Here is a 120880-nt window from a genome sequence, read left to right as displayed (position 1 = left end):
CTGACAGTCTGGAAGAGGGAGAGAAAATAGATAGCAGAGCTGCAGCTATTAAGACCAGCAGGCAAATATTTTATTCCAAGTCAATTTTCCCTTCCCAAATTACTTTTACAGAATTTTTTTCTCTTTGTGAGAACGTGAATGAGGCTTGCTTGTTTGTTTGTTTGTTTTCCTGGGGACTCTCCTATTCAGCTGATCTTCATCTTCTTCCACATTTCAGACAGCAGAGCTTGCAGCAGTGACAAGATGTAATCCCGAGTAAAACTGCTTCTGCCTGTAGCCTTGGTTAACCTGCTGGCAATGATACTTGCCTGGGCATGGGGCAGCTGGCTTTTTTACACAGCTCAGCATGGATATGCTGCCACTCCCAGTCACTTTTAGGACACAGTTGAGTTGTTTACAGTAATCTTAAAAAAACTCATAATAAAATTGTTCTGCCTTCCTGGGGCCACCACTCCCAGAGACCTTTCCTCTTTCTCGGCTACTGTGGGAGACTTCTTCCTTCGGCTTTGCACCTTTATCAGCTAAAAATTGTGACAGTACAGAACTGGTTTTCTTCGGGCTCTCTCTTTGAAGGACAGGCTACACTGCTACCCTGTTGTAGCTGTTGAGGACTGGAAGATCAGAGAGGACAATGGGGAAGTGGAAGCCTGCTCCCTCTTTTATGCGGAACAGGGGCAGAATATGCCCTTTTATGACGTTCAGCAGAGAAAAACTTGGGCTACACTTGCATTCCTACATACCGTGCCATACCAGTCAGCCTGGTACTAATCTTCACGGACCTTTGAAGGCATGAAACAACATGCAGTGTAAATGAAATCTGAGCCACACCATACCAGATTATTGGTGCCAGCCAGTTTTAGAAGGCTGACATGAGAGCCAAGTGAAACAGGTACAATGGCAGGAGATGTCTTGTACCACCTGCAGGCATGCAGATCTACAGTGCTCACACAGCATTGGAGTCCAACAGCAATGTGCGGCATGTAAAAAGCTGGTGAACCCACAGCCACTTAGGCTTGAATGCACTTTCCTGGGGAGGAAGTGGCTTTTCCCTTGGAAAGCTCAACTCCCCAGGGTCTGCATGAGGTCAATGGAAAAAGTGATTTCTTCAGAATATGATTCAGAGTGCCTAAGCACAGGCTTATCTTACTGACTACAGAGGAAGCTTAACCTCTGTAGATTTAAGCTAGCTTTTGTGAATACCCATCCCCTCTTGCCCCTTAGCTGGGGGAGTTACGGTAGTCTGGACATGGTTAGTCCCTCACAGGCACACTGCCTACTGAAATTCAGGTGCTGCAGACCCAGGCTAAGAGAAGCTTGTCCACCAGAGCACAGAATGTCCTGTTGGATCCTGCTTTGTCCCTTTGAGTTACCCTGGGATGTCAGAAATGGATTTGCAAGTACCAGAAGAATTAAATGAAGTCAAGAAAGGTTAGTTTCTTTAGGGATGGCCTGACTGGAGCTGGAATAATCAGCATCTGTTTCAGTTTAACTGAGTTTTTCATTCCAGCCTTTCTCCCCTTTCAAAGTACAGACAACTGAAGCCTTTAATTTGCCCTGTCTTTCAATGCAGAGAAAAGTAGGAGTTTCTAACAGCTGATACTATCCTGTCTAGAATATCTACACTAAAAAAAAAATACAGTTTATTGTCTGTTGTGAATGAAAAAGCTCTTGCTTGTTTCTGTTGTTTGTAATGTTGACTTTGAAACATAAATTGTTTGAACTGGTTGACTCTCCATTTGTATAATTGGAGATCAGCTTGCTTGATAGCCTGCTGGATTTGCAGTTTTCCCTTGCACTAAATAAACTGAAGAACTGCTGGCCCTGGGGCAGTTAGGACACAGTGCATACTTGAAAAAGTTCATGTGCATACAAGTAAATAAGAGAAAATCATTTTATGCATGGCATTCTGGATGTGCTGTTTCAGCATTGATACGTCCTGTCTCTCCACCTGGAAGAGCTCCTGTAAGACCTAGGCAGTCTGTTTAAAAAATTGCTAACAGCCTGACAGACATAGATAGGTGGCTAATGAGTTGAAAGTTGAAGCTGGCAGGACCAGAATTGTTTTTTACCTGATAGCTTTACAACCCTAAATCATGCTGCTTGGTTTTGAGAACATAGGTACCTTAATCAAACTCTGTCCTTTTATCATACATTTGCTTTGTAGAACCAACTGGAAGAAAAACAAAAATAATGTCTTGTCACTCAAGTAAGCAGACCTGACTCTGAACACATAAAAGGAACAGACGATAAAAATAGCAACATTTTACTGTACTGTAGTCCTTCAACAGAGAACCACATTTTGAGGTTCCCCTTCTTTGCATCCTTCTTTGTATTGCAACAGCATCTCGCACCAAGCAGAAGCTTTTGCTGTGGTTGGGCAGTCTCTGTTTTCAATGTGACGGATTTTGTTGTCAGCCACCCCATTGGAGTATTAGCTTCTAGACATTGACAAGGGCTCTGAATGTCTATGTGCATCCTCCAGGTATGGTTTCTGTGCCTAGCACACTTCCTCTCTCCCCTTCAGCTCCCAAGTTGTGCCACGTATTCCAGCCTTCCCAGTTTTTGTATACTCATAATAAAGGCAGTGGAGCCAAGGTGACATTCAAGGGAAGGGTAGAAAAGCAATGACAAAGGCACACACTATTTTCATGATCAGTACGATGCTCACAAAATGAAATGGGCTTTTGTCATGCCATCAGCTTTCAAAGCATGCTTCTCTCCCCCAGAATGACTAAACCCATTGCAACCATTGGCTAAGAGACTGAAGCCAAACTTCTGGTAAACCGATGATTCAAGAGAAGGGAAAGGAATAGAATAGGGCAGGAAGGTCTGGGTAGATTGAGGTGTAGATGAGAGGAAGATAATACCAGGTCTGGGAATTTGGACGTTTGAGATGTGATAGAGGGAGATTGAGATTCACAAAGAAAGTGAAACTGGGAATTAGAGTTTTGTGCTGAGACTGGCTGGCAAGGAACAGGCAGCAGGGCAGGCACAGAAGACACAGCAGAATTCAGTTTGCCAGTAAAAGGAGACAAGAAGGAAGAAAGTCAGGGGGCTAGGCAGTGAGATGAAGAACAAGAGACTTAACTAGGACCTGGTGTGGGGAACCAAAGTTGGAGGCCCTGTTGGAGGTTAAGAAAGGAGAGACAGCCTGGGGAAGGAACAGGTGATGGAGGTTTGAAAGTGGAGGTCAGGCACAGGCACAGGGGAAGGGAATGGAGTACCAGGGGAGAGCCATGGGTGGCAGCCCCACACAGGGCAGAGCAGAGGGGTATGTGGGTGGAAAAGGGCGCAATGGGCTGTGCTCGCTGAGACCTCCTGATTTCCAGAGCTGGAAGTGGAACAGAGCTTCCCCAATGCTGGCCTTCACGCTGGCTCCGCCGGCAAAGAATTTGCCTCTTGTGCTGTCTGCCCCAGCCCGCAGTACAGAAACGACTAGAATTGAGTGTCCTTGGACGAGGCGGCGGCAGCTGCCTGCCTGGGGGAGGAGAGCAGGCTTTCTTGTAGTTAGATGACAAGACTTTTGCAGTTGGGAGGAGGTAGTGAAAAGGCCACATGACCAAGAGAGAAAGGGTCAATTCATTAGTCTGGCAGCCACTAAATTAAGAAAAGGCAAGTGGGGCTATTATATCAGAGGTATCTGAATTCAGTCAAAGATGATTCTGAAGTTGCTAGATTGATCTTGTGGTCAGCTTGAGCAAGCTTAACTAATTAATTGCTTTATTTTAGTTCATTGTGTAAGAGCTAGCTCCTAATAAATCACGCTGCTTTGTAGAAACATGCTTGAAACAACTGTGTAAATACCAAATAGCCTTAGGAATGGTCTTATGAATCCACTGAATAATCCAAATTCCAACACTCATCCCCCTCTGCTGCTGGTCTAGATGGAGGATAGCAGTCTGCTGTTGCTGTGTTTCTCTTTGAGTAAAAGGGGCAGAGGTATGTGTTGGACATACAAAGGTACCAACATGGCTGATGACCCATGGACGTGCTGTGATGCAATGTGATCCTGCGCTGACAGTTGTCCTTTTCAGGAACACAGGAAATGCTACAGGTGTTAAAGGAACATTATGAAGGTTGCAAAGCCAAGTGTTTAAAAGTTAGGCAATGTCCAAATGAAATTGCCAGTGAAACCTTAATTCAGAACTGTATGCATGTAGGCTATGAAATGCTCATTAGTTATATTTCCCCTCATGTTCATTTCAGTGTGAATGGCAGTAATTCAAGATCCTCGCAGAGGTCTATGCATTTTCTGGGGCAACGGAGACTGAGGAACCTCTGACTTACTGTCTGTGGATCTATCTTAAGGAGAGGTACGCAGCCACAAAACCACAAGGTTCAAAATATGGGCCTGTCAGCGTAGTCTCCTGATCCTGAGAGGCCCTTAACTAATACTTCTAAGGACTGTGACTCTTATACTTACCTTCTACACTGGGCCAGGTCTGTGTCGATGAAGATTTGGGGACAAACAGTGCTGGTGGAGGCTGGGAGTAGGTTGGAGCTGAGCTCTCCAGCATCCAGTAGGAGGATATAAAATTAACTACTCTGTTTGTGCAGATTAAAAACAAATCTTGTGTGTATGAATTCTGCCTTTGCAAAAATGTCCGTTAGTTCTAGTTGTTGGCACAAGTATTACCATAGTATCAGTCTCATCTCATAAGACATATTTAAGGAATTGCAGCAAAAGGGTGGAGTTACCAGTGTAAATTTCTTGGCTGATTCCTTGTCTAGTGACAATTGTCCTGCTCTGCTTTACATCCGCTTTTCAGTTTTATGTTTCATCATGAAAAGAGCAAACCAGGTTTTTTTGAGTGTAAAGTAACATTTTCTTAGATTTCAAGTTATATTTTTGAAAGTGAAGTGAGTAGAAACAGAAGTAAAATCTCTAACAGAACCAGCGTACACGTAGCATGTATCCTTTGTACATACTTCTTCAATGTTAAAGCAACTGGGCAGTGAGTGGCACTTTGCACAGAAAGAGCCTGAGAGATGTAAAGGTACAGTACACGGTCAACAAAACATTCAGATCCTCCCTATGCATGGTGAATACACGCTGTGGTCTTTAATACAGAAGATGTAGTTGTATGTAGACATCCATCTGTGTTCAAATAAGCTACAGAAGAAATAATTCTTTCAGACTCCAAGCTTTTCAGGGCAAAGCATGTATTTCCATGTCTTGTAGGGGATTGGGGCACTGTCCACACTGAACGTTTTACTGAGTAATAACAACAAATAAACATCCAGTCATTGTAAGAAATATTGTCACTAGGAAATTACACCTGGTTTCTGCCTTGTGACCCATTATGCCAAAAAGGCAATTCTGCTTTTAATGCTGTCCAGCATTTATTAGTAAAGCGTGTTACCACATTGAACTGTCTGGTCTGCCAAAGAATCACACAAAGGAAAGTGGCAGAACCCAGATAATCAAATATGAATAGCCTCGTTTCACTGAAACTAGCCTCGATGGCTGCCAAAACTTGTAAAAAACTGATGGAAATAGCGCAGATACTTAGATCTGACTATCTGATGTAGGAAATGGCTCCCAGATTTACTCATGGTTTTGATTCTGCTGAGGTGGCTGACGTTCCTTTTGAACGTGAGCCAGCGGGACCAGTCCAGACCAGCAAGTACTGAGATCAATTATTAGACTCCCACTAGCTTTAATGTGTTTTAGAAATTAGAAAGTTGAGCTACTACTGCAGTGCAGAACCCCTCTAGGCTTGAGGGGAGCTGACTGCAACTGCCTGAGAATTTAGCATTAAAAAGCTAAACCTTTCTCAGCAAAATACCGAAAGGTTTGTTATGACGGGTCGTCAAAGAAGTTGCTTTTAAATCCCATCCGAAATCAAATGATGACTGATGGCAGTTGTTCTGCCACACTTGAGCGTATTTGTCTACGCAGAGGCATGGTTGCCGCCTTCTGAATGGCTACCGCCATTTCTTGCAGCTCCCACATATTCCTTGCAAGGGCAGCTTGGTCACGCTTCGCTTGCGGTATCTCCTACGGAAAGAACAGTCGGCACATTGGTGCGAGGTTATAGTAGGTGCCAACCGGGGACGGTCCCGATTTTGTAGAAAACAGAAACACGGGAATGTCACAGCCGCCCGGTCCATCTCTTCCGTAATGTCTCAGTAGCTAAAGGTGACCTGCAGCAAGAGCTGTGCGACGCACGTACAGCACTGAGAAGAGCGACTTCGTACGGGCTCATTACACGAGAATTTCTGAATCCTGTCTGTCCTGGGGGGCAAACTCCCCAGTTAAAGAGCTGGACCGGCGGGAAGGTAGTTCCTGCTCTTGAGGTACTTCAATGAGCTGCAGTCAGCAACCGACGGAGCTATGGGCTGTCCTCCTCCCTCAGGGACATCTCGACCCAAGTTTCTGCCCGGTGTGGCGGCGGTGACACGACGGAAGGTTTCACCGGCACGCGCGGCCACGGGGGCTGCGGGTGTGAGGCGGCGCCGGGCTGGTTACCTGCTCACGCTGCCCCGCCGCCGCAGCCGTGGGCGCTGAGGGGCGGCGGCGGCGGGGCGGCCCGGGCCGCGGCCAGGCCCCGCGGGGCTTAGGGGACCCCGAGGCAAGCGGCAGAGGCAGCGGGGAGCCCTGCCTGAGGACGCCTCGCTCCCGCTCCCGCCCCGGGAAGCCGGCGCGGAGCCCCTCCGGCGCGGAGCCCCTCCGGCCCGTCCCCGCCCCGCCCCGCCCCGCCGCCTGCGCCGTCGCCAGGGGCAACCGGGCCACTTCCGCCCGCCGCCAAGATGGCGGCGGCGCCGTAACCTGGAAGCGGTCGGCCGCCCCGCGCCTCGGCGGGCCCGCCCCCGTGGTGCCGCGGGAGGTCTGTGGGCGGGGAGTCCCGTGACGGCTCGGTGCGCAGAGACGGTGGCCGGCAGGGGCGGGCGGGGAGGGGGGGGGGCCGAGCGCGCCTTCGGGAGGATGGCGGAGCCGCACGGTACGGGGCGGCCGGGCCGGGGGCCGCGGCGGGGCTGGCCGCCGCCGGGGGCGGCGGGGCGCGCTGAGGCGGCGGCTGACAGCGGGCGGGGTGGGCCTGGCGGCGGCCGGGGGCGGCGGGAGGCGGGAGGCCGCGGGCACAAAGGCGGGGAGGGCCTGGGCGGCAGGTAACCGCGCGGGGGGCGCGGCCGGGAGTGTGTGTGTGTGTGTGGGGCGGGGGGGGGGGGGGGGGGGTGGCGGTCGGCGGCGGGGCAGCCCGCCCGGGCTCCGCGCACCGGCACCCGGCGAGTGCGTGTGCCTGCCTGCCCCGGCGGGGTGCAGCCCCGCCCGGCAGCCGCGGGGCCCGGGGCAGGTGGGGCGGGCCGGTGGCCGGCCGCTGGCTGCGTGCGGCGGGGCGGGGGCGGCCCATCGCCCCGCCGGGCTCGGTGGCGGGGCTGCCCCGCTCCTCCGGGCTGCCGGGCGACGGCGTCGAGCGGGCACCGCCGCAGCGACAGCGACGACAACACCACCACCGAAAAAGAAAGGAGGAAGCTCCGTTTCACGGCCTCGCCTCTCCTCCTCCCCTCCGGCTCCCGGTACCGGGGGCCGGCAGAGAGAGGCGTGAGAGGCTTCGCGTGTGTGTAGTGGCACTGGGGCTCAGGGTAATGATTACCGGCGTTCCGGGTAATGATTACCTCTGCCTCTGCGTGCGGGAGTGCTGTCCCCCACCCTCTCGTATAGGCGTGAGGCTCTTTTCCTGTTTCACCCGATGCATTTATTGTGGCGGTTCTGATGCAGCCGGAGAGGCAGAATCTCCTTTCGAAAGTCGTCGCCTTCCTGCCTAGCCAGGTGATTTTCCCGGTGTTTAAAACGGGGAGGCGTCGCAGAGAAAGCGGTGTGACAGCTTCCCGCGTGTATTTGTGCCTGTAGAAGGTGTTTGCGCCGAGTTGCACGGATCTTTCTCTAGGAAGCGCGTTAAAAAGCTGTAGTAACCTTAGGTAAGGTGAACGGCCATGTGTGTTGACTAAAATTGCAACTGGGCGTGAGCTATACAGAAATTCAGCACAACTGTAGTGAAACTGTGTTGCTGCTTGACTCTGCCAGCTTATTCGGGAGCAAGTACGGAGATGGAATAAAAAGTGGTAACGTGTGAGAAAACAATTACAAAGTGCTGAAATTAGTACTAGTAGTTTTTAACTTGTGTATTTGAGATGGGACTATGGAAGCATACGGTTTATTCCGTTCTGCACATGTGCAGACACTTTCGAGGCAGAATATTCATGACCAGGGAGTTGTAATTGTGTGTATTGTCATTGCTGCAGTACTTGGTCAGGATTTTTTGGGACTATCAAAATAGAAATCAGGATGGGTTCAGACCTTCAGGGTCTTAATTTGCTGTTTCTTGTTCGCGTGTTTGACTTTCTACTTACTGTTTCTTCTTTTTACCTTCTAAACTGTGGTTTTTTTAGTCACTAGTCATTATTGGATGCTTCTATTTATACAATCAAGGGCTTAAAGTAGGTGGTGGTCAAATTAAGTCACACTTATTTACAGCCATATTTCAGGCATATGTTGTATGGTGATCTTGATATAATCCTAGCCTGGTTTTGGGAAAGATTTACTGTATCCTAGGAATTTGTTATTACGCTGTTGTGCATACATTTTAATTTTAGTAACACCCTTATCCTCTTAATTCCTGTCGAATGATTTGGGTTTGACTGTTTTGGTTTTCTGTGTAATTATTCTTTGCTCTGGATGAGTAAAACGGGAGATTATTTTACTAATTTGAAGCTGGATTCCTTTTAATTTAGACTAATGTTTGTCAGCATCAGGATTTCTGTACGTGTGGCAAGGCAAAACATGTACATCAGGCAAAACTAATTTTATATGTAATCTTGTCATACAGAAAGATGATGCCAGACAAAGCTCTCCTTGTGTCCACAGCCTTCCTTTGAGGAATACCGAGGAATCCTCAAAGAGGATGCTGTCTTCTGCCACGTCCCTCTATTCTGCTCTTTCTAGACATGTTAAACAATCCCCAACATTTTTTCTTAGGGGTGATGGCAAGGGTAGGGTCAATAAACAGTGCTGATCGCAAATAGCTGCCGTTCCCCGGTCTAGTTTTTCCTTTCCAGCCTGACATATCTGTAAGGCAGGAGGTGCTGGGAGGGGCGTTCCTTTGTTATGTTGACACTTAAATCGCACTGACGGGTGTATTCTCCTCCAGGAATTTTGTGTGATTGAAGGGATTCCTTCAGACGACGAGTATTTTCTCCAGCTGTCTTTCTGCACTCTTAGCCTATGTACAGAAATTAATTGCTCGGAAGATCTCTGTGCGTGTGTGCCTTTTAGGAAACCCTTGGATTGATTGTTACTTGGCTGTGGCTTTCTAGAAAAGAATGTTTCTGCTGAAGCGGTGTGTGTGTGGCGGTCCTGGCTTGTCACCGTGCGAGCTGGCTGCTGCTGACCTGTATACGGCACCCATGAAATAGGTGGATGTATGTGCTTGCGTGTGTGTGTGGTGCTCATGCATGTTAATTGAATTAAGGCAGTAAAAGTATCTTCTGCTTGTTGTGAATGAGAAGGATCGCACTTTGTGATGCCTTCTTGGCAAGGCTGAGGAAGCCCTGCGAATAACCCAGCTCTTTTTCGGGAAGGTTTAATATGATGATAAGGAAATAAAACTGCATTAAGAGATCTCAGATGTTCCAAAATACTGTCGTGGAGGATTTGGGTGGGCGCTAAGAAGGAGCCGTTTCTCTCCAGCAGCAGGTTTTCCTTCGTGTCTGAAGAAAGACGAAAACTTGTGTGCGTAGAGGGAGGGGAAGGCAGCACTTGCCCCTTCCCCTCACCCGCCGCAGCCCCCCCGGGATGGCTCACCCCCGATGCCCACCTCGCCCCTGCCCTCCTCGGCGGGTGGGTTTCGGCTGGCTCTGCGCCTTGCCCGGCTGCAGGGTCGCTCCCGGCCCGCAGCCGGTAACGTGTTTCTGTGTCCAGCCTGCCGTGCCCTCTCGCACCGCTTGGCTAGCGGCATTTCCCACCCAAAATGCTTCGAGGCTCGTTGCTTTTAATTTTTGTTTTTTTTTTTTTTTTTTTTTTTTTTTGTGCGGCAGCTTTGTGGATGCTCTTTTAATTGAAGCGAGGCTTGCTTTCCTTTCTGTCGTTGTAATACCTTGTATTTATTTTTACTGCATGCAACTGCATCTCAGAGGAGATATTTCTGTCTCTTTCTGGTGGGTTTGGGTGTGTGTGTGCGTGCGTGTGTGTGAGAGGGCTGGGGAGGACACAGTAGGGAAGATTAAACAGCCAGTTGTAACTAGATTGTACAGATAAAAAAACCCCTTGTTTACATTAAAATAGTACTGGCTGATATAGTCTAGTCTGTTTGATACAGTAGTCTCGCTATGTTACAAAATGTACTGGGATAAAATGTAACAGGTTGTATAATAAGCAGGTAATGTTTGCGGTACTAGCCATTGACCTTAATTTGCTTGTTTTTTGCTGCACTGCTTGAGCTTGAAATGTACTATTAAATTTGGGCATTCTCTGACACCAAATTTGGTTCAATAAAGGCATTTTCAGTATAGCAAAACAATGGTCTCTGGATAAAAAGGGAATTTGAATAACTAAGAATTTTTCTGTCATTAACCTCTAGGTAATGGATATATTCTGTATGGAAATTATGCAGTGTTTATAATTTCTTTTAAAAAAGTAATTTTGTACCACGTAGTTAATTTTAGACTTTTAAGATCGTTGCAGTTTAAGAAGTACTTTATCTGTATTGCTCTACAAGAGAAATACATGAGAGAACAGAGCCTATCATATAATTGTAGACATGCTGATTGGCCTGAGAATATGTTAAGAGGTTGTGAATTGGTGTAGATAAATACTAGGATGCATGGTCAAAGAACTTATTAAAACAATCTGGCATGCCTATATACTTGGTTCTTTTAGTATTTTTTTACCGTTAAGGTGTACATGTAAAAAACAAAGAAAAAAGGAAAGACTTGAATGTATTTATTTGCTTTTTGATTTCTCAAAGGAAGCGTAGTCGGTGTTCTCAGAGTGGATGTACATTAGATCCTAATTTGCATGTCTGCCTCCCTTTTTGTTACAAAAAGTGCTGGAGAATATTTTTTGCCACAGGAAAGTGTGTAGATGTTTTTTAATTTATTATTTTTTAGCATAGTTGAAAGTTTGCTACTTGTCTGTTAGTGGTGGTGGGGTTTTGCAGAGAGGAGCAGCCCTGGGGAGGCGAGCTGTGCTCCAGCCCAGTTGTTCATCTTGAGAAACGTGCGACTGGTGCTCGCAGTAAATTGGTTGTAGCTTGCTCTTACCTTTGCCATGCTAATCCTCTATGTGCTTTTGTGTCTTAAAATGCTTCATATTCTACGTATGAGCAAGATATATGGGGCAGACAGCATTTCCATGGAGCCCTGTTGATCCCATAGATATTGTATCCGGTTCAGTGGACCTGCCTACCCTGTAGTCGGAGGCTTTTTGTTATGCATGCATCCTAATTGTTCTTTCTGTTGGCATTGTACATAGACTGAAGGGGCTGTGCACCAATGCAAATAGCCTTTCTAATACCTTATGCATTTGCATTATAATGGCTGCATAAATATTGCAGCACATCTCAGTTCACTCTCTCGCTGCTTTGACTGCTAGGCTTTAAAATAGGTTCTTTCTGTAGCACAGATCTTGTTCGTGGTTGGTATTGCTTTGGAGAGGGGTTCTGAAGCACATCTTTATTAAATAGTGAAGACTGTTTGCAATGAGGTGCAATTTTAACTTACCCATGTTCTAGTCTCCCACTCCTTTCAGCCCACAGGTTGATACAGGCGCTTGGAGGAAAAAAAATTAAAGCTTGAGCAGTTTTTCACCAACTATTTCTAAACTCACTATATCGAGTTGCAAAACATGTTTGCTTGAGACTTGGTTTTGCATTTATTTCCAGAAATCCTATAGATGTCTGTGGGAATATTTTATGCATAAGGAATGCAAAGTACTGTGCCACCATTGTTTTGGTGCTGTAACATTCTGTGATTTATGACTAACTTTACCAGAAGCACCCCAAATTTCCTTTGAAAGTGTCGATACAGTGATGTGACTGAAAGTGGACGCTCTTTTTGGGAACTGGTGGCAGATTGCCATCACCTATCTGTCAAAAGTTTGCTTTACAAAGTTGTTAAACACAACGCCAATTAATATTGCTTACTTGACTCTTAGTGATTAGTAGATGCATAGAGGCTTTTAAAATCATCATAGAATGCCATCTTTTAAAGATTTGAATTAATTTCTTGTAGCTGCAGCCTTGTTATTAATGTATTGTGTCAAATTTTGGGAAGGGTAATTTATTAAAGTATTATTTATATTTTTTGGCTAATCAGTTGTAATCCTAGGGTTTGCTCTGTTCTACGCTGTTTAGTTTGTGGAAACTGCAGCAAGAAAGGCATGTTTAAATCAAATGTTCATTTTTTTTTTTAATATATCTGATGTTAGTAGCTTGTCACTTTCACTTGTTTGCACATATTAAAGCAGTAGTAGTTGTTCAGGTTAAGGATATGACGAATGACGCTGTTGGAACTAAAGTTACGAAAACAGTTTTCTGAAACAGTAAGTGATAGTATTGCAAGAAACCATAAATTTACTTAGAACTTCTATATGATGATTGATGATTCACTTATATATGAAGCATTCTGCAAACAACATACATATTACTATAATACAGTATTCTTAACACTTATCCTGTCAAAAACTTGTGTCTGCTAGAAGTTTAGAATAAGTATTTTTAGTGATAGCCATGAAAATACAAGGTTAAATAACATTAAGTGAAAGAATAAAAATAATCTTGAAACCCCGACACCTGAGAACCTGAAGCTGTAGTATATTTATACTTCATGTGTACTTGGATTTTAATTATCCATTAGATATTACAGATAATGTTGGTTTAGTACCTCAAAGAATATGGCAAAACCACTTTAGGATTTGCTGTTGTATTTAGATCTATGTTTTCGGTGTTTCCATCCTAATAGGAATTAGTATAAATCAGAAATTGAAGAGGTGTTTCATGACAGTTTGAATGGTCAGAACAATCCATTGGTCTGGCATGTTGTGTTGACTGGAAGAAAAATAAACATATTTATTACTTTTATGAAGAAATACCTGACTGGCAGCCAAAAAGACCAGGGCCTGATATTTATTTGCAGCCAAGGTGCAGCAATGATCATGGGGAGTTGGACTTCTCTCTTTTCCTTTTCCTTTCTCTCTCCTGTGTCCCAGCCATCTAAATCTTGGCAAATAGGGGATTTTGGTCTCTCTTTGGTATGAGGCTTTTCTCCTGTGACTGGCAGTAGTGGTAACCCATGTAATTGTAGCACACGTGAACTGTCCAGTCTTCTGTATAATAAAGATTTCTCAATGTTGTATTTTTTTTTTGAGGCTGAAAGTTAGGTTATAATCTGTTTTGTAATACACAGCATTGTGTTTATTGATAATTGTCCTGTGAGGAAATACTCATGTTGTGTCAAAAAAAGCAAAAAAAAAGTCTTTTTTACTGTTTTAACTGTTGCATAGATTTCTTTTTTTTTTTTTTTTTTTTTTTAAACAAAAGAAAGCAAATTCAGTATGTCACTAACTTAGAGCTTGTATAGCACAGCAGTGAAGGTCCTAGTAAATTTGTGGATAATTGGCTAAAGCTATACATACAGTGTAACTGCATGTGCTAAGTGCTTTGTGCTGTGAAAGGGTTCAGGTTCTTAGCTTCAGTCTTATTTTTCCTTCATGTTATACCTAATCCAGCAAAATACTGGAGTTTATTCCATCCTCATTACAACAACAACAACAAAAAAATCCTATAATCTCTTTCAGTGCCTTCCCCCCCAACTTAACAAAAAAACCCCAACTCAACCCTCAGCTGTCCAAGGCAAGGAAATAATTGAGTAATCCTTATTCTCTTCATTAGATGAACTTCTGAAATTGTGATGGTAGAATTTTGTGCTCTTTTGTATTCCCCTTCCCCCTCCTCCTTGAGTCAGCCACTGCAGAAAAGCAGAACTGTGCATTTCTTTTAATTCTAAGGGATAACCGTGCAAAGAGGAGTCTTCAGATTGCTGTAAATGCCAAGTCCTGTTTAGAAGCATTTTGTTACATGGAGTTGCTATGTGTAGCAGAGAGAAAATGACTTCACTAGCAAACTATATGGCTCCTGGAGGCATCAGGTGGCTTAATGTGTAAACAAAAGTCCACAGCAGTCAAAAATAGATCTTTATAAAAAGAAATAGTGCAAAAAAGTGACCTCCTAAACAAGGAAGTGAAGGGCTACCAGAGAATCTATCTGTGTAGTCCTGCAAAGTGCTGATCATAGCGGAACGTGAAGGACTTATCATGAAAACCCATTTTGCTGTTTCTTCTGACATAGAGTACATGACATAAAAATGTTTCTTGTAGAGAAATGATTGTACAATCAAAGGGTTTAAAGCCAAGAAAAATCCTATAAAATATGCATAATTTGGAGTGGTTTGCACAATTTTCTTATTGAAGGGATGGGTGGGTTAAATGAAGCCTCAGTTCAAATGTTCTTGTTAGCATACTAAATCTGTGACAATTACTTTTCTGTTAGATTTTAAAATCTAATGCTATTGTACAGTACTTGCAAAACCTAAAATATTTCTTATTAAAGAGAATTTTATAATACTGGCAGTTACATGAGCTATATTGAATGTAAGATTCTAGATTATTTCTTTTCATGAAAAGGGAAATTTATGTTAGTAAGTAACACGAATTAAGATACCTGGGAACTTGTCTTTGTGCAGCAAATTTTGTTCTGGTAAGTCCCTCTAACTCTTCTGAACTCTTGGATGCTGTGCAGATAACGGCAGGTTTCAGGTTATCATATTTATTTTTCATGGTGGGCTACGTATTTGCTTTTTGGAATAATCAAACAATTGTTTGGCAGCTTTCTTGATAGCACATTGTGTGTGGCAGGCCTAGTTAGGAAGGAAACAAAAGTTTAAATATTGTAGCCATGAGTTGCAATTCACATAATAAATACAACAACCTGGATTTTTTTTTTTTCCATGACTTCATCCATAAATTTATTTTTTTGTGTTTTAGGTTGTCATGAGGCATGTTTTTACAGTAGTAATTTCTCTTTTCTCTTCCCCATAAGAAGTCTTCGGATAAATGTTGGTAGTTATTTCTTGCATTTAAAGTGTATACTGTCTTGTCTTTTAAAACTGGCTCTTTGCAATCTAGCTCTTTTAAGAAGCCCTAAGTCATACCCAAACAGATATCCAGGTTTCAGTTACATGCTCTCACTGTAGTAACACGGTTTCTTCTTCTTCTAAACTGTGATGCTGTTTATTGAACCAATTAGCTGCTGGTTGCAAGCCAGAACTTTCTCCTGAAATCAGAATTAATGAATAAACAAATTATACTGGAAGGATTTCTGTTCTCAACGTGTGACAAGGACGTGGTTCGTATCCTGCAACCTTGGTGCCTGTGTGTGTTGGTGTCTATACTCAGTCCTGCCGAAATCAGTGGGGTAAGCTTTTGAGTATGGATCACACGTTCGCATCATATATTTGATGGTATGTCTGTCTTGGAATGTTTTTGAAACCATTCCAGCTCTTCTGTAGCCAGCAGATGGGATGCATACGCCTTCATTAACAGGCAGTTAACTCTGCTGGTAGGACTGAATTTTCATCACGCTCGGGGTCTCTGACTTGGCTCTTTCTGTGTTCCAGCTCCCACTGTTTGTTCTGCTCTCTCTAAGAAGAAATCAGCACTAGCATTACATGCTCCTGCCCTCCTGTGGTAACGAAAACCTAAACGTTTTTCTCAAAATCAGGTTGTGTAAAAATAAAAGAGAAAGAGAGGAGAATAAGGAACTAGTTTTTCTCTTCTGGAGCAGCTGCTCACATCTCTCAAGATGTATGTTTGCTTTTGGTTCTGCTTCAAAAGCCCTGAGAAAATCATAGTTATTTCTAAACTTGCTGTTATAGTATCGAAAAGACCTTGTAGCCTTTTATAGCTTTGAATTAATCTTCTGACCTTTTTATGTAATATGCACTATCCCTTTTGCATTAGAGTAGAGAAATTAAGGCACAGAATTAAAGGGAAGATTTTTAACAGCAGCAATGGGATTGCTCTGCCTTCCCTCCTGTGAGCTGGTGGGAGCTGAAACCCAGTTCCAGCACGTGCCTTGGAGAGCCCGCCTGGCTGTGTGACCCACACCAAGCTCACCACGAGTAAGGAGCATAGGTGGATCCCAACCCCAAACTCCTCACTCCTCACTCCTTCCAGACGAGCAAAAGGCGGAGCAAGGCAAAGGGGTGCGAAACCGTTACGGCCGTGAAATTTTTGTCGGTAATGAAAGCCATTGAGAGTAGCATGTTAGATCTTTGAACGTGCGGTGTGATAACAAGTAGTCATGTTGCCTGAAAGGATCCTGAAGTGGTTGTAGTCTGTATGTGACCTCTTGTTTCTTTAATGATCCTCTATTAATAATACTAAGAGAGAGCTGCTGTCATCTTAGTTTCAAAGCTAATGGTGTGTATAAACTATGGACATACAACTTCAGTCTCTTTAGGCAAATTTTTACGTTATGTTCAACATGTAAAGTCTTGGAATGAGAAATCTGTGTTTGTCACAGCTTTCACTTCTGTGACTTCCAGTGTCTACTGAAACTGTTTTTTTGTTAGCAGGGAGGCTTTTCACAGTTTGTACACCGTTGGTTCTTTGGGCCAGCTTGTTGGCTGTCTTGCAAAAATATTTCATATGAACCGATCAATTGTATACCATGGTAATCTAAAAGCATGCTTTAGAGTTGCTTCTACTGATTTTTCCCATTGTTTTGTACTTTTACAATGTCATTTTTTTGTCCTTCTTCATCTTTGAAGCCACTTAAATTAGCAGTGAAAATACATTACACTCGGTTCCAACAAAAATAAATTTTCCAGAATAAGTTTCTGTAATCTTTGCTGTAATTTTCTTATTTTGTGACACAGAAACAAGTTAATGCAAGGCAAAAGGGTGTATAGTTTATGAAAGCTACTCACCGCTACTGCTTGTCTGTGTTCCCTTATACCAGGGTAACGTGATGTATACTGCCTCCATTCATTTTAACCAAGAGTATGTGTGCATGCCTGGACTTTCTGCAAGTAACTGGTATGCTTCGACCATTGAGTTATTCTGTTTGCAAGTCTGTCTAGAGGTATAAAGTTTCAAAATAAAAGTAGGGGGAGAGAGCATGGAAGGTTTGCATGTGAGTGCTACTTCCAAAATGCTGCTGGTTGTTATCTACTGCTTTTTCTAAATCAAAACCTAATAATGATTTGAACTTTTCCCATGTACTTTTTCAATGATAAAGCAGTGACTTGTTTGTCATGTTTGGAGATGATCAGCAAAGTGTGATGAGCTACAGAGAGAGTTCTGCATGGGTTGTGTGTGGCTGTAAAAAAGCTCATGGACTGAATTTCAAGTTGTCTGTTTTAAGTGCAGAGTGTAAAATGACTGCTCAGACCCTTTTTTCCCCTATCAAGAGTAAGTTTTCTTTCCTCTCTAAGCAACTTTCTCAAGCAACAGAGGGTGAGATGGACAACTGCCTTGGGTATCTATTTTAATTATGATTTTATATAAATTGAGTGTTGTATAACCTGGTTTATGAACTAAATGAGAGACTAAGGAACTAGTTAACAAGTTTACCTTTGTGGGGTTGTACTTTGATGGCTCTTCCATATGTACTGCAGGTGTGTGTATATATTCATCCAGTAAAAACACATGCTGCTTTTCAGTTACCAAAAGTAAATGGGCAGAACTTGATTAACAGGATAGAATAGAATTAATGCTGGAAATGTTACTTTTCACCCAGTTTTTGACCACTTTTCAGGTGGCTGCTCTAATATGAGGTTTACATTGATCCACTATAGAGATGATAATTCCAGAACCCCAACACTTAGGATTCATTTGGATTCTGATTTTTCTTGCTGCTAGTGAGCACTGTAAGTCCTGTTGTCAGTCAGATGGGGGGGACTGCTTATATGGTCCTTTTTCTTCATCTAATGTGACCATGGGCACTTTACATCTGAGAGTACTGTTCGGTTTTGATTATTATTAATATGCAGCTTTTAGCACTGCCTAGTGCTTGTAGCCTAATGTAAATAAAATATCCCAGCTTGAAAAGCAGTGACAAAGTGAAATTAGCTTTTCTGATATGAAAGCTTAAACATGTGATCACAGAGCAGACTAATTAGCCAGTGCAAGGAATTTCGTTCTTTTATGTCAAGCTTTTCATTTGTCTGTAAGGTTCACTTTTCAGTATGAGATGTTCTGATATGCTGACACTGTTGTAACTGTACCATTATAAGTGAGATAGACACATATATCTATATATACATAAAAAAAAAAAGTGGGGATTACTTTGGACTGTTTGTGAAGTTCACCAAATTCACTTGTGGATCACTCCTAGCTTTAGTTTGGTACTTCTGATGGCATGTAGTGGTTCTTGGAGAAGTAATGTGGCTTTTATGCAAGTCTTTTAATATTTGAAACAATATCTAGAAATAATAAATAACAAATTGAGAGCTCCTGATGATAATATAGGTGAGGAAGAAATTTTAACTGGAACTGATGGTACTTTTTTTCAGCTCAATTTAGATTTGCTGTTTTATCTCTTTTTTTTTTTTTTAATTATTTATTTTAAATAAGACTTCAAGACTTAAACATGCTCATTGTAATGGTCTTGCTCTCTAGAAATATCTGATTATTATCACCCCCCCCCCCCCCCCCCCCAGTGTTTAGGGAAGTTACTTTCTTTGGGCTTGATGTATCCCTTAAGCTAAGCAGTATTCTGTTGATTCAGTGTTTGAAAAACTATTTAAAAGGAAAATCAAGGAGATGCTGTGTTGATGCTGGAGTATGGCTGTAGCTTCTACTTCTTGTTAAAGTGTTTGTGTTAATTCTCCTGAGAAGACATTTTAGTTGCTAGGATTTTAATAGTTAAATTTCAGTGAAAGCACAGATTTTAATGGCTCAGAAACCCCCACTTAACCGACCATGATTGTATTTTCTTTCAGTAGTCTCAAACTTTAATGTTCTTCTTGAGATACCTACAGTGAACAGCTGGTCTTCCTACTGTTGTTTCTTTAGTGGAAAGATTCAGGTGTCCTCTGTTGGCTTCATGCTTGCTTTTTGAGTGTAAGGACATGTGCAACTTTTTGAATCTTCTCGTAAAAGATAAAAGAAAAGCACTGTGTCACTTAGCTGAAATAGTAAAATTTTACGTTCTTGTTTTACTTTAGCACTACACTAAGTAATGATTTTGTTGAAGAATAATTAATTTCACTGCTTGATTGAGTTGCCTTTTTTTTTTGTTTTGTTTGTTTGTTTGTTTGTTTTTTTTTTTTTAGTTGCTCCCTAGTTCTGTGCCTGTCTTTGGGGAACTGTTTATTGGTGTATGAACACAGATCCCAAAAATAGCTATCAAATGCAATTACTGTTTGCAATTATTTCTGATCCCAGAGGGGAAGCCCAAATAGGTGCAACCTGTAGGGACCTTCCTTTGCCCTAGGGGTCTGTAACAGTTCCAATTTTACAGTATACTGGATTTGTAGTGGTATTTAAATTGGTTGCTGATGGTTGATAACTGAATCCAAAATTCAGAGAAAAGTCAAACTCTGATTGACTGATGTTTTTCTTTTTCATAGATGCTACGTTTTCTTTTTGCTGGTCTAATGTAGAGTGGAGTGTGAAACGGCCATTTCCTTCTTGCTTTTTCTGGTGTCTCCCAGACATTGAAAATACTGCATTTGTGGTGCCATGTGCAGATATCCAAAGTCTGATTTATGGTCACATGAACTCTGTAAGGCTTGTTCTTAAACAAAACCCCAAGCCTTTTAAGTTTAGTTTTAAAACAGAGTTTTTTGGTTTCATTTCTGCTGAAGTTATTTTTATGGATATCTTGCATGTCTTTGTCTTGCTTTCCATGGAAAAATATCATCTACTAAGTGGTGAATGTCAGTAAGTTCTGTTGCATTCTAGAGATTTTTGTTTCTATTTAACCTTCAAGCTTTTGTATCTTTATTAGCAGCTTCATATATTGTATATGCAAGCATGAATGTTATGTTGGAGCATGCAGGGCAGCATAGCTTGGTAGCAGTCTGCAGGCTAGAAGTGCCTTACAGGGCAATGATTTGCTTCCTTTTTCTGAAGGAGGGGTAGAAGGGCTGTTTGGGCAACAAATACTTCAAGCACTGAACTTTTTCTTAGATGATGCTTTGTAGCCTCATCTAGACATACTAGTACCATGGCCAAAGGATGGAGGGGATAGGCAATTTTCTACCACGTACCTACAGAATTATGGTGTGATTGTAAATATAAGCGAGGAAGTGGACCCAGACAAGCATCCCTTGAAGCTATCACATTTTTCTGGGGAGAGATGAAGAGCTCTTGAATTAAAATGATAGTTTATTAATAAATGCTAGAAGTACGAAAGAGGTGGTACTGCATAAGATCAAGTATGCTGAATGTAGCCTGCAGTAATGAGCCTGACTATGGCAGGGATCATCTGGCCTGGATTTAGTGGTAATGTTATTTGCTTTGTAACATAAGCTAGAGGTTGGTCGTGAGAGAAGTGAGCAGTGAAATAGTATCATCTGCACAGATCTGACATGAGGAATTTAGGAGTTAGAGGACAGCGCACAATGTGTCAAACAACAGAGGCCGTGATTAAAACCTCTTTCTCTCAGTCATGCTTCCAACTGGTAGTCCTCACAACCACAGATCAAATTTAGCCTTAGCAAGCAAGAATAATTTTAAATTAAAATTTCCTTGTTTGCATCATGTCTGAATGTGATCCCCATAGGATGCTGATTTAATATAAAGTTATTTTATGTCTATCTTCATTTTTAAAAAAAGAAATTTAAAACATATGTTTATAGCATTTCATTATACTTTAATACTAAGCCAATACTGACAATTGTCAGACCAGTTATGTTGCTGTCCATGGAAGAATTATGAAGCTTTTGGTTTGGTAGGAGTTTGTGTGATACAGACAAGCGACATTCAGCTCTTCAGATTGCAACTTCTTTTCTACCTTCTGTTTGAAGAATTATTGTAAGAGAATGGGAGAAGGGGAGGAAGGAGGAACTGGGGGGGGGAGAGAAGCTGCCCTTGTTTGTACAACCTTATGTCCAAGAATCACAGGCGCTGGAGGCTGGTAGGGAGGAGAAGGTTTCATCAGACACATGCTAAACCTTCAGCCCTGCATAGGAATAAAGGTGTAATTTGTCTGTTTCTTGCCTTGCAGCAAAGGGAGGGATGGAGAAAGGCTTGGGACAGGATGGAGGAATACAGCACTGGCATGTTGCGCCTTGCTGCAAAGGGAGCATATGCTGAGAAGGCGGCATTGGCCATGCCCCGTTGCAGGGGACACACCAGTTCAGGTCCTACTCCCCATGTCTTCTCTAGTTCTGCTGTCCTGCCTGTCTGTCTGCTACCGCTCTTTGGTCGTTATTCCTATATGTTGTCATATTTATAGTTCCTTGCAGTCTGTACCCAGTATTCCTGTCTCACTTCAGGTAAATGCTGGTGGTTGTCATCTCTTTTTTACCTGTACCTGTTCTCTTTATGATCCTTTCTGTTTTCATTGGAAGTGTCATTCTGTGATTTTCTTCCCTTCCCACTATTTTGAGAATGTTTGAGTAAAAAAGGAACAAATAGGAAGCAAGTATTTGTTAAAATTAATTAATCAACTTCCTTGTTAACCTAATTTTTATTTACTTATTTTTAGAGGTCCAGGTACCTCTCCAGTGTTTCGGTTTCTTCTTTTTCCTTCTGTTCAGGAGCTCTTTTCTCACTTCCTCAGATATTCTCCTTGTATCCTCATACTGTTTGTATATAAATATAGTACCCTGATTTTGAACATATTGTTCTGGAGCATGTTGTCATACTAAAATTTGTTCAATCCTTCTAGTTGGTTCATGAGTCTGTATACCTTTTCTGAGTGCTTTCTGCATATGTCTAATACTTTTTGGATTACACTTGTTTTGAAAGGGCTAATTCTTTTTTAATCTGGATTACTTCAACCTGTACTACTCATGTGAATGTCACCTACGTGGTTGAAACACCCATCTCCTGCCCTGCGTATCAAAGCAAAAATCCAGACTCCATCACTTTGGTGAGCTGTGCAGCGGAGGTCGGGTATGGTACAGGGACGCTCTGCAAGGAGCTGAGAGCAGCCCTTGCCTCTGTGCAGCTCAGAGAGGAGCAGATGTGGGCAATCTGAATGCAGTGAATTACCTGTTCTCAGCTCACACCATCTAGTGCAATCCTCTGGTCCATTTATTTAATACACACAGATTTTGCAAGGCACAAGTATGTGGAGACCAGCAGGTCTGCTGAGGCACTATGTTGTGCCTGAGCCAGTGTAAAGGTTGCATTTTTCTTAGTCATTTGTATTATAACTATTAAATGTTCACAAACAGATCAGATGATTCCTTGCCAAATTACTTAGACATTTAGAAATGACATCTGTTTTTTGTCTAAAAGGGGCAATAAGGTGCAAGAATGTCATTCATTAGAAATTGGTATACACTACAATTCTATTTTCTTTATTTTGCTAGGGTAGTGGTATGAACTTTCATGTAGCTCTAAGCTATCCTGCTTTTTCATTGTTTTTGAGATTTCCATTATCTTATTTAATTTATTAGGAAGTGGTGAGGTAAAAGGCTTATTATTGCATCGTATTTGTACAGTGTTGTTTAATTCGGTTTGCGTGTCTAAATTTTTTCCATGACTTCTTTCAGATTAACATTGCTGCTACTTTCTACTTTTACAATACACAAGCCTTTCAAGCGTGCTAAAGAGTATATCATCCAGTTGATTTTTGGCAAGGAAAAATCATGTTTTTCACTATTTCCAGTAAAAATGTCATTGAAGACCTTTTGATTTTTTAGGGAAAAAAAAAAAGGATGCCTCATCTGAACAGATTTTGAAGAATCTGCTTGGAAGGGATCATAGTGGTTTTCTTTTTTCTTTTTTTTCTTTTGAAGGAAAACATCTTGTTCCTGTGAAGATACCCAATTTATCATGCATTTTCCAGAATTGTTAGTATATGTGAAATAATCTTTTAATCAGGCTCCTAGTTATGAGCAGAATAATATTCAGTGCCATTTGGAGTCTTTTGGGTGTCAGGCTGGGGCTTACGGTGTTGTGTGGGTAAGGCACCTCGACAGCAGGAGTGAGCATGAGGAGTGTTCATGGCAGATCTGGACTTTACGTGGTTCTTCATAGGAAGGTGAACAGAGCTTGCTTTCTCTTCCGTGATTGTTTCAGTTTTCTATCCTGGGAAAGAAATCTCTGGGATCATCACTGGAATCTTTAAGAATGTGGATGAACTTGCAAGAAATTCAAATGTTACCATTCTTGGTTTTTTTGTAATGCTAATGCATTAAATGTTGATTGGGGGGAAAAAACCCATGTAAAAACTAAATAAAAATACTCCAAGAAGTTATGAAAATTGAGTTTGCAATACAAAGCAGTCAAAATTAGACAGGTGTGAATGAGATGGCTTCTAGTGCTTTAGGTGACCAGAATGTGTTTAATACATCTCCAATTGCTACATACTTCTGCCTTCCTTAAAACCCCTTCTCCATGCAGTGTGTAGGAGCAGGAGTGGTGTTTTGTTGACTGATTACTGTCTCAGTATTTTTATATCTGTGATATTTTCTTACGTGGAGTTTCTTAGCAGCTGCTTCTTGCCCGCCACCCATGCCCACTGGCCTCCCGTCCCCGTTCTTGTTCCAGCTCCTGCCTGTTTCTCCCTTCCCCGTATTCCTGAGCTTGCCTGTGCTCCCGGCAGGAGCTTTTCTCCTCTGCATGGCCACTGTGACCCCACGGAAGGTGGGGAGGACTGTAGGAGGGTGTCTTAGCGGGATAGGAAAGGCCTGTTCAGCCACTGTGCATTTGACTTGCTCTGTGGGAATGCCTTATATCAAAAGAAGTTGGCGTGTAGGAGTCGAGGAGGTGAAACAGGCACAGGGTTTATGAAATACTCAGCTCTTTGTTGCTGGAGGAATTCCTCGCAGTTTTCTTATTAGAGGTTTCAGAGTGGCCAGGAGTGAATATGTGGTGAAATTCACTGTGGCACCAGACATCTTAATAGATTTCCAAGTCCCTAATCTAAACCAAAAATGTCATAGTTGTTATGAAATCAGTGTTAAGATTACCTTCGACATGAACAAAGCAACGTGCTTTTACCAGCTGTCAGTCTTATAAACAGCTGAACCAAATAAATTATTGTACCTTTTCCCTCTGTTCTCATGTCCCCTCAGGGCACCCTCCCCAACCCTTAAACAACCCAAAAAAGCCCAAAGGCTTGCAGGCAGCTCCTGGTAAACATCAGCTTTGAGGAGTGAAGTCTAAAGAAATTCAACATGATTGAAGAAGCCTTTGCCACAGAGCATTGGCTGTATATAGCTGTATACAGGGCTACCTGAATCACCTATAATATGCATCTATTTGCTTAAATAGTATTTCACTGCTTTCTGTCATTATGTGTAATTCTGTTTTGCTCATGGGGGAAAACAGTTGAAAGCTTTGAAAAAGGCTTGGGAGCAATTTTATTCTTCATCACCGTATCAGGGTGTATAATGAGCCTACGTTTCTATGGTGCCATTAATTTACAAAGTTCCCCAAGGTATTTCTAAGTTGCTTTGGCTTCTCCAGCTGTGGTTGAGCATCATTTCAAGCAGCAGTGCAGGACAGTGGTCTGTCCATTGGAACATGGAAGCTGTTTAACCATGTGCAGTAATGCAGCACAAGAGGGTAAGGACAGGGAGGGAATAATGCAAAATTGAGTTGGAACTGCAGGGAGAATCTGGGTAGGCAGTATGCAATTAACCTTAGAAATGTAGCAGTAAATAATGAGAATCTAGCTGGAGCGGACACACATACTACAGGAAAAATACCATTTCTCTTTGGCAGTTCGTAGTTCTTGCGTCTGAATAAGAATACTCGGAGGGCAGAAGTGGTCCATCACATCACGTTTAGGCATGTGTTTGCAGGGAAGAAAAGAGATGAGAGTATTTTAACTTACATCCAGTCATTTGAAACGTAACAGTTTCTTTGTACTCTTGTTCTATCTATATACTAACTTGGCCAGAATCAGTTTGCTTTCACCAGGTAAAATGCATTTATCTGAAAGGCTCAGATTACAAAACCAAACAAAAAAACTCACTGGAAAAACATTGGTTAAGCAGTAATGGGGGAAGATGTGTAGATCTTTTTGATTTTTCATTCAGAATATTCTAAATTTGTTTTGGTTTCTTGTAATACTTAAATATATGATGTAAACTTTTGGAAAAATATGCCATCCTGAAGAAAACAACTCTAGCTGATCATTGTGCAGTTTTCAAATAAATTTTCTTTTTATTTAATTTAGTTGTAATGAAGTGGAAATGTACACTTAAATTGGAGTAAATTTGATTCCGATTACGGTTGTTATCTTTTCTATGTGAAGAATGCTGTTCTGTTCAAGGAGATATTTATTTTCTGAGAGCAGGTCAGATGCAAAATATGTTAACGATGTCTAAAAGTGAGGAGATTTATAATTGGAAACTTGTGGGTAAATATGTATTTTTTTGGACTTTACCAGACACTTGTACGTCTTCCAAGCTCATGTATGTTAGTTGGAAAGTAAATGTTATTACATATATCCTTTTCTATACATTAGTTATATTTAAACTAGGTGTTCAATAAAACAAATACATCCAAGCTTTTTTCATCTTAGCTGAAGATCAAGAACTGCATATAATCTTAGCTAGAAAAAAATTGAACAGGGTCCAGATATTGTGCAGTGCCGAGCTGCCATATGTAGTTATTGTGGCTTTGTCTGCTAGAACATAGAAGGTAAAGAGTCATCACTCCTCTTCATGTTCAGAATTGTGTTAAAAGCGCATTTTAAGCTAGTTTTTAGATAGGCTTTTTTCCTAGCATAGTAACCCTCTGCAAAGGGATCTTGTGACTTACACAGTCACTAATTATGGTCAGAAAATTCAAGGGACTGAGAGTCATCCAGCACTGAACTTTGTGAAACAGTCATAATTATTATATAAAAGCATGTTGAAGAAGATGAGCAAACTTACTGCAACAAATTCAGAGGCAAAGAAACACGAAAAAATGCTACAATAAACAATTTTTTTGCTTTTTTGCTAGATAATTCTGTGTTGCTGATAGGAGCCAGGGTAGGATGCTACCCTAGACAGTAATAGAGCAATCTTTTATTTAGCTGAGATGGGATTTAGCATGTGGTTTGTCCCAATTTCTGTAGGATCAACATAACTTAAGTTGTTGATAATATCGTTGTGTGTTTACTTTCTCTCCTGCCCATCAGTCTTGTTTTGTCTCCTGTTCGGTTGGTTTTGTTTTGAAATGTTGTTTTTATTGCTCAGAGGAAATGATGAATGAAAGAAAAATACTTGATGCTGGTATAAAGTTTGCATCATCACCTTTGGTGAGACCAATGCCATTTGCTATCAAATTTGTAACAAAGCTGTGTGTGGCAGGCTGCTTCCTTTGTTTATAGGAACTGTTGGGGGATCTGAATGGTAGCGCCTGGGTGCTGTGTAGTGGTAATAGTGAAGTTTTTGCTACAGCAGGGTAATCTTTATTCAGAGGAGGGTACTGGGTAGATTGGGAGCACTTGCTTTTATGGAAGGTTGTATGCCACTATAGACGCAGAATTTGTATAGTCACAAAAATGAGAACTGGATTTTCTTAGAGTAGTATGTCCATTTAGAATAACCTTTTTTTAGGCATATGTAGTTATTAGAACCTTTACTAAGACCGGGAAATTTGTTTCATCTAGCAAGTTACCATTTTCAAATTTCATGTATTATGCAGGATTACACAGCCTGCCGATACAAGTTACCGTGGAAACAGAGACATGCAGCCCAAAAGGTACATGCTGGGGGGCCACACATGCAGAAAGTATCTTTTTACATATTAAAATAAGCTGCCGCATGGAGTTAGCACAATTCTTTGTACTTGCTCTTAGGGTCTATTTCTACAAAAACATGAAACGGTATTTTATAACTTGGCCAAAAACTAGTGGGTTTTTTTCCTGTAAAGGAGAAAAAGAGAAAATGCTTCAGAAAAATAATGTTGGAGTGCATAGAATGAATCACAGTATGTATATTTTTGTACTTGCTAGATGAGTTCAAAGGCAGGGCACAAAAGATTATTTCTACCCCCTAGGAACTTAAGGCGTAGGTGACTTTCTGTCTGCTAGCGTGGAGCCTTTTTGTCATGATTGATCTGGACTTTGGTATGTGACCTGGCATTTAGTGCAATGAAGTACTTCCAGAGAGCAACAAATCTGGTGACCAGTGAATGAAGGGATGGATGTGAAAGCTTTGAAACTGGCAGTAACATCCGCGTGCCTGTGCGTTTGCCGTGGAAGGGCACGGTTGTGTCGGAAGCCGGGATGGGATGTCCAGGGAGATATGCCTGGTTCTGCAAGCACAAAGTGATGAACCTCCAAACACCTCTTGAAACTGATTTGCTTGTTTATAGTAACTTCAGCTTTAATTGCACGTAGATTTGTAATTAGGTGCCTACAGTTACAGATGTGTCTGCAGATTTAAGAAACCACAAGTAAAGTGTAAGCAAGCCTTCAAAAACGGTCTAGTTGTTGCCCCCTTGGTCTGATGTTTGTTCAGTCGTTCCCTCGACCTCCACATTTTGCTCGAATGCGAGATTGGGTTATGCTCAGCTGTTCTGCAGCCGTGGAAGCAGCAAGCAGGCAGGGAATCGTCTTGGCTGCAGTCCTTTGGCAGATGAAGATATCCTAAAGGGCTTAGTGGGCTGTCAGGGTCCAGGCCTCCTCACTTACCCAGCTCCACGGGCTCAGGCTGTGGATGCAGGGAGGCAAGAAGCTGCTCTCTCAGTGTGACAGCGGATTAGGGGGGAAAGTGGGGTCACATCCAGCTATATTGAAATCAGGCTAGATTGGTAGTCTGTAAACTATGTACCATCTGCTGGCCGTTCATTTACAGGACTGAGATGAATTTAATGGTCAGCCTTCTCTGTTGAACAAGCCAGCCATCACAGCTGGCACTAAGAACCATTACAGTATTATGCTGCTGCCATCGTCCATCCTGTATGCTGAAATAAAGGAGTTTTCTTCCCAAAGAAGAGAAAGTGTCTAGCTGGCATATTTCAGGAGCACTACTTTTGTCCAAATAGATTAGGTGGCATTTTTGATCTATGGCGGTGCGATGGCTGGTTGTTCCCGTGCTGTCTCCATACCTCTGAATGAGGTTTTGTGTTTAGAGGAGCTGTGCAACCGCCTGGTGACTGATTCAGCAGTTTGCTCCCAGCTGGTCTGTGGTGGCTGCAGCGGCAGAAGCTCAAATGCACTTACGCAGATGAAAACTCTGTAGGTCAGATGTTTGAAGCTAGTAAATTGTAGGAGAGAATGTGCTTTGTTTGCAAGTGACTCGTTGGCTTAAGCTATTTGGGTTTTGAAATGAAAGTAGTAACCATCTTTTTTTTGCATATGTGGTATTGAGAATGGAAAAGTCATTGTAGCTGCTTGGGCTAAACTTTAAATTTCATCCATTGCTTATTGATGTGATCATGTTTGTGGTGTACTGGAATAGGAAATGTTTTTGATATATCCCATGCTATTCTAAGCAAAAGGTAAATACTTCTAAGAAGGTAGGTTTTTTTTCAGTTTGTTGTTTGTTTGTGAACAGGTGTTGCTGCAATTACTAGATAGCATTTGAACTCTGCCTTGTTGTTAAAAGCTACTTATGTCTGACTAATCAGAATTTCCTAGATCAGAATTGTGATCTCAAAACTTTTTCTTTTTTATTATGTAGTGGAATCATTGCCTTCTTACTCTGGAGCGTCAAGTATGAGCTGATTCCTTTTTTCTTCAACGTGTTTAATACTCGGAATGATCATATTCTGTTATTTGGGTTGAAAAGCCCTAGGCACGGTGTGTGCCCTTTGGGTTAAGTTTAGTACAAACACAGAACGAAGAGAAAAATCATTCCTATTCCATGATACAAAATTATACGCATAGTAAAGAATTTTCTTTTCAAATGCAGGCCTATAGGTTTCCTGCTACATTACAGAAGAATTAAAATTCTGTTTTATTTGAGTATACTGTATTAGGCTTTAGTGAAAATGATGCCTTAGATACCACATGCTCAGAATATTAGAAATGTTTATGATTTGAAGTGCCTGTTTTGTCTACTGAAACACAGAACAGGAACCAGTAAGTATTTAACTGAAGTTGTAAAGTGACATTTTGTAAGATGATGTGCCATGATGATTTTCCTTTGGCATAAAAGACTGCTGTTGGTTGGCCTCATCACTTGAGAGGGAAGTATTTCAGCAGTGGAAGAATATTTTATTTCAAGTAATGATTTCTTCTTCAAAGCAGCTGTGTGAACATACAGGAAACTTTCATATACTTGCAAGTCACAAGACATGTAACACATCCTCTGAGAACTGAGGGATTGCTGGCAGTAACTCATGTGGGGATGGCCTCTTCTGGAAGGGTCCCACCGCTCTGGGGTGGGAGCAGTGATACTTGTAGTGGGAACTTGGTGCCGTCAGTGAGGTGAGCTTTGGCTGTTCCTGCTGGCTGGCTTCCTCCTGCACCTGGGGTTTGGTCACCCTGCCATCCTGGCACCAGTTCAGCCCTGGTGCCAGTCGCCTGCTTGAGAGTTTATTAATGTAAAATCAAAATTAAAAGATGTAATTGGGGGGAAGTGTTTACTAAGCTGTCAAGGAATATTGGCAGTGGATTTTTTTTTTTTTTTTTTTCTTTTAAGGTAGTAAAGTTGCTCTGCAGTAGTTGGTAGGAGAGAATGTGCTTTACAAGTCTTTTACAGCCTTCTTTGAATAGCAGTGGGGTGAAATCCCTTATTTCAAGCCTCATATTGTATTAGAAAATGACCAGGAAGCATCAGTATTTATATTACCAAGTTGCAGATGATTAGTTTAGTATTATTCCTAGAATCGTGGACATGATTATTCCTATGTTACCACATTTTTTTATAAAACATCTATTGCATAAAAGTTTTGGGTTCTGTTGTTCAGGGTAACTGAAATATCTTTTCAATTACTTGTACATATTAAAAAAAAAAAAATCAGTAAAATATACAAGGTTGGTGTGTTTTTCAGGCAGCTAAGGAAGGTGATACAGTTTAGGCTGAAGTTGTTTGTGTTTCTGAAGTTTTGTCAGTTACAGTTGACAGAAAAAAATAAGTACATCTGGATTATGTTCACCAGACATCAGGAGGAGTGAATCAAAACTCTGATGCTGGTTATTTATAGCTATTTACAAATATTTTACTTTTAAGAAAATAATATTCAGAACAGGGAACAGATTATTTTCCTTAACTTCTCTAGAAGTTTTATTTTCCTTCATATGCTGTGCCAAGCAAGAGTCTTACTCAGTTTTCCAAGTTCTCCAGCACATAATAGTTAAATGTTTTTATGTCAATTAATATTGACAGGAAGTCAGTTTGAACAGCATTGGAAAATGGAAGTAGTTGGCAGAACTGGCTAATTTCACTGAATTTCCTTTTGCTAAAAATATCTCTAAAAGAAGCTCTCCTTTTGAGATACAATGAATGCTTCTTTGACTGTAGTTCAGAATTGATGATGACTCTTGTCCTTTAACCAAAAGGGCTTGAAAAATATGAATAACCTTTTGAAACATATTTAGCTTCCTCTGTAGTATATGTAATTATGCCCATGTCCTCCAAAAGTTTACATACATGCTTAACTTGATGTGAGTAACCCCATCAGCTTGAATGATCTGCAGTAGAAACAAAAGTTCTGTAGAGCTGCTTATGTGAAGTTAAGCATTTCATTTGTGTATGTGTTGGTAGGATTAAGGAGTTCTGAGTGTAGTTGCCCTGTTGAGTTCTGTCTCAAAACTTGGTCATTAATGTATGAAATGGCAAGATTTTAGTCCTGCTGACTGAAAGCATACATCATCAAATATGTATTCTCATTTATATTGCATGCAAATATGTTAAAAATAATTTTAGATAGGTTGCAATGGCAAGCATTAAAAGTTATAAAATACTAGACATAGGATGAGTTTCACATAGTTGTTTAGGTCCTGTGCTGCCTCTGCGTTATGATACAAGAACACTGTACTGTACTAACAGGACAGCCTAGAAGAGTTTTTTTCACAGATTTGGCCAATTTGGGGGATAAGTCAGCATTATTTAGCTAGGAAGACTTCTTGCTTGGACGTCTTTCACTTGTGGAAGTTGATCTGTGGCGACTGAGGGGATTTTAAGAAGAGAAAGGGTTGTCTCCTGAATTACAGTTTTGCCCTGGCTCTTGTACTTGCTGGGACTTTCTCCCCATGGAATAAAGCAAAGTGGGGAGGACAGGTTGCAGGGATGTCAAGAGTAACGGGAAACACCAGGACACAAAAATTGCCTTGTGGCAGAGGAGTTTACTGCTTCATGGAGTAACTGGGTGAAACCCGGCTGGTACCTGCTGTGCAGCACCACTCTACAGGGCGGTGGGACCTTCTGCTGTTGGTAATCCCAGCCCTGGTGAGCGAGAAGGGGGAGATGCCAGTGTCTCAGGGGTGTCTCAGACTCTGGATGGGTGAGGCTGTTCCAGTCAAGGCATTTTCTTTGATGTGATTCCCCCTGCATTGGCTTTTGTTGTGTTTCATCTGGTAAGGGTTTCATCATAAGCTTTTTCTTCTTGTAAGTGCTAGTTGTAGTTGTTCTAGGTATTAGAGAATTACTTTATTTGGAAAGAAAGAGGCTAAACCTTCTCAAACTATTTTAAATACATTTTGCAGTCTCCGGCAGTAATTAAAATCCTCAGTAAACAGATAAAAATGACATAGGTGCAGCACATTTAACTGTTAGCCTTTTGTCACTCTGAACAGGGAGTATATTTTGAAGGCCTGCTGTGCTGCGAGCTTGGCTCCAGTTTCCATGTGTTAGAAAACCACGGCTGCCTGTGGCTTGCCTGCAAGTTGACTGCCTCCTAACATCTTTAACTGTGAGGTGATGTTGAAGTCTCTGGTCACAACCCTTTGTATTGCTCTGAATTTTCTCTGTATGTTTCAGGTGATCTGAATGACTTGAAAATTATATGAATTTTTATCCTTTTGTATAGGCAAAAAAATTTTTTCCTTACCAGAAAATGAAATGTTAAACTGGCATACTGAAACAGGGAACATCGCCCCCCCCCCCCCTTTTTTTTTTTTTAGGTGCAATTAAAGTAATTGCTAACGAAGACAGTGAAATGGGTGCAGATTATTTGGAGTGTTCGCACTACCAAGCTGCTTTCAGCAGTACTAATCTCCAGCCATCTTTCCTTTCTGAGGCTCTTTCAAAACCTCCTTCAGCTGCAGTGCACATAAGAAATGAAACAAATCTCTTGGCAGGTCCTAAATTTGATTAAACTGAAAGCTCATGAGAGCAGCAGCCCTTTGAGTATTTTGCACTTTAGGGGCTTGATGTGGAGCAGTAGCTGTCTGGCACTGCTGCATGGCTGAGTTTTCTGTGTATTATCAGAATTTAGAAACTGTGTTAGTTCTCAATTCTTTGTGTTACCTTTCATACTGAAAACAAGTTGTCAGGCATTTCAGGCTCCCACCCTTTAGTCAGCTGTGTTTTTGCATTTGGAGTCATTACGTTTCCTATTGCTGGAGTTCTACAAGCACGCAGATTATACAGTGCTGAGAACAAGTTTTAAAATATAATGTAGTGAGGTTGGTAATCCTGAGGATAGATTGGTTAATGGATGGTGTAAAAGCTGGGTGGAAATCTTAAGGATGCAGTAAGGAACTGGCTCATGTTGCCTTAGAGAGCTCTGCATTGGAGACAATTTCCAATTTAAAAGCTGTTGTTGCTTGCTGCTGCTAGCAAACGGCCATGGTCCTTTACAACAGAGTTGTCCAGAACACAGTAACTGGAGACAGTAGGGTTTTTGATATTATGGGGTTTGTAGCACATGCTTGGCGGTACTGGAGCAGTAATTAATCAGGGTAAAGGACTGGAAGCCATCTCCTGGGGGAGGTTCTCTTTTGAGCTTTGTTACTGAACAGCTTGATTTGCAGCTGAGGTAAAGTGGCTTGCCCTTCTTACTGTCCTTAAATAGAATTTCTTTACATTTTTTTTTTTAATGTGAACGAATATATTGAGCAAAGCGTGCTCCTTTGTGTTCTCAAAGCACATGTTTATACTTGAAGGCAAGCATACGTAGCATAACTGTGTAATTAAAAATAGTTACTTGAGCTTTGCTAAAAAATGTTTGTATTTCTAGTACTTTCTGATGGCTTAAGTATGCAAAATATTATTTAATTGGTTTTGATTATGAGCTTTATGAACTTGTGCAGAAGATGGAATGCCAGGACAGTGACACAGCTCTTGTGGAGGTTTTAAGGGTATTTTAATGTAACTCAGGTGGCTGGGGAAACAATTCTGAGATACAAACTTTCTTCATCAGTGAATGCTGCATAACAAAGGAAGGTTGGTTCAAGGCTAAAAGGTGAACTATATATGGAGATGTGAAATTATTGTTGCCATTGATTGACCATTTATTTTCTTCCACAAAGATAACATTTAAAAAACTCTCCAGAGTATTCAGAATTGTGAAGTTCTAGAGCATGTCATGTGTTTTGAATTGAAACATGAAGCAAAGCTACTTTCTATGAGATGCATGATGATTTTGTAAAAATGTAAATGGGGCTCTATAGGTTTCAGTCGTCTTTTCACTTACTAGGCTGCATTGTAGTCATTGAGGGGGAAAATTCAAGATACTGTCTAAAGATATGTTATATCCTACCCTCATGAGAAATTCCTTCATAATTTTGCTTGTCTTGAAGCATAATATATTATTTCTTCTGGGCTTTCAGTTGACTTTTTGATAGGTTTATTTTAAAAATCCTCGTGTTTGCGTCTTCAAAGCATGTGAGATTGGTGACAAGGTTCTGCTCCACATTAAAAGCAGAGACCTGTGCTTCAGAGCTGGTCAGAAGTGAGATCTCGAGGCGAAGTGTTTGTGTTACAGTAGTGTATTAGATTTCACTGTAGATCGCATTGAGACTCTTTTGTGCTGAAAGAATAAGCCTGTACAGGTTTGTTTGAAGAGGTAGGCACTTAAAATTATAGCAGATCTTTATTAACTGATTGGGCTTGGAGTGGAGAGAGAATATTCATGTTGATGACATATGCTAAGAACTAGCTAAAACGTAAAGTGGTGACTCAAATGTAGTACTGAAGGTAGTGTTATGTTTAAGAATTGTAATTTTTTTTTTCCTCATGTATAGTAATTAGTATAGCTCTTCTACCACCGTGGGTCTTCTGAGCAATATGTGTAGTATTTTTGTTTTAGCACTGGGTTTTTCATTGACATTTGAAGAGAAGGACAAATCATTAACCTGAGTTAGTTGTGCATAGGCTAGTTGTAGAAACATTCAACATTTAACTGGAAGTTAAGTTTTATATTTACACTAACTTTGGCTTCTCTTCTCTCTATGTGACAGAAATACTAATACGGAGCATTTGACCTTCTAATCTCTACAGCTGAATCTCCTGATACCAGAATTAGGAAAGAGTGCCTTCAGAACCAATATGTAGCAAATGGGTATCACACCTATGAAGCTCCTCCCTTGGTTCAATGCTTGCATGTTTTAAGGATCCTTGTCGCCTCAGCAGTGAATTGTTCTTGTGAACTTCAGAAACAGATTTCATGTGGTGCTTGCTAAACGTTGAGTCACCATGAGTAGTAATCTAGGAAAAGAAAAGGACTGTAAAGAGAAGGATCCAAAAGTCCCATCATCAAAAGAAAGGGAGAAGGAGGCCAAAGCCTCTGGAGGATTTGGGAAAGACAGCAAAGAAAAGGAGCCTAAGACCAAAGGGAAAGATGCCAAAGATGGAAAGAAGGACTCCAGTAGCACGCAGCCTGGGGTAGCTTTTTCAGTGGACAATACGATAAAAAGACCTAATCCAGCCACAGGTACCCGCAAAAAATCCAGCAATGCTGAAGTGATCAAAGAGCTAAATAAATGCCGGGAAGAGAATTCAATGCGCTTGGACTTGTCCAAGAGGTCTATACACATGCTTCCATCAGCTATCAAAGAGCTAACGCAGTTAACAGAACTTTATTTATATAGTAACAAACTGCAGTCCCTACCGGCAGAGGTGGGCTGTCTTGTGAACCTGATGACACTGGCCCTGAGTGAAAACTCACTTACCAGTTTGCCTGACTCTCTTGATAACTTGAAGAAACTGCGCATGCTTGACCTGCGGCATAACAAGCTTAGAGAAATCCCTTCGGTGGTGTATAGGCTAAGCTCTCTCGCCACTCTTTACCTACGCTTTAATCGTATAACTACTGTGGAAAAGGATATCAAAAACTTGTCAAAACTCACCATGCTTAGCATACGAGAGAACAAAATCAAGCAACTACCTGCTGAAATTGGTAAGCAATTACACTGATTGAAAGTTTAATTCTATGCTTATGTTCATTTTGCAATTCAGTTAAGTATATGTAAACTGCTACTTCTCCAGGTGCCCTTCTCCATTTAAAACTTCATAAAATTATGCTCATGATCATACTGTTGCAATGTTAGCTTATATTGAGAGTAATCAATACCTTGGATAGATATATATATATATTTAAATAACAAAAGCCCTTTTTTTTCATCTGTCATCTTTAAAATCAGATGTATCTTGTTTTCATCTTTGCCTTGTGCTTTCACATATTGTGTCTTCAGAGCCCAGATGGTTTAAAAAAAAAAAAAAAGATACAGGGGCATATTTCATTTTAAGATTTCTTTATAAATCATTTATGAACTGTTGCAAGTTATAAACACATTATGGGCATGTTACAGAGGGGTGTGACCACAGTAATACAAGGTAGAATGGGTAGCTACATGCTATTACCATGAGCAAGCTGTTGGATGCTCTAACAGTTAATAATGTAGGTTAATGATTTGTGAAAGCCTCTACCTTTTATAAGTCATGAATGTATTAATACATGGACTCTTAATATAAAGTGACCAAATGTTATATGCATGGCTGATAATTCTTATGACTTTTTAATGAGTAATATTTGTTTTTACAAACACAGTTACAAAAGTTTGAAAGATGGTAAAATAGTATGGAGGTGGCTTATTAATTTAAATAGTTTGTTACAAAAAATGTGCTGGAATAGCTGTGTATCAAGAACTCCTAAGTTGTTCCTAATAGGTTGTGATTCATGGAAACCATCTCTTTATCACACTGTTTTCAATCAATATTTGCACAACGCATGTGCCTCATAAAAGGGAGATTCTGTCATCAGTGGTTTTTTTTCTGTGTATCACCAGTTTTTAAAATGCAAGCATAGCTTAGTCCCTTTAGGGGGAGGGGAAGCATACACTTCATGCAGTTAAGAAACTGCTTTGACTTTCTTCAAGTGTGGAAAAAAAACTTGTAAAAGCCCTTGTAACACTGTGAGTAATAATTCCTGTGCCCTGTTTTTAAAAGGTGATGTGGGACTTTTTCCTGTTAACCAAGGCAGTGCGTGAGTATGTTAAGTATTACTGAAGTTGGCCTCTATGCTCACTAATTTTGCAAAGCCTGGGAAATGCTCTTGTTTGGATCCCTAATAGATGTTTTTCAAACCAGCAGTGTTTGCCTCTTTCTTCTGCACCTTGATAGGAAAGATACATAAGATAACATGTTCTTGATGACAGGAACTCCTGGGCACGTCTGAAACCGCTAATCATGTTACCAGCAATGTCTGGTACAGACAGCTTCTGTACATGATAACAGGAGTGAAGAAATGTAGTGAGGCTGTCAGCTGTTGGTCTGAGTCTTTGGCTCCCTGTAGCAGCTATTGGAATGGATTCTACTCTAGCCACAGAAACACTTTTTTGCTAGGCAAAAATTAAATGGTTAATGTAGTATGTTTTCTGATCAACATGATTTTTGAGTTGGCACGAACATCTCAGCGGTCCTGGGAATTTCTCCTGGGAGAACTAAGGAATTATAATTTTGACCTATTTTGACAATGCAGTTTTAAGTCCAACAGCCTCTTTGAATCTTTTACTAATCAAAGGATCATACTGAAAACCATGGGGCTGATGTTTGCCAAAAAATCCCCAAACCCAACATACTGCTTTTTTCCACATCTGTTGAAGAAATTGTGGTTGATTTAGCTGGTTGAGCTGTATTACAGAATTGTCAGTACTTCACCTGGGTCTGTTTGTGGCTCAGTTATTAAATGTAATCTAGCAAAGAGTCAGCTTCTGAGGTTCAACTGGGGATAGTACTGCATAAATTTAAATTAATACTAGTGTGTGAAGAAAAAACTTTTGTGAGATGTTGCATTCCGGTGTTTGGTGTTGCCCTTTAGAAACTTGTTGTAGGTGTGTTTGATACTGCAGACATTGTTGCTGTTGGAACCTCTTTGTTTCTTAACTATTTTGTTTGTTGAATTCTTACAGTTAAGTTTACATTAAAGCATGTAATTTCTGTATGTGTTTGTTCACAATAGTCTTGAAAGAGATCATGTGTAACAGATTCATGGAGAAATTTAGTAGATATATGTATCATGAAGGAATATATGTGACTTGCTTCTTTCTTGTATTTTTTTTTTTTTTATTCTTGTCTTGATACGCATACAGGCAGTGTTCTCAGTTCTTTATCAAACCCTAGCTTGAGAACATTAACTACTTCTGTCGTTGTATCCAGCAGTTAGTCATGCCTGTATTTGTATTGTGATAATGCCCATGTTCCTTGTTACGGGTCAGCACCTCATTGTGGGAGGCATTTTAGAAGCACAAATGCAAGACGACTGTCACCCTTATGAAGAATTTCAAAGCAAAATCGCTATGTTCAACAACGTCCTTTTTTGATCGAAGTAAATTTCTTTGACTAGGTTGCCTGGAATTGAATTGGCTGAAAAATAAATTAATTAAAGGATTTCTAAGTTTAAGTAACACAAATAATTTTAACTGCCAAGACATACGGAACAGGCGTTTGAAAACCTTATTCCTCAAATAGCAAAACCAGACAAGATAGTTTCACTTTTGTAATTGATTTCTACTCACTCACTTTCATCTATCTTTGTTCTAGCACAAAGATCAAATGTTTGAGCTGGAAACACAGCTGAAAAATGAAACTGCTGAGAAATGTATTTCTTACTTTCCAATGGAATTTCTCTGTTCCTTTAAACACTTGTTATTTCTCTGCATTTTACATGTGCACTTTAAAAAAAACTTGCCTTTTAAGTCTCAATGATTTTAATCCCATGTATGTTTATAATGCAGTTCCTAAATACGATATACAAGCAAACACTAAGTAACACAGAAATTTTTGTTGCTGCAAAGCGGGAAGTAAAATGAGGCCATTATCTTTTATAAAGCAATATCATGCAGAGCATTTCAAATTCTTTTTGAAAATACCCCATTGTTCTAAGGCCTAAGGCTCACATGTCTGGTGGTAAACTAGTGTGCTTGTTCATATTTTTAAAAATTCAAAGCTTATGTAACCTGCTGACTTGTGCAGTAAGGAAGAGTCTTGCAGCAGTTAGCTTCTATGTGTTCATGTTGCTAATCTGGTGTGCAACTAAGTGAAGAATTCTGGGTTTTCTTTACTTTGTCTTTTGGAGGTAGATGTGCTACAAAAGGTTGCCCTGGACAGAAAAAAAAAAATAAAAATTAAACGCCCAGACTGCAGCTTGAAAGATCAGATATTGCTACTGTTCCCTCAAAGAGCCAGCATTGTGTGTGATGGAATTAAAGTCTTACCCTGGTGCTAGAGACTTGTGATGGCTTTCACTACCACTGAACACAAAATACCAGTTCTGTATAGTTGTAAAAGGCTTTCCAACTTTAAGATCTTGCTGCTTTAAAATAAAGGGACACCTGATTTATAAGCAATCATCCCATTTAATTACTTTTCTAGGAGTCTTTAGTCTCCAGCCTTATAAAATAAGTTTATTTTCCTTCTACTCTCATTGAAAGAAATTGAAAGTATGTCCTGGAGTCTTAAGTGCTTTGATATTTGAGACCTTTCTTCCAACACCCAATATGTCTATGACTAGTTGATTTTTGTGCCAGTGATGTTTCACTGTTCTTAGATGCAGCAGTTTCCCTCTGTTGCTTACATTTGCTCTCCCACTGTATATGCCAACAGCAGTCATATCTTCTCCCAGCCCTTACTCAGACCACAATGTTTAGTCTTGCATAAAATCTCCATTCCTTCTGTCACCCTGCTATCCATTTTCTGTGTTGTCTTATGTTTTGAATGCTGAGCATACTTGATTAGTTTGAATATACTGTTCCAGATAAGAGTTTCCCCCTTTGTGCTGGAGAAAACTCTGTCCATGCATCTGGATCATATTGGAACTGTGTTAGACTTACCATACAAATACTCTTGTGACCATGTAAGACATACACCCTTTGCCTTCTCTGTTCTCTTTCTCTGCCAGAGGTCAACCCTGAGATCCTAGTAGAAACGTACTCTTCTTTACACCAGTAAATTTCATACAGTTTCCATTATTTTTAGTTGCCTGTTTCTTCCAGTGCCTCTAGCTTTCTAGAAAATCCTTGCTTTCTAAGTCATTGCTGAAGACACAAGATTGGTCTTGAGGTGGATTCTTAAGAGTCCTGGAGAGGTAACCTCCACCCAAGCTGATATTTTACTTTTAGTTCTGTTATGTCCATAGCAAGTTCTAGTCAATTCCTCAGGTATCTGGACATCTACTGGTCACCTGAGTCTCCTAGTTATTTTCTGCATGCTACTACATCAGACATCTTCATGGAGACTAGGTTGACTAGACTGAATAAACTAGATTTTCCGTATTTTTGTAGAAAACTGTTAACTTTTTATGCCAAACTAATTTAATCTTTTACTGATATTTTTTCAAATAACTTTTTATTTGTCTCTGGTTTTATGACTTTTACTTTCATGCCTTTTGTTAATGTTTCCTGCAAATTCTGTTGGTGTGCATAGTGTTTAGATGACTGTGAGGTCATCAGAATCTCCCCTTGTTATTTCTCCTATCTTAAATTTTGAATTGGTAGTCTCTAATCCTATGGTAGTGTTCCTTGTTTGATAGATGACATGTAAAAACTATACTACTGGTCATGTGATTTCAAAATAAGTTTCTAGAAATGCTTATCTAGAACATCTACTGCTTGCTGTGCAAGCATACAGTATTAATATTTGTTAGATTCCTTTTAGGGAACCTGAAACTAACTCTAAAATGTTTCTTAAAAGCCTGAGTGAAGGTAAAACATTTAACAAAATATTGTTTGCAAAACACATAGTTGATCAGATTTTAAGTGGTCTTGAAAACTGCTTTAAAACAACTGACCTGTTATGGTGTGTATTGTCTTGAGGAAAACCTAGAAGAGGTGAAACCTACCAGCACTGAGCTGCTCGGAAGTAGTCTAAAGTTTGGTTCTGTTTTGGGCTTTAAACTGTCTTTAGTAGTTAAACAACACAAACTTAAATGAGGTGACTACACTGGGGGAAAAGTTGCTTTGCATTTAAAACAAATGTTTTAGTAAGAAAGAGGAAGTGTTATGATCTGTAGTTAGTAAACAGATGTGTGTGTTTCTAGTCTTTTTTCCCACCAGAATGCAGTACCTCTCATTCCCTTGCATCCAGTTGCTTTATTATAGGTAGGATGATGACAATAAGGTTTCCTGTCTTTTCAGTATTCAGAAGGCTTTTTAATTTTAAATAGTAATTTACTCAACTGAACTCGCTCTGTAAACCAAAAAAATGAAGAAAAAATTATCTGTACTTTGAAAAAAGACATTCTTTTAGTAACTTGGCAAATCCAGGCTCCACGTACCTAGCAAATCGTTGCTACTAGTCATTTATTGGACTTCTCTTAACACTTTTCCAGCAACATATATATTGCTTCTACATTTTTAATGTGATTGGAATGATTTTAATAGACTGCATAGTAAGCTGAGGTCTTGATACGCATTGTTGTGTTTTCAAATATAAATAGATTTGTTTGAATAAGATCTAAAAATACTTAAAAATCCATTTAACTGAAAACATATTCTGAAGTTTGGGGTTTTTTTTAAATCTTTTTTTTTTTTTTTCTTTTGCATGTTTAGCCAAAAGCTCTGTTCAAGAGTAGCTGAATTAGGGGGAGTTTTTGTGAAATCGCTGTGCTGATGCGTAACAGCTTCATGATGCTGAAAGGGGCAGTATCCGCTCCCCTCCTCACAGCTTCCCAGCTGCTCCTTCTGCCTCCTTCATCTGAGCTGTTCCTTGGTGAGATGATTTATCTCACTAAACTAACAGAAGAATATTAATGGTTTTGCTACTTTTTGTTGTCTATTACTTTAGTTAGTTGAAAACAGTGAAGTTTCAGATAAGACTGGAACTGGTGTAGGAAGAGGAGTGGGAAAGCATGAACTGGAACAGGGAGAGCAGGACCGCCACTTTTGCCTGCATTGACCTGTTAAATCAGCTTGGCTTGCTGCAGCTCACTTGTGAAACCTCGCAGGTAGGATTGCTCATGTTGTATAAAAGCATGTGAAGTGCACTGCAAGTGGTTTGAAGAAGGGTTACTGTCTGCAGAGAGCCATTGAAAATGTGTCAGATTATATTTTCAGAATCTCTTTTTCTTCCTTTTCTGCCTGCTTTCCGTGTCTTGTTCCACAAAACCCTGTGTAGCTTATTGGAGTCCTGGTAGCACCGGCTTAGCCCCACCTTCCTGAAGCAATTTTTTGTTACGTTTTTATGTATAGTGGTGAGAATTCATTGATGCAAGTTTCTTGATGGCAAAGTTCCTCTATGTTGCTCTTTGTGAACCTAGTCTTCTTGCACCCTACCGAACAGTGGTGATAAATTTTCAGAGTGAATCTTGCCCAGTATCCTGCTTCTGACTGTAGCCCTAAGCAAACTCTGCATCAAAACAGGGTAAGTGTATATACATGAGGCTTAACCTGACTTCTTTCCCAGATCCAGCTATTTTCATATCCGTGATTTCCTGAGTCTGGTGCAGCTTGTCTTTTTAGTAATTCTCAGTAGACTCCTCTTCCAAGGGCTTGACCATTTTTTTTCCTTTAAACTCCTATAAACACTTTGCATCCTTAGCAAGGTCCACAAGTTTGCCTTGAACATTACTCTTGACTAAAAGTTCACTGTTATGCAGATGTTGAATATATATACATACCGAGTGCAAAAGCAGAACTTACCTATTCACTTGGCTGTTGAATCTCCGGTGGCATCCACGAAATAAAACCTTAATGGAAAGGTTTCCATGTGGAAGCTTTGCCAAAATACAGTCTGGAGGGATAATTGTGGAAATGAGTTCACAAGGTGGACTCCAGCTTAATCTCCATATCTGGTAAATTGTCCATTCTACTGAGATCAAGAAGTTGAAGATAAGAATGGAAGAATGCGAACACTTTGGTGAGTCACAGTCAGCACGAGAAGGATGAAAACCAGAGAAACTGTCTTGGGATGACTCCAAGCAAATGCTTCAATTTGCAGGCTGTTACTTAAGCCATTTGCCTTTCTTGTATCGAGAGTTTTATTGCATTACTCCGTGTTGTGTTGAAGGAATTGTTATGCACAATCAAGTTGATAATATTTTCTTTGCAAAGACAAGGTTGCATCTTATACCAGTTTTGGGTATTTTTTGCCTTCTTAGCATACACATCTCGAATAGAAGTATGTTGTCAACATGGTTGAAATTACTTTTGCGTAGTTTCTGCAAGTTTCTTAAGACTCCAAATATTGTGTTTTCTGTCTGTGAATGCAACTCTTATTCTATGGAGAATCTGGTCAGGGCTGTTCTGCAAGGGAATTATTTTTAGATTGTAATTCAGGGAATCTGCCTACACCAGACTTGGAATGTCTCTGAGACTCTCTTCTGTTCTTCCCTTCCCCCATCTACCCAAGATTTAGATCATTTGTGGTTTCTTCACTACTTTGAAACTCTTTTTCATAACACTTGCACCTGTTTGGTTTTCAGTAGCATAGACAGCAAACCAGATGTGTGCAGCTGCGTTAGTTCATGTCTGCTCACTCCATGCTGAATATAGTGCCTCCTTATTAAATGACTTGTTAGTTGCAAAGCTTTTCAGTGGTGCTTTGAATTTCATTTCCCCTTTTTCTAGCAGACTTGACAATATAAATATTTATTTACATTATTTGTATCTAAGAACCTCTTCTTCTGTTTCAGCAGTTTGAAGGAAACCAAATTGTGCTCCTGGGCTTAGTTGGCATGCTAATGTCTACAAACACAGCGGTTGAGAATATTTTTCTATTTTTGTATTCTAATGTGATAAAAGCATGAAGTTGTGAACAGAAGTGGAATAAATATAGGCATTGATACATGTGTGCCGCTCCCTAGAAGTCAGAGAAAATGACTGCTTATTTGATCCAGTTCTGGTTGCTTTCTTGAGCTGCAGGAAGGGTGAAGAACTTGATTTTGGCCGGCTTCAGCTTTGGTGTCTGGGTACTGATTCCTGTGAAAGCTCTTGTGGGGACGCAGTTTCGTCTTGTCAGCTAGTCAAATTCCTCCTGATTACATTTCCTTCAGACTGGCTTTAGGATAATGATTAAGTAGTCCTGCCTTTTTGATCTACTTGCAGAGCTTATTGGGATGATGCCCCAAGTGTAATTCCAGTAAATACTGACAGCTTGTTAGCAGTCCAGTGTTGGTTTCTTTTTTTTTTTTTTTTTTTTTTTTTTTTTAATATTGACACGGCAGTTATTTTAACTGTTTGAATACTTTCATAAGTGCTGAACAGAGGGAAATAATCGCTTCCCTCGGGCTGTCCTTGCTAATGCAGCCGGGTAGGTGGTTAGCCTTTATTATTTGAGAGTGAGCACACTTGTTCCACACTGAAAATGGACAGGATCCAAGATGTGACCCCAGGTTCAGCTTCACCAGGACTGACCAGGGTCCCTCCCTGCAGAGCTGTTTCCTCACTGGCTGGTGTGAGGCTCTACTGCTTTACAGGGTTATTCTGTGCTAGGTGCAAGACTTCACCTTTGTCTTGGCACTTCATGAGGTTCCTGTTGGTTTATTCTACTGCTCAGCTCAAATCCTGCCTTGAGCCCTTGCTAAGACTGTTTCTTCTACATGTTTTACATGTTTAAAATGTTGTTTGAACATGTTTTTAATTTTATTTATATTTGTTACTTTTAGTTTTAACAATAAATAAAAAGTGTTATGCTTTTCTGTCTTGTTGAAGCTTGTTTTAGACCAGATTGAGTCTTTATTTTCAGTTGAGCTTAGCTTCTCTGTTTTTCAGTGGTTCCCATAACTAGGTCCTGTTGCGCATTCTGCAAATTCTAGATATTTTACTGTGCTTATTTCTTACTTATATGAATATTTAAACTTTGGTACATAAGTCGCTTGTGACCATATTAAAATTGCATTCTTTCTACTCAGTAACTCTTCTGTGTAAGTTATAGTTGTGCAGTAATAATTCAAAATAGCTCTGACTGCTTAACTGTTCTTTTGGGCAATTGGTAATGCACAGCAAAAAGTTCAGGCTGTCTGCTACAGCGATGTACTCAAATCTCAGAGAGGGGGAAAAGATTCTGAAACTGTAAAATTGCTTTTAATTTTTTTCTAAAATCAGGACACCTACCCCAAAGAGTTTTAAAGACAGACTAAAAATTCTTTTGCCTCCCCCCTCCCAGCAGAGAACCTAGTGAGAGATGAATAACTACCAAAGTTATGGGAACTATCTGTGACTTGTTCCCAGTGTTGCTGATTTCAGATAATTATTCTTTACAAATTAGCTTACAACCAGTATTCTGACACACCAGCCTAAAGTCCCACTAATATTTGCATTCTGCCCTTCCTTGTGCTTTCCATAAGAGTCTTGATCCTCTTGCTGTCTCATCTGGCCCAGGATTTATCATGTCATGAAGGATTTCATAATTTTAAATCTGCTTAAGCATGGACAGGCATGGAGTTAATCCAGTGGAAAACAGGCTATATTACAAATTGTGCTTGCCATCCAAGAGTGTTGCCCACTGAGTGAATTATTGGTAGGAGACACTGAAGCCTCTCTGCTATTGACCTATACTCTCTGCCTATACAACTGTTAATTTGTGTGTACTTTTACATTTTTTTTAATGAAGCTGTATTTTGTTTTTTAAATAGCCAAGAAGAATTTTCAGAGTTATGTAAGTCAGGGCATGTAAATTGGTCCTCTTGTCATAACAGGCTTTCAAGGTTAGCCATGTAATGGGACTGTAATTCTGTCTCATTATGCAGACAATATTAGTCATTTCGTAATGTTGGGGTTTTTCAGCAGGTATATTTAGCTTTGTCATACTATAACATTTAGTCTCGGTGCATATGAGAAGATCAGTAAGGTGATTGCTCACCCCACCTTTTTTAAGGATTGTTGAGATGTATTTTTAACAATGTTTTTAACTGGAAGGTGGTTGGGAGTCTTTACAAACTATTTATTTGAAAAATGCGTGTGAATCATCTAAAATTTTTATCTTGTAGAACCTTTTAAAATGTAAGTTTTTAAAACCTACATGATAGGGTGTAACTATTTTGTGAAGACATATTTATAGAGAAACTACTTTATGTATTTCATATAGGCATTACTTCTAATTCAAAATCTTTTATTGTCAAGCCAGCTAGTACATGCAATTTCTATCTGCTTTCTTGGCATATTTTGAGCTTCAGTTCCACCCCCCACCCCCCACCCCCCCCCAAACCCCAGCACCTTCCTAGTTTATTTTCTAATTGTCCTTAGGATGCTTGTCCCTTCAATGCAGTTGCAAGTAGTCCGTAGAGAATCCTTTATTCACTTCTGTGAGCTTAAGATTTGTCTATTTTGGCCATTACTTGTGGCGAAAAGAGTTAGTTCATTTTACCTGTGATTAGTATTTCCCTGAAGTAGTGCTTGCCTTACTCCAGTGATTTTGGGTGTTTAAACAGTCCTTTGGTGAAGTGATGCTGGAGTTGTCCACATGGTGAATGGGAATGGGTTTTTCTTTAGTAAACTGCTATATGGGTAAGGCTGATTTTGAGCTGCAGCACATTTCTAGCTGGCATATTTCTGTTAAATTAAGATACAAACGCGTTTCAGCAAAGGTTATGTAGTACACCAGAAAAGAGCAACTGTTTATTCTTTTAATATGAATAAGATCCTCACTCATTAGCCAGTTTTCTTTTTCTATTTGAGCAAATCTTTCTTTTAGGAAACTTTCTTTCTGATTTTGACATATGCTTCTTGCCCTGGCCGAGCAAAAATGCCAGATTTCAGTTGTATCTTGGTGAAACTTATTTTCATCTTTTTTTGCAAAGCATTTCCTTCAGTACAATTGCCACTGTTCAGACAATAAGATGGCCACTTTCAGTCACTGAAACAAGCTGGCTTTACATCGGCTCCTAGGAAAAGCATTGTGCAGATGGCCTTAAGTTTGGCTCCTTTGTTCTTGCAGATCATTATTCGTTATATCGATTGTTTATGCCATGTGTTTATCCTGGCATAATTTTTGAAAGAGCTGCTGTTGTGCAGCAGTGCAGTGCACAGTGTGTCCATTCATGGGGTAAATCACTGCCGTCAGTCAGCCGGTGAAAGAGCTGCCCCTGTTCTTTAGCCTCTGGCCTGGTGGCAGCGCGCTCTCTGTGCCCAGAGTGGTTTTGGTCCCACGTACTGGGATGATTTCAGTAGTGTTGGTCATGTTAACTGCAGTGTTGCTGGTACTCAGATCTCCATGCGCTCAGAACAGAGAGCCCCTCTCCCAGGAAAGTAGTCAGAGTTTAAGGGGAAGACAGGGCAGGTGGTGCTGATTGGGCACAGGGCATGACCAGCATTGGTTTGTAAAGGACTGGACACTTATTTCCTTATTCCTCTATTTTCCCACGCTTGTCCTTCCTAAACCACATTGATTCTTCCCTTTGCCCTTCTCTAAAGATTCCATAGCAATTCTTACCATCCCAAGTTGCTCTTCCTTGCACCTCATAGTAGGTGTTAAAGCCCCATATGCAGTTACAGCCCTCAGTCTGCGAGGTGCTCTGGAGAGCCTTTCCATTTACTCACTGTGATGGGTCTCACACTCACCATGGGGCTGATGGCTGTCCTGGGACAGCCCTGTGAGTATTTGGGTTCTCCCACCCACTGCTGATCCTCTGTGTGCCTTTGCATGTGAAGATGAGCCTCTACCACATCACCTAAACGTTTTTCACCTTGTTAAGCATATAGGATATGCTTTCCATATGTCATGGAGAACAGGAGAAATGTGCCTTGAGTGCCTTTTGTTGACTTGCACACTCTCTGTGTTGTGTCTCAGCAATCCAAGTTAAAGTATTGAAAGAATTTCAGGGCCAACAGTACTTTACCTCCCCTCTCCTTCTGCCCTTAGGGGGGAAAAAAGAACATTTTGGTGAGATGCTGTCAAACTTTAAGTATTATTACGTCCAAGACAAAGATTCCTTACTGAGCAATGTGAACTAAAAGCCAAATTTTATAATATCTCTTGAAATTGCTGTCCTTAAGTCACTGTACTTGATAAGTCTAACTTTCACTTGATTTCAGTTCTAAAGTCTAAAATGTATTGGGCAGTCCTCAATCTATTTTAACATTCAAAATTTTTATTAAATGTTTATCAGTGTTGCTTTTAAAAATCATGCCTGCATCTTTAGTATAATGATATTAAGTATTGCTATCCAAATTAAACCAAAGCGTTAGCTGGCCCTTAATTGGCTAAATAAATGTGGGCATCTCTTCTTTTTTTCCCTCCCCAGAATTAGCTAGTGAGGTGTTTGTTTCAAACACGTAGCTTGCTGTTGTCAAAGTTTTCAGCAGGTGCAAAAATGAAGTGCAGCAAATGTTGCTGTGAAAACCCAAGTCTTTCTTCGACTTCAGCAGATGTAGAGTGGGAAGAGTCAAGTAAATGAGAAATCAGTGTGATGAAATGAAATTTATGCCACATTTCAAATTTGACATCATTGGTTTTGGTCTAAGTGAAAACAAATGAAAACAGCAACCATGAAGTGAAAACTACTGCCCCAAAGTGTGCAAAAGTTTTTGAATTATCTTAGTAAAGATTTGTGGGGTTCTTTGTTTGTTTAAAGGGCGGGATTTTGAAGTCTTCCTCAAGCTTTTCTTCCTCCTTCTATTGCCTTCTACACTTTGCCCACTTGTTTTCATGAATAACAGAAAGAGGCTCCTACCACAGAACATTAACTCTTGCTCAATTTTTTCTTAAGTTTTCTTTCTTCTGCTTATTAATGGCATTGAAATGTGTGGTTTATGCAGTGCTGGATACAGCATGTTTGAGTATTGACCCTGGTTGCCTGGAATACACTTGAATGCTGACTTAAGAGAGGGGGAACACACACAGTGATGGAAGAGCGGCTTAAGCACCACCTTTACATTTCCATCTGGCTAGTTTCTAGAAAAAAATCCCAATTTGGGTTAATAAATGCAGGAAATAAGTTCAGTTATATATTAACAATCTAAGAAAAACAGGCTAATGAAGCTGTTGGGGTTGGCTGCTTTTTTTTTTTGTGGCCTTTCACAACTCTTCCATGATATGTAGTAAGTATTGTGGCTACATGACACCTGCAACTCAATACAGAGTCTGAATTCATAAATATTGTATGATTTATTAAATCACCATTGTGATTATCTGCTGATCTAATGGGTAGACAGTCTACAGGTCAGAACTTGCCCAAACTTGTCCTGCAGGCCTGTGGGAAAATCCGTAAAGGATTGTGTCAAAGATACAACACTGAAGCTTAAAAATAGACATTTGTTCCTCAAAAGGAATTTGCTGCTACTCCAAATTTGTGATTCACTGAGTCATGCTCTTATACACAAATACAATGACCTAATCTTTACTGGCTAGAGTTAAAACTGTTCAAATCATTTGCATTAATTTCACCTCCATCAGATGCAAAAAATGTGAATGCATACACCTGTATTCATCCACACACTTTTTTTTTAAATCCAGCAAGCTATTGCTCAGAACACAGTATATTTGTCATTAAAATAGGTGAAGCTACTGTACATAGAGTTGTGCCTACCTGTACTTTAATGTGAAACGTTCAGAATGAAACAGTTCAGTGTAAAGTAGCTCTAAACTCTAAGCAAGTCCAATCTTTTTTAAGGCTTAACAGAGAAGCCTTTTATTTCAAACTTTTATTTGCTATAGCTCTGCTTGCATATATAAAATATAATAATCTGTGTAAGTAGGTTTACAGTTTACTTGTCATATGTTGCCTTTTTTTTGTGATGACTAAAAATGATTAAAAATAGCACTCAGGACTTTGGGTGGATTATCTAGATTGTCAGCCAAATAGTTTTGATGTCTCTTAATTGTTGATTTGGTGCCTGAAAGTAATTCATGGTATAAAACCAGATCTCAATTTCTCAAAATTCAATACGATTCACTTCGTGAAGTTTTAAACTTCTGGTCAGCCTGAAACAGGTGTAAAGTATAGGTTTTGCACTCTTATTCAACAGCTTGAACTGTCAGAAGAAAATCAATAAATAAGAAAGATATCTTCAGAGAATATATAAAAGCTTTATCTGAGTTTTTAAAAATTGTTGATCAGGTTTTAGATCTGACCGATGAAATTATGGTCCTGTAATGCCTTGTTTTATATGTATAACTTCATGGTAGCAATAGTTTTTTTCAGATTATCCCCAAGTCTGTCTGATTCTGTTAATCTCTGTGTGGAAGTCATTGTCTAGAGCTGTACATTAAAGAACTTGATATTTTGGTTTTCTTGCATGCTTTTAGGTGAGTTGTGTAACCTCATAACGCTGGATGTAGCGCACAATCAGCTTGAACATCTTCCAGAAGAGATTGGAAGCTGCACGCAGATCACCAACCTTGACTTGCAGCACAATGAGCTCTTGGACCTGCCAGAAACCATAGGTATGTGAAGAGGCTGGAGAAGAGAAAATAAATCACTATTTCAAAATGTTCAGTAAGAGGAACAAATTTAAGAATGAGTATTTGGTTGGTTACTGTAGAATGACTTGTGTTCAGCTCAGGGCAGCTTCACATTTGAGATCAAAAGCAAGGTATGCATGTTACCTTAAATGTAGTTTCTAGCTTTCTGAAATACATTATGAAATCTAGCTGTGTTGCAGAGTGCAGCATCATCTAAGAATGAGAGTTATAAGGAAAAAAATCCATCATTTCTAACTCTGATTTAAGGTGTTCTATGGTTATGAATAAATATGTACAGCTTGTCTGTCCATTCTGTAGTGAAACTGAACATATAAAGGAATAAAAGGCTCTTATTTGAAGGTAATACTTTGGCAGATAGTTTTAACTGATGCCTTTGGCTAAAGAAAAATAGAACTAAAACGAGAAAAGTTTTAAATCAATTCTGTATATTTTACGCTTTTCCATAGAACGACTAAAAAAATCCTTCCAAGTCCACAAAGTCCATGTTCTAATGCAATAAAATACAGAGGATTTGCAACTTAGATGGGGAATAAGACTGAAATAAGCACTGCCCTGGTAGGTTTCTGAATCTCATATAGGATGAAACAACAAAATGTGACTTTTCCTAGTTAATTAAATCGGTTTTAAACAGATGGCAGAGAAGGATGCATGATGTGATTTAAAAAGACAAAAAAGGCGGCCATCATGATTTTAAGCTTTTATTTGTCACCAGAACATACTTGGAAGAATGAATGTTATCACCTAAACAGTATGTATATTGAACATTTCGTTAATGTACTTTAACTCATAGTGAAGTGAATGAGCAGAAGAGTGAGGACCATTTAACAACATGCCAGCTTTTCTTCTAGCAGTAAATTGTTGAGTGTGGAGTTACTGTAGCTTTTTGTTTAGAAAGTTTGACCTGAACAGAGTTTACATTGATGAAGTATCCACTGGAGCTAAACTTCCTTCCTGGATTGATGATATTTTTAAACTGTGGAGATCCCATTCCATCTGGAATTTGCATCTAACTTACACAATTCATAAGCACAGCTTTATTTTTGTAGCTATTTTGTAAATCTTATTGAAAGTTTTAAGTAAAATTTATGTGTAGTGTACATGTCATATTTAGGAAGTGAGTTCTCTGGATAAACTACTAATTATGGGTAAAATTCTCTAAGCAAGTGTGAGATTTCCATTGTCAGGGCTTATAGATGACTACTGTTGATTATTGTGCAGAGTAGTAGTAGGATTTATTGAGTTGTTTAGTGACTGGCAGTCACTGAGCTTCTCAGAGGACCACAAAAATCTTACTTGTAATATGCTGCAAGACTGCTTACAGGGAAAGGTCTTTGGGTAGGAGAGGCACAAAGTTACTTAAGCCGTTAAGTCATTTCTGATAGATAGGAAATTGCTGACTATGCAATCAAGATAGTTTGGACTCATCTATTTCTTCAGAAAGTTACTGTAAGCTTAGGTGGTTTGTACTGAGTCGGGTTCATACCTGGTTGGACTGGATTTCTGCCTGTTTTCTTAGTTTTGTTTTTCCATTGCATCGTCTTTATAGTTTTTTGAAGTTACTTATTTTCAAATGTATATAGCTGTCTCTTTACATGCTTATCTGAGCTGAATATCAATCCTATATAGCTCAACAAACCACCAAAGACAGATGAATAAGAGACAGCAGCGTGCCGTCGTGTCTTTAACCTTACACTGGTTCAGTTTTTGCTCCACTGGAAAATACCTGTTGTTTGTATTGACCGATGTGTAGTAGCCGAGCATTTCTGTTTAGAGTAAAAACTTCAAATCAGAAATCGGTATTTATGCCACATATAGTTGACAAACAACCAGAATTGAATACTGAAGGGAAAAATTTTAAACTCCAGTTTAAATGATAGTGATCAACCTACATTTATGCATGTTACAGAAAAGGCAGCCATAGCCAGTTCAGCAACATTGGGTTTGTTTCTTAGTCATCGCAGTTTTGGTTCAACATTAAAGCAAGTTGCGGCTTGATTTTTAGATTACAGCTTGCTTTGTGGTTAGGATTGTTCAGCGAGAGACTTTGAGTACTGAGAAAAACCCAGCGAGTAAATGGCGCGTGGCCGCCTGGCGTGCGTTGCTCGGCGCGGCTGCGGGACGGCCTTTCCAGCCTCTCCATCTCTCACTCCAGTTTCTGTCTCTTCCTTACTCGCAGGTATCTACCTGGCGTTTGGCACAGCAGGCTTTTCTTGCAACATTTACACGCTGCCAGGTTTCAGTATGCTTAATATGTCAGTGCTGTTAATGTTTCTCTAGTTCAGTCAAGCTGGGGTGGGGGTCGCAGATCAGGTACACATTTGCTTGTTACAAAAATTTAATGCGCGATGAGCCTTCTGTTATGGAACAGACTTCCATTACTGCCAGGTCTGTCCCCTCTTCTTCTGCCAATACCCTTTTGATGGAGGCCTCTTTCTTTCTTGAGAGGGATGTTTTTGTCAAGCTGCTTTGAAAAACGAACAGTCCCCTTCCTTTTCTATTCCCTCCTCCCCCTCCCCCCCAAAAAAACCCAAACAAAACAACACCCCAAACCCAAGGCTTCTTAAATTCACTGCTGACTATCTAACCAAGTTTTTGTTTTACCACAGAAAGATTTCTGAATCTGCCAATTAAAAAAAAAAAAAAAAAAGGCAAAAAAGCTTGTTTTCTAACTAACAGTACTGTACTGAAATGTGCCGGAGCTGTGAGGAAAGGATGTTGGAGGGTGACATAGAGGGGAGTGGCAGGGAAGGGATTATGCATCAGCAATGATTACAGAGGTAGCATAGCCAATATACCCGCTCTGTAAAAATACAAAGTTCTTGTTTCAACTAACGCTGTATAAGCATGCTTTCGTGCAGTAACAAATGTCGATTTTAGATATTAGTTGTCAGGAAGTGACCTAATGTCTTGCTTTATAGATATTGGCTTAATACATTCATATCTGTATTTCTGTTGATTGAAAATTGTAAAGTACTTTGTATATTAGATCACTTCCTGTAAGAAAAATGAGCTTTGTGGAACGGCTTAGCACATTCCAAGAGTCTCAAGTCTAGAATCAAAATCATAGTGGGATCTTAGCTGCTTAGTGTTTTAACTGCAGATCCTCCCCCCCTTTTTTTTTGGGGGGGGGGTGGGGTATGATCTGCTTTTATTTTCACAATGTCTTATCTCTGTATACTTAGTTGGCACACTAGTATATCCAAAAGATATATAAAAGAAAGTAAAGAACGTACCATTTATATCAAAATTAATGACTGGACTTTTGAGACAGAGAGAAAGCAAATTTTGGGTGGAGTAAAGTATTTCTTTGGATTACAAGCTTGCTTAGAAAATTCTGTGCTGCAAATACCACATTGTGAGTGTTCCCTCTTTGAACTTTTAATTTTAGCATTCTGTACAAATGTGTTCACAATTTCGTATTTAAAAGCACAGAAACACTTATTTGAGAAAGAAATTCAACAGAAACAGAATTACAGCTTTAAAAAAAATCAGATTCTTCATCTGTTTTGTAATTTGCTAGTTTTGTGTGTTTATGTGTGCAGTTTGATTATGGTCAAATGTGCCATATTCATGGACATTTAAGGCAACAGACATTTTAATAAGAAAAAGAATAGTCAGTTGTAAATGTTCCAAAATGATGCTTTAAAAGCACAAAAAATTCCGTCACTGGACACACTTTCCAGTGTCTGACATGGCACTGTTCCTAAGAGATGGTTAGGAAAATAAGGCATACTCAAAGCCCTGTGCTATACTCCGGCCCTTCGCTGCGACACACTAGCTCAAAAACTGAAATCGCAACTCTCATAAAAGCAAATATTATGTGGAGTAGCTTTGCCATTTTTGCTGGTCGAAATTGTGCTACAAACTAGGCTTCTAACCTGTTTAGCCCCAGTGTACCACCTCTGAGAGCACTGTTGTGCTTTTAAAACATATAGTTGATAACACATGAAGCATCGTGACCAGAACTGGGCATATGTAATTGGTACAGCTTAGGTTATACAAATTGTGGTTAAGAGCTTTAAGTCCCTAGAAGTCCTAGTAAAGATATTTCTGTAGAAAAGTGGAATTACTTTAAAATGGTACTTTAAGTTTCGCAGGCTTAGTAAAAACTGGAGCAGTCTTATTCTGAAACATCTGACAAATGCACGGGTCCTGATAAGACCCAGCAGAGCACCTGCAGCTCCACTCGCTGCTCAGGGGTGATGTTCATATGCGACTGATGGGTTTGATGTTACTAATTATTTGCCATTCTGATGGAGCAAAGTGAAGCATAGGCTCCTGCTCCAGCTTTGATGGCAATATTCATATTCTTAAAATTTAAGCACATGACCTAGTGTTTTGGTCTGTGAGCTCTGATCAGTACTTTGCAGGATTGAGCCCGTTTCCATAGGCTCCCATTAGGAGATCTGATCAGTGTTCAGTGCTTTTGTCTAAAGTTTTGTTCTTGGATTATGCTGTTAATGAAACATTTTTAATTAGATTCTGCTAGTATTGGGCAATTGCTATAAGCTTGGCCTTTTCTTTATCAGGTGGAAAGCAGTGGTTCCCATCCTTCATTCTTATTTTCAGGTTATTACAAGCCTTTGCTAGTTCTCATGGTTGTCTCATAAAGGGAATGAAGCTTCTGGTTCTTGCTGGCTTCAATTCTAGACTTAGTAAACGTAAAGCAGTGAAATTGGCTAGAAAATAGTGAGTGGCAGGAGAGGCTAAGTGGGAGGTGACTGCTCACTGTCTCCTCCAACGGCAGAAGGGGAGGGATGAAGCAAAGCTGTGAGGTGTTGACCTCAAACCAGTAAAAAGCAGACTACTGCATGCGATGAGTGGGGAACACTTGGGCCTCAGTGTTCACACCGGTTGCTGTAGATGCTAAAAGCTCACAGGGCAGCGTGACAATTGTGCAGAAGTAAAATGTATCAGTTGCTTCTAAATTTGGGAAGTCGCTGAGCCACACGCTGTTGAATCTTCCCCCAGCTCTTGGGGAAGTTTCAGGGTGTGCTTTTCCCTTTTCTTAGGTTCTCCTCGTGGTATCTGCTGTTGGGCACTTTTTTCTGGAGAGGAGATACTAGGTGGTTCTCTGGTCTGCGTATAATAATTCTCACATTCCTTAATTAGCTAAAATTTTAAATGTATATTCATGTGTCACACATTTTATATGTTTACTCTATAAGGTAGGGCGCACTTAGAAAATTAAACACATCTATCACGTAGGAAAGGTTAATGTTTTTTCTGCATTACCAGTTAAGTATAAACTGTTCTTACAATGTGATTTACATTTATATAGATCTTTAATTTCACAGAAAGGTTTTAAATAGTCAATTGAAAAGGCAAATAAGACTATCAATCAAAAATTAAATGAAATAAATGTCAGTTGCTTTATTGTATGAAGTATGAATTGAGTAAAATGCAACACTTTCATTGATAGCCCCAAATAAGTCCAAACTGTTGCTTTTGACACTGTTGCAATATGAAGTGTTTTTGTATTTTTGTATCATTTTCAGTGTTTCAGTGTTTTTGTATCCTTTGTATCATATATCAATTATAACTTCCCTTTTTTGTTTTAATAAATAAATCTCCAATGCAAGCCTGATACAGTTAAATACATATGCACTGTTTTTCTTTAAAAGTTAGGCTAGCTTCTATTAGCTTATTGGTTCTGAGTTCATTGACTTAATGTGTATTTATGAAAATATTTTTTATTTTGTATTTTGGGTGGATATTCTTCCTGGTAAGACTAGGATGGGTACAGTTTATTTTAGTGAATGTACATACCATCACACAGTCATTAGATACAGAGACCAATATGTACAGATATAACTGCAGCTCAGCATTTTCAGAATTATTTGTATACTGCAGAAAGAAAAAGCCCATAGTCTTATTTTCTTTATGTAAGCAGGAGACACGAGGGAAGAGTGATTCAAAGGAACACATCAGAATCAAGACAAGCAGGTCTATTAGTTACATGCATTTTGATGAATGCATGTTAAATGAAGTTGAATTTTCGTAGCTTAGACAGTTTCAGAAATATGTCACTAAGAGTTTGTGCTCTCTAGCCTTATGCAGGTATTGTGTGTGGTGCATGGCAGATACTTAAGCTTCTGTCACTCAAGTTTTGCCAGCATCTTGCATGCATCTTTCACACATGCAGTCGGCAATGATTAAGGTCTTGAATTAGAGTTGAAAACTAAGTAACTGCTGACACGGTCACACTTCAGCCTTAATCTTGAAATAATGAGGGAAAACCTGTCTTTGGTTGATACTGCTAGACTGTAAATAGGAAACAATCTCTTTGCTGTCTTCAAATGGCATTTAAACCAGTAAGGGTGGTAAAGATTAATTTTAAATTCACATTAAATAGCTTTCTAATAGATAACATCTTTATGAGAATTCCTAGACTTTATGTAAGGAGGATAATGCACTTTGGTTTGAGCAGGAAGAAAAAAAGATGGACCCTGCTGGCCCTTGTAATTTGAGAGTCTGAATCTGCCTCCTACACTGGCCTGGTATATCGGGGGTATTGGTGGCTGAAAAGAAAAACTAAAATACACTAGAAATCACTTTACTGTTAAACCAGTAAAATCTGGAGTTCGTAAGTTAAGCTTTGTGTTGTTTTCAACTATACCTTGTTATTTGGAAGAGTATAGTTACATTCCATGCTTTGGCTTTGGTAGCTGGTAGCAATGATCAGAAGAGATTCTCTTCTGCAGTTTTCCTGAGTGCTTGCCCTCCCACCCCCATCACCTTTCTGTCCCCATTCCCAATTTTCCTAAAACATCAGCCTTTAGCCAGGTGATATTAAACAATGGGGATGTTTCAGCCCTGCAGCTAGAAAGGATTTGACCTCTCTTGGATGATTGATTGGTGACTTGAGTTTACATTCATACAAATCTATGCGCTTTGGTTTAGGAAGGACTTGCCCCCAATCAGATAAGTAATGACTATGGGATTTTGTTCTGCTTTCCACTGCAACGTGGTCACTGAGATCACCTTCAGGATGTCTTGCCAGACCGGTCACTTCACACTGTTGCAGTGTTGGACATTGGAAGACATGGTCCTTGCTTATAGAATGCAACTGAAGGTCGAAACGGTTTATCTGAAGCCTTTCGTTTTACTCTACAGCTATCAGGGGACATGGTTTGCTTTCTGACAAGAGATTAGATTAAACACGTCAACAGCTCCTTTCACCTAAAATTCTGTGAAACTCTTCAACAATTGTTATGGAGTATGGCTGACATCTGGAAAAAGTAATATATAGAAGTACAAGGTGTGATACAGGCATCTTCTGATTTAGGGCTATTTTAGACTGGAAGCACTATTGAAATATTTGAACACAGTGTTTAATCTCCATCAATAGCTGGCAATCTCTAGCTTGTCTAGTCTCTCCTATACAATTTTCAACTCTTTTAAGGCCCTTAGGTCCCACCTGCTTTGTAACATACTCGTTGAAGATCTTTTGGCTTTTTCTTCCATATTCTCATCTTTGTTATTCTCACTACAAGATTAATGTGATGTGGTGTATTAAGCTTACTTCATTTATCTTTTTTTTTAAAGTGACATCAAGTTTATTTTTTTTTAAACTTTTAAAATTAGTTTTGGATGTACCTCTTGCTTTCTATTTGTTAAAAATGACATCTGGTACCTTTTGTATGCAAAACAGCAATTTATGTTTCTTAGAAGAAGATCAGTTAGCTCAGTTCACTTAATTCATTCTATGAAGTAATGTGTGGTCGTGTAAAACATGTTCTTTAATAGGTGGCTATTTGTTGTGTGCAAAGTTTAATTAAATCAAAATCTAAGGATATTTATAGGAGGTAGGCCATCAGAAATACTTCATAGTGCCATGTTGTTTGTAGCAAGTTCTTGCAATGATCTATTGCATACTGAGGTTCATGTATACTTTTGATTACAATCTTACGGGGTTTTGATGTGCACAGCTCTTCTAAGTCCAATTTGTGTTTTTAACATTATCTGCAGAAGAGTTTTCTCTAGTGAACAGATTTTAAATTGATCTGATGCTTCCGGTTTATTTAGGAGAAAGCAACTGATCCTGATAGCAAACTAGTTTGATGAACTAAGTTATATAAACAGGCTAATTTTTCCATCTTTTAGTAATGATGCAGTAACATTTTGCACTATGACCCTTCATCTAAGGATAGGGAATTTGAAGGATTATTTTAACTAAGGGAGGGAAAGGAAGAGGTGTGGTAAATCTCAAAAGAAGAGAGCATTTGTTACTCCCTTTAGAAAGCACTGGAAGGACTTTGAGTTAGGAATTTGGATTTCTTTATATTATTCAACATACCAGTTCCTTTTTCTCTTGATTTTGAAATATTCAAGAAAGAGATGTATTGCTCCTACTTGGAGAACCACTTCAGGTGGTCTTTCTAAAAAGTGTGTTTTTGTAAGCGTGGTTTCCTGCTTTATTTCCAGTCTTCCCTTTGTTTTGGGATCGGCAAACACCTGTTTTTTCTTTGACTAATATTTTTGAGGTACCTTTAATAAAGAATTTAATTTAAACCATCTATTTAGGGTCCCTTTTATAGTAACAGAGTTTAATTTAATGTTTCTGCATTTGCATGCTTCCAAGTATTTTTAATTCATTTCTGTGTAAATTAAACAGCTAACCCTGAGAGACATATGCAATCACTCCAGTGAAGTGATTATGAATTCTGCACTTAATGTTGCTTCAAACCTGAGAGCTGGGCAAAGTGGAGCCCACTGATGGGTGTTAGTACGCTTTTCTGGTGAGAAAATGGACCTGAAACAAGGTGGCTGTGTGAAACCTGATTCCCAAGAGTGACTGTTCATGCCAAAAGTTGAACTAAAACAATTTTTCTGTGACTTTCTTAGGCCTGGCTTAAGTTTAGGGATTAGTCAGGCTTTAGTATTGTATTTTTAGAAGTACCAATGGATGGGGCAGTTGAGTTTACAAGGTTTTTTGTAATGGGCTCCCTAAGAAAACAAGTTGGAAGGGGTTTTGCTTGTTGCTTTTCCTGCTAGTGGCTGCTTTTCAGTTGTGGTTATCAAACTGTCATGTTCACGAACATCTAGTGCTGCATTTTCTGAGTCACTCTACCTGCGAGGGGCTGTTTTAGAGTAACTGCTGAGGTATGGTTTCAGTGCCAAAAGTACAACCGCAAAATGATCCTGATGACTGTCTGACTGAGTTGATCGTGATCAGTTGTTACCTTCCTCACTTTATTTCTTAGACTTAACCTGACAGCACGTCGGCGGAGTACCTAATATGGTGCCATCTCAGAAACCAGTAGCTGAACTGGAGAAGATGGAGATGAGTGCAGGCACTGTAAAGGAGCTCCAAATTCGAGTATCAGCTAGGTAATCCTGAGCTCAGGGAGCTGTGAATGGGATCACTTTTGATCATGTAATGCAAAAGGTGTCCTATTTAGCAACTTGTAACAGTTTCTGTTATAAACTGGAGTTTGTCGCTTGGTGGTCAGAGAGCTGGCGAGGAGGCCTGAGCGTGTTAGCCAGCTGCCCAGCAGCTGGGTTTTGGACCATGGAGGCAAATATTAATGTTATTGTACTGAGCATTCCTTTAAAAGCAAACAAAAAAAGAAAAAAAAAAAAAGGTAAGTTTTAACACACTGAGCAGAGGGAAGAGCTCTAAGGATCATCCTTTTTTTCTGAAGAGGAGACTAATGTCTAAGATCTGGCTTGTCCAGCATGTGAAGATAAAAGCTGATAAGGGTTTCTCACTGTGATGTGTTCACAGTGAGGTGTTAATATGAACTCTCATGAGGGTGAAAAGATATCTGTGTCTTGTTGACAGAAGACTAAATGGCAGTAAATTGGCTATAAATAAATACTGGCTTGAAACGAGAAGACGGCCCATACTGCCTGCATCAGCTGGGTGCAGGACAGCCCTTCCAGGCACAGTGGGAGAGGTGCTACTGATGAAGCTCCAGCTGAAATCTTGCTGCTTTTGTTCTCAGGAATAACCGCATTTAGTGCTGCGGTGTGTAAAACAGTCACAGGGAATGTGGTACATGCAGGATGTGTCTTCTGTTATGCCTTTGCATGCCTTTCCCATGGAGGGGAAGGATAACTAGTAGAGAAACAGTGATAAAGTTATATTGAGAAATGCTACTTATGATAAGAAAAAATTACTGGGGGCTGCTATTTATGCCTCCTTTCTGATAATGCCATGAGGATAGCCAATGCGTGTCATTGTCTCCTGGAGAATTACGGTACGGTTTGACTTTCTCTAATGGCTGCCTTGTTTCATTTTTCTGAAATGCCACGTTGCTGGTACGAAGAGAGCCATATACATACAACCTGTGCTCACAATCTGGGAATTGGCATAGCGACATTGTATTGCTAAGCAACAGTTGGCATCATGCTGTCTGTTAGAGCCATTCCCCGTTTGTTTTCTTTGCCTGAAAAATCCAGATCGGCATCTAGCTCAAGGTTTAAGTAGTGAAAAAGAATGGTAGATTGATATCTTACTTTACACAAAGTTTGTCATTCCTTTTGTTAGTAAAGCATTAAATAACAATTCAGAGAAATGCAGTCAGGATGTGCTTTTTTCATCCCTAGAACAGCGAACCCTAATGATCTTGGTGCCTTGCAATAGGATGTCTATCATGTGAAGTGAGGCCAGTTTCCTATACAGCCAGCAATGCCAGATCTCACCAAATACAGCATGAAATAGCTATGTTACGTACAAATGTGCATCTTTATACTAGTGGATTGTAGGATCAAAATAGGTCTTAATTATTCTCTTTAGTGTGTATATGCACTGTAGGATTTAACCTCAAAAGATGAAGATTTGTGCACTGGAGAGCAATATTGATAGCCCTGGATTTTAAATGCCTTTTGTTGGTTAAGGGAAGACTTTCTTTGCTGCTTCTGCAAAAGCTGATTGTATACTTGCTCAGAAGGAAAGCACTTAAATATAAATAAAAATCCTAATGGGAGAAAGTACTAGTTAAGCAGCTCTGGGTGGCTACCTGTTTTTTTAACTTTTGTTTAGTTATTGACAGTACTAACTGGAATTTGTTGCTAAACTTGTTAGCTAAAGGTCACATATGCACTGAAAATTCATCCTCTTTTCTCTCTTGATTTGTAAGACCTGGATAATTTTTGTTCTATATAAATTTGGGGTGTGTGTGTCTTTTGTTTTGTTTTCGTGTGTGGGATTGTTTGTTTGTTTGTTTTTTTACTTTCACTGCTTTTGTGAATCTCCATTTTAGTAACTACAGTGAATCGTACAACAGTCCCAATTTCCAGTTTTTATTAGCTACTTTCCCAGCTACTCAGTGATGTGGGGTCATTCTTACAGAATATTTTAACCATGTTCAGGAAGGAGGTATTTTGCCACTTCCTCTGTTGAGACTTTTTCTCTGTCTAGCAGATCTTGTTGTAGCATTTGTATTAGTTTTCATTCTCCATTTCTTTTTATTTTGTTTCATCCTTTGCTTCCAAGCATACTTCACACACTACATTTGCTTCTTCCTTTGCTGTGTTCCAGTAACCTTTGTATAAGTACATATGCATAGACATTAATATAGCCTTCATTTAATGGGTAGTTAGACTGTAAGCTCCCTTCATCTTTTGAAATTATTTCTGGTTATTCTTGCTGCCATTTGTTAAATCTTATGTTTCTTCTCTAATATGTCTTTCTGGTATTTCAATTTGCAGAGCAAATGTGTTGTGCTATGAGAGGTTGTAAAAATGAGTGTAAAATAGTGAATGTTTTGCAAGGAACTGATTGATTGTGTGAATCTGTTCACAAGCTCCACTGGTGCAATGTACCCACATGCATAGATATGCTTTCCGATGATAAGGATGAGCCAGAAGACTAAGCACTGTTCTTCGTACTATTTGCCAGTTGACTTTTTAGTGAAGTTCAAGGTCTTACTACCTGCAGGAGAGTCTATATGCCCTAGCACTGTATAGTTCAAAGACATTCTTAAGCAGTTGATTTTGGTCTTAGGTATTTGTTAGATGGTAAAGGTTGGAGCTAAAGGGAGCTTCAGATGGGAAATTTTCAAGTGGCAAGTTTCTCAAGAATTTTTTTCCTGACAGAAATACATATCAACTGGGACTGTTGGCCTGGCAATATTCAGAAATATTTTTACATGCACTATTGTCCAGATTTTTGTGGACTTCCTCCAGACTTTTCCTTCGGTATCATTCAGAAAACTTGGAAGTGGGTTTTTACTTTGTGGGTTTTTTTTGTTGGACCCCCCCCCCCCCATCACTTTTTAAAGGCTGTTGCTTTTGGAGGATGGTAAAGTTTGTTGTGCCTTTTTTTTTTTTTTTCTTCCCTGTAGGGGAAATTGTTTTGCCAGGACCTGAGCTGTGTGATGTATACCCAAGTTCTGGTAATATGAATCATGGCATTGAATGATGCTATCTGTAATTTCAAAAAAGTCATTTTGGGGACATCTGGAAAATGATAGAGTTTTTTCTCAGTAGAAAGATCAGGATAGAAGGACTTCTACAATAGGACATAAGCATTGCTTGCTTACCATATTAGGCACAACTTAAAAAGAATATTTAATAGGCACAATCTACTTCTGCACTGTTGACTTCAGTGTTGGAAAGCACTGTAATCTGTGTATCTCCTGCTTTGGGATGATAGCTCCATTTTACCATATGAAAAGCTTGAAGTGTAGAGTGTGAGACAACAGAAGACTCAGAAGTAAAACCTTGTACTGTGTTAATCTAACAACATATTAATACCTGTTTCCTACCTGTAGGAAATCTGTCCAGTCTAAGTCGTCTTGGCCTGAGGTACAATAGGCTGTCAGCAATTCCGAAGTCTTTAGCAAAATGCAGTGAACTAGATGAACTGAACCTGGAGAACAACAACATTTCTACTTTACCAGAGGTGAGAATTAGAGGGAGTTGACTGGGGAGGGAATGTGTTGTAAGGCATCAGTGTTTTGTAGAGGGATTGGAATATGTGAAGTTACTGCATCTTGCATCATAACTCTGAGCAATACCCTTTGTTTTAATCTGCATGTGTGTAATGTGAAATATTGCAATTCTGTACATATTAGGTGTATCTAACTAGTATAGAACAACTAATGTCATACAACTTCAGTTAAAAGTGGGAGCAATTCATGTGATTGCATTTGCCGTCCTGTCTCTTTAGACAACCTTAAATAAGGAGTCCAGGTTCCCACCATTCAAGCTAGATAAGTGTTTCTCAGTGTTTCTGTTTCATGGAGGTGGGGAAGAAGTAGAAAAATGAAAAATGGGATATCTCTTTCTCATCTTATTGAGGCAAGAATGACCTTTAAGAGAGTGAGTAAAGCTTGTCACAACTACTTGGCCTCAGCATTCTCATTTTAATATGGAAAAGTGTGCTGTTGACACCAATGTGATATCATCTGGCAACTCATTGACACACCTTCCATCAGTTATGAAAAATAAATATTTGCATCATTTTTCAGTTTCCAGTGACCCTGTGAGAAAGGAGAAGAGAAATCTGTTTTCTTGCTTTTCTTTTCATAGCTGCTGCACTTGATTGTCTTACCTTGATCTTTCTTGCCTCAGGCTTAGTGTGGAACCATGCAAAATGTTAATAGTTAGAAGTTCTGGAGCTACCTTGTCAGTCTCTTCAATTAACACATTCCCTGAACAGAGTGCTTTACTAGCTCTGGGGTGAAGAGGCAGAAGGTCCTAGTCCCCAGTGCATCTGTACGTTTTTGTATACTCCTTCTCTAGAGTTGTCTGAAATGTGCCCCTGTGGACTCCAGTTTCACAGTCCTGGATAGCTAGTTGGTTACAGACCATTTTTTAAATACAGCTTTGATGTCTGCAGACTTTGAAACTATTTAAACTGCTGGGTTATACCCTCAAACCTTTCTGTTTTCTTAATTTCTTGAGACTATTTATCAGGGCAGCAGAATGTGAGATGCTTGGCTGCATACTGTATACTTTTACTGCTAGTAACCATTTAGAGAAAAAACTTTGACTTGAAGCATTACTGCCTGGGAAGAATTGCTCTGATGACAGAAGAAAATCTGTGCTTGATTCTTATTTTGGATATTTCTTCCATTGCTTTAGAACTTCTCGAGATGAAGTCTTCAGGACGCAACATAGAGTTTATATTCTGTTCTGTTTTAATGATGGTCCAAACTGCTTTCCTAAGCTGTCATCCCCACCCCACCCACTCAAGTTGTATAAATTACTAGTATAAAATGAGTTAAAATCTTATCTAGAGAGGTATATAGGAAACTATACATAGAAGAAAAAAAACAAAATGCATTTGGAGTTAGGCAAAGTACTCAAAGTAACAAATTGCAGTAAGTAACTACTTTCCTTCAGATAAATTTCTGAACTCGACAATGATAGACTGAAAACAGAGAATTTAATAAATGTTTGGGTAAAACTATCATTTAAGAAAATGCTACTGAGTGAAAGCCACCAGGCTGCTTTTAAGATGAGAGCTAAACTAGCCCACCCCACCCAGACAGATTATAAAAGCAACTACAGTGTAATTACAAAAAGCTAATGTGAGGGATGATTACTTGCTTTAAAATATGTTCAGTCATAATACAGAACTCTTTGCGACTATGCTGCCGCCTTCATGTATATTTGCCAACAATATGTTAACACTTAAGCTGCTACCTTGCAGAAGTGTATAGTTTATACTGTAATCTGTTTTAAAGTAAAACATTCTGTGCTATAATACAAAGAACTGTATTTGTAGAAGAAACTTCTGAATTTCAAAACATAGCTGAAGCTGCTGACACAATGCCTAATAAATATTTTATCTTAAAAGGATGGGCTGGGAGAAGGCAGCACTGCCACAGCTCTCAGATGTAAGAGCATTGTTCTCTTTGTACTGCCAAAGCTCTCTTGCTTCCCTTCAAATGTGTTTAATTACTCTAGGCTATTAGAGTGTATTAGCTAACATATTTTTAATATTTTTTGTATGGAAGCAGACTTTAAAAATGGCTTTTTGAAATGCCAAGATCCATTTGAAGCAATAAAGTGTGTTTGTAACAGAGCTCAGGGACTCCCTAACCCTAGGACAGATTATGTGTTAAAGTATAGCTAGAAGCAGTATTTCCTAATCAAAAATCATACTAGTTAATGATTAGGTTAGATTAATACTGATTTGAAGATCCATTATTTTATCTTTAGAGGGAAAATTGCTTCACTGATATTTGCTGAGATGCCCCCAAAATTGTATTTCAGTGCTTAAAGTTTTAGCCATGACATGTAGACAAGTCCCTATTTACTCCTGTTTTATTTACAATAATGTTAATAAACTATTTAGAAAAGTAGACAGAGTTTTCCTGGTGGAACAGCAAAGCCATGTTCTTAAACCTTTTACAGTGAATATAGCACTGCAATTGCAATCCAAAAATACTGACATTAGGAATATGGTTGGAATCATTATCTTGTTATCACTCATTCCTGATTGCAGATGTTGCATTATTTATGGTATGTAATGCTATGCATAAATCTCCAATTTCTGTAATACTTAAGCAAATAGGGCTGAATTCAAGTTGGCATAGTAATAAGCAAAGGTGACACTTCAGCAGTAATTTAAATCTCATTATTCATCCCCACAGTTCCAGCAACATGCTTGGCACATAACTAACAGATAAACTCTGAGATCTGCGCTGCTGAGATTTTAGAATCTAATTAGATTGCAAAGTGAAATGAGACTCAGGATTCAATGGACAACCATTGCTATCCAGTTTAACTCCAGGCTTCTTGCTTTTCAATTCTTAAGAGAAAAAAGAAAGAAAGGAAAAAAAAAAAAAAAGTGGAGTAGTAACTATTTAGGAATATTTTGAAAACAGGAAAAAAACCTGGGATTTCCAAACCCTTCCCTTCCCATTCTTTTTCTCTGTCCTGTCTGATTATCTGAAACTGTTACAGCCTAAGAGGAAACTTCTACCAGATGTGATCACAATATGGATTTTTGTTAAATTAACAAAGGTTTGTACTGGAAGTATCAAATGCTTGTTTGAAAAATGGTGCATACAGTTGATGCTTCTTTGGGCCCCACTCTCAACTGTGAGCAGGCATCAAAATTGAGTGAGCGGTAGTTGGGTGGCATTGGCTGAAGGCAGGACCGCTGTTCAGGATGGACGCGCTGCTGATTGCGCCTGCCAACCGCTGCCCCTGTGCTCTTCAGAGCTGCCCAAGATGTATTATTAATGCCCAATGTGTTACTAAAAAAATTCCTTTCAGAGGAGAAAAGAGTTACAAAACCTCCTAAACTTGTGCTTTTAAATGTGATATGTTTGCTTTTTTTGTATCTGTCAGTATGTAAGGAGTAAGGGGGAAATAAGGTAAAGGCTGAAGATCGTGAGCAGAGATTGTTGCTGATGGAAGTTTTATCAAATTTAACACTGGTTTGTGTGTTGCAACACTTATTTAGGGGATGGACTTGAGGGGGAAAAACATTTCTAATTAGACCCATGAGGAAAAGAGATGTATTCAAATAAATCTGTCCTAAGTTCCTGGGTGGTTTTCTTCTCTCTACAGGGTCTTTTATCCAGCCTTGTCAAACTGACTAGTTTAACACTGGCCAGGAACTGCTTCCAGTCCTATCCCGTGGGTGGCCCGTCCCAGTTCTCCACAATCTACTCTCTCAATATGGAACACAACCGCATCAATAAAATCCCCTTTGGAATTTTCTCTAGAGCTAAAGTATTAAGTAAGCTGAACATGAAGGTGAGGCACAGAAACATGCTACTGTGTATAAAATCAATGAGGAGCACTGTTTGCTGCTCTGTGAATTCTGGCAAACTTCATGATAGAGGGAGTGAATTTATCATGCTGAAGTGGATACTGCTGCTGTAACATATAGAAACAATTCTGTATTAGTTTAAAAATGTACTATCAAGATGTTATTGATTTGTCTTTACTTTTGTTAGTTAAGCTTTTGTCATATTTTCTCGAGTTTGAACAATGAAAATAAGAAAGTTGGTTGCAAAGTTCTTGAATATTCACATGGGACACGAGCATGTGGAGTAGCTTATCCCCCCCCGCCACTGTTACAGTTTAGATTATAAACAAAATTATGTAAAATATCTTTTTTAGAATATATTCTTTCAAAACTTAAGTTTGGAGCCTTTTGGCGGTAGTTGTAGAACACAGAAAGAGAACCTTTAAGTCTGGGTGACGTACACTTAGAGTGAAGAGAACTAGGGAAAAGAGGTGATGTTTTTCTTTGAATGGGTTGGTTTCAAGTTCTTAAATTATTTTAAAAAAATAAATAATGTTTGGGCAGTAGCTAAGCTCAGCTACTGTTTTAGAATATCTTTTGGCACAAATGGTTTCTCAGTTTGCATTAAGACCATTTTTTATCATGTACCCATTTCTAATTTTGCATGTTTACCAGGACTTTGTATGACCTGTTTTTTTTAGATTTTGTGGTGTCTGTCTAGATCAAATTTTGTAGCAACATTTTGAGCAGTAAGATGTTCAGATTAATTTCAGATGCTTTTACTCTGAGCCATTAAGGTGTATTTCCTTTGTGGTATGTTTGGTGTGTTTTTGGTTTTTTTTTTTCCCCTTGGTTTTTTTGGGGGTGGTGGTGGGATTTTTTTTTTGGGGTGTTTGTAGTTTTTTTTGGTTTTGTTTTGTTTTTTTCCCAAACTCCATATATTTTTAGGATTCCAGCATTGCTGATAGCAGCTTTGTAAGTTATGGTGAATTTTCTGTTCTTTTTTTTTCCCACCGTCCATTGTATTCAGCAAAGAAGGGACAGAAAAAAAGTTTTAACTACTGGGACACATGAAATCTTGAGAATTATGTACTTCTAATATTTCCACTTCAGTTCATATTAGTAACACAGAGTCAATTCTGTAACTCTGTTTGGGACTGCTTATTATTTGGAGGAATTTAGAAAATATTTGGCCAATTATCAACATTTTATTCTTCTGTTTTAATTATCGACTGTTTTGTTATGAAGTATTTTGTAAGCAGTTTGTTTAATCTCTCAGATGCCTTGCCAATTTCTTGCAAGTGCAGACTCTAAATGTTTGATATGTTAAATCACAGGACAATCAGCTGACCTCTCTCCCCTTGGACTTCGGGACTTGGACTAGTATGGTAGAACTGAACTTAGCGACTAATCAGCTCACAAAAATCCCTGAGGATGTATCTGGGCTTGTTTCTCTTGAGGTGAGAAGAGTATAAATGAACAGCTAAGTGAACCCCTGCAAACAGGCATTCTCTACTTCAGGTTTAAGTAATATTACTTTGGGGTCAAATAAAGCCAAATAAGTATGTGTATGTATGCTATTTAATTAAATGTGTTGCATCTGTTTATGGTTATTGTCAACAGCTTTTTGAATGTTGTTCTTCAGGGTCTAGATGAGTGTGCACAAAGGGCTAAGTACCTGTATATTTTTAACTATGTAGAAGGAAAACTTTTCTCAACAGAAAGTTAGTGTTGTAAATGCAATGGCACTGAACTCAGCTCGATTCCTGGAGAGACCCACATGGAAACGGCAGGGATCAGAAAAATGTAATGAAATGGTCTACAGCCAGAGGTGGCTTGAATGTAGCTCTGTGAACCTTGTAGGCAGCTGTGTTGGAATTCTCAGCCTTTGTGGGGGGAAGAACTCGTAGGTTGAAACTGTGTACTAAACCTGTTGTGTCCCCTAGTCCTGTTTCCCAAGGTACCATCAGCAGAGACAAACTTAATTGCTTTGGAGGGACATAAAGGTAGAGGGGCTTTTTTGGGCAGCTGAGGGGTCCTCGTAGCCTCTGTGAGCTGCTGGGAAAAATCTGTTCAAGTGCAATAGCAAATAGCGTATTTGAAATTGCAGATTTCCAGTGTGACTGCTGCTCTGAATAATTAATAACTCTTGTATTTGGAGCAAAAATTATATGGCAGAGTAATAGCTGTTCAGTGGCCCAGTTCCCTTTAAGTTAAGGCTGTGATTGATGTGATTGGGAAGTTAGTAACCTCTAACAACTGGATTTGCCGGTGGTCTGCCGGCTGCTGAAGCTGGAGAGCTGCATGACCCGTTAGCAGTATTTTTCTCTGTAATTAAAGAATCAAATACAAAGAACTATTTGGCCAGTGTTTACACAAAAGTGAACGTTCCCACAGCAGTGCTAAGTCAGCTGCGTTGCATGTAGGTAATATTTTCTGTTCCTGCCTTTGTTTCTTGATATGCGATTAAAACGTTACTATTCTTATCATTCTGTGTATATCGTAGTGCATAAAGGAAAGCCAGCGAAATACTGCTTGTACTAATGCTAAGACTTTGGCTTTTATTCATTTTGATTTTAGCCTTGTTTTCTATTCTGTTCCTGCCTTTGGTGTTTCCACGTTACATGAAGTTAGTGAGCATTGGGATAGGTAGAAGCCAGGCGTTTGAAACCTTGGCTGGCTTAGCAGGGAGTTGTGTGTGGCTAGGATGAGGGTCCACACTGGGTACTCTTTCACATCCTTGTGTTTCAGTGTACCTTGTTAAATAACTAGATAATAGCATTGTTTAATCAGTAATTAATTACCTTACTACTCACTGTGTTGTTGTGAGGCTTGACTGCTACTAAGAACTGCAAGACTTCTCTGGAGGAAAAATGGTATACTAGTGTAACCCCTGTTAACTTGCTTGTGATATAATGAATAACTCTGTTAATTGACATTGCAAATAAGGATACATTTCTTGAACCTAGGGTATTTATAATTCAACTTAGAGAGGGGGAGAAAAACAAGAGGATAACACTGTAGTAGGGGTGGGTGTGTGATAGGAGAGCATTTTGGTAAGCCAGTGGATACCTATGCAGTGTTCTGTTTGGGTGCTCTGATCTGTATGTTTACTTGCTGCTGCTCCTAAACAAAGGGACGCAGGGAGAAGAGGAAGTATTAAGCTTTTTAAGGAGGACTCGGCAAGCACAGCAAATAATGTAAAACATGATTATGAGATAGCTCTAACGATAGCATAACGAAACGATAGGGAAGAACAGGAGGAAAGTGTTTTTCTTTGGGCATTTGAAGAAATAAGGTGTTCTTCGTTTTTGCTCTGCATCTATTATTATGTAAAATAATATTTGAAAGAATTCTGTCAAATTTATGTATTTGTATCATTAAAGACTTAAAAAATGATTAATCACTGATTTGATTTTTTTTTCTTTTTAGTTTGCTTCTATAATTTAAATATAGGCTAATCTTGGACTTCATTACTTGAAAATATAAAAGATCCTGTCTTAATTTGTTATTTACTTACTATGTTGCTGAAATTCTGTGTGTTTGGTTGTGGGGTTTTTTTTTAGGTTCTTATCTTGTCAAACAATCTACTAAAGAAACTTCCCCATGGAATTGGAAATCTACGGAAACTCCGAGAGTTAGATCTAGAGGAAAACAAACTGGAATCCTTGCCAAATGAAATAGCTTACCTCAAGGATCTGCAGGTGAAACAATAATTGGCTAAGATAAACATCTTGCGTCCTTTATTTACACTGTGCTGATTTAATTACAGCTAGTTTGATGAGGGAAACTATTTGGGACTGGACATAGAACCAAAAGTTAAGAATCTTGTGCAACTTCATCCACAATCTGTCCCCACTAATTCTTCCCCAGATTTATCAGTTAATATTGAATAAACAAATTTTGAAGAGTTTAACTGTTGTACCATAATACTGCCACAGGAATAGCCTCTGATTTCACTCATGTTCATGAAAGCTTTTATATTTAGGCACGTGTTTTATGATGCACTATTTTATTTTTACGTTTAGTGGTGCTTAATAGAGGTCTGAAATGTTGTTGAAGGGTACAAATTTTTTTGTTCAAATGCTAGAGAGTAGAACCCATCAGTTTATCAGTTATGTATCTTGTTACTTGCTGTCATTCAAAGCAAAAGCCATTAAGTTAATTTTTAAAAATGTGTTTTTTTTCCCTTAGAAATTGGTTCTGACTAATAATCAGTTGACCACCCTTCCCAGAGGTATTGGTCACCTTACCAATCTGACACACCTTGGGCTTGGAGAGAATCTTCTCACACACCTTCCTGAGGAAATTGGTAAGATCCCTTTTTCTGGTTTTATGCAGTGTGCCTGAGCCAAAGCAGTTACTGACACATAAGATAGGCATCTACTGTGTTTGTGACTAGAAGCCACAAAACTAATTTGAAACTTCTAGATACATAGAACCTGATGTGAAGCATGTGCCACAGGAACAGCAGTATAGCATATGATCTTTATCTTGCCAAAGTGTAGTGAAACGAATGGTCTAGCTTTTTCCAGTTCTTCTGCAGAAAGCTGCCGAACACACATTAACTTGGAATGTTGAGATTCCTTTTCTCTCCAGATTCTCCCACAATTTGCGTGTGATCAATCACTCAACTTCATAAACCTATTCTTGGAAAGAGAAAGGAGGTGTACTGGTCCTACTCTAATTCCATGGTGTAGACAAAAACCTTGTGTAAGGTGTAGACAGCTGAAGCAAATGTTTCTGCTGATAGTTCCTCTGCACACACTTCTCTTTATAGACCATCATATTGTTTTTTACCTTGATGAGATAAGCAAAGGAAGTGGAGAAAATCTACAGAAAGAAGGGAGGAATAGGATTCTTTTTGTCTACTTGAGACATTCAGAGTAAGTGGGATTCAGAGCATCTGAAAATGAAAGCCCATGTTTCTTTTATAGTTGGTCCAGAGGACATAGTTGGTCTGGAGCATGATGCTGAGCACTTAAGTTAAAATCTTGAAGTTAGAGCTTATTATGGAGGAAAAAATGATGGGACAAGCTACAGAAAGCAAAACGTGGTCAGAAACAGTGATGTGCAGATGGGGAAGGCGTGGTCTGTCTCTCCCAGCATCTTTAGTGATAAGCCATTACAGCTTCTGCTCATCTTGTATGTGCCTCAGTGTGAGAAGAGCCTAAAACAATCTAAATCTGAAGCTTCGTAGTTTAGTTCATAAGTTAGTGGAGAGAGTTTGGATGCTGTGGAATTAAAATCAGTAAGCACACTGCAAATACTATTGTAGGAGTACAATTTGGTTATTAAAGCTGCTTGTCTTAACAGCTTAGAGAATAGTTAACTATTTTTAGAGGTGACTGCTTCATCTATCATGCTATGGGCTATTTCTCATTATTTCTTCTGTAGCCTTTCCTTTTTGTTGGTTTTCCATGCCTTGAGCCCTGACTACTGCTTTCTTTTGTAAAAGATTAAATAGTCTTTTAGGTTAAAGGAGATGTTTATGGTATATAAGTTTGGAAAACGGGGAATGTTTTGAGGAGGCATTGTATGCTTGGAGTATATTTCAAAGATATGGATTAATTTTGATATTTTATTGCTGGGGAGGAATGGAAGTCTTAAGAAAGAAGAAATTACTTTGTCTTCCAGCTTCTGGTTAATCTATTGCAGTATCTGTAGTAGAGGCAAGTCGTAAAATTTGAATTCAGGAAAAAAATTTCACACAGGTTTGTTCCATTTAATAAATTCACTGCTGTGCAGAGATCTCTCCTGCTTTCTTCCTGTAGCACATTACAGTTACAGCTTCAGGTCTTTAATATATGGGTTCTAATTACATAAATGTATGGCATAGATATTTTTAAAGAAATAATAGAAACTGTATGCTATAAATATTTTCTAGGCCCTTCTAACTAGATAGCTATTCAATGTTGCCTGCAGTTGCAAAGCACTTGGCTAAACAGTTATGGTGAAGTCCCTCTCAGTTATCTGACTCTGTGTATTCTCAGTTCAGTTGTTATCTAAAGGAGCTGTAGTAGTGGATATTTTTACGGGAAGCTAAAGCAAATTGGTTCTTGCTTGGGTACCAGTGAACAGAAAACTTGCTGTGCTTGAAAACAGGAGCTTGGATGAGTCACTGACTCAAAATTCTATATAGTAAAGAATCTTCAAGTGGACTTAGACCTTCTGTCTAGAAGTTATAAACTGCATGAATCAAAAAAAATACTACTTTGTATTATTTTATTTTAACCAGGTACACTGGAGAATCTGGAAGAACTGTATTTGAATGACAACCCCAATCTGCACAGCCTTCCCTTTGAGCTGGCTCTTTGCAGCAAACTGTCAATAATGAGTATTGAGAACTGCCCGCTCAGCCACCTTCCACCTCAGATTGTTGCAGGAGGACCCTCCTTCATCATTCAGTTCCTAAAGATGCAGGGACCATATCGTGCCATGGTCTGATGCTAATCGGATTGTCCAATACACTGTACAAAACACAAACTGCATTAATGTTGTAATTGTCTGTATATGTATATATAATATAATATATGTGGTTTATATTATATTATATATATATATAAAAATATATAAATAATATAAAAAGGCAAATTTAAGACTGCATTATGTGTTTCTGCTAATAGAGGAATCATAGCCATTTAGATTTTTTTTATTCTGTAAAAATGCTTGTCTAAGTTTTCTTTGCTGAATTTGATGGAATGTCTGAATAATCTGAAAATGCCAGTTCATTTAAAGCAATTGCCAATGAACTCAAAGTTTAAATTTAAGGGACAAAAATAGTTTTGCTTAGATTTACTTTCAGTTAAGAGAAATGTGTAACCTTTATATAATGAACTTTTCTGTTTTCCTCCCTCTTTTTTTTTTTTTTTTTTTTTTTTTTTTTTGTGTCAAAACCTGAAAGGGTCATGTGTCCTGAGGTTGGGATTTTCTTTTAACTTATTTTGAGATTTGAAGCAAATGGTGTTTTTATATTGTTTACAGTCAGAGTAAATCACTGGATTTTGTTTTATTCTGATTTGCTCTGTTTTAATCAATCATATCTAGAATTTATATGCCTCTGCTGATGAATTTTTATCAACCGGTTTGTATACTAAAAACATATACTCATCAGAACAACTGGCAGGTGAAAAGGATGCAGTCAAAACAAAAAGAAAAGAAAAAAAAAGCTTGAATTCCTTTAAGTCTTGCTTCCCTGAGTTATCAGTTGCAGGCATAACATATCTGAACTGAGCCTTTTGCGGTTGGTCTTTTCTAGCACAAGTAAACCTTTTCAGATTGGTAAAAACATTGAGTATACTCAGTGAAGAGCGGTTTTCATTTTGTGAAGTAACGAGTCCATGAGGTCTAACAGTACAGTTAAGTGGCAAGGAAATAATATATATGTACATTTTTATTACAATGTTGAGTCATAAACTACAGCAGGCAATTTTAAGGATTCCTTATAGTCCTTGTACAATAAATGAATGTGTCTTACTTTTAAACACTGCAATATATGTAAGTTTTAAGATTGGTTAACAATGTACTATGGTTTTATATCTTGACTTGCCTTGTACCTCCTTCCATTATGGAACTTCCGTGTCCAAGCACAATATCTTCACACTGTGCTGTTTTGCTGCTGAACTAAATGCACTTTTCCCCACAGCTGGGGCACTTGCTTCAAAATATTCAGTTCAGTATCTTGATTATTCTTTTTTAACTTCATCCTATCTGTTTCAGTATTAAACCGATCTATTAAAAAAGAGGCACCTTTTTCATTTGTGCATAGATGTTGGTAGCTCAAGAGAAACACTGTAAGTAGTGGACATTCAGTTTTATCATGACTTTATTGGTTGTTTAAAAGGCAGAAGATGCTTCAGGGAGACTTACACTATTGCTGCACTTGTAGGGCCAGTTGTCCTTTTTCAGGAGGGTAGGAACTCGAGGCGGTTACATTCCACAGTTACTCAAGAACTGTCCAGTTTATAGTCATTGGAATTGCTGCTGGGGTAGTGTGACTTACAGGACTGTACCTCTTGAACAAAATCAAATCAATCGATGCCATGGGAAATCTATTTCACATGCAGAAGTTTGGGGAATATTATTTCTGGCTTCCAGGCATGCTTACTTAGACGTATTGCCTTGATCTATTTGCATTCTGTTTTGTCGTACGTCTTTTCATTAACAAGGAGTAAGTTTTAATGGAAGGCAGGTGGAGATATAAAACCTTAGAGGGCTTAAACATGCTGTAAAACTATTGTAGATGTCACTGGATTTTACTAAGTAATGTTCTGTTCTTTCTCACACGCTCTGTCTCTCTGTCCCCTCCCCCCCCTTTTTTTTTTTACATCTACTGTAGCTTTTCAGTTTAGACTTTCTTTAGTTTATAAAAGGCTAGTTCCTTACAGTTCTGCCTGAAGTTAATCTTTCTCAGCATTAAGGTGTTAAAATATGAAGATGCTGAAATGCTTAGTATCAAGACTGTAATCTAACTTCTGAATATACTGCTAAATCCGTATTTGTGCCCTCAGGTCACTAGAGGAAACTGGTTTGATTAATATGGTTCCTTAAAACAAAAGTGGCGACCCCTTGTGTTCTCAAGCATTGGTCTCATTCCCTGTCTGCTCCTCAATCCCATTTTTATAAGAGTTGACGGGATTGAATTTGTTTAGTTTGTAAATATGTTGATTATTCACCTTGTTAAGGTACATGGTTAATGACTGTATGATTGGAGCTGACCCTCTCTCACATAAATTCTTGTGGAGAAGTTGGCTACCAAAATAGTGCTCGTTACACTCGCTTAAAAACAAACTATTCTTTTCATTACACTTATAGGAATAAATAAAGCTATGTTTTAATTCATTACTATATTAAAAACAGGATATTTTTTCAAACTATCTTTGTACTAGTATGGTTGTTGCAATGCCAGATAATCCTGAGCCCTGTTTTAGGAGTTTAATTTTATACATTCTGAGGTGAATGCTTATTTTTTCAGTGTCTAAAGAGAGATTTGAATAAAAGCAGTGAGAGAAGTTCTGGTACAGGAGAAATCAAGTCAAAGAATTTGAAAAGTTCTTTAAAATTATCCAAAAGTTTAAGTATTAAATGTGGGGCATGGATTGGGAATAGATGCATATAAATCCGTATAGTACATACATGGATTTATATCCAAATCCATACACAGATCCGTATAAATCCAGCTGTTTTGATCATTCAAAACAGTCTTACATCCTGACATAACAGACTTGCATTTCCCAGGATGCTGGATTGTTAACTGGTGCGGTTTCTAAATTGTATTTAATGCCTGATGACATTCAGATGGACACACATGCTGTCTTATAGGTGTTTTAAGAATTTTGTTTGGCCTAATCAAAGTATGAATGGAAAGAACTTCATCCGGCCAAGTATGTATACATATATGTATATGTGTATCTATGTATGTATGAAAGCATAGACAAGGTGGAGAAATTAATTCTTTATGGCATCTTTGAAAACATGATGGAGAAACAGGTGATTCCCAGATAACTTGTATTAAATATTTATCCCCCTTGCCACACTGGGGGAAATAATTTAGAAGGGTTATTGAAAAGTGTGACAATCTTTACTTTGAGTGAAAATCATTACCTTAATTGCTTGCCCATAGACAAAATATCAATTTTATATGTGTCTGTGCTTATGTACATAAGAATATGTACATATACACATGCCCCATAAAGACACTATCCTGAATCATGCCTTGATTTAACAAGCTAAATTACTGTACTATAGACTCTATAGTATTATGGAAGTCTGTTAAGGTGTAAAGCAGATTAGGGATTTGTTAAACAATGAAAAGAAGAAATAACTGCAGTTGTGACTCGTGTTGGTCACATACTGCATTTAAATTCACTAAATAGAAAGTTGTTTGGTAATTCTTTGCAAAAATGTTTTCTTTTAGTATAAGGAGTTAAAGTTCTGTCTCTGGCTGTCCCATATTTAAGTTCGTCACCAAAGTTGTCTAGTATAAATGCAATGGAAATGCTGCTTGTAAAGTTGGGTCACACAGTTATGTAATTGGCACTTTTCAGTTTGCCAGATGCTATTGGAAACTTTGAAATTTATACACCCTTTTTAGAAAGAGATTTGGGTTGTAGAATATTTGCTTCAGTGCCTCTCGGATTTAGGTTTTCTTTGCAGTTTTGTCCATCTTTTGCTAATGTTGTGTGAGAAAGTGCATGTTCAGACTTCTTGAAGGTTGTGTTTGCTCATGTACATGATTTAGTAAATTAGTACTCAGACTGTCTAGCTGGTTAGCGCTGAAACCCATTGTGTCACCTGGAATTCAAGTATCATCTTTAATCCTGGGAGTTTGAAAAATAGCTTTTATTTAACAATTAGAAAACTTTGAGAGGTTATTTCTCCCCCCCCCCCCCTTTTTTTTTTTTAAACCCCCAAATAAATTAAATTTCTGTACCAATACAAACCCATCTGAGGGGAGTCTTCATATCTGGATGCAACTAAGAATTTTCATATAGTCAGTATCACACCTCGGTTGTATGAAATTGGCATGCTGGAATAGCTTCTAATTAGACATTAGAAATGTGCAGTTGGCAGTAATTTGCACAACACAAACTTCAAGGCACAGTAAGGACAATTACAAACAAACAATAGTATCTACAAATGGTTTTTGGTTTTATGTTAGCAAAGATCAGAAAATTATGTTTTATTATTCTGATGTTTAGGTCTTATCCAGGACTGCACAGGACTTTTGCTGTGGAAAAATACCAGACCACGCTAATTTTGTGGTTAAAAGCTAAACAAGAGTGTAAACAGTCTACAAAAATGTACTTTTAATCTGAATTATTGTAATGTTGATTGTTATGTCTATATAAAAGATTGCCTTGCTTTTTTATAAGAGTCATTCTGTATCAATGCATTCATTATAAATAGTATATTTGTAAATAAGCTGCCACTGAGTCTTTTGAAAGTTTTCTAGTATTTCTAGTCTAACATTAACTTGGATGTAACTTTTGCAGCGCCCCAGATTATCACGAACTGCTTTCTTATTATATACTCATCACTCTTCAAAAGAGCTCAAGTAAAATATAGATTTTCATGTAGAGTAATTACAGGAAACTTGAAAAGTTGCATGATAGTAACTGCTTTACTCAGTCATGTAGATTGGACACCTTTTATAAAGCAAATGTTGGTAAAATCTTTTATTTTCATTTTGTTATTGTACAGTAGGGCATATAGTAAAAAAGAAAACAAAACCCTTTCTCTCTGAAAGGGAAAATAAATCTTGGATTTTAGTGCAAAATGCATTTCAACAACAACAAAATTAAAGTAGGTATAGAATTCTGGCGCCTAAAAGACAGACAAGGGCATTTAAACTTCTGATTTAATAAAAGACAATATTGCCAAGCTGACATGACACAGCTCTAAACCGATGTCTTTTAACTCTGTAAAGGTCATTATGATAGACAGTCTTTCAAGACGGTCATGCTTACATCATGTCCTACAAACAAAAAAAATGCTAGTATCCTTTGAAGTTAGAATAGAAGGGCCTCACCAGTTTGGATACGATGATGACGAGGAGGGCACTCGTGTACTTGGTATAGCTGATAACTTAAACTGGAACGGGTTCTTGTAGTGTGCAGCAGTCACTCATGCAGTAATCTGAGAATCAGCAGAGATCTGATGTAAGGGCAGAGATAAAAATCAGTAGAGGGTCTGATCAAACTGCCTAAAGGTCTGTCTGTGCGTTGAGTCGATCCCTGTTACTGTAAGTGATCCAGCAATCTGAAAACAAGCTGAGGAATTGGCCAGTCTCATCACAGAGTGGCTGTCCCGTGCCGTGGTGTTGGACCACGCACCATCCCTCCCCAGTCCGACAGGGCTGAGTGGCAGATGCGTACGGAACATAACAGGGACATGCAGTTCCTCTGGCGTACTGCTTCACACCTCACCACCCAGAGTTTGAAGGGCTTGTGACAACGAAACACCATCTGCATCACTGCATTTAGTAGCCGTTGATATATTAGGCAAATTCACAGAAGAAAGTGCTTGCTGCTTTTTTTGTTTGTTTGTTTTTTAAATTCTAAATCTATTTGTATTTCTGGCCTCTGCAACATCCTGTATCTAATAATTCTACAATATAATTATGTGCTGGGAGAAAAAGTACTTCCTTTTGTTTGTTTGAAACCACACCACCTTATTTCATTTGGTGACTCCTAGTTCTTATATTCTGAGAAATTTATGAACAAGCTTTTTCCTGTTCATCTGCTTTTTCCTGCTCTTGAGGGTTTTTTCATAAATGGCAGTGTTTTTTCTTCAAGTCATAGAGTTCTAGTTTCTTAGCTTCTCTTCCATTCCGTCGTAATTCTTGTTGCCTTTCTTCATAGTTTTCTAGTCCCAGCTCTGATTCTTTTTCCTAATTCGTGGCCTTTCGCAAGCTATTTTGTTCTTTGTGTGCTTCTAGTTTGTGAAATAAAAGTACAGCTCTGTTATGAAAATTAAAGTTGAGTGGGTGATGAAGTTTAGCGCTAAACTCCAGTGGGGAATAATCCCACTAGGCAATGATCGGATTGGGGTTTAGACTTCAGATGCCAGCCACCCGCTGCAACAATGAATTGTTTCCTCTGATTAGCTATAACTGATTCTCATCATCTCTTGCAACTAGGTATGAGAAACAAAATTAATATTAAATTTTACATAAGTATGCTGATTTAAATAATGCCAGCATTTAAAATACTCTGCTCATGCTAGTAAGAGTGCATAGGTTTGGAAGATGTGACTTTTGAATATTTCCACTGGTCTTCTTAAACTGTCAAAGCTCAACATTTTCTGAAAATACTGGGAAATTTCTAGTGTTGTTTCTTTGGAAGAGAGGTTGAAGACCGACAGTGCAGTGGTTGAGTTTAATTTTCTTCCTTGAAGCCTTTGCAGAAAACCATGTAAGAAATTCCCATAGTTTACAAGGAAAAGAAAAAGCAATTTCCCCCTGCCCCAGTACCATCCTGCCGATAATCGGTGTCAGCCAGACAGCGCTTGGCAGCCACCGGGACTGGGAGGAACTTGCTGGCCATGACCACTTTCTGTTCAAATGGTTGAAGTGAGCATCCACAGATGAGCCTGGCCTCAGAAGAACCATGCATGTTGGCTCTAATTGAGTGAAAAGAGAAGAAAATATCTTGTTTCTGGCACCGTATGTCCTAAAGGCTGTATTAAAGGTCTGAAAAATGCGCAGACGGTGTCTTCCGTGACTCTGGCGAGACAAACAGATTACACATTTGTGTAATTAATCCAGCCTAAGTCCTTCAGGGTACCGAGTCTCCCAATGCTGCGCTCCAGTGACGGGTCCTACTTTCCACTGGTGGGAAGTTGTGGATTTAGATACCTACTGTATGTTGAAGTGTTTAGTGTGCAAATACTGTATACAATCTGGATGCTGGGCAGCTTTATAGGGTACAGCTGGTGCTTTGAACTGTCTGTGGTGGCAACAGTAGAAAAAAGGTGTTAAAGGGCTGGAGATGGTTAGCTTTGATACAGCTAGAAGAGGCTGAGTGCCTTGAAAGCTAATTTGTTGTGTTTTCGCAATCCATCTCAGTCAAATAAAATACATCATCTCTTCGTACAAGCCTTGCCTCACTTAGGATTGTAAGAGTGGGAGAAAATTTGATTACCAAGATCAAATGATGATGTTTTAGAGGAGGAGCCATCTGGAGTATTTGAGTGAGCAGCTGGCAGCCTGGGCTGCACAGTTAATGATCTGACTGTATGCCTTGCAACTATTTTTTTCCACTGCAAAACCTTTTAAGAGTCTTTAGAGATCAATCTACCCCACTGCCTCTGAGTAAGATGCTATCTGCAAAATTGCACACAAGTGTTCCCTTTTAAAAGCTCTTTCCACAACACCCTCTTTTTCCTTTCTATTGGTAAAGTATTTCTTTGTTGAGACTCATAATGAATCCTTAATTTGCTGTAGTTTGGTAGTTGATTTGCTTGACCTAGTAGTAGCTGGTTTGCTTTTTGTCCTGCATTATTACAGCTGTGCTGCCTGAAGTGATTTCCAAACTTCACGTGGACAGTTTTAACAAAAATACATTTTTCCGTGAAAATCTTAAAATGTTGTTTGAAAACAGCCATGGTAAGAGTAACACAGTAAAACTCTTCTCTCTCTATGACCCAAGTTTTTTGGATGCCCTTCAGCTTTTTTCGGTCCTTGCCAAGTACGTTAACTGAATGGGAGGCTGCAGCTGAGAAGTCTGAAATCATTTCTCTTTGCCAGCATAGCAGAGGGCAACAAATTCAGCTAGGTAAGGAGCTGCTGGTCAACAAGGCAGCTCTGATTTCAGGCTTTGTAATCTTCTCCAAGTAAAGTCCTTCTTTTTAGGCATTTCCAGTCTCCCAAGAAGCCACGTCAGACAGCACCGTACGGTTCTGGTGTGGGGGACCAGGAGGGATTCCCAGCAGCACCAGAATTGGAGGTCTGCCTGGAAGGGCTGAAAGGCACTGGAGGAAATTCCCTAAAATCAAGTTGAGGAAAGTGGTAAGCGGGTCCCCTGCGGCCAGCATCTCCTGGTTGGTGCTGTTGATAGCCCGCACCCAGCTGCAGCGCCGGGGACAGCCTGCCAGGCAGGAGAGAGCGGAGCCAAGATTCTTGGGTCTGTGGCTCCACCAGATGGATGGTGCTGGAGCCAGGCCACGGCTTCTTGAGAAGAAGCGTTTGAAATTTGGTGGTGGTGGGGTTATGTCACATTAAAACAGAACCGTATTTGGAAGTAGCAGAATCCTCCGTGAGAAGGAGGGGCTTTTCCAGCAGTGCCTGGTTTTTTCGCTGTAAGCTCTTGCAGTGTCACATCTGATCTCATCCTCTCCACTTGTGCTCTCGCCTCCCATGTCTCCTACTTCAGATTTCCCTCTTTTTGCAAACAGCTTGTTACCTCATCCCGGTGCTTCTCACACTGTGCTGAGCTGAAGTAAGCGGAGAAGGGCAGGGAGAGCAAAATGATGATGTGGGACCAGTGGCTTCCGATCCATATACCTGTTGGTGCATCCAGTTCTTCCGAACTCGCTTTGTATCGGGTACAAGCCCCTTTTCTCTAGTTCTGTTGTAGAATGGATGCACCAGGAGAAAAACAGAATTTGGGAACAGATGGCTGGGAGAGGGAAATATAAAAGATGGATCTGCTGCACGTGGCACAGCTGTGTGTTGCTCTGCAGCTTCTCTGTTGGCTCCTGGGACACTTGGTTTATAGAGCCCAGCCAGGTTTTCACATGGTGTCTCAGAGTCCCTGTGAAGGGTTTTGATGTCTGAGTACTTACCAAAGAAATTATTTGGCTTGGGATACGTGTCAAGACTTGGATAGGAATGAACTTTGATTAAATGACAATTCTGTGGCCAATCTTTGCTCCAAACTATTTAGGAATAAGGATGAATGTCTTAGTTTTTGAAGTGACACGGAGCACTTAGCAGTCCATAAAGAGTTCTGAAATATGTGTAATGCTTAATAATACTCATCGCTTTTGCTTTAGGAAAACCCGTGTGCTCCCACAATTAAATTTTTAGTGAAATATTAATGAGAAAATGACATTCTCATTTCATACAGATACTTAATTCCCCAGAAACATTAAAACATTTAGATTTTCTTAAGATATTTGTTGAAGTTGCCACAACTGCTTTTTACCACTCTTGTCTCTAGCTCTGCTTAAGGAAAATTGAGATTGGATTGTAGTGAGGAATCAACGGTGATCTTCAGTGACTTCAACTCCAGAGGATTTTGCTGGCCTGGCGAGGTGTTCCAGTGCCCGGAGACACTGGGAACCCTCCTCGGTAGCAAACCTGAGCCTGGTTCCTGGCTGGCTTGGTGGGTGGTTGTTCCCGTATACCCTGTCTGCTGGGCAGGGCGAAAGGTATCCTCAACAAAACAGTTTTGAGGGGCTGTCGATTAAAGCCAGTTGAAATCTGCAATGAGCTGCCTTTCTGAGGATTTGGGGGATATTTTTAGCCTAGCTGAACTGAAAGGGTGCTGTTAAGCCTTGAGATTTTGGTTGCGCTGTTTTCCTCTTGATGTGTCTGATTGCACTGGGACTACGCCTCCGGTAATGCTTGGATGCTGTACAGCAATTTCCACTTCTTTGCGGTTATGACCCAGCAAATGGCTTGGCCTCAACAAGTGGAAAGAAGAGTTCAGGGCTAGTTCAATGCTCCCCATCTGTAGGGGAGGTCCAATGTTTCTCACAAAGTTTGTTTTCCCTTTCAATACTTCTGCCCTTGCATTTAACTGGTGCTGACAGGCTGAATAGCAGAATTGTACATGAAGTAGTGGAGATTTCTCCTTTTCCTCCCCCCGGCCATAGCTCCCATCGGTTACTCTCGGAGTAGCAGAGGGTGTTAAAGACATCAAGCCTTGTGAGGATGGGGACTGCATCCTGTGCTGATGAGAGCACTGCCCTGCAGCATCCTTCATCTGAGTGCAAAGACAAAACTGGCAGAAGAATTTGCCAGCATCGCTCTGTGCAGGGTTGAAAATGACTTCTCAGGGAAAAAAAAGGAAGAGGGTTTGTTTGTAGCGCCAGAGATTAATGCTTGTTGGTATGTGTTTAGTTTTCTGTGACGTTTCAGGGCAAGACTTGGATTATTTTGCTCTTGAATTTTGTATGGCAGGAATTTCCCTTGCTACCTATGCTGTTTCCAGGGAAAAGGAAAATCTGAGTTGAAAAAGCACAAGTGGAGATATATTATACCTCTTCTCTCAGCATCTAGTATATCAGCCTGCCTTCTCTAAGTGCTTTGTCCTGATTACACATTACCACCCTCGGTATACTATTCCCAGATAGGATAAATGTTTCCTGGGGAGAGAGCTATTTCATATTGCTGAAAAGCAACTGATGGTGCTGAATAAGCAAATAAATCAAAAGCTGGTGTTTAAACTTAATTTGAGCCTCTCAGGAAAAAAAAACTGCGTAGGGATAATTGCATTGTAGGCAACGAGGGAATGAGCGCAGTAACGATGATGGATTTCCCTCTGCGGCACGTTGCATGCAGGATCTGCAAACCACCGTGAGGATGGAATCCCTGGCTCTGGAGAGAAGAGCCCTCCCTCCTGTGCCCGCCAGATGATGAATGTTTCTGTCACCTTCCAGCTTACCTGGCTATCATCACGCAGGCCGGGAAGGTGTCGGACCATCCGCCAGCCGGAGTTCAAACGCGGGGCTGTACCCGCTCTGCGAGCTCTCCTCTTCGGGAAGTCCCCCCGTGGAGGAGGCAGGTCCCCGCGGAGCAGATCCATGTGCAAACATTTCTGCCGTGTCCAAGGGGATGGATCGTGACCGGGGTGTGGGAAAGGGGGGCCTGGCCTTGGGGGAAATCTCCCCTTCTACACGGCCTGATGGCAAAGGGGCAGCACGGGGAGAAAGCACCTCTAGAGAGTTGGCGAAGGCAAGCTCTCCCCAGCACCCCAGGTGCTCGTAACACCCGCCTGAGTCCACAGTAAAGGTTTTTCCTTGAAGGTATTTTTGTCCCTTCCCAACGCCCTTCCTCCTCCACCCACCGCAACCCTGGCAGATGGTTCAGCTGAGGTGGGGAAGGAAAAGCCTCAAGTCAGGAGGACGCTGCTCACCCTGACGTTTTTTCCTGGGGGCTTAGCTCAGCCCGCGCCTTTAGCTAAGCTGGGTTTGATCACTGGGAGACCTGAGTTTGCCCTACCCTGTGCTGCTCTTCTGCAGCTCTCTTGGCTTACTGTCCCCCTGGGAGCTGGAGCTGGGACTTCCCCAGGGTGAGCCAGGTGGGTTTTTTGGGCAGAGGCTGGAGGGCAGGAGGGTGGGAGGTGGTTACCGGCACCTGGGGGGAGAAGCTACAGCAGCCGGTGGGTTACAGCTGGGGTGTGGGGACAGCAGGGACACAGCGGCGGGGGGGTGGGCAGAGGGTCCTGGGCTGGGAGTCAGCCTGCACGGAGGAGTCTGTATACAGGGCCATGGTTTAGGACAGGGGGACTTCCACAGTGCTGGATGCTGCCCTGTGCCCTCCTTGTGTGTCCCCAGCCCAGGCAGCTGTGGGGGTAACTTGGGAGAAGCTGGGGCAAGGAGAGGTCTCCTTCCAGAGCCCGCTGCAGCTCCTGGATGGCTTCTCAGCGTTATTTGCTTTTGCCACTAGATGGTGAAATAAGTAATAAGGGAAAACACGGAAAAGTCTTGCTCCGTTCTCCAGTGGCCTCCCTCCCTGTGAAACCATGCTGACGTGCTCGGCTTTCTGGGAACCCAGCAATTTCAGGCAATTATCCCCTGGACCTTTTATATGGCTCAGCCTTCAAGAACTGCTGCTGCCACCCTGGCTCTTTGATCTTTTTAACTCTAGTGCTGCCACCCTGGATTCATGTAGACACGGCAAGCTGGGTTAAATGGAGACAGCAAACCTGCTTGATGTAAGTGTGCGTGGAAAGCTGTCTCCTGCTGTAGCAGCCTGCTGTGGTCTGTTTTCTGAAGGGGCTGTGTGATCTGCTCCCCTTTTCCCATGATGATCTGAAGCCTCTGTGAGACCCACACCTTGCCAGGTGGGAACTGCAGCCCTCAATCCCTGCTTGGCTGCTCTCTGTTGTACCCTCTCTTTTCAGAGCTGTTTGCTTTTCTGGAAGCTTTGCTCTGGCCGTGCCAAAGGAGCTTGCTGGGGATGTGCAACAAACCGGAGAGTTACAGCTCACCTGGGGCACTTCTGCCTTCCGAAGAGGGATTGAATGAATATTGCTGACTGCAGCCGCTGGCCCAGAGGTAGCGTCACTGTGTCAGTCTCCGATGGAGATGGTGAAGAACCGGGAGGGAAAGGGCAGAGACACGCGCTCGGACCTTAGGGAGTGGAACTTGAATGAAGGAGTTACTCCTCAGCTGAGTAATTGAATGTTGACCTCTCCCATTGGGAAATTACATGCTTTAAAGTGAGGCAGCCTCAATTTTGCCTTAAACGTGGGCCGGGTCTGCTGATGAAAGGTAGCTCGTTGAGCTGCAGAAACTTGATTGGTTTTGTTTAGGGAAGGTTACAAGGAAAGTTAGCGGCGCCCAACCTTTGTCCTCTCTGAATGCTGGCCTGGGCGCCTCTCCACATGCCCAGGACTACCCGTTCTCCCTCTGAAAACCTGGTGAGAAAACGCTTTCTGGCCATTTCTGCACTGTTCCCTTTGCGGCTGGCTGGAGCGGCTGACGGCAGTGCCCTGCCGGCCCCGGCTCCGGGAGCACGGCAATGCTCCTGGCTCCGTTAAGGCTCGCTGGGGCATCGCTGCAGGGGGGAGCCGGCTGCCTTTGTGCCGGAGCAGATCAAGGAGCACCCACAGGAGCAGGGCTGTGGGTGGGCGACCTCCGGGAGGGAGCAGTGCCAGAGGGTGGGGAGTATCGCCTTCCCTTGCTCTGGCCAGGGCTGGAAGGACTTGGCTGTGTTTTTGCTGTGTTTTGGCTATATGGTCGCATATGTATGGAAAAGCCCGGTGTAGTCTGGTAAAGGGTTTTATGGGAGGCAGTGAGTTAGCCCCCTGAGCGAGGGACTGATGGTGAGCGGTATGGAAGGTCCCCGTAATATATTAGGAATGAACCATAGACTGTTTGGTTTATTTTTCATTATGTTTCTGCTGTTATTGGCTAATTTCAGTGGTATCCATCTTGTGAGCTGGCAGGATGGGAAGCCTGGGGAGGAGGATGGAGCTGCTCCCCAGCACTGAGGGATGGCCCCACAGGTGTTTATTCCTGGCCCCGCTGCAGGATGCAGCGAGTGTGGAGGATTCCCAGATAGGGAACAGTATAAAGAAAATAGGACTGCATAAAAACACGCTTGCCTGTGCTCAACACAGAGGAAAACGTGCATGCAGTATGTACTTGAGGGTGCTACAGAGAGGAAATGCACATTTCTCTCTCCCCTTCTCCCCAGGCATGAAGTGCCTGAAAGGCACGAGGCCAGTGACATGCAGACAGACAGGGAGGTTTCTTGTTCTGCATTGCTCCTCCTGCAGAGCTGAAACGAGCCTTTAATGTTGCAGAGGCCACTGTGACACCAGGCAGAAGCAAAAGAGGGAAAACAATGAATAAATAAACCTGAGGCTTGTGTGAGTGCAGTCTCCGTATCTCAGTCTCACCCCCGGCTGCCACACTACAATCTGTAGCATGGAAATGTTTCTCTTGGCTGTTGGTTTAGGGCTGCGCAATCAAACCTGGTAGTTAAAATCCTGCCGAACAGGGCAGGCAACCCAAACGGCAGCTAATGAGGAAAGGCAAGCAGAGCTTTCAAGCTGTTTGCAAAAAAAACCAAAACCTAACACCGGAGGAGCAGGTGGTCACATAGGATTCATCTTGTGCTGATTTGAGCCAGCGCTCTGCAGATGGGAGGTAGTGAAGAACTGCCGCCGTAAGTAATATTCAGTGTGTGCCTCCTTTCTTTCCCCTCTGAACATCTGATACAGCGACAGCATCCCTGCTCGCAAGGGGATTAGGTGCTAGCACAGACCGCTGTCGCAGCTATCCCTTTCCAACTGTTTTATTCAAATAACTCGGAAAAGTACATCCAGCAGCTGAGTCCGGACAAACTCTGTTGAAAAACATGGCTCTGCAGAAGCCGTTGCTGTGAGATCTATGAAAAGAGCAAATCCTAAACTCGCATGTGCAGCGGCAGACAGGGAAAGGAAGGGCTGTGGGTTTGAATGAGTGTGCAGGAGGAAAAGTGCCTGAGGTCCCAAAGCAGCTGGAGGGGTGGCCAGACCAGTCACACTTCTGATGATTTTTTTTTAAAAATAATTTTTAAAATAAAAGGAAAATATTAATCACAGCATTTGAAACACCTCCTTGGAAATGGATGGTGTGCTTGCTGTATTACTTTGCTGTGGCACCATCATAAACCCAGCAATGTCAGGTTTGCCTGCAGAAGGTCTGTGCCTCTTCCCCTGATAGCTCCTATGGTGTTTTTTTTCCTGGGGTTAACACAGTAAAGGGAAAAACATTTTTTTTTGTGACTTGAGTGCATCTCTGCCAGCTTGCCCAAGGCCTGGAGGAAAATTGGCCAACTCGAAGCTGCCATGAAGGGCTATTCAGTCATTAGTCCACAGGTTGTCACAAGCCACGGGCTTTCGGTGCGTTACCCCCAAGGGAGCCCAGTTACTAAAGCAAATCTTCCTGAAAGACACCCTGCTTTGATTTATTCAAATATACCCAGTAGCATGATCAAAATCTACAGCTACAACGAGGGCTTCCTGCCATGGATATGCAAATATTGACATCAGTGTAAACGAGCAAACCACGGATCTCCTAACACGAAGCAAACTGTGACTGCCGTTTACCTCCAGTTGCAGAGCACCCACGGCTCCAAACCAAGGCTCCCCTCTTTGATGGCTTGTGTCAAGTTGGCACAGAGCTGCTCTTGAAAGCTTTGCTGAGAAATAATTTCTGCACTTTGTTCTAGCGGTTGCCCCTTTTGTGTGCCCCCCCCCCAGGAGTCTGTCCTGCCATGCCTTGAGCGAGCTTTAGGTTTGTCCAGCTTCTGTAACTCTGAACCGGACTGTCCAAAAAGCAAGTCTCGATCCTTCAGCAGCTCTTGTTACTTTTTTCCCTGCCAGAATCTCACTGCTCTTCTGGAAATAAACGATTCCTGGGGTTGCTTGTTCAAAACATGCATTTGCAGCCTTATTACCATAGCGATTCTTTCCCGAGATTATCTCCCCGTATGTGATTTGCTCTGTGCTGTGAGCAGCTCCGAGACCTCCTGAACGTTTCTCAGCTCCTTCTCCCCGAGAGGCAGCAGGGGAGGGTGGTCCCAGCTCCCCCCACGCCACTGGAAGCGATGCTGGAGCTGAAGAGATGTATAAACATGGAAGCAGCGTGCCTAATTAATGACCTGAAACCAGCCGTAAAGGTCAGCTTGTTTGCGAGCGACGCGCTCGCGGTACATGTGCTGAATGCGAACTTCGCTGCCATGCCTCGGAAAGGGCATCGCCGCCTGCCCGGGATGGCGGCTGGCGGAGGGGGATCTGTCAGAGGAGGATCGATAGCCTTCAGCCTCGCTCATTAGTGTGCACCCAGGCTGTCCCCCCTCGCCTGGCCAGCCCGGCTCCTCGCGGGGCTCTGCTGAGAAACCAGGCTGCTTTCTGGGGAAAGGGCAGGCTCCTGCAGCTCTTCGGTGTGCGATGCCGCCAGAGAACAGGCTGTTTTCTGGGCTGTCTCGTCAGGCACTTGTTGACTGAGTTCGAATTGCAGAGTCCTTATAACTCATATCAATGCCGTCAGCAGCATGCATTCAAAAATTGAGCATCTGGATGCAAATGCTGGGGGATTGATATAAAAATTTCATTTACTAGCTGTTTTTTTCCCCTGAAGCTTTTCTCTACAGTCTTCCAGGGGCTACAAATTCAAGTTTCTTGCCTAAGCCCAGGACTCTGGGAGCTGAGGCTTTATGAATATTCCAAATTATCATCAGGCATGGTATAAACTCGTAAAGATGGCTGTCCTGTAGGACAGGGTGTGCCACGGGTTGTCGTGTGAGATTTTAAGGGTCCTTGCCAGCCCCGGCAGTTTCTGATCGCCTTTCATCTCGAGAATTGGGCAGAGCCATGAGATGACCTGCAGAGATAATAAACGGGAGACTTGGCGTTACCGAGCCACTTTGCAGACAGCGCTGAGTGCTTCTAGTGTCATTAAAATCACAGAGATGTCACACGCACCACGATGGTGGCGGTGCGAGGCAAGTGCCTTTGATGAGGCAGGTTTTCTCCCTCTCCGAGATGAACACAATGCCATCCCAGCTGTCCCCTGCTTGCAGAGAGCTCTCTTTCAAGTGGCGTTTCTGGAACAAACCCTTTTCTTCAGGCTTTTGGCCTCGCGTGTTCCCCTCGCGCTCTTTGTCCCAGCGGAGAGCCCTGATCAAAGCTCTGCTCTTGCGACGCGGTGGCTCAGAAGTGATGGCTTGGTTTAGCTTCAGGCGGACTGAGGGTGTCCAGCCACAAAAGGAGACAGAAAATGAAGGCAGCTGGTCGTGTTTTGTTATTTAAATCTACTCTCTGCCTGTGTCGGGGAACGTGGCTCAGCTTTGCAGAGAGCATGGGGGCACGCAGGGTGTTTCCAGAAAGGCACCAGCCCAGGTCTTGAGTAAAGCATCTCAGACAGTCCGTGGTGGCTTTAGCGCAGGTACGCTGCTACAACTGAGGTCAAGCGGGTCAGAGAAGGGGTTATCCATGTCAGGCAGGGCATGGCCTGCAGCCTCCCTCTCTCTGGGTCCTTCCATCCAAGCAGTGACCAAGGAGGCCTCTGCCAGGGGTGATCTCAAGCCCACGCAGGTACCACATACGAGGGAGAGGAAGACCCGCTGCTGAGCAGAACTACGCGTCCTCCTGCAGAGCACGTGGGTCCCCTGCAACGAGCAGAAGGCAGGGGGGATGCTCACAAAGTCCAGCATCTCCTCAACCTCCTGCCTGGCCTTGCCATAGACTTAGGTGAGTCCCTTCATCCTCATGTCTCCGCTTGCCCCTTGCAGTGAAGCCTGTGGTTATACATTGCATTTGCTCTCAGATAGAGATCTTTTGTGCATGCATGTCAGTCATCTTAGGTTCGATTTACAGGTTTTAAGTCACTCCCTGCAGATTGCTCTTTTCCCAGGCAAACTGGTGCAGTGGGTCCTGCGCTCCCTCGCTCAAAGAGTGGGATTCCCCCTCGTTTTCCCTCGCTCGGCCCCGCGCCAGCCCCAGAGGCTGTGCTCTCTGGCTCCCAGACCCTGTCTCGCCCACTCCTGCTCCCTCTCTCACGGGCGTCATTGCTCCTGGGCCTGGCTTATAACACGGTGTGTGGCATAGGGACAAAGATGACAGGGCTTCCTCCATCTCGCAGAGGAAATACGTTCATTGGCCCGAGCGTTCGGCATGGCGATTAATTGAGAGCTGCCTGAATCTGGAGCACCAAGTGAGCATCTTTGGAGCCATCTGAAAATGAGGGAGAAGAGACCGTGAGCGAGAGGATCGGGGCTGGAGTCCGCGTGCCGTACGGGTGAGTAATCTGTACACGCTGAGAGCTGACAGCTTTGGGGGCCGGGCGGGCTACCGGGAATGTCACTATTGCTCTTTCGCCATTAAAAAGTGGGGCAGGATGTGGGGGCAGCTGCCTGCCTGGGGCTGCGGCCCTCCTCCCTTCCTCCTGCCCGTGGGGCTGGGGAGAACCAGCGGGGAGCACGGGGGGAGGCAACGAGGGGGGGGGGCCTACAAGCAAATGTGCTGGGCCTGGCGCTGTGGGATGAGAGCCCTCGTGGGTGCTGCGGGGCGGCAGATCCCGTCCAGCCGGGGCTGAGCCAGCCTGGGGGGGGGGGGGGGGGGTGCCGGGGCTCCTCCTGACCTCCCCCTCGGGTGGGCTGCCCTGCCGTGGGTCGCGGGGTGGGGGGGGGGGGCTCAGCCCCAGGCCGGCGGGTGCAGTGAGGCGCCGCGGCCAGCAGGTGCCACTGCCCCCCCGCGCTGCCCGGGGCCGCCGCCGCCGCCCGCCACGGCGGCAGCGCGGAGCGGGCAGCGCCCTTGCCCGGGGGGCTGCCCTTCCTCGGGTGGGGCTGCCCTTCCTCGGGTGGGGCTGCCCTGCTCCGTGGGGGCGCTGCCCTGCCGCCTCTCCGCCCCGCTGCCAGCGGCGCGGCCGTGCCCTGCCCGCGGGACCGGGAGCCCGGCCCCGAGCAGCCGCCCCGCGGGTGACACGCTGCCCTCGGGGCTCCCACGGCCGCACACCCAGCACCCCGAGCGGAGCTCCACGCACACGCGGGACGGGGGGGGCAGCTTCCACCGCGGGGCGGTCCGGGCTGGCGGCGGCAGGAGCAAGCCCCCAGGCGCAGCGCGGTGGGTGCCCGCAGACCCCGGCACGGCGGGCGCACCCCTCCCCACGCCCGCCCACCCCCACGAAGACGGAGCCTCTGCCCCAGCTCCCCCCGTGCGCATCCCCCCCCGCCCCACGGGTGCGACCCGCCGGTCTCCGCTCCGCGGGGCCGCTCTTCTCTCCGGGCGGGATGAAGCCCCTCCCGCCGCGGGCCGGGCGAGACCCCGGGGCGGTGCGGGGCGGGGGGCAGCGGGCGAGGGGCTGGGGGGGGGGGGGGGTCGTGTGTAAGGGCTGAGGTGCCCGGGGGCGAGCGGGTGTGCAAACCAGAGAAGGGGCCGAGCAGAGAGCGTGTTGCGGGCGTGAGCGCCGGGCGGGGTGAAGGTGCGTGGGCCGGGGTGGGCAGGGGCGAGCGGCGCGGGGGGAGCGTGTGTCCGTGTCGGAGCGGGGGGGCGTGCGGGGTGCGTGTCCGTGTGTGTGTGCGTGCGTGTGTGCGTGTCCGTGTGTGTGTGTGTGTGCGCGCACCGGGGGCAGCTCCCCACGTGGGGCTGACGCGGCACAGCCCCGGCCTGATCCGGGGCTATAAAGCGGCTCGGCGGCGAGCGAGGCAGAGCAGCCGCCGCCGGCTGCAGCCCCGGCCCCGCTCCGCGCCGCTCCGCGCTCCGCTCCGCGCCCCGCTCCGCTCCGCGCCCCGCTCAGCGGCTCCCGGCGGGCAGCGCCCCAGCATGAGCGGCGGGCGCCCGCAGCCCCCCCCCCGGCGGCCGCCGCGCAGCCCCCCCCCCGGCCGGCGGCGCAGTAGGAGCGCGGAGCCCCGCGGAGCCCCGCGGAGCCGGGCGCGGCGCGGGTGGGGCAGGGGGCGAAGGGCGGGGGCGTCCGCGCAGCCGGGGTTGATGTTTAACCTGGAGCGCCCGTTCACGGAGAGGGGCCGCTTCTTCTCCTCCATGGAGTACCAGCGGCAGCTGGAGGAGGAGGAGGGCTACCCGCCCCCCGGCGCCAACGGGACCTTCAACGACAGCGGGGCCGGGCCGGGCTGGGGCGCGCCGTACCCCCTGCACACCACCGTCACCCTCGTCAGCCTGGTGGGCTTGCTCATGCTCTTCACCGTCTTCGGCAACGTCCTGGTCATCATCGCCGTCTTCACCAGCCGGGCGCTCAAGGCCCCCCAGAACCTCTTCCTGGTCTCCTTGGCCTCGGCCGACATCCTGGTGGCCACGCTGGTCATCCCCTTCTCCCTGGCAAACGAGGTGATGGGGTACTGGTACTTTGGCAAAGTCTGGTGCGAGATCTACCTGGCCTTGGACGTGCTGTTCTGCACCTCCTCCATCGTGCACTTGTGCGCCATCAGCCTGGACCGTTACTGGTCCATCACGCAAGCCATCGAGTACAACCTCAAGCGCACCCCGCGCCGCATCAAGTGCATCATCTTCATCGTCTGGGTCATCTCGGCCGTCATCTCCTTCCCGCCGCTCATCTCCATCGAGAAGAAGAGCGGGCAGCAGGCTGACCAGGGGGTGGCAGAGTGCAAGATCAACGACGAGAAGTGGTACATCATCTCTTCTAGCATCGGCTCCTTCTTTGCCCCCTGCCTCATCATGATCCTCGTCTACGTGCGCATCTACCAGATAGCCAAGAGGCGAACCAGGGTACCGCCGAACAAGCGGGCGGAGCACCCCGAGAAGAGGCAGAACGGCTTGGCCGACAAGGAGGACCTGCCAGCCACAGCCCAGCTCAACGGGGAGAAGGCGGCAGGAGGTGGCGGCGGGCAGGAGGGAGAGGTCAACGGCATAGACATGGAGGAGACCTCTTCCTCCGAGCACCAGGAGAACAACCAGTGTAAGAAGTCAGAGAGACCGTCGAGGGGAAAGACCAAGACTAAGCTGAGCCAGATTAAGCCTGGGGACAGTTTGCCCAGGAAGGCGGAGGAGGAGAGGAACACCAAAGGGTCCCGGTGGAGGGGCAGGCAGAACCGGGAGAAGCGCTTCACCTTTGTGCTGGCCGTGGTGATCGGGGTCTTTGTCATCTGCTGGTTCCCCTTCTTCTTTACCTACACGCTGACGGCCGTCTGCAAGAGCTGCTCCGTGCCCGACACCCTCTTCAAGTTCTTCTTCTGGTTCGGTTACTGCAATAGCTCCTTGAACCCCGTCATCTATACCATTTTCAACCACGACTTCAGACGGGCCTTCAAAAGGATCCTCTGCAGGATAGAGAGGAAAAGGATTGTTTGAAGGACCCTTTGCTATGGGCAGGACTAATTCAGGACTTTGTAGGAGAGTAAGGCATGGCTCTCTTGGGCTGTGCTTGCATGGGATGGTTTCCTTCAGCTCGTGAGCAGGAAGCCTTTAAAACCCGAGATGAGCCTACGGAAACGCCGGGCAGCAGCAGCGAGGAGCAGCAGGCAAGTGGACGCCCGAGCCGTGGCATTCGGCTTTCCAGGGCAGGATGGCCTTTGACTTGCTTGGTTTATTTTGTCAGGTTTTTTTTTTTTCTTTTGCCGGAGTGTCTCGGTGGATATTTTCATGACTGCTCAGTTTGACTGTTTGAAGACAAGCAACGTGCAGCTCTGTGAGATGAACAACAAAGAGGGAGTATGCCACCCCAGAGGTGTTGGCTTTTTTATTTTATTGTATCTTTTTTTTTTCCTGTTGTATATGTAATTAATTTTAATCCCCTTGTAAAATACAGTATTGTATCCCTGAATCTGAATGTCTTAATTTTTGTAAGGCGAGCAGCTTTGAAACTGTGAATGCTTTAATTGTCTTTGACACCTTAAAAGTCCCTCTCTTCCCACCCCCCAAAAACCCCCTCACTCAAAACCACTGAACAACTAGAGCCATTCCCTCTACCTGACAGTTTGATAATATTACCAAAATTTCCAATGTCCTGTCATTTTTTTTTTTTTGGCTACAAAGCTTAGGATCACAGACCTCACCAGACTGGCTATTTTTGTTGGTATTTTTTATATCGTACCTGCTTCGGTTTAATTTCTGTGTTGCCTGTGATATAATACAGCTGAGATGGTAACTGCCCTCTCGTTATTCATGAAAGCAGAGCCTGACGGAGCGGTGGCTTTGCTGTGCAGGCAGGGACGTCCCGGGTGATGAAGTGACGGGCTATTTCCCGTGCAATGTGAGGCTTGGGACCCGGCCAAGCTCCTCACGAGTTAATCTTGGTTGATATTATACCACACCGCAGCACTGAAATGTGTTCGATGCTAACTTGCTTCCCCTGCCTCCAACTGTAAATAGGTAACATTTCAAAGCAAATAGCAGGGCTCCGTATATCATGTTATCTCATTTGTATTGATTTGTGATGGCTTAACTCCTGCGGGATTTCCTGCAGAAGAGGAGGGGGTTTGTGCATAGGGGCTGTTCCGTCTTTCTGAATTAAGGGAGAAGAGTTCAGTTTTTAATCTGCCAGTCTCATCTTCCCTAGGAAATATGAAAGCATCCCTCTTTCAGTCTTATACAGGGCGAAACTCTGAAATGGGAAACTTAACTGACAGTTTCTCCAGTATTTTATAGTGTAATTAAGCTTTTTTTTTTTAAAAAAAAAAAAAGAAAGAAATGTGTAAATATTGTGAGATTGGAGCAGGAAAGAGAGTTAATACTGCTTTTACACTCCTTTCCTGAAATGTCTTTCAGCTCTTTCTGCTAAAAAAAAAATAAAATACAAAAATGGACAGAACAAATCTAATATCCTTGTGCCATGAAGAAATTTCTGTAGAACATTAAAAGGAAAAACTTTTGATTCATCACAATAAATGAGCCTGCAAGCCTTTTAATGTTAAGAAAACAGCTTTATCAAATACTGACAAGTCATAGAAATTGTTTGGAGAAAGCAAAGTTTGTAGAAGTCTCATGTATAAGATGAATTTGCCTTCTCTGGAGTCATACGGTGCACAGGAAGAGACTCTAAAAAACATACCTTTTTACTTTTGGGAAGTGTTTTGTTGATTTTGCTCTCTCTCTTTTGACTTTGTAATTAACTCCAAGGGTCCCTGGATGCATCTTGGGACCTGGAGAGCAATGTTTACATTCACTTGCATTTTCAGAATTGAGTCCTCAAAAGGTGAGGAAAGCAAATAAACTGTGCTTTAATGTAAAAAAAAAACAAAACCATGAGCAGAAGTTGCTATAATGGATGATTATTTTTATTAAATAAAAGAGCGTTTACAGATCAAGTGTGAAAATCCTCTGAATAATCTGTTAGCTGTTTTGTTTTATTTTTTTTGCAGCTGTTCACCAATCCTCTGGCAGCTTTGGTCTTGATATTTTTTAAAGAACACATTGGGAAAAGCACTCGTGTTTTCTGAAAGGCATTGTTACCCCAGGTAGGAAACAATGGCTCGGTTCATGGTGCAGTGGCATAATAACAAATGAGTCCTTGATATTTCTTGGGGTTTTATTTTAACCCCCTTTCGTGCCACAGTAAGAGCATTCACGTGTTTCCTAAAGAAAAGAGCTTAGGGTTTCAGGGTGTGATTTGCTCCCTGGAAATGCAGCCTGGCACTACTGCTGGGGACGCCTGGCTGGTGCAGCATTTACAGCTCTTGAGTTGAGAAGGTTTTTAATAATTAGGTCGCAGATGGGATTAGAAATTATTAGGCTGGAAGGCACTATTTCTTGATATATGCAGGAGTGTCCATATGAGTGGGGCTTTGTTTCCAGCCCCTGAGAGCCAGCCGGCCGGGCTCGCTTGCCCTTACACCAGTGCTGCCGAGAGCAGCACTGCGGGAGGATGGTGGGGGATCGTTCTTCCACCGAGCAAAGCGCTGCTGCTGTGTGGCTGCCTGCCTCCCTGAAGATGCCGGGGTCCGCTCGCCGTCGGCTTCAGCTGGGCTCTTTCTATGCCACGTGTGCCAGCTAGTTCCAAAGGTGGGGGGACACGAGGTACTGATCCTGCAAGTGCTTTAGTGTGTGCTTTGTTTTGCCCAGGAGTACTTGTAACCATTTGGGAGCTCTGGCTCCTGGTCTTCCCACTGTTGGGGTACCTGGAGTCACCCTGCTTCCCTGCTCTGCTTCTTGTTTGGTGAGAAAAGAAGTGACCAGAGCCCAGTGCTGGAGCTGCTGGTCTCACGGCCCCACTGCCAACGCCACCGAGGTCGCAGTTGGAGGTGCTCGGCAAGCTGGGAGGTGGACCAGGGCTGGCAAGCAGCATCGCTGCTGAGCGTAGGGTATCCGACGATGGCCCGGAGATGAACATCTTGGTCACCTCGTGGAGGCCTTTGCAGGCCAGGAGAGCTTGATCTGGGCAGAGTGTCCTGTTCTGTGTCCTCTGGTCTCAGCTGGCCCCGTTGGCCATGGAGGGTTTTACAATGCAGACCCCGTGGGTGACGTAGGGGACGGTGTCTGGGACGGGAGGTAAACTGGCAGCCATCGGCTGCGCTTGCCCCATCCCTCTGGCTGTCTGATGTCCTTGTGGCCAAATCTCTGGTACAGACAGTAGAGTATTTTGGTGGGTTTGGGGCTGGGGGACCGGGGCTTTAGTGGGCTTTCAGTTGGTGAAATGTCTGATTGCTCCCATTTTCCATCAAAAATAAAAGTAAGGTGCAAGAACCTGAAATTATGCCTCCCGGGCTGTGTCCCTCCCAAAACCGCGTGCGCTCATGGTTCAGCCCAGTCAAATAAAATACTCAAGGGGCTGTTTTATGTGGGGGCAGTGACTCCCTGCGTCTGACACGGCAGAGCTGCCTGCCCATCCTTGTGGCCAGTGTCTGAACTTCCACCATCCCGATGCCTTTGCCACCTTCTGACTCAGGCTTTTATTTCATTTGCCCTGAGCTGTTGGTCATTTTGGTTTCAGCTCTGTCCTGGACCCTCCACACCTGCTGGGGACAGGCACGTCCGAGCCACAGCAGCCTCCAGGCACCGTGGGCTGTGTGGTGGAGGTGCTGGGGTGAAACCACCGTCACTTTCCCTTTGGTAGGTGAGGACCGGCCCAGTTGCCTCTGAGCCCGAGGTCATGCTGCTGTGGGCTTCGCTGGGACGCTCCCTCCGGCTCTGCCATAACCACATCCAGCTCTGCTCACCTCCGTGGGTGGCCCATCTCGCTGTAGGGCTGAGTCCCACCACCCTTGCCAGGTCCCGATGTCGGCTCTTCCCCTTCCCCCTCCCGAATCCCTCCCCAGCGGGAGAAAGCTGCCTCATTGCTCCCAGCTCATTCCCATGCAAATGACACATTAGGGGATGTAATGAACTTTGGCTGTTTTTTATAACCTTTTATTTCGGGGCTGAAAGGTTAATGGTGCGAGGGTGGGGAGGGAGACCTGCCTCCCTGGGGGGGTGGGAGCCATCCGGGCTGGCACAGCCAACAGCGGGCAGAGGTGCCACTGCCAGCTTTGCCCCGGGAGGGGTTTCTCCACAGTTTTGCTGTGTGGGGTGACCCTGCACCCCACCCCTTGTGTGGGGACCCCTGAGGACAGCCCAAAGGTGCCGGCTCAGGGACATGCAGGAGGGGCCCAGGTAGGTGGTCTGGTGTGCCAACTGTCCTAAAATATCCCCAGGGGTGAGCTGCATGAGCAGCAGGGTTGCCCTTGCAGAGACCGGTGACTGCCCGCCCAGGGCTTGACCCTGACCCCCTCAGCCTACTGACACGTGTGTTTATTTCTGTGTGGTTTTTGGTCCCCATTCTCTGGGGGACAAGGAGCTGGTCACACAGAGGAGCCTTTCCAAGATGTTCCAGCGAGGGACAGACTTGGCCCGAATCATTCTGCTTACACAAAATGAGTTTCCCAGGCTTGGGGGAGCCTCTGTGGGTTTTGACCTGTGCCCATCAGCCATCCCATGCCGTAAGTACCCCCAGTCCCACCCAGCATCCCCTTGCCCAGGGGTTGCTGGACCTGGTGCCCTGGGATTTCCCTCTGGCTTGGGTGGTTGGCCCTGCTGCCTGCTCAGCTCTCATCCGCTGAAGCTCTTTGTTTTATTCTATTTCTTAACATTCCCTGTTCTTTCACCACTGGAAAAGTTCAAAGTCTTCTGAGATTGCTCCTTTATTACAGCCGGTGCCCTGGCAGACAACTACACTTGGAGCTGTCTCACCGTTTCTGCTATGAAACGCTCTTTGCAGCTGGTTTATTGTAACATCTCTGTGATTTGTTAAATATTTGTATCTGCGATTGCTGTGCCTTATCCCAAGCTGTAGAAATGGGGTGAAGAGAGAACAGGGTTAGGGGGGAGCCCACCCCCTGCGTTAGCCACTAGTACTCAGTCAGCTCACAAATGCTTCAGGACTGGATCCTGACTCCTCTGTGAACAGAGAGGGTTGTAGTCTGAGCCCTGGGAAGTCCAGGTGAAACTCCACCTGGGCGTCACACTGCAGTAATGCTGCACGAGGCCACAGTGCACTCCCAAACGTCCCCAAGGCTGAGCTGAGGGGGTGGTGAACAGGGCTGTGGCAGACATCATAAAACATGCCTTCCTTGGGTCGGACCATGGCTGGTCCCAGGTAGGACCATGGCTGGTCCCAGAGGACATCTGCTGTTGTGGGGCAGGGGACGCTGGGAGGCGTTGAATGGAGATGCTGATGCTTGAGCAGGTCGTTCGACATCCCTTCCTTCTCAAGGGACCTTCTTGGCCATTTGAGTGGTCCCCTAGGAGGACTCATTTCCCAGAGAGGACCACCAGTGTGTGAGGACCTCTCACAGCCATGTCTATAGGGACATGAGACGGGTCCCAGCACCCAAATCCAACAGAGGCATGAGGACAAACTGAAAAAAGGGAGCAGGAAGGCATTTCCCTCACTTGAGCATAGGTGTCTATCAGTAAAGGTGTAAACTTGCTGGATTAAATTGGCTTAAAACTGCTTACACTGGTTCTGGTTTAGTCTGTTAGTGTGATGGTCAAGTCCATATTGGCCAAGTTGTGAGAGACCATCCATGCTGGCTTGGATCTAAGGTCCTGCTCTCCCTCTGTGGCTCTGAGAGTGGCCTGTCGCAGATTTTAGGGAACAGGGAGGAGCAAGGACCCTTCCCAGGAGGCTTGGGGGTCACTAGGCACTCAGGGATTTCCTGGGGCCACTGGTGCCTTTTGGGCTAATGGAGAAATTCCACCGACATGTGTTTCCCTTCAGCGATGCTCTGCATTGGGAAGTTTGGATGGCTTTCAAAAATGTGTTTGAGTCAAAAGCCAGCAACTGAGCGGGGTTTGTCAGGAGGTGAGACAAGCTTATCTAAACATCGCTGCTTCCCTGTGTGCAACACTTACAACATTTGGCCCATATTGGTTTGGGCACAGCCTGGGGCATTGCATTTGGAGGAGCAGCCTTGTGGTCCTCCCAAGCTGTGTGACCTGCTGTAGGGTTCGCTCCCAGAGATGAGAAACATTTGTTTTAAATCAGCTGCTACATGAAAGAATTGATTGCTCCTTTGCTAATTGAAGCAGTTGTGTTTTGCTGGACCATGACTTTATGGCCTTTTTCCTGTTTGTTTTTCAATTGCTCTCCACAGAAAAAAGGAAAAAGCTTCCCACCACTGGACCTCTCTGATAGAACAATTTCTGCTGAAGGCTCCTTTGCCTTCATCTGCATGCATGGAGTTGCTGCAAAGCATTCATCTGAAGATTGAAACCATAAGGTGTTATTGACAAATTCCCCAAGTAAAAAAATAAAATAACTTTATAGATAAATATTTAAGACACTGCATCCAACCTTCTGCTTTTCTGAATTGACTGAACTTTTTTTAAGAGTGGAATGATGAATTCTGGCCTTTTATTACCAGGATAACTTTTGCCACCAGGAAAATTTGGACAAACTATTCCTTCTGCAGACCAAACCCTGCAGGGTTAGACCCTGAGCGTGGCAGACCTGCGCAGCTTGGCTGCTGTGATGCTGATTTACACCCTGGCGGAGCTTCCCCTCTCCTAGCAATTATCCCCGCAATCATGATCCCTGGGTAATCGAGTGATAAGGCATCTCTGTGTAAAGCTGAGTTGGTTCTTGGTTTCGTGATGCAGATATTTGACCTGAAATGGCTCCTTGAACAAGGTTTGCCAGAATGAGCTTCCTGTTAATTTAGGCATGGCTGTGCCTGGTGGTTTGCAGCCTTGCTGTGGCACAAACTGCGTGTTTGTCAGCTCTGCTGTGCCGTCACCCAGACGGGGCACATTTCTCCAGGGGATCCCAAATGCGTTACTAAGTTTTCTGTTCTCCAGGGGGGTACCCAAAATACAGAGCAGTGACATGACCCAAGTCAACCAAGTGGCCAACGTGAGAAGAGAGTGGAGTCCCCCTGTTTCTCTTGATTATGGGTTTGACCTGTAACCTAAGCACAACCCAAAGATTTAAACTTCAGAGATGTTAGTTAAAAGTAATCTTACATTTATTATTTTCACAACATCTTGTGGCTTTCAAGGGAGCCTCAAAATTTTGTGGGGCCAGAAGAGTTAAAATGCCCAGTTTAAACTGAATAATCTGACTTGCTTACATCGAAAGATTTACCACCACAGGGCCTTTGGCGTTGCTGTCTCAGGATAATGAAGATGCATCCAGTACATTTTGAACCGCAGTACAATTACTTTCATCAACACTGGTCAGCGTTTGGGTGAGATGGCTTTAAAACAGTGCAGCAGAGAGGCAAAGGAAAGCTAAATGCTGCTCTGCTGAATTGGGCATGCACTGAGGAAAGCAAGGTAAGTAGTGTTGCATGCAGGGCAATCTTTCATCACTGTTGGCTCTGCTGGGGCTAATTAGAAAATGTGTTCTGGCTGGTATGACTGGGATGAATGCGGTTTGGTCCAAATAGGGTTTCCTGTAGTAAAATAAGACGGTTGTAGTGGCAGATGCAATGGTGGCAGCTGCCTTTATAGCCCAGTGTTAATTGGCTTAAATCCTTTGCAGTGGAAATGATCTGCTCGTATTGTAGCTGTTGCTCATCGTCCCCAGAAATGCCTTTTCCTGGCCATGCTGCTGGGTGATGGTCCGGGACGCGCAGCTGCATCAGGAGAGTGGGCCAGGCACCGGGAAATGATTCGCACCAGCCACAGCTACCTATGAGGGGCCTGGGTTTTACTTCCCCTTGGCGAAATAGCCTTTCTTGACACCTTAGCTTCACGGATTCCTACTGCTGAGGATGTAACAGTGTCTGGGAGTGGGATGAGGGCACACACTTGTGGGAATAAAAATGAAGTCCATGGAAAATGAGAGACAGCGAAGCAGGGTGTGGAAATGGTTGGTGTAAACCAGATGATGCTACTGTACATCCAGCTGCAAAAAGAGTCAGCCTAAAAGGCTAGAGGAGGCCAACAACCCACCACAGCAATTCCAGCAACTGGGAACATAAAGATAGGATCCCTCCCTTATTAATTACCATCTCAGTTGGGATGGCATGAGCTGGCATGTTCAAGTTATCAGATGTTTGGAGGAAGAGGTGAATTTTTAGCTGTTGTTTATTCAGACCAAGATTTAATTAATATTAAATAGATTAAATATTTGATGAAATAGACTAAAATTAAATATTTAGCTCCCTCTTCCCCCCAGATAGAAGCCCCAGTGGATGTTTATGTGGGCAGTAAAGCTAGAACATTTTCTGAACACCAGAGAGTGTTCAAAGGCCAGAGCTACATGGGATCATCATCATCATCAGCGGATAGGAATTAAATTACTCTGGGCCCCCTGTATTTGTCAGCCCGCATGGAAATGTGGTTGTCCATCCTCTGGGCTTGTTCAGCTACAACCCTCTGGGACTTCAGGTACTGCTTCAGTATGGGTTGTCACCCCTGCTCTCCTGCCACGTTCATCTTCAACAGGGAAAGAGGCTTTATGGGGAAGGGTTTTCTCCCAGGCTTCTCATTTCTCAGGGCAGTGGGCAGGCAAACACAAAATGGGAAGCAAACAGCGTTGCTCTATACAAAGTAATTACATCCTGCCTCCTGAAGAGGAAGAAAACTTGTAGAAAAATGGCATTTTGCCTGAAGGAAGACAGCTAATTCCCCACCACTTGTGCAGGCTGGTGCTCCTGTGCATCCCACATGAGAGCTGGGGTGGGACTGCTGTCCCCAAGCCCTGCTGGGAGGCGAGTCTGGTTTGCTGAGTGTCCACTGGTGCTTTGGGCACCATAGCTTTGTGCGAGCTGCATGCTGGAGAAAGGCACGAGACGAGCCCCGTGCCTAGGAATTCCACGTTTGTCCTGCTCATTAAAACCAGCTGGTTTTGAGGATTTAGAACTTAAATCCTTTTATGTTAGTATCCGTGCCAGTGTCTTTCAACCTGTGCCTCTGTCAGGAAGCGTTTGCCTTTGCAGTGAGGAGGGAAGGTCTGTGCCTGGCTCCGTGTGCCCCACAGCTGAAGCCCAGCTGCAGGGAAGCCTCCACGCACGGAGCACCTTGTGCGGAAACACGAAGTACTTTGTCAACCACAAGAGCAGCCATGAACTGGAGCCACTGGGAGGCAGCCCCAGCTTTCCCAGGGGAGAGTGGACAGAGATCAGGAGGAGAAAGGCGATGCGATCAGTGGCAATGTGTGGGGCGTGGAAGTACAGTCACAGGTAATGAAAGACACGAGAAAACGTGATCTCTGTGTGTAACAGGTGTACCCTACACATGTATTGAGCTGGATCTTCTCTGGCCTTAGCAATGCCGAGAGGCAATGGCTTCTCCCAGCTGTTAGGCGAGCAGGGCTGGGATGCTCGGCTGCTCCGTACAGCACCAGCAGTGCTGCTGACTGGGACGGAGGCAGATACTGTTGCAATAAGCAGGTGAGATCCTGTCCTGGCTTTGGCAGGGGGGAAGCGACCTGCCTGTGGGAGCCGCAGGTGCTCAGCCCCGTGCCTTTGCTGGGCTTGTGCCCTGCATGGGTTGTGGTGGTGGCTTAACTGGGGAAGAAAACAGATATTAAAACCTAACGAAGCTGGCATTCCCCTTTTTGTCAGACCTGAGCAAGAAAGCCACAGCAAAACCAAGCTCTCGGCCCTCAGCTCTTTGCTTGCAGCACAATTTGAATAGGCCAGAGATAAACCAGAATATCTGGAATTTCGTTATGAACTTCAAGTACAGTCTTGTAAATTAGACACGGGCCACTTGGAGCCCTGTCACTTGGCATGCTGGTCAGTTTGTGCTGGTCAGATTATTTATCATCTATTCTTTCTCTATAAAAATGAGCTTTGCTTCTCCCGCTGTGGTTCTCTACAACTCTCCTTTGGACAGGGCTTGACTTGTTTCGTAGGCAGTTTACCACCTTTGGAAGTATGAAGACCTTGCTCTCTGCCTTTGTCACCCCTTCCCCCTGCCCAAACCTCTGTATGTAGCTGTCAGAAATCAGCTGCTTGGCCTTGGAGGTAGATACTTAAGAAGTAGTCTTATTGCCAAAATCCACCTGCCAGTGAGTGCAGACTGAAAAAATGACCCTTGGTTTGGTCAAACCAAAGATCTGCTTGGATCTGTAGGCCCTGCCCACGTGCATGCTGGCAGGGTTTGATCCATTTCCCTATAGAAGAGAGAGGATTTCATGTTGCATTTATAAAGCAAATTCAGATATCTTATCAATATTACAGTGTCTTGCTTTATCTATAAGAGCCTGACATTGCTTTATAACCCAGAATGACAAATAAATCCACTCTGTTCCTGCCGGAGCAGATGCGGTTTCATTTGTTAGCACGAGGTTACTTACTTAGTTAAATTATTCAGAATTTTTCATGCAAGTTAAAGCGTGTTGGGTTTGCAGGCATGACCCGTCATGGGCTCTCTGCAGCCACTTAAAGCGTGAGGGGGATATATAGGTTTATTGTCCCAAGGGCACCTTTACCAGGTCTGCTCCTTCTTTTGCTAGTTGGTGTGTCTGACCACGCTCGGTACCACGCTCAGGTTCATGCCGCCTCCACATGACTGACACTGGGTAGTACCAGATCTGTAAGGTCTCATGCATCATCACACATCAGAGAGAAATGTCCCTGCTCTGAAGATCTTGTGCATACCTTATGAAAGTTGCCTGAGCTCTTAAGAGGACTTTGAATGGCTGGGGCCAGTTCCCCAGTAGCAGTAAATTGATGAAGACCTGTTGAAGTCTCTGATCCTTAAGCCCAGTACCCATGTTGGACCACACTTTGCAGAAGGTGGGATAGCAAAGATTTAGGGCTGGTCCATTGGGGCAAGAAGCTGGATTAGATTATTTCTAAAACTCCTCAGCCTGAGTGTTTTGATCCTGTATGTGTGTGGAAGGAATTTTGGTGGCATAAACCTCATTTAGGTGCTCATGTCTCAAATGTAGATCCTCAAAACTCAGTCCTGGAGCTGCCTGAGCCCCAAGGCCATAATCTCTCCTATCCTGGCACCTCTGCTTCTGCCTGGGCACAGATCACTGTCCTGGCACTCATGCAGGAACTTTCTGCCACCTCCCTTGTCAGTTTGAGAGGACTTCACAGCAGCTTGCACTGCGCCTGGGGCACCTGGGGTCTCCTGAGCAGCCGTCTCATCTCCTGGCACCGTGGTACCCAAAGGGCTCGTGGTGGGTGATGATGGACACTGGAAGGGGCTGGGGTGGGGATATTCCCTTCAGTGCCCAATTTTTCATGCTGGTGTTTGGCCCCTGTGCTGGCACTGGCAGTATTTTAGCCAGTGTTTGCTTGTTTTGGGGTACACTAAGCTTGTTTTAAAACTATGTACAATATCCTAGCAGGAGTTTTCTAGGTAAAAGTCCCAGCAATATAGTCTGTATGTTTAGACAAGACGTCCCATTAAGCATAAGGGTAAATCCAGTGCTCTAGTTATCTAGCAGACCACTTTGGTCTACTGGCATCTGAAACATTTCAGAAGCAGTAGCAGAGTAGCGGCTTGTCCCTCTCATCACCTCCAGCACCATCGCGTGGGGATGAAGCTAGTGCAATCCATTCAGGGTGGTTAAGTGACTTGCTAGAGGTCGAGTGAAAACCAGCTGTGGTAGATTAATAAAAGACGGCTTTAAATAATTGAGCATGGGCCGGTTGATGAAGCTTAACAGGACCAGAAAGGTGATCTCATTCAGCTTGGTATAAAGCCGTGCCTGGCCAGGCTTTTGGCAGAGGGTAAGCCAGACCTGCGGTGAGGACCTCCTGGGGGGGGGGCTCGTGCTGCGTGGACATGTTTGCCCACCCCCTTACTAATCCCGCTGCGGTTCTCAGGGGCTGGTTGGGGCTGGGGGTTTGCTGCCTGCCTGTGGGTTTGGTGTGGTGGCAGTTGAGCTCTGCATCCTCTGGTGTCTTTAGGGTCAGGAATGGTTTCCCTTTTGGTTTCCTGCCCTTCCCTTTGGTTCCTGCCAGCAGGAACACAGCCCCGGTGCTGGGGAAGGGCGTCCTCGGTCTGGGTGGGCTGGTGGGGCCATGCTGTTCATGACTGACCAGGAAAGGCAGGTCTGCTCCCCGCTGGTGGTGGGGAAGGGAGGTGGCGATGGTCCTCGCTCGGGGTAGGTGCATCCCCAATGCTTGCAGCATCACCGGAGGGGCACCTGCGGACACCTGGGGAAGGAGCCAGACCCCGGGGCTCCCTGCCTTACTCTGCTCTCCTGGTCCCCTGGCTGGGGGTTGCCCGCAGCTCAGCGCCAGCCCATCTGCGGACACCAGCACCTCGTGCCTCTGCAACACCTCATTAAACCCAGGTCCGTTTTCCAGGAATCTGCTACAAAATCCCAAACAAACCTGTCTCTGTTTCTATGGTTCACCTCTGTGCTGCTGAATTGCTTTATTGCCAGCAGGCAGCAGAGCCCCCACAGCTGTCAGGGATGTCTTTTCCCTCGCCCTGCTAGGCTTTCAGCAGAGCCGAAAACATAGCCAAACAGAGAAAACCGTTCCCAAAGCAGATTTCTGAGGGCCTCCCACAGTAAAGCAGCCAGGCGGGCAGGTCAGCACCTGGCAAAGCCAGCCCATGCTGGCGGCTCTCCTTTCTGTTTGATGGATTGCACCAGGCTGTTGATCCACATTTTTTAACTGCGAAAGACCAGTAAGGGCAGGGTCCCCATGGTGGTGGGCAGGTCTTGGGAAGCTCCTCTTGATGCATGGACATCAGTGGCACCATGCAAATGCTGAATGAACCTGCTGTCACCCGTATATGGCCCTCAGATTGGGGCTTCCTCTACTGGGGAAGCGAATTGGGTTATGGCTGACCTGAATGTATTTTTGCCTTGTGACGAAGAGAAAGGCATATGGAGTAGGAGCCCAAAGAGAGTCTGATTAATGCACTTCTAGAATCGGATTGTTTAATGCAAACAGCTTTAGAGATATGACTAAAATAGGAAAAGAAACTTGGAAAAGACCCCATTTGGGATAAAAGCAAAGAGGCTATTTTTTGCAAATACCAGTATAGCTTCTTCTAAAAATATTATCTTGGGTGTCTGTTAGAAAATGAGAACCAAATGTGATTCTGAACGGTCTAATGCAGCCTGTCATTTCAGAGGAGGAGGGATGGGGACCTCTCACTGGAGGCAGGAGATGTGCTTGCAGGCTCTAAGAGACACGGCAGAAAACAGGCTGTGCAGAATCCAAAGCTGCCAGCTTTGGAGGGAAACATGGGTGCAAGTGAACAGCATTTGCCCACAGGCTGCTGAATTGCAGGTTCACACTTTGCCGTGTTGGCAACATCTTCAGTCGTAGTTCTGGGAAGATTTTTTGAAAGTATGTAAGAGTTTCTAAGAATCAGGAGAATGGCATGTGGATAGCCGTGTTTTCCCATAAGCAAGCAATGGTATTTACATACCCAAGAAAAGGAGTCACACACTGATAACTTCTGATTTTTTAAAAATTTGTTTTATTTTTTAAGCAGAAGGAGGAACAATATCAAGGGATAGGGAGAAGAAGGAATGGTCCTTGCAAGAGAGGCCATATCAGAGCTGTCTTTCTGTTCAACTATTTAAGGACCTTTTTTGCCATCCTTGCCCCTCTGGTGTGCTGTTCTTGAGAATCTCGCAGAAGCAACGAGGTAGTTTTCTCTCCTTTTCACGTGTGTCTTTGCCTCAGCCTCTCAAGCAGTTTCTTTCTTAAGCCAATAGCTGCAACGGCTGCTGGGAACACTGTGTTCAAAGTGAGTTCAGGTTGCAAATATCGATGCTGGTGCCAAAGCCCTGCAAATGATTGAAAACCTTCAGGGTATCCTTCGGTACAAACTCAGACAGCATACTAGTGGTTTTGGAATGTTTTCCATCTAAACTTCTCACTAATCTAATATTAAGCTCTGCTCCAACTTTGCCCTTTCCAAGCAGTGATCCAGCAGTCCTCTGGCCCTCCTTCTAAAAGCTTACAGGAGGATTTTTTCCTTTGGAGCTGACGAACGAGCACTTGTTTTATTTGAAATGTACTGATCAGAGCACGCCACCTCGGGCAGCGAGACAGGAACGTGCACCCTACAGAGTGCCCACTTCTCCAGCCCTGCCTGATGGTTTCACCTCATCTTTCCAATGGATGTCAGGGAAAGACCTGCCTGTTGCCTTTATGACTAGAGTCTGTGAATAACACAGTGACGAGAAGGCACTGGGGCCACCAGCCGGCAGAATGTTTACATCAGGTAGCACTGGAGGCTTTCCTGAGTATGAAACAGAGTATGTCTCTGCAGGGAAAATTTTCTCTTGGATCTGCTTGATGGGATTCAGTTCATTTGCCTCTGCTTGTGTGAAAACGTAGATGATGTCATGATAGGACCAAGAGGTCAAGATCACATCAGGAGTCAGCAATGCATGATCTAATGGAGAAGGTCAGGAGGCGTCAGCTGCATTTCCCTAGGGGGTTTCTAGGGGCCTCAACTCTTATCACCTTTGTTAGCCCATTACACAAATCCTTAGGTATGATGCCTGAGACCGAGAGAGCTGTAAGGTGGCATAGCAAGGGCCAGGCAGTCAAGTCTACCAAATCCCTTGGGCTGAGGGTAGAGAGCAAGCTCTTCACCTTGCAAGCTCAGAGCATCCTCTTTGCTGTTACCTGGTAGGCTTGTCTCCAAGATGACTTGTCCAGGAACACATTAACATTCATGGGGCTTAAATAGACCTGCTAAGCTGGAACATCACATGTCCTGCAAGCTAGATGGCTTCACGAGAAGTCCTCATTACTAAAGGGAAGAGCTATTCCAGCCAAAACCATGCCTGATCACTATCATGGGGAGAAAGCTGCAATATTTCTTTGAGCTGTTTTAAACTCATCAAATAACTGATGGGAGTGCTGGGAGTTTTTCAGAACCCAACTGGGATGCCCCCCCCCCAAAACGACAAAACAACACCAGAAGGCATTTTTCTCGTGACATGTTTTAGTTCTGTCACTGTGTGTAATTTTTGTGATCACTTTGTTTTGTCCGACTGCATTGCTCTGGGCATGATGGAGAGGAAAATCCATCTTTCAGTAAATACTCCTCAAGCCACCTGCTGTCACAGCAGATTGCTGCGCATCTCTATTCCCGGAGAACAAAACCGTTGCAAGTCTAAGATTTCAGGCCATGTTGCATACCTGCTGCTGGCCTGATCTACCTCACAGTGCAAAATTTTCAGCAGGTTTTGGATGCAGCCCTTATAGCATTAAACAGCTGTAATACAGAATGTGAACCTCCCATGCAAAGACTTGTGAGGATCTGGATTTCCAGGCTGGAGGAAGAGGAACATCCTTCAGCAAAAACACTTCTGCAAGGCCTTGCTTTTGTCTCTCTCAGACACGGCCAGCAGGAGGAGAGACTTTTGCATTTGCCTGGGAAGAACTCAGGCATTGTGTACTATGTGTACTAAGTACTTCAGCAGGCACTGACATCTAAACCCTTTTACCATGGTACATGAAACGTGTTTGTGTTTCTGCATGCTCAGCTGCATTAAGAACCTTTGAAGGTTTTTTTTATTTGAACTCTGGGTTTCCCCTCTTCTGGGTCCCTACTGTGTAGCCTTGCTCTGCAAAGACAAGGACTAGGAACATGCTCCTGAGCTTCTGAGTGACTGGATCTATGTATGAAGCAGCTGGCTTTGTAGCCAAACGTTTGCCCATCTTTATGCCTGTCGCAGCTTATAATGTGTGGCACAACCGCAATGCATCTGGAATTAGCCCAGCACTAACTGCTTGCTTCTTGGCCTTGTCACCCAATCCTTCTTCCAGGTCATCTCCACTTCGTATCTACTTTCTTTTGGATGAATTCTTTTTTAAAATGACAGTGCCCTCAAGGATTTTGGCAAAAGAAAAGGAAAATGGAAAAATCTTCCTGGCAGAACCTATTCTTCTGACGCAGCAGCAGCTGCTGTGGAGGAGAGCCAACAGCAGGGATCCTCTTTGGAGGAGTTTAGGATCAGAGCTTGTGCTTCTCTCCTTGCTTGGTAGCAGAAGCTGCCTCCCTGCAGAGAGTGGTGATGGCCAAATCAAGCCTGAAATGTGACATTCACAGCTCTAAATTAGACTTATGCAGTTTCACTTTGTCTCCAGAATCCAGGCCAAGCAGGTGACGGTCTTCCAAGGCTTCCCAAAAGGTGGTCTAGGAACCTCCTCGGTGCTGTGACCAGCCGATCCAGGACTCAATGGATTCAGCCTGTTTTAGACACCCTCATTAAGGCAAGTTGAATCACCCTGAGCACTCACTTTCTCTTGGTTGATGGTGAAGGGAACCTCCTGGCCAGCTGTAGGGGAATGCTTGCTCTGTAGAGCTGCAATGCTGGGAGAGAGAAATCAGGTCAAGGAGGGAATAACATGCTTTCCTCCTACCTTTTGTCCTGGTGGGCTCCATCCAAATCTACTGCAATAGGCTGACCGTTTGCAGCTCTTTATAATTTATTAAGCCTTTACTGAATATTTTAATAAGAACATCCACAACGGAAAAAGAGAAAAGCTTGGCAAGCATTTCTCATGCGCCTAATGTTTGGATATGTAAGTGTGGAGTGGAGTTCTGGACAGGGACTGCAATAAGACCACACAAGATGACAGCAGTTGATCATGCACTTGTCTGGATTTCATGAGCTGAAGAAGCTCATGGCTGCAAGTACAGGATGCTCTCAAGGTTTTGCTGGCTTGCTCTGATAAACCAAAAGCCATGCCTAAGTTTTAAGGAAAGATCTTTTTCCTTCATCTTCCCATCTCCTTCCCTTCCCCATTTCACACTGTTAATCACACTGGCAAGATGCCCTCCAGGCTGAGACTATTCTGAGAGCAGGGTGAGAGGAGGGTGCTGAGAGGGAACAGCAGGCTGTACATTTTCCTTCTCTAGCACAATTTGGCCATGATTAATGCACACAGAAAATACTCAGCATATTCAGCCTAATTCTGCAGAATTATTAAAGGGATGATAGCAAGGGCAGAGGACATATTTTATTCCATTTTTAAGAAGGAGGTCAGGTGTGAACATGGTCAGGTGACATCAGGCATCTCATATTTAAGGCAGGGAGCAAAATTTGTCTTTTTTTTTTTTTTTTTCTGGAAAAGGCAGTGTTAGTCTGAGCTTTGAAGATCTCCTCTTACTTCCCTAAACAGGATCAAAAGAAGCTCATTCAACATTAAACCAACACAGTCTGTATTAAAGGGAAAAGGGATTGTAAATGGGGAATCTTTGGAAAATGGGATTACTATGCCTTGCTCTGAGCTGATGATCACCTTTCAGCCCTCCACCCCTCCTTTCCATGTGCTGTTCAGCCACTAATGCCGGTGGGGACGGGCACAGCAAATTGCTGCCAGTTCCTGGGGAAAACGCACCGTGCAGGATCTGGGTCAGGCAGACAGTCAGGAGCTGAGTGCATTGCACCAACGTGGTGCCTCTCTTCCTTACGCACATCACCAAAGCTATTTTGTTTAACCTTAGGTCAGATGTAGCTACTTATAGTGTGTCCACATGTTCATCAAGAGCATCTTGCTGACCATTCCTGATGCTGGCAAGTTCACCACTTACCGGCATCATCTTTCTTTATCCTGTTAGAAAGGAAAACATTATCTTGTTTTATAAGTAAGTTGGAGGTTTTGTAAATCTTTCCTCCCCTCATGTCTTTAAAACTAAATAATAGGACATTGGTTTACTGGAGAGATTGTAATATTTCTCCAGATTTTATAATGCACTAAATAAAACACCAAAATGACTGATATGAAAAATATTAGAAAAGCCTATTTTGTGATTATAATTGCATTCCTTTCTGACACAGGAAAGTGTGTCAGCTACTTCTTTTAATTGTGCTTTTTTATGACTTTGAATTTGCATTTTTATTTATTTCCCATTTTCTTGTAATTCCCATTTACCAACACAAAATTAACACTTCTCATCCCTGCTGAGCTTACTGCTGTTGATTTTTCTTTTAGTTTTCTAATTTTGCAAACATTGACTAGGGTTTTTTTGCCCAGTAGGTTTCTACAGGTGTCCGTGCCTGATCAGAGAGATTATTGCCCATAAGTGCTTAATTCCAGAGTCCACAGCTATCATTTAAGACAGAGACAGGAATCTTTTGATCTCTGAATCAAACCGTAAAGAGTAATTGGATGCCATTTAACAGTCAGGCTCTTGGATATTGCCTTATCACAGCTAAGTGCAAGGTTGAAGATGCCTCCTGCTTTGCTGGAGAGCTGGTGGTTGCGTGGGTGTCCTGCTGCCTTTTGGGGCCATCGGAAGCAGCGGGTGCGTGAGACTGCAGTGCACGACAAAGCCTTGGGAGCGGGACGTCGAGGGAATACCCCCCGCTGCCATCCTGCCTGTTGCGGCACTACCGGTGCTCCCTGGGGGACTTGAGCACGTAGCTGGGAACTGGAGGTGGCACCGACATTGCTGCCTGAGGATGTGGCAGTCCCGGGGGGCTGGGGCACAATGCAAACCCTGCTGGGGTTGGGTTTCTGGGGGCAGCCTGACCACGTGAGACCACGTGGTTGGGTTTCTTCTTTCAGATGCTCTGCAGTGTTCCCTTTTGACTAGAGGGGGAAACTTCCCTTTGCTATCGACCCATCCTTGCCAACCAGGGTGCCTAGACCTCCCTGAGCTGCTGTCCCTTGGCTTGTCCCCTCATTGCAGGAAGCTAAGGAGAAGGCGGTAGCTGTGTTATCTCCCTGCTTAGCAGTAGGAACTGGCCTGGGGCTCTCCTATTTCATTTCTACAGGCCTGTTCCCATTTCAGGGGGGAATTTCAGGGCTCGGCTCTATAAAGGCAATGCCCTGCAGCTCAAGCATGCTGCACTGGGGAGCCCCTGCCCCTTGGTGAGGGTGACTACACAACGATGGGCCGAAAGTACTCACAGTGGGTGTATGAAGTGGGGAGAAGGAAGGATGGAGAACGAGAGAGTGAGGAGGGATATACACACACCCCCATGCCCCGTGGGATGATGTTATCTTCACTTGTAGTCGCGCAGCTCAGATGAGAGACCCCGTGAGCTGCAGCAGTGGGGGGCTCAGCGCTGGATGGAGGTTCACTCAGCACCTTGTGTGGGCATCATGATCTCCAAGCTGGATGGAGAGCACCTTGATTTCTCCCTCACTGACTGCAACGACGGAGGCAGGATTTCCTTGTGTGCTGAAGGAAATGGGGGAAGTTCCCAGTCACCCTAAAACCTTGGTGCTGGTGGCCCGTGTCCTGCAGAAAGGTCAAAAAAGCTGCAAGGCCATGGGGACCTTTGGAGAGGTACTAGGGCAGGAGTCATTTTCCACTGGCAACTTAGAAATTGGCTGAGTATTCTTCTCCTGTCAGGTCAGCTTTAAGAGTATGCTGTAGGTATGGGAACTGAAATGGAGATTATGGCTAATCATTTTAAGCTTTAGGACATAAGACCTAAACCTGTGCTGGCCAGACTTGGGAGAGTCTGGTCTAAGTGAACAGGACAATCCCATGGGCTTTGCCATGTGATGAGACTTTCTCGGGAAGTCGAAGGTGCTCAATAGCTCAGGACTGAGGAGAGAGGTGTTTTCAGGGGCTCTGCCCTTGGAGTTATTTTGCCCAGACTGACAGAAATGAGCTACTGGGTTGTCCAAATGAAGTAGCTCAGTGCTCCTTACTGGAGACGTGTCCATCCAGCAGCAAGAGCATTCAGGTGATTCCTGCAAAGAGACTGCATGGAGAGAGACATGGACTCCTGCTGCAGACTTAGGGCCTCGACAGACAAGAACAAGCACAGGGGTTGTTTGTGTAGATGTTTTCCAAATGAGTGAATGTCAACTGTCCCTGCAGGGCATGTTAGTCTGGTATTCGCCCAATGTATTTGAAGGGAGATTTGTTTTTTTATTGGTGTAACCTACCCTTGCAGAATAAACCCACTGACTTTTTTTTTTTTTCTCTTTCATGATAAGCACAGGAGCCTGCGGTGGTCACTAGATCACTTCAGCAACATCCTGACTCAAGCAGCTTGTTGCGTTGTTTGTAAAAGTCCAATTTTCTTTTTGAGGAAAATCAATACAGCTCATTACTTAGCTGAGAAAAGATCCTTGTGTCAAGCAGCTACTCATTCCACTGGAAGGCATCCCCCGAGCAGGCTCAGCCACTTTTCCTAAGCCGGACAACAGGCTGATAACCTTTGTCTTAAATTATCCCTTCTGAACTACAACTGCCCCACTGAGAAGACCAATCAGCTTCCCGCAGACCACCAAAGAGCTGCTCAACAAGTGAACACCACCAGCAAAATACGCACTGGAAAAAAACAACACCACAAAAGTCACTTTTTTTACAGCTGGTGTAATGACTGTAAGTTCTCATGCTGCTTCTACGTTATATCTTTTCTTCTGGGCTCTGGCTACATCGTTAAGCTTTTTGGTTTCAGTGCTGGGATGTGGGACTTAGTATTATATGAGGCTGATTGATAGCCAAATACTCTTTGTGCAGCCTGTCTGGAGTGGTGAGATGGAGCTCAGATGCTTAGTGCAAACTTATGATGAGTTTAAGACCTTTCTGCAAGTGCAGAAGATGTTTTAAAGCAGCTTTGGAGTCTGAGAGGTGTTGAGGGGTTGAGGCTGTTGGGTTGGGTGGACAGCACCTTTGCCTACCATGTGTGTGTATGGCCTTGGGGACAGCACTATCAGTCACTGTGCAGGACCGGCCTGGGGGCATTCTCACCTGCCTTCCCCAGTAAATATATACTTTGATTGCTCATATGAATATATAGGTAGTGAAAATTGCTCCTTGCTGCAGCCCAGCTTCAGGATCCAGTACTCCAATCCCTTGTCAGAAATTGCTAGTTTAGAAAGTTGGGGGAGAAATTGCTCCTGTATGAAATGGAGAATGGGGAAAAAAAAAAATGCACATTTTGGCTGCTGGGGAGTAGGATCAGGGAGTAAATAGTAATCTTTTTCATTTTTTGGTTTGAGATCTGAATAAGGCTAATGGAAAATTTAGCAGAGACATTTCACTGCTGTAAAGTCAACTGACAAAGTCAAAGTCAGTGAGATAACAGGGCCAGTGCATGGACAATTACTGAGAAGATTATCTGAGGTTTAGGGTACACGCTCAGCTATCCAGGAAGAGGTATAAAAAAGGATGCAAAGCTGGTAAATTCTGTTAAACAAATTCTCTGTCTTGACTGTTGACAGGCTGCTCTGAAACCAGGGCGGATAACAAAAGGAATATTGAGGTGTATTTTAAGAGAGCCATTGGCCAAGAAATTTGTCTTCTCTCTCCACATCACTGCTCCAGCCCTTTGCGGTCATGACTCTCAAGAGCGGGTTTTGGATGCACGGAGTGCTGACGAGCTTGGCCCTCCTCTCTGTCTCTTCTCCGTAAGGCGGTAAGGGGCTGCTTCCCCCTCACACCCCGGGGTGAGCAGGGTGCTCAGGGCCGGGGGATGTGTTGCGGCAGCAGGGAGGGGGGCAATGCTTATGACAGCATTTTGCAGTGCGTCGGCCTCGAGACCAGCTCCTGTCTACACGCATGCAGCACCAGCTCAGGAAAACCACAGATGAAAGCGATTTATGTCCTTGTCACTACATGTTGTCTGTAAAACCTCTTCTGTTTTGAAATCCATCACTGGTCTGTTTCCAGTTTTTCTCTGTACTGAGACCTTGATCTCATGAGCTGTCTTTTAAGAACTTTTTCCAGATCGTAGATAATTTCAGGTTGTAGAGACTGAGGAGACGGCATTGCTTGTATTACCAGACTCCGCTGGTGTTTGATGACAGCTATGATTGCAGTGCATGTAACATCATTATTTGACCGCAATTACAATAGCATGGGTGGTGTTATGCCTGACTAGCTGATTAATCATCTGGAGCAATGAGTAAATCTCCCCCACTTTTATGAAAATTAATATGTAGAGCTGGATTGCAGTTGGCTGAGTGAGTGTGGAAGTGATCAAGGCAAATGGAGAAGTACTTGGCAGCTTTAGGCTGCAGGCAGGATAAAGGTGTGAAGCTCTTGGGGCAATTATTCCCTCCCTGATACGAGGTCTGGCTCAAGCCAGCTCTGACCCACCTCAGGGAGCTGCATTTCAGTGGTAGGTGGCCAAAACGCTAAAGACAAGTTGGTCCAGTCAGAGTTATAAGGAGACATTTTGGTGTGTAGGGATGCTCAGTAATGCCTTGTTCTCCCTTTCCTTCTTCAGTTCCTGCGAGGCGCTGCCTCTGGCTTTCTCCCATCACAACAAATGTATGACCCATTTTTGGGAGGCCAGACACCAGAAGTAGGAGGCAGTGGAGGCTGGGTAGGTTTACAGGGATTTGGTGTGCTTTCTTGGAGCATTTGCATGGGATGGGCTGCCTTGTGTATGTATATGCCCTTAGTATAGTGGGCATCCTTGTTTCTAGTCTACCTCTTGTTTTGCTGTTTGACCTTGATCCAGAGTCCCTGTTTACCTTCCTGTCTTTTCCTTTCAACACTAAACTTTCTTGAGTAGTAACTGTCTCTTCCCATGCGTGCGCATATTACTTACACCAGTCATAACTGAAACCCATGTGGTGCTGTTTAAAAGGTCTTGAGAATGGAGCCATTTAAGATTGTGGGATGTAAAGCTCTTTCCTCCTTGCAGTGGTTAACCAGAGAACCCTGTGCCAGTATGTCTGTAGCTACCCAGGAGTGAAGGGAGGAGAGAAATTCATTAGTACGATTGGATTAAATACCTGCTGTGCTGGGGACCTGCCATGATGGCTTAGTGCCACTGTTGTCTCCAAGCAGGTGGAGTGGCTTTCTGGTTCTCCCTGCAGTCTGGGTCACATACATTCAGGCAACAGCAGTACAGATTATCTGAAAGTAACTCATGGTTTTGCCTGTGGGAATTTACAATTCAAATCAAGGGAAGCTGCAGCCTCTCTCTCCCTCATATGGTGATTTTCTTTACTATCCTGATACAACAAAGATCAAGATGAAATATTAAATGCCGTCCGCAATGTAATTGTATCTGCTGGTTGCAATCAATTCCCTCTGCCTCATGTAGTTTGCTATTGCTTCTCCCTTTCCTTCCCTTCCTGTAAAAGACATGGGGCTGATTCTCATCTCTCCTGAGGACTGGAAAGGAGACGCTGCCAGCTCCCACGTAGACCCACCAGCTTAACAGGAACAACTTATGGAAATGAATTCTCATCAAAAGCCCCAAGCAGTGCAAAGTTCACTGCAAAGAGACTGGACTCTAGTTTTCATAAGGCCTAAAGCAATGCTTTCTGTATTAGGTTGCAATTAAACAATGGTTTCCAAAGCTCAGTCTATTCCAGACAAGTGCCTCTTTAAGAATATGATGTATTTAAAAATAGCCTTGTCCTTTTTCCTGAGCATAGGTTTGGAAAGGCTTTATGAGGCAGAAAGTTTCATATGAACTTCTCCCTCCCCTGGTGAAGAGATCAAGTTTATTAGTATACTCATCAGCTTTTTCATTCTCTGCCTCTAAACATGTCGAGCAATATCCAAGACAAATCCCTATTATCAGGTGCACACGCTGGTATTATCACTAGCAGGTCTCTTTGGGAAACCAAGGCCATTATTCAAGACACCAGTAAGCCAGCATTAGAGTCTGCCACTCTTGTTCAAGGGAGCAGAGAGGGCCAGAGAACTGGCCCTGGTCTCGCTGGTGTGGCTGGGGACAAGCGCGCAGTCCCAGGAGCTGCCCTGCACCTCTGTAGCTGTCAGTGGGGATGGAAAATCTTGAGCATAGGCAGGACTGATCAACAGCTTATGGCCAGACACACACTTCTGTGTTTTGCTGCATCAAGTCCTCATTGCTGGTGAGTAGTGGATTCACAGAAAAATACAGAGGCTGTTTTTTGAAAGACTTCTTGGTACTTCTTGAGTGACAATGTGCTCTGGGGGTTAATCCTGAGAGACCTGTTTTTTGCCTTCACCACCAACTCACAATATTTAAGCTTCATTTTGCAGCACTTTATTTATAAACACCTCATTGCCTAAGTGCTACTTAGAGTTCACTTAATACATATGGAGAGCCAGGTACCCAGTCTTGGGGAAACCCCCCAGGAAATTGCCCAGGCTATTGTAAACATTACAAAGGGTGAAGTATAGAACCCATCTGCCCTCTCCAGTTTGGAAACTCTTCTTCATTGGGTTTCAGAGCTTTGAACCTTCTTCTGGTGTAGGATACTGGACTTTTCTTCCCATGCAACAGTATAATCAGTGCCTTCTTTTGCACCTGACAGCTTATCATCAAGTGAGAGACTAGACTTTGATTTCCACCCCTGCCCAAGGAGGGCTAAACTCCCAAATCTCAGTTTGCACAGAATAATTGAAGGTGATGGAGGCAAGAAGACTGAATGGAAACAAAACCCTGCAGCTTGGTGGACACTGCAGGACAAGGAATAGAGGACAGATGCTGATGCCTGCTACAATGGATGTTAAACCACTTGACAAAAGCAGTGTATGAGCAGCTCTGGACCTCTTCTGCCAGAGATATGGCTTAACCCTGCAGGATACAGCTGTGTTCCCATCTGTGTCAATGTAAATCTAGCTACATTAAGCTTAGCGTTTCATCACCATGGGCTGAACCAGAGATCATTCCTCTGCCAGCGTACAGTGTTCTCATCCCATCAGGCAGGAGTGGGAGAAAACCCAGAGCACAGCAGGAGTGAGGCACCAAACAGTCCCCCAGCCCCCGGCTCTCTCCTTCAGTGCCTCTGTCCCGGAGACCTTCCACCACTCCTGTGATATAGGTATATTAAGACCACAATACATTTCTTCAAAAATTGGTCTGACCTTTCACTACACTTTAGTCTTTGCCTTATCTATTGGAGCCTTACAGGTTGCTATGTTTACAGCTGCTCCCACTGCTAATATGGCTTTGTTTATGATACAGAAGAAAACATGTCATTTTTTATTTTCTGATTGCTAGTATTGCTTCTCCTGTTTTACAATTTTTTCCCATCAATCTAGAAGACCAGAGATAACTCAGATGAAAAGGAGTCAATTATGTGGTGCCTGGGATACTAGAAGTCTGGACTTTATGACCCAGGAAGTTTCTCTCTGCTCCGTGTTCCCAATTTGTTGGATTTTTTTTTCTTCTTTAATATCAACAAATAAAATAACATATCCTGGATACTCTGCAGTCAACAGCACTCACTTTATTGGCAGTAACTGACTTGGAAGCTACTATATCTCTGTGACTTTTCAGGTTTTTTTATATATATATATTCTTTTTCCATCAGCTAGGAGTATTTTTTTTTTGCTTTTCATCAGAAATTGAAAGCTTGCTGACACTAGATTTTTGGACGGCTTCTGAAATGAACCCAAGCTAGGCATTTTCCATTGTCTTCCATTTGCATGATGGTATTTTCCAAAGCTTTCCTTCCCACTTCATCCTTGATTGGCATGCTACCACTGATATGGACTGGAGAAGAATTGGGTAAGCATTGAGTCCTTGGGAACACTTTGCCAGTGGCTGCTAGGAATGTCAAACTAGTGATGCAATAGATTAAAATTACCAATGATGTATTATTGCTCTTGTCTTCAGGGAGGTCTACACCTTGGACAAATATCTCCTGTTAGTGTGACTGCAATGCTCAAGTCTTCCCTTCTGAACAGCTTTCTGTCTAAAATGGCAAGCAGCCAAGAAATAATGGCTGTTCTTAGGTGACTTTCAAATTTTTATTAGTTTGTTTAAAAAGATGAACAGAAGCTTATAAATTTCGATTTTAGAATGTATTGAGAAGCAGAAGGTTTGAAGTACTGGAAAACTGTTCTCCTTCTGTTGAAGTTTTGTTTCCAGACACTGAAACCCCGTTGAAATATCCTATATATCATGCAGTGTAAGACTATATATTGTATCATTTCCATACCAGACAAGATTATACGCAAGTATTCTTCAATCTCTTATATTTGAGAGAGGATTGTTTATTCCTTGTTCTTTGTAATTTTTTACCTGGCCAAGGGCTCATTTTGAATTTCCCTACCTGCATTGAATTGCCCGTGTATCTCTGCCCAAGCCTGGTACTGCTGGCAGTGTTGGGACCCAGTCCTGGACCCGGAGGAAGCTCCTCGCCTTCTTTGCAGGGGCTGCACCCTTTGGCAGTCACCCTTCCTAGGGGACATTTTCGGAGTACTAGTTGAGGGAGAGCTGGTCTGCAGATGTGAGCCAGCAGGCTCCAGGCCTGTTACCCAGCAGACTTCACCACCAGGAAAAATTAATTAAGAAAAAAAAATATAAATAATGCAAACACAGGACACAACAGGAGAAGTAACCTTAAGTATCTTAAATTAAGAGAACTGAAAGGCCTCTTGCTGCACCATGACACTGTAAGCAGAGTCATTATAATTAATCTTCTTTTAATATATAACAATAGTCAAAGAGAGCACAACACAACCCATACTTCTCTTGCTGACATGTCTCCAGGGAACAGAGTGGATTTAAAGTAAGGTGATCTTTGTAATCTGGTAGAAATAAAATCCTGAAAGCAGGAGTTGATCAATATGGAGAGTGGCAGGTAAAGGTAGTACAAATACCTGCTCTAAACCCACTGGATACAGTAATTCCCACAGGTACCAGGAAGCTGTTAGCTAATCAGACAGCGATCTACCATATGCTTCACTGCCTAGTGAAAAAAGGAAAAAAAAAAAAAAAAAAAAAAAAAAAGAAGCAAGAAAGAGAGAAAATCTCTGAGCATACAGTCAGCAAGTGACAAATGTGCACGCTGGGGCTCTCTGGAAGAGGGGAAGGCCATGGCCAAGGCTGTGACTCATTCCCGAATGAGCAGGGCTAAACGGCACCGAGGAAGCTGCTGGCTGGGTTTCACGATGCGAGTGGCCACGTGGCTGTGCCACCCACCCCGGGCCAGCGCGGCGCTGCCGGGGAGCCTGCTCAGCGGTGCCAGCGTGTCGAGCAGGTTTGGGAGAGCCAGCCTGTTCTCCTGTGCGCATCTGCGAGGCAGCTCTCTCCCCCTCTCAGTAAGTACAGTAAGGACGGGAGAGTGTTTGCAGAGGACTCTGCCAGCCAGTCTCCTCGGCGGGCAGGAGACCAGGCTTAGCATGGTCCTGCCAGGTGCTAAGCGGGTCGCAGAGAGGCCAGGCGGCCGCTGCGAAGGCTAGAGGAGCTCCGCGTTCAGCAGACTTGGCTGTAACCAAAGGAGCAGAAAATGGCAATAGTTTGTCCTTCAGCAAGAGACAACCCACCAGGTGTTAAACAGACTTCTGGGAGAAGCCATGTGCAATCCACAACAAGGGTGACTGGTCCTGCAGGAACCAGGAACTCCTGTACATACCTTTGATCACCACTTCTCACCCAGTCCCCCATCCCGCCCCAATATATTGTAGAGATTATATTATACTCCTGTGTAGAGCCTGTATTCTATAGATCATAGATTATACTTTATTCCAG

General features: G+C 42.9%; 2 protein-coding genes and 1 long non-coding RNA gene across 6 annotated transcripts; all 3 read left to right on the top strand.

Moving 5' to 3' along the window:
- Nucleotides 1–6753: 6753 nt before the first annotated feature.
- SHOC2 (SHOC2 leucine rich repeat scaffold protein) lies at nt 6754–77452 on the top strand. 4 transcript variants are annotated; one of them, XM_030030626.2, is made up of 9 exons: nt 6754–6861; nt 34473–35410; nt 49690–49827; nt 62589–62719; nt 66346–66534; nt 67867–67989; nt 70096–70233; nt 70724–70841; nt 72768–77452. In XM_030030626.2, the coding sequence occupies exons 2-9, from the start codon at nt 34708–34710 to the stop codon at nt 72974–72976; spliced, it is 1749 nt and encodes a 582-aa protein (XP_029886486.1). In that variant the 5' UTR covers nt 6754–6861; nt 34473–34707; the 3' UTR covers nt 72977–77452. The 4 variants fall into 4 exon arrangements, with proteins under 4 accessions (XP_029886486.1, XP_029886485.1, XP_029886488.1 ...); XM_030030625.2 differs by having other exon boundaries at nt 6858–6944; XM_030030628.2 differs by lacking the exon at nt 6754–6861 and adding an exon at nt 7368–7771.
- Nucleotides 77453–84136: 6684 nt separating this feature from the next.
- Nucleotides 84137–86582, top strand: LOC115348571. Its single transcript, XR_003925857.2, has 3 exons — nt 84137–84276; nt 85102–85255; nt 86400–86582. It is a non-coding gene; the product is annotated as an uncharacterized LOC115348571 (long non-coding RNA).
- Nucleotides 86583–91968: 5386 nt separating this feature from the next.
- ADRA2A (adrenoceptor alpha 2A) lies at nt 91969–95468 on the top strand. The gene has a single exon (XM_030031379.1). It carries the CDS (start codon nt 92014–92016, stop codon nt 93511–93513), a length of 1500 nt encoding a protein of 499 aa, XP_029887239.1. The 5' UTR covers nt 91969–92013; the 3' UTR covers nt 93514–95468.
- Nucleotides 95469–120880: the final 25412 nt, after the last annotated feature.

The sequence above is a fragment of the Aquila chrysaetos genome, chromosome 11 (genome assembly GCF_900496995.4).
Source record: "Aquila chrysaetos chrysaetos chromosome 11, bAquChr1.4, whole genome shotgun sequence".
In the NCBI taxonomy this organism is placed as follows: Eukaryota; Metazoa; Chordata; class Aves; order Accipitriformes; family Accipitridae; genus Aquila; species Aquila chrysaetos.
The sequence above is the reverse complement of the archived record's forward strand: the minus strand, read 5'-3'. Positions and strand labels throughout refer to the sequence as shown.

Excerpts from the sequence above, each read along its gene's own strand:
- ADRA2A (XM_030031379.1), top strand. The coding sequence starts at position 92,014 with ATGAGCGGCGGGCGCCCGCAGCCCCCCCCCCGGCGGCCGCCGCGCAGC.
- SHOC2 (XM_030030626.2), top strand. The coding sequence starts at position 34,708 with ATGAGTAGTAATCTAGGAAAAGAAAAGGACTGTAAAGAGAAGGATCCA. Across the intron at positions 62,720-66,345 it reads ACATTTCTACTTTACCAGAG|GGTCTTTTATCCAGCCTTGT; the intron begins GTGAGAATTAGA and ends TTCTCTCTACAG. Across the intron at positions 67,990-70,095 it reads CTGGGCTTGTTTCTCTTGAG|GTTCTTATCTTGTCAAACAA; the intron begins GTGAGAAGAGTA and ends GTTTTTTTTTAG.